This window comes from Acinonyx jubatus, chromosome B3, assembly GCF_027475565.1.
Source record: "Acinonyx jubatus isolate Ajub_Pintada_27869175 chromosome B3, VMU_Ajub_asm_v1.0, whole genome shotgun sequence".
Taxonomy (NCBI): domain Eukaryota; kingdom Metazoa; phylum Chordata; class Mammalia; order Carnivora; family Felidae; genus Acinonyx; species Acinonyx jubatus.
Window position 1 is genome coordinate 117,600,112 of NC_069386.1, and position 106,518 is coordinate 117,706,629.

General features: G+C 50.6%; 3 protein-coding genes across 17 annotated transcripts; 1 reads left to right on the top strand and 2 right to left on the bottom strand.

Moving 5' to 3' along the window:
- The first annotated feature begins 2,843 nt into the window (after window positions 1-2,843).
- Window positions 2,844-21,708, top strand: DLST (dihydrolipoamide S-succinyltransferase). The gene is made up of 15 exons (XM_027066173.2): window positions 2,844-2,973; window positions 3,543-3,576; window positions 6,404-6,452; window positions 9,302-9,357; window positions 9,486-9,560; window positions 9,788-9,843; window positions 10,426-10,537; window positions 12,064-12,219; window positions 12,589-12,665; window positions 13,544-13,641; window positions 17,594-17,724; window positions 19,135-19,208; window positions 19,507-19,590; window positions 20,007-20,174; window positions 21,146-21,708. Exons 1-15 carry the CDS (start codon window positions 2,911-2,913, stop codon window positions 21,278-21,280), a joined length of 1,368 nt encoding a protein of 455 aa, XP_026921974.1. The 5' UTR covers window positions 2,844-2,910; the 3' UTR covers window positions 21,281-21,708.
- A 1,483-nt stretch (window positions 21,709-23,191) lies between these two features.
- On the bottom strand, window positions 23,192-41,092 carry RPS6KL1 (ribosomal protein S6 kinase like 1). Of its 4 annotated transcripts, none has more exons than XR_008299523.1 (11): window positions 40,886-41,089; window positions 39,244-39,531; window positions 36,963-37,087; window positions 35,910-36,002; window positions 29,562-29,609; window positions 29,047-29,179; window positions 27,841-28,449; window positions 27,332-27,421; window positions 27,083-27,165; window positions 23,829-25,752; window positions 23,192-23,263 (listed from the first exon to the last, which is right to left on the bottom strand). XR_008299523.1 is itself a non-coding variant. In XM_027066172.2 (11 exons), the coding sequence occupies exons 1-11, from the start codon at window positions 41,049-41,051 to the stop codon at window positions 25,259-25,261; spliced, it is 1,842 nt and encodes a 613-aa protein (XP_026921973.2). In that variant the 5' UTR covers window positions 41,052-41,084; the 3' UTR covers window positions 25,114-25,258. The 4 variants fall into 4 exon arrangements, 2 of the variants coding, with proteins under 2 accessions (XP_053080697.1, XP_026921973.2); XM_027066172.2 differs by lacking the exon at window positions 23,192-23,263 and having other exon boundaries at window positions 25,114-25,369; window positions 25,657-25,752; window positions 40,886-41,084; XR_008299524.1 differs by lacking the exon at window positions 29,562-29,609 and having other exon boundaries at window positions 40,886-41,092.
- A 15,301-nt stretch (window positions 41,093-56,393) lies between these two features.
- On the bottom strand, window positions 56,394-72,285 carry PGF (placental growth factor). 12 transcript variants are annotated; one of them, XM_053224729.1, is made up of 9 exons: window positions 72,083-72,285; window positions 68,645-68,683; window positions 67,370-67,412; window positions 62,844-63,040; window positions 62,005-62,081; window positions 59,879-59,908; window positions 59,711-59,806; window positions 57,159-57,182; window positions 56,394-56,918 (listed from the first exon to the last, which is right to left on the bottom strand). In XM_053224729.1, exons 4-9 carry the CDS (start codon window positions 62,943-62,945, stop codon window positions 56,579-56,581), a joined length of 669 nt encoding a protein of 222 aa, XP_053080704.1. In that variant the 5' UTR covers window positions 62,946-63,040; window positions 67,370-67,412; window positions 68,645-68,683; window positions 72,083-72,285; the 3' UTR covers window positions 56,394-56,578. The 12 variants fall into 12 exon arrangements, 10 of the variants coding, with proteins under 10 accessions (XP_053080704.1, XP_053080698.1, XP_053080700.1 ...); XM_053224723.1 differs by lacking the exon at window positions 72,083-72,285 and having other exon boundaries at window positions 68,645-69,053; XM_053224725.1 differs by lacking the exon at window positions 72,083-72,285 and having other exon boundaries at window positions 59,711-59,773; window positions 68,645-69,051.
- Between the last annotated feature and the right edge of the window lie 34,233 nt (window positions 72,286-106,518).

Below are 106,518 nucleotides of genomic sequence, written 5' to 3' on the forward strand. Positions count from 1 at the left end.
CCATTCTCTCTTCCTCTATCTCTCTCTTTCAAAAATAAATAAAAGCTTTTTTAAAAAAACGAGTGCACTTAGGGGCGCCTGGGTGGCTCAGTCGGTTGAGCGTCAGACTTCGGCTTTGAATTCTGTGTGTGTGTGTGTCTCTCTCTCTCTCTCTGCCCCTCCTCCACTCATGCTCTGTCTCTCTCCTTCGGAAATAAATAAACATTAAAAAAAAAAGAGTGCACTTATCTTAATGAGCACTGAGTGATATATAGACTTGTTGAATCATTATATTGTACTCTCGAAACTAATGTAACACTGTATGTTAACTATATTGGAATTAAGATTTTTTAATGTAAAAAATAAATAAATTCCCTTTTGAACTCTGCCACAAACACAAGTTTATGAACTTACATACATAACTCCTGTCCTAATAGATGATGCTATGTCCTAGGAGGCTCTAAATACAGAAGAGGGTGAGAGCTTATTGGGTTGGAACTTGGACTTCACAGAACCTCATTTATGAGTCTCAAGGAAATCGATTTCAACCTTTATCCTCTGAGACAGACTTTGCATTCTGCTGTACGTGTGTGTGTGCACCAGCACGTATATGTGGGTGTCTAAAACCGTAACATCTGAGATTAACTTGGGTGATCACTGAAACTCCAGGAGAAATGCTTTGCCACACATCATCTATGCCTGAACTTCTAAACTTTAGATAGGAACCTCTCAAACGAATTACTTAAAGTGGAAAAAATTAAGTAGCTGTCTAAGAAACATTAAAACAAAGTGAAGCAGCATTTGAGATTCCTCCACTCTTTTTTTTTTTAATGTTTGCTGATTTTTGAGAGAGAGAGAGAGCACAAGTGAGGGAGGGGCAGAGATAGAGGGAGACACAGAATCTGAAGCAGGCTTCAGGCTCTGACCTACCGGCACAGAGCCTGACACAGGACTCGAACCCACAAACCATGAAACCATGACCTGAGCCAAATCGGACGCTTAACCCGACTGAGCCACCCAGGCACCCCATAGCTATCGAAGAAATACTAACAGCAAACCCTGCAAGGGATTACTGTTTGGGGACTCTTTAGCTGCATCCAGAAGTCTTATAAGCATGGCAGTATTTAGTAATTCCATTTGTATTTACTGAGTACCTACAGCATAGCAGGCACTGTGTTCTGTGCACAGGATTCAGAAGAATAGAGTCACCTCTCCTCCTTCTGCTCTGTCCAGGAGAGGAGACAGGAAAAAAAGGACATTATAATGCAAAGGAGAGACACAGGCACAATGCTTTGGAAGCACAGAAAAGGTATCTGTTAACTCTGATTATTAGGGAAGGGATTCAAAAGAGACTCACATGATGATTAGAAGTCCCTAGGCAACTAAGAGGTAGGATCAGCCCACGCCAAGATGGGAAGGAGTGAAATAGCACACCGGGGCTATTGCCAGTGGTGTGGTAAGGACGAAAGCTCAACATCAGTGAAAATCAGGGGGGCGGGGATCACAACATAGCCAAAGGCCAGGTTATCAGGTGCCTGGTCAAACTGAGGAGTTTGGACTTCATCCTACTGATAGGTTGAAGCAATTGAAAAACTTCAATCATAAGAGTGACAGGATTAGATGTGTGTTTCAAAAGGATCTTTGACATGGAGGATGGGTTAGAGAAAGTGTGAGTGGAGGCCCAGGTCCCTTTTGGAAGCTTTTAAAAGAATCCAGGTGACGAATGCTGAAGACTTGATCAGGGGCAGCAGCTGAGCAAGAAGGTTTTCTCTATTTCTCATTAGGGCTTCTGCCAATCCTTGCAGGATTGAGGTGGAAGCTTCCAGAGTTTAGGTGAGTGAAGGCACCATAAAGGTGCCTGCGGACCCGGCAAGATGACTCAGCTGAAGCAACCAACATGAACAGGCATTAGTGGCTCATTCATTCATTCATTCATTCTTAATTCCACCAAAGCTTATAGGAAACCTTTTCTATTAGGAAGGTGAGCCACACGGTTGAACAATCAGGGGCTTGGGCATTGAAGGGGAGGGAAAACTAAAGAGGGGTGGTGGTGCTATGTGCTTTCACTTTGAAGGTTTCACGCAGGATGGTTAATACACACCTACCTATGCCAATCTCTGTTCCAAGTGCTGAGATACAGCAGTGAACAAGACAGACAAGGTCCCTCATTTCGTGGTTTGTATTCTAGGGATAGAGTGACTAAGGAACCACCTCCAAAATGCATAGGATGTATGGGGTTACAATTAGCTTGGAGAGAATTTGAGCAGGACGAGGGAAGATCAGGAGATGTTGCAGAAGTAAGGCTACTTGCTGATCTTCGCTGGTAAAAGGGCAGTGGGAACCTTTAGAGGTTCCTTGGGGCTGCTTCTTTGTTCTGGGGTTAGGGAGGCCGGGAAGTGACTCTTGCTTTTTTATATATATCTGAGGAACCCGAGGCTCAGGAAGCAATGTCACCTGCCCAAGGCCACTCAAGTGTAAGATAGGGCAGGCGTGTCTGCCAAGGTCCGAGTTCAAAGCCCATGCCAGCCTCCTTCTCTTTGCCGGTAGTGCAGAGGTGGAAAGGCGCGGTGTCCCGGGGTCCCAGGAGAGACTGGCGCCAAGCTCAGGGCCAGCTCTAAGGAAAGGTCGGGGAGGGCGGGACTCCGGGAGCGGCCTGGTCTCCGGACAGTCGTAGGTGCCCCGGGAGGACCGACCCAGGCCGGCTGGCAGTGCAGCGGGCTCCAAGAGCGCCCCACCGCCGTAGGCTCCCTGGCGCTGACAGGTGGGCTGAGGCCGGGGCTGGTCTGCGCTGCCTGTCGGTTCCCCCCACCCGCCAGTGGTTCGCTCCGAACACCCCTCCCCGGGCGGCAGGTACCGTGGCCCGCCCCGCTTCCGGCTGTTGCCGGGCCCTATATCCGGTGTCCGCCCGCCCTCGGCTCCGCCGCCGCCGCGATGCTGTCCCGGTCACGCTGCGTGTCTCGGGCGTTCAGCCGCTCGTTGTCTGCTTTTCAGAAGGTACGGTCCGGCCGGGCCGGGGCCCCGGCGGATGAGAAACGCGCCGGCGGGCCGAGGGGCAGCCTGGGGAGCTGGGGCGCGGCGCGCCGGTCAAGACGGGCACCAAGGGCACCGGGACGCGGAGGCCGCGGACTGGGCAGCCCGGGGCCGCAGCTGCTCTCTGGGGCGTCTTGCAGAGCCCAGCGGCCCCCAGCTTTCCCGAGGCAGCCGGCGCCCCGTCCCCGGCTGCGCCCCACCCTCCGCGCCGGGGCTGAGGAGCCTCCCAGAGCCGCGCCCGTCCCGACACGAGACTCAGAGTTTGGGAGGAGGCGCGGCGGAGTCCAGACGGGATCCGGGGCCCGCCCCCTCTCTCCCGTTAGTCAGTGGGTGTTCAGCCCCGGTGGGAAGTTGAGATAGTTTGTCAGGCCCGGCTGGGACTGAGAGCCCTGGTTGTTGCATTTGCCTTTTGGAGTCATGAGATTCACCTGTCACTAGCACCCGGGCAGCTTTGAGTCTGTACTTAAAAGAAAAAGCTGTTTCTTCCCTCCTTTCATCTTGGGTGACGTCGATAATGTCTTCTTTCTCAACAGGGGAACTGCCCTCTAGGGAGACGTTCCCTGCCTGGTAAGTTGTGCCCTTGTCTTCACCTAACATGCTTTTCTCCTGGGCAGAGCAGTAAGTGAGGAAACCGGGGTGCTAATGTTTCTCCACATGATGTTCAGATATATAGGAGTGAAACAAAGTACTATTTAATAAGAACAGCTATCGTTTATTCATTTAGCACATAGTTACTGAGTTTCTCCTGCCTGTACTAGGTGCTCCCTAGGGATGCAGCAGCTGACAGTTCTTGCCCTTCTGGAACTTCCAATCTAGGAGAAAAGACAGTGTAAATTGCTAAGCAAATAAGGGATCATGAATTTTGGTCATGCGCCGAGAAGGAAACAAATGAAGGTGGACAGAACGGCCCTCTTTAGTAGGGGACATTAAAGCTGCAACCCAGAGGGTGTGACAGAGGCCAGTTCAGTGAAGACCAGGAGAAGGAAAGGGAATAGCATGTACAGAGACCATGAGGAAGGGAAGAGCTTGGCAGTGTTTTGGCACTGGGGAAAAACAGGTGATTTAGCCAGAGAATTTTGGTTAAGGGAGGGAATGGTCTGAGATAGAAGATGGTGTGTGGACTATTGGAAGGAATTTAGGTTTTATCCCAATAATTTTTTATATGCCTGGCATGAATGTTTGTTGAATGAGTTGATCCTATTGTGAGCTTTCTGTGTGCCAGGCATTGTTCTGAGTGCTTTCTGCACATTTTGCAGTTAATCATCAAGAAACAATAAAAGAGGTATTCTCTTTTACAAATGCATAACCCAAGAAGGAGTGAGTGCCTTCACCAAGGTCACTCGGCCAACTATTGGTCAAGCCAGGTCTACCTGACTCCTCAGCCTCAACTCTTAACCCATCATGTCGTCGCTTACTCATGTGCTCAACAGATGAATTATTGAGTTCTTACTACATGCCAGGCACTGTGCTAGGTGACAGGGATACCCTCCAGAATCTTAAGGGCTAGCTGGAGAGACAGCAAATATGCATTTATGCACACATAAGGACACAATTACCTCGTGATGACTATGAACTAGAAGTCTAGGGTGTAATGAAAGGGTGGGATGTAGCCCAGCTTGGGAAGGTGGAGAGTGTAGTGAGAATGTCACTAAAGGCTTCCCAGAAGAAGTGACATTTAGGCCAAGTCTTAAAGAATACATAGCAGTTGGCCAAGAGAACAATATTACAGGCAAAGGGAATTGCTTGTGCAAAGGTTTTCAGGCAGGAAGGGACTTAACCGGTCACAGAAATGGAAAGGAAGTCTGTCTGGCTGCAAAGATAGGGAGGGCTGTACAGTTCAGGGATGTGTAAAGTTTTTGGACTTCATCCTAAGAGTCCTGAGAACATAGGCACCTAGCAGAGTGAGCTTGTAGTGGACTCTCAACAATAAATATTCTTTTAAACTAGGAATCCCAAAAGTAAACATTTTCCCCATTTATAGACTGGCAGGACAATGGAAAGAACCTTGTACTTGGGGTTTGCGTTGTGTCCCAAGGCTTCACCTTGGGCTAGTTACTTAAACCTCCAGAAACCCTACTTATGTATGAAATGGGAATAATGACAGACGGTCGTTCTACTTCAGGGAGGTGTGAGACATGAAAATCAAAATGAGGTCATTTATGTGAAAGCTTTTTTTTTTTTTTTTTAATTAGCATGAGAAGGGGAGGGGGCAGAAAGCGAGAGAATGTTAAGCAGCCTCCATGCATAGTGAGGAGCCAGATGCGGGGCTCAATCCCATGACCCTGGGATTATGATCTGAGTCAAAATCAAGAGTCAGATTGCTCTGATGGCTCAACCAACTGAGCCATCCACGTGCCCCTGTGAAAGCTTTTGGTAAACCCTAAAGCACTGTATAAATGAGACTTGCTATAGGATGAACTCTAGATTGGACTCAGGGTTCCAAAACTCTGTATGAGCTGTTGGTTGTTCTAGCTCAAAGATACGCTGTACTTGGGATTTGTACCGCAGAGGCATTGACTGCTGAACAGAGAATTGACTTACTTGACTCTGAAACCTTGGAGATTTGGGGGAGGAGGGGGCACAAGAGAGTGCTGTTTCCCATTTGGTGTCTCCTGAGCCCATGGTTTGGAAAGAATTGTTAATAGATCTGAAGGAAATAAGAGCTATGAAAGAATTTGTTAGGGGAGGCAGCTGTACTGTAGTAACTAGTTGTCAGTTGGGGAAGTGCCATTATCTGTGATAAGGACAACTGGTGGGGCAGAAAGGGGCTCCAGCCTTGTTGAGTCTGACCAGAGGGGAAGACCTCAGGGAGATCATAGGAAGACAATAAACTGAAATGAGGGACAGTGATTTGCTTGGTACTGGGGCAAACTGGAGACCCTGAACCTAAAGTAGCCCAGTCTTTGCTACTAGAGTTTGGGTAGTAAGATTTCCAGTTTCATGCATTATAAGTAACCAGGGAAACAGAAACCCAGACCAAACATTCCCACTGCTTCTCAGATTAGGCTATGTGTAGTCACAAGAGAAGCCATTATGTGTCTTTCTCAAGCTTCAGTTATATTTGAACACTTGGGGAGTAGGGAGGTTTTATTGTGAAACTATGTAAGAATAATGGAAGTTTATGAATTTTAAGGTAAATAAAATGATAAAACTACTTCCAGCTTTGCCCTTAGAATTCTCCCCTTTCCTCTTCAAACATATACCCACTCTCAACCCCACATACCTGTTGCTCTCTGCCATTGAGAAGCAGGACTCTTTTGGTAAAGATTATATTGGTGCCTACATTTGATCTTGCTCTATCTCAGCATTAGGAGGTGAACAGACTTTTCCATTCCCAGCAGGTAACCTGTATAAGATAAGAGTTGTTGGTTAAGAGTTGTTTTGTTTCTTGCAGGGGTCTCCTTATGTCGGGGACCAGGTTACCCTGACAGCAGGAAGATTGTGTAAGTATCACTGGGGAGCACAAATGTGTGACCACAGGGTATTTAAGACTCTAGTTCTAAATTTGACCATCTGCTTTCTTCACTGGCTTCGAAGCCTAGCTATCAAGGTGGTTATGTTGAGTCTCTAGACCTAATCTTGTTGTTGATTTATGATGTGTGATATACCTTGAGCTTCAGCCTCATGTCCAGTGCTGGCCCGAGAGTGTGGTTGTCCTCAGGTGTTTATATTATAAAGAAAGTGAAATTGGAACCCTCTCTTTATGGGAATAAATATACAAGGGTACCCATAAGTATTCTGGTTGGATACAGATGCTGCGAAGGGCTGGAGGTTAACATTTATTGTGGAGATTTAGAGCATCCTCTTGGTAGCATAGTATTCATTTTTGAAACAGTAAAAGCAAAAGACTAGTCAGTTGAGTCCTGGGACTTTGACTGCTTCGGAGGGAATGCTGTTATTGCGTAATGCAGTTTGAGAAAGGCCACCCATGTGTGTTTCAGATTAACTTCTGCTTATGAATGTTGCTTAATGCCACTTTTCATTCCAAGTATTTTCAGGGTGGTGGTAAGAGGATGCTCTCTAGTTATCGGTTAAACAGCTATCAAGCTACTTTCTGTCTAGGGAGAGTCTTTAAAATGAAGGGTCAGCAGATTAGTTCCTTCTTCACCATGCATCACAATGGGATTTTCTTTTCAATTGAGAAAATGATGCACTTAGTACTAAAAGAATGAATTTCTGAGGTTTTTTTTGGAGGGCAGTTGACATTCATGAGTCTTTGAACTGTGTATTTTTTGATCTAGCAATTCCATTTCTAAGAATCTATACTAAAGAACTCCTGGTATACCCAGATTCCTCTCAAAATGGGGAAACAGCACGGGGTTGGTTAAGCTATGTCATGTTAACACGTTCACACTATGATAAGTGGGAGAACGCAGGTTATAAAATGGTTCTGTATTTTTACTGTACTTTTTTTTGCTGTTTCCAAATATTCTGCAGTGAACATACAATACATTTTCTTTTTTTTAAGAGAGCATGAGCAGGGGAGGGATGGAGAGGTGGAGAGAGAGGGAATCCCAAGCAGGCTCCACACCATAAGCTGAGAGCCCGACATGCGACTCAATCTTACAAACCGTGAGATCATGACCTGAGCCGAAACCAAGAGTCAGACACTTAACCAACTAAGCCACCTAGATGCCCTTCATCTACAATTTAAATGAAAATTGGAACAACCACAAATTTCTATGCAATATATACAACAAATTACCATCTGAAAGTAAATTGTTTTTCAACAAAACACTAAAATTTCAGGGGTGAGATCACCTTATCTTATAACTGTTTTTGTGTTGTCTTTTGTCTGTTTTCTGTGAATAAGGTACCCACTTTATTTTAAAAATCCTTTCATCATAAAACATTTTGATTTTTCATGATTCAGAAGTGGTCTTGCAGTGCCACCAAGTTCCTTTTCCTGGAGATAGCCAGTGCTCCAGGTTCTTGAGTGTTCTCATGGAGCAGTCTCTGCAGTTGCACATTACCCACCAGTTCTGTCCCACGAACGTGTGCTTACACATGGTTATAGACTTTATGCAGATCACTTTGTGTTCTGTGCTTTTTCAAAAAATAACATACATTTTCCCCTTGATTCCACATAGATCTTATAATTATTTTGACATTACAAAAGTAGAAATGTCAAAAGGCAACTTAGGGGCGCCTGGGTGGCTCAGTCGGTTAAGTGTTCAACTTCGGTCCAGGTCATCTCATGGTCTGTGAGTTCGAGCCCCATGTCAGGCTCTGTGCTGACAGCTCAGCCTGGAGCCTGCTTCAGATTCTGTGTCTCCCTCTCTCTCTACCCCTCCCCTATGCGTGCTCTGACTCTCTCTCTCTCTCTCTCTCTCTCTCAATGATAAATATTAAAATAAGTAAATAAATAAAAACAAAAGGCAACTTAATCTGTTTTTCGTATCATAAAGGTGCTTGTTGTAGAATATTCAAACAGTCCTGAAGTGTAGAAAGTGAAAGTCCCCATCGGTCCTAGTCATTCTCCCCAAATGTATATGTGTGTTAACAGATAACCATGGATACCATATATATCTACATGTCCCACTCTCTAAAGTTAACCACTCTTATTGCTTTCGTGCATATAAGGTGATCTCATTCTCTAGTTTACATTATATGAAGTTAGTGCCATATTGGAAAATACCTTGGTCTTTTGAGGTTCTTCTTGAGTGGGTCCAGAATGGACCAGTGTGCTGCCTCCTAGCAGGAGAACAGACTAAGAGATATCTTAGGACTTTTTTGGTGGTTCTGCCCCTGCCCCCACCCTTGGCCCATAACATCTTGTTTTAATACCGAGTTAACTGTGTCATCTTGCTGCCTTATCTGATCTCGGTCTGTAATCCTGCAGACAAAAATTTCATTGTTTGTGGCGCAATGGCACGTACTTTATCTTAGGTGGATTTGGTTAAGAAAAAACCTAATCAGGAAGCCAGTTCCTTTTGGTGGGTGTGCAAAGGACCAAGATGCTTATCTTTTCCTTCGCTGAACCAAATGTAAGGCTCTGTTTTGTGAGACCTGACATTTCACTTTAGCACAGGGTTCTGGACTCACCTGAGGAGCTTACTTCTTAGGGCACCCAAATCATCTGGGCTCTGCCATAGACCTGCTGAGTCATAATCTCTGGGGATGGGACCTGGACACGTATGCTTTGAAAAAGTTCCCCTAGGTGACACTGATGGACACCCCTGGCTGAGAATCACTGATTTAAAGGGAAAGTGATCCATGGTGCCTTATCTAGACTAAGATGTGAGTGGTTCACCTGCTAAAGGAGCTTACTTTTTTTATGTTTTTTCTGTAGTATTAACAACAGTAGTGTCTTCAGTGTTCGCTTCTTCAGAACTACAGCTGTGTGCAGTAAGTACCAGCCTTCAATTCCCTGCCTGCTTGGGAATGACGTTTTAATGGGAAGAGCAACAATGGAGTTTAATTAAAACGGAAATATATGGACTCCATGTGATTTTTCTTTTTTGCTCTTTTCCTAGAGGATGATGTGATTACAGTCAAAACCCCAGCGTTTGCAGAATCTGTCACAGAGGGAGATGTTAGGTGGGAGAAAGGTAAGATTTCAGGCCTTACTCGTTTCTTAAGTTTAAATGCTTTATAAAGTTGTCATTGCCCTCCCCCTCTCCCTGCCTCAGTAATTGGGCTCCTTTCTTCTTATTACGTGCAGTGTAATTTTTCCTGACCCTATAGGAAAAGGGTCTTTTAACACACCTGTCAAAAGGGATTTTGTGGCTATTGGAGTCCTTCCCACTTAACAGGCAGCCTTTGACTGTCTTTTCAGCTGTTGGAGACACTGTTGCAGAAGATGAAGTGGTTTGTGAGATTGAAACTGACAAGGTAGGCTTGTCCTATATTAGTGTAATCTTTCATGCTCTCCCCCTTGGTTTATTAACCTAATTAAAAAAAAAACAGGGACTTAATTGTTGTTTAAAGATAATTTTTAACTTGCTTTAACCTCCATTGTTAAAGTGTTGGAATAGCTCATTAAAAAGAAAAAAAGTCTTAAAAGTTTATTTTTGGATTGTTCTCAGTATATGTATTATGTACGTTAGTGGCTTTAGTTTTGTGTGTGGTGGGGGGAGGGGGTGGTGGTGCACAGACGTGTTCCTGCACTTGTGTGTTCCTGCACTTGTGCTTGGGCATGAGATGTTTGGATTTTTTTTTTTTTTTTTTTTTGTATCACTTGGAAACACATTAACTGAACATTGCTTTAATGTTTCTGTGAAAGGACAAAGGGTGAATCTTCACAATAGCATTGACTCTTCATTACTCTGAGAGTGTGGCCTTGGTGTTTCTATGTGCAGAGTCTTGTATATCTGTTTTGCAACTGTTGTGACTCATATTGGAGATTCTAGACAATTAAATTTCTAATGCTGAGTAAAAATTTGAACTCTTTCCCCATCTGTCCTTGTTTTCCAGACATCTGTGCAGGTCCCATCACCAGCAAATGGCGTGATTGAAGCACTTTTGGTACCTGATGGGGGAAAAGTAGAAGGAGGCACTCCTCTTTTCACGCTCAGGAAAACTGGCGGTAAAGAAGTTCTCCTGGTTGTCAAGGTCTCCAGTGTTCCCCTTTGGAATTGGGGCTGAGCATAATGTACTAATTCCTTGGTACCTCAAAGACTATTTGGCATTCCGGCTGCTGTTAGTTGAGGGACTAAGGTGATATTTATATAGTGGGCACTTTAAATATCAAGTTCTAGAAGAAAGGGGTATTTAAAAAAAAAAACTTGTAATAACTCTTCTTTCCGTGTATTTTCTTATGCTGGACCTTTTCTTAAACATATAATAGAATGAAGAAGATTCTAAAGATAGTGATTTTTTTTTTTTTTCCTTCTCCCCAGCCCTGGCACCAGAATCACATGGGGGTATTAAAATAAGACAAGTGCCTAGACTCCATGGTCCAGGGATTCTGATATATGAAATCTGGTGTTAACAGATCCTGGCTATTATAGTTTGTTTTTGGGTGTTTTTTAATGCTCTCCAAGTGATTCTGATACAAAGCCAGGGCTGAGAGCCACTGCTCTACTAAAGTGAGAAGAAATAATATTTCATGGTGTCCATTCTGGAGAATTCAGTGTGTTTTTTCCACGTGTTTTCTCATAACATTTGTAAGGAGGGTTGCTCTTTCCCTTGGGAAGAAATGAGAAACAAGAAAATGAATTATATGGGACCTTACAGTCAGTATGAGGGGTTAGAAAAGAAAATAACTGGTTTTCTGATTCTTTGTTAAATGCTATGACTGCTAACGTCTATTTCTTTCTCGTTAACAATATAGTTAAGTAGAGGGATGGTACATTACATCCTTGAGATTAATCAGGCTGAGACCAGGCTGAGATAATGTGTGGTAGAAGGCTAGGGAATAAGATCGATTCTTCCAGTTGAAGAATTCTCTCTCTTTATCATTCCTTGAAAAGAATGTTCTTCTAATTTACATATGAAACCAGATATGTACAGTTGGATAAACTCAAAATACACATTTAATTTAAAGTTGTGAGTTTATGGTTTGGCCACCTCATTGATTTATGAGCATTATGCTAGATGAAACGCTCTGAACTCTTTAAGTCTGAGTGAGCCTTTATTTTAGACTTTTATTTTTTAATAGTTCGGAGTATTCTTCCACACGTGATGTTAAAGTAGAAGATGAGACTGTCAGTATTCCTGTAACTAGAAATGTGTTGCTTTCATGTATTTGTATTAGCTAGCATCTTCAATTGCCTGGATTTCTTTTGCTTGGAAGTTTATATTGCCATAGGTTTAGTAGGTGCTGTGAAAGTACTTGCTAAATTTGACCATCAGTCAATACATGCGAAATCAGGAAGGCAGCTGAATTAAGTCAGTTATGTAATGTAGGACATCCAGGAGTGCTGGGAAATGGAAGGATAGGGCCTCATATCATTGTGTGCATTTCATACTGCCTTGTATATATGGCAGATGCCCAGGTAGAATGTGTCAAGTGATTCGAGATAGAGCTTTTGCTGCTCAACCTTGCTTAGTGTCTGATTTGGTTGCTTTTCGTTCCAGACGACGCCAATGGCCTCTGTTTTTGTTTTTCAGCTGCTCCTGCTAAGGCCAAGCCACCAGAAGCTCCTGCTGCTGCAGCCCCAAAAGCAGAGCCTACAGCATCGGCAGTTCCTCCTCCCCCTGCAGCATCCATACCCACTCAGATGCCACCAGTGCCCTCACCCTCACAACCTCTCGCTAGCAAACCGGGTAAGCCTTCACCTCCCACGTGTCTCTGTGTGGGAGAAGAACATCTCATCTAATGTCATGTTCCCTCATAGGGCAGAATCTGAGACTAATCATGGCTCTGAACAGGCTCTGTTGACTGCTTTGTAGAAGGAGCTGTAGACTTTGTATCAGAAGACGTGGATTTGGATCCCAGCTTTTTGTTTACAGCTGTGTGACCTTAGGGTAGTTACTTAACTTCTCTGAGCAGATCATTCAGTTGTGAAGTGGGAATGGTCCTAGTACACCTCAGAATATCTTCAGGATTAAGGGACAATACAGTATGAAAGCACTGCCACTTAGTAAATGTTACTCTGATTTTCTGATGCAGCTGTACCTTCCCTTCATTTTCAGTGTCTGCAGTAAAACCCACTGCTGCCCCTCCCGTAGCTGAGCCAGGAGCTGGCAAAGGTCTGCGTTCAGAACATCGGGTAAGCCTCTGGGGACCACTTCCAGGAAGAGGCAGGGGGCAGTGTTGAGATTAGTGGAGTGCAGGCCCTGTGGTGCCTACCTTTGAATGGCCGACAGCTCATGGAAACTGAGTTTAGGAAGTGATGTATTGACAGTCACATAACAGTCAATTGATAGGACTAGATAGAACCTAAAGTCTTCTGAACATTTACTTGTCCAGTGGTTTTTTTCCCCACTGTGTTGTGCTACTGCTGAAACGCCTTGGTTGAGTGAAATATTTGCAGGAGACGGGAGCTTACTGACATGCGCCCTCCCTCCCACAGTAACACACACTGTAGAGAGGTGGTTTGGTGAGCTCTGTTCCTGCCCCTCAGGGACGCTTAGCTGAAGGCTACATAGTAATAGTAGCTACTAGGGGTGGACATAAAACCTCAAGGAAGTATGGTCAAGAGTGTGGGTTCCCCTGCCTGAGAATACCGCCTAAAAATACTGTCGCCTCAAAGTTTGTTGCTTGTGAGTTTCCATTCCACAGTAGCTATTCTCATGCAAGTCTTTATCACCAGAAATTGCCCATTCTGTCGTGATTCTTGGGCTAGCTAGCCCTACACCACACTCTTCCTTTTCATAAATTGGTTTTGGTTTTTAAATCAAACCATTTCCTGAGCCTCCATTCTTGGTCAAATGCAGGCACATCTGAGTGAGTAGTTTTTCTCTGGGTCTCCTCTTATTCTTGCTCAGAGGAACAAAGCCACCACAGGCAAGAGAAAGCCTGGAGCTCTTGTGCTTTATTACTATAGTCCTTGACCATCCAGTCCCTGTAAGCTGAGTGCTCCCTTGGACCGAGCGGGGAGGACTTGATCCAGAGAGACCAAGTTGTCAATACTTGTCCCACTTTCAGGAGAAAATGAATAGGATGCGGCAGCGCATTGCTCAGCGTCTGAAGGAGGCCCAGAATACGTGTGCGATGCTGACTACGTTCAATGAGATCGACATGAGGTGAGCGCTCTAGTCCCTATCTCCTTTTCCTTGGAGAACACTTGAACTTGCCCCAGCCCCTACCTAGTGCTGATTCCAAAACTAACAGCAAGAAGAGGGATCCCTTTGCACTGTTTGTTGACTGACACAAGAAGTAACCCATCAGTTTCATTCTCTAATTGCCTGCCTCTGTGACTTAAAAAACTGGGCCTTTTATACCTGAATCTTGTGACGTCTGATAAATGAGGCTGATGATGGTGTTAAACTCTGATGACCTGATAACTGGTGTTGAGTTGCCAAATAGAGATAGGGCAACCACGCCAGTGAGGCTTATGTCTGGGCCTACCCTGGAGACAAAGAGCCACTTGACTCACGCTCAGAGCCAGGGCGCTGCACCCTGCTTCTTTCTCACAGCGACCGCTCCTTAAGTGCACTTCTAGGCAACTCAGACTGGGTGGTAGAAAGGCATAGGCTTGTCTTTGCTTTCACCTTTACCAGCTTTGATAAAGAAATGAAAAGCAAGTTTTTGTTTTGTTTTGTTTTTTTAATTTTTTTTTTGAACGTTTATTTATTTTTGAGACAGAGAGAGACAGAGCATGAACAGGGGAGGGGCAGAGACAGAGGGAGACACAGAATCTGAAACAGGCTGCAGGCTCTGAGCGGTCAGCACAGAGCCCGACGCGGGGCTCGAACTCACGGACCGTGAGATCATGACCTGAGCCGAAGTCCCGAAGTTGGACGCTTAACCGACCAAGCCACCCAGGCGCCCCTGTTTTGTTTTGTTTTTAAAGTAAAAACCTCAGAATGATAACCAAAGGGACAATTTAATATAACCATTTCTATGGTGAGCTGTTGACTCACCCATTTTCTTCAAGGTTTTGATGTATACAAGTGTCAGCACTGTGGGAAAGACAATGTATTAAATTTTGCAGTATTTGAGCACTTACTGTGTACAAGACGCTATACTGTATTTGAAGGGCATACAAGGATAAGGGAAAAAGAGCCCTACCCTTTTAGAGCTTACCATGTGGTTTAGATAAACACAAAGTAAAATCTAGAAGAAGAAGCGTCAGAAGAGTACAAAAATTATGAGGTGGAGAGAATGAGAGTATTTGTTTTTGAGGTATAGGGCAGAGATGGGGTGGGGAGGGTCAGGCAATACTTGGAGGAAAGATTTTTTTTTTTTTTTAATGTTTATTTTTGAGACGGAGCATGAACAGGGGAGGGGCAGAGAGAGAGAGAGAGAGAGAGGGAGACAGAATCCGAAGCAGGCTCCAGGCTCTGAGCTATCAGCACAGAGCCTGATGCAGGGCTCAAACCCACAAACCATGAGATCGTGACTTGAGCCAAAGTCAAACACTTAACTGACTGAGCCACCCAGGTGGCCCTGAGATTTTTTTTTAAGATTTTATTTTTGGTGGGGGTGCCTGGAGCTCAGTCAGTTGAGCACTTGACTCTTGATTTCGGCTCAGGTCACAACCTCATGGTTTGTGAGTTCAAGCCCTGCATCAGGCTGTGTGCTGACAGTGAAGAGCCTGTTTGGGATTCTTTGTGTCTCTCTCTCTCTGCCCCTCCCTCCCGTGTGCTCGCTCTTGCTAGCTCTCTCAAAATAAGTAAACTTAAAATATATATGTGTGTGTGTGTGTGTATATAATTTTAATCTCTACCCCGTGTGGGGCTTGAATTCACAACCCTGAGATCAAGAGTTGTATACTCCACCAGTTGAGCCAGCCAGGCGCCCCAGGAAAGAGATTTTTAATAGGTCTTAAGATCAGCTAGCATTTTGACACAAGTAATATTGGGGGGAGGGTCATTCCAGATGTTGTAAACAAACAATATGGACCTGACACAGGAAGTACAGGATACATTTGAGAAATACCTGATGTCAGGAATGTGTGGGAAAGAATGGGAAAGGAAGTCGGATCCATACTTTGGAATGTTTTGAATGCCAGGGGTAAAAGTTTATATTTAATTCAGGAGGAAAACCATGAAGCCTTCAGGTCATGTCTTTGCTGCTTTTTATTCTAAGTGTTTACTAACCTACTTTTCATTAGGGGAAGTTGTTTTCTGTTGAAGGGATCTGAAAAACATAGAGAAGGGAGTGATGTATTGACAGTGCTCTGTGGCATTGTTCCCAGAGTAGGGCTCTGTGGCTTGTTTCACTAGATGTTTTCCATTCTGTCGTGAAGCTTCCTACAAAGACTGGATACATTCAAGCAAAAGATTTCTCTCCTTCCTATCCGTAGGACACAGGGAAGGGCCTTAACTAATGAATCACAAAGGCTGCAGCTTATGTTTCAGTGCATTAGGGCCAGATTGTACACAAATTGAATTGGACTTTGAAATTCTACCTAATTCCTTAAGACAAAACATGTAAATATTTGTGGCCTTGAAAGATGCAGTTGGCCCAACAGCTTTGATGGGAAGGTAAGTGCAGTAGCTGGATCACCTTTCAGCAGCTAATCGAGGTGTCACTTAACAGTGGCCTGGGGTCTCACTGCAGTCAGTAATGTGGTTTAGATCGAGTGCCCTTTGGGTCTTGTGCTGATCAGCTACTCATGAGGGGCCTTTCTGAGGCCTTCTCCTCTACCCTGTTGTCCCAGCCCCTGCCTCCAAGGGCAGAGTTCTGAAATAGAAACTGCTTAATGACCAGACAATAGCATTTGGGCAGGTTTGAGAGCAGAGATGTTTATCACATTGCTTTCCCTCTTCTGCAGCTCTTGTGTCTTGGGAACCAGTAATGTCTTTAGGGTGGTAATTCTAGCACTAAATAAGGTTAGACTCAGGAAAACAAACATTTAAACCCAATCAGGCCCCCTAGGAAAACTTCCTTTTTCAAAGGCAAACAGTCTGAAGAGGGAGTTAAAGTTATACCGTCTTCTTTGGTGCTAATGTCAAATTAGGCCATTATAGGGAGAAAGGGAAAACTGAGCGTTTAGGCTTGAGATAAAGTTCAATTCAATTTCCATCATGGAACTGTATTCCGATAAATATTGAGGTTTCTGCAACAAAATAATGGGAAAATCATTTCCCACTAACTGCGGTATGTATGTGGTACACATCTATGGAGAAATCAGTCCTAAATGAACAAAGGCTGTTTATGTTGTAAAGGCTTCTCAGAAGGCCCTGCTGCTTGTACTCTAAAAACTTAGGTCCACACATCTCCAGTTTTCTAAATACCAAGGAAACCACATCCATTAAACTGATATTAAGGACAAGGGCTATGTCTTTATTATATTTGTATCTTGATGTCCAGCCTTGTCCCTTCCATGTGGTGGGTGTTAGCACCTGTTTGAAGGGACAGGTATATGGAACTGCTAACTCTGGGGGGTGAAGAAGAAATCTGTTGACTTTCCCGTTGAGCCTAAGAGGACACTGGACTCTACCTGACCGTATATAGTCATGGATGCTTTTGCTCACATGAGCCCAAACACCTGTGGAGGTTTTTGTTTTTGTTTTGTTTTTTGTTTTCATTATTTAGGAGACTGGAAGAGGGTCACAAGGAAGTCATAATCAAGTTTGTTGTGGATTTTGGGGACATAATTGTAGCAAAAAGAATATTATTTATTTTATAGACTGTGTGTATGCTTAAAACAATTTTTCTTCAGAGTAGAGAGCTCATGATTTTAGTGTAGCTAGAAATCATGTTCTTATCCAGTCAAGGATGTTAGTATGCTGCGTGATCTCTTGATCATATTACCTGTCACTAAATTTGTGATTTCTGGAACAGGAAGGAGCCCCATAAGGGACTTAACCTACCTTAAAGACTGGACTGATTCTTTTGATTCCAGGTTTTGTAAAGGAACAAGGTAATTATATTGACCTCCGCTGGACTATTTCAAAACTTGAACTTAGGTAGATGGTCCAGAGTAAGGGAAAAATGTTTACCCAGTTGTGTACATGGAGTTAGAAGCTGGTATGAAATCAAAATAAAGGCTTTGTGGTCACTTTGTTTTGGGATGTGTTTTTGCAGTAACATCCAGGAGATGAGGGCTCGGCACAAAGATGCTTTTCTGAAGAAACATAACCTCAAACTAGGCTTCATGTCGGCATTTGTGAAGGCCTCAGCCTTTGCCTTGCAGGAGCAGCCTGTTGTAAATGCAGGTGAGTTTGTGGTGGCCGGACCCCAAGAGGTCCTGGGAGATGTGTGCAGGAACACAGACTGCTCCCACACACACAGAAAGATGGGGGCCAACAGACCAAGACTCTTTCATACCTGTGAAAACACGAGTGTCTTTCCCCAGAGACTTCTTGGTTCACCCTCCTGAAATGGTGTCATGATTATTTCCGCCTCCCCCGCTCCCCCAAGCTGGACAGAATGGTTTCTCCTCCCAGTTCATAGTTTGGCAACTGCTCTGCCATCAGGCAGTTCTGAGCAAGCCCAGTTTTCCAGGCTTCTCATGTCAGGGTGGAAGCTTATGTTCTGTCTAGCACCAGCCTTCCCACGGGCCCTGGCATCTTGTGGCCTGTCACACTTGGCATAGGTTCCAGGGTGACCTTTGGTTTCTGGTCACTGAACCTCACTGGTAGGCCTTGGGCTTGGCCCCTCTTTCGTGGACTTGGTGCTCATTTTCCTTACTTTCTGCTCACCTACGTCATTGCAATGTTGATCTAACAAGCAGTTCTTTCCTATTGAGATGCTTCTCTGTTCCCTGGAAGATTGGAGAGGGGATAGTGACACTTTTGCAATCCTGAGCAGTGCCAAGGGTCCCTAAAAATCTAGAAATAGAAACCCTAGTCCCTTTCATTGAGTGGTGTACTTTTAGGTAGGTAGAGGGGCGTCTTTGCTTTGCCCAGATGTGTCCCTCCTTGTTTGTTCCATTCCTCTCATGCTTTCCTGATTGGCTCTCCATCCCTTTCTTCTGCCTGCCCGGACATGTAGGCAATTCTCAGAGTTCTCTTGGCCTCTTTCTCACGTTACATGCTTTTCCTTGGTGGTTTTCTAACACCACAACCATAGACTTGCTATGGAAAAGATTCCCAAACTTGTGTTTTCTCAGCCCTAGACCTAGATTTTTCAGCTGCCAGTTTGCTATTTTCCACTATCCTGCTTCCTCCCGAGCCTCCTAGAAAGAGGCCTCCCTCACCTCTTTCAAGAGTAGGCAGTGGAACCAGCAGCCCGCCCACCCCTCCTTTTGCTAATTTGCCTTTCTGGGAGCACTTTGTAAACCCCAGCCCTTGTCTGTTAAGGGCTTGGGCAGAGCTGGTGAAAAAGAAGCCTATAGTGCATACCTATCCCATGTGAGCCGGTGTATTGAGCCCTTCTGAGGGCTCCCCCCAAAATGGACACTCGTGTGGTCAGGCTCAGTCAGGGTCACTCGGGAGATGTTACGATCGATGGGTTGGCACATTGGTTATAGCTGGAGTAAGAGGAGTCTGCTGCCTGTGGTATGGTTTTCAGGCGGCTCAGCCAACAGTGTACCAAGCAGTGCGGATTTTTACCCTATTAATGCAGTTATTTCCATATTAGCCTAGGCTTGGGGAGTTGTATGTAACGTGTGTTCTCTCTCGTAGTGATTGACGACGCAGCCAAAGAGGTGGTGTATAGGGATTATATTGACATCAGTGTTGCGGTAGCCACCCCACGGGTATGTTGGGGAAAGAGGGGGGAGGCTCTGGTCTTGGACTCTGTCTGTATGAAACAGGCCCTTCGGGAGAGAACATTTTTATAATCCTGTCTTTTCAGAAGGGAGTTAGTGAAAGAGTAACCTACTTTGACCACACCACATCCTTTTCTCTTGATGTGAAGCCTAAATATTTTAAGACTCTTAGTCACATGGAGTAATTAAGATACTCAATGGGGAAGGGAGACCATAAACTTGAATCAAAGGAGCCATAAAGGGTACTATTAATTTGCAACTGAAAACAGCTTTTCACTCTCATCAGGGTCTGGTGGTTCCCGTCATCAGGAACGTGGAAGCTATGAATTATGCAGATATTGAGCGAGCCATCAGTGAACTGGGAGAGAAGGTACAGTGAAAAGCAGCATGTGTGCCAGCTGCTGGGCAGGTCGGGGAGGAAGGACTGGAGAAGGCCGGGCTCCCCAGTGGGCAGTGCTCGGGGAGGTGGAGCCTCACTTTGCTCCATAAGGAGTGCCGAGCCCGAGAGTGGCAGTCGTCCCAGGAGCTTATGTATAGCCATCTGGCAGAGCTCAGCGTGCTCTTGTATCAGAAGATATCCTTATCAGAGGAGGAGGCCTGCTGAAGAAGGAAAAGGTCCTCGAGGCATCGTACCTTTCCTCTGGTGGAACCCTGGCCACAGGCGTCTCAGCTGAACAATAGCTAGAACTTGGACTGTTGATCTCAGATGGGAGCCTTCTGGACTCCCTTTAGGTAAAGAAAGCTGGGTCTCACTTCCAGTTCAATTATTAAATCTTCATTTTTTAGGCTCGAAAGAATGAACTTGCTATTGAAGATATGGATGGTGGTACTTTCACCATTAGCAATGGAGGTGTTTTCGGCTCGCTCTTCGGAACGCCCATCATCAACCCCCCTCAGTCGGCCATCCTGGGCATGCATGGCATCTTTGATAGGCCAGTGGCTGTGGGAGGCAAGGTAGGAACCATCCCTGCTAATGCCCTAGCAGCTAGATGATGAGGAGAGGGAATCTAACTGCTCATTATAAAAGATTCACTGCAGTTTCAGACGTAAGTTCCATTCTTAGTTTCTGATTAACAGCTAGAGCACTGATCCTCAAATTGTGGTGTGTGCATCAGCAGCATTTGGGAACTTGTTAGAAATGCAAATTCTTGGACCCTTTCCCAGACGTGATGAAGCAGAAGCTGCAGGTGATTCTGACATGCATTAAAGTGTGAGGACCATGGTGCTGAAGAAGGCTTGCCCCTTCATCTGGAATGGTCAGCAAGCTCCATTCTCTAGGTGCTGTGGGGAGTAAGGGTACAGTTGGAAGCATGGTCCCTGCCCCGGGAACCAGAGAACAGCAATGGAGAGTCTGTGAGCTGCCGGGTTGTATGAAGGTTTAGTGGTTCTCTGGGAGTTCAGGGAATGAAGTCAAAGGTCTTGAGCTGGCCTAGAAGATACATTGGTAGGAAAATACTTCCTCGGATTCCTGTGTTTAGTACCTTTCTGGGTCACTAACTCCCTTTTGTGAATCCAAAAATCCTAGGTCTTCTCCCTTGAAAATGCTCACACAGGCAACTTGGCATACAATTTCAGAGCATTTAAGGATCTCTGGTTACTTTTTAAAATTGTAACCCTAAAGAAGAAACTTCAGGCTGCTAGAATTTAAGGACAAACTTTTTCTTCAGATGACAGATGAATGAAAGGGCAGAGCATATTTTTAAAAAGCACTTGTTTTCTTGGTTAAACTTTCTTGAGTCGGGGAGCTTTGCACTAAGGGTGGGCCTTGGTTTTTGAAAATATTCTAAGTATCCAGAGGCAACAACAACGGGAAAAGCTCTGGAACCGGAAACTTCTCTGTGGACTATGCTTTCTCATCACCCCACTTCCAGTGGGGCCTCCTCTGCTCTGCTGCAGACAAACCTGTCAACTTCTCCTCCCTGCAGGTGGAGGTGCGGCCCATGATGTATGTGGCACTGACCTATGATCATCGGCTGATCGATGGCAGAGAGGCGGTAACTTTTCTCCGCAAAATCAAGGCAGCGGTAGAAGATCCCAGAGTCCTCCTGCTGGACCTTTAGGAGGAAGCCACGTACCCTACGCACCAACCATGCAGGAACTGAAAACCAGTCTTCTCCCTGTCCCCTCACGGGTCCCAGGTTGGCCTGGTGTCAGGCACATGTTGTTGGCCTCAAGCAAGGAAACCAGGGCACTATGTAACCAGCAGCCACAGGTCTCTTCTTGGTATTCTGCCAGGCTCTCCCCTTCTGTGCACCCTTCTCTTACACTCGAATATCTTCTTTAGGCTTGAGGGAGAGAGCGCCTTAATGGATGCTCATTAATATTTCCTGCCTTTCTCCCATTAGTCTTGTGCAGAGATGATTTTGCTTCTCCCCTGTGCCAGTGTACTACAATAGGGAAACCACTGGGGACCATGTGATCAAGTTTGTATCTTTTGAAAGTCTGTTCTGGACTAGGAGGGGATGGTGTCTCCCAAGCTCAGAGCGGCCTCTGTCCTGGCTGTGCACATTCTTACTCGATTCCACCTGTGTGGAGGCATCAACCACAGGCCAAGAGGTGCTGCTTTGCTGCTTAAATGACACCTTTATTCTCCACTCTCATTGACTTCAAGATGCCTCTTCTACCTCGTTCAGGAAGCGCAGGCCAGGGGATCTGGGTAGGAGCGGGGAGAGGGCAGACTCCTCCCCCTCCCCCCAGGTGTATGTTGTAGAAGAGACAGGCTTGCCGTCACCCGCCATCGTAGCCCCGTTTTGGCTCAGTAACACACAGCTGTGATTGTGTGATTGTGCCAACCTTTCCAGGCTGCTCGGAACCATTCTAACACATTGTCATTTAGAACAGATTCTAGCACATCATGGCAGTGGGACGAGACGTGGTCACAGGGCTGGAGCCAGGTGAGACTGGGGTGAGGGGGCTTCCTGTGGACTGGCTCAGATTGATTTGAGCTTGTAAATGCCATTGGTGTAAGCACTTGGCCTGAAGAGGCAGCTGTTTCTCTGTATCATGGCCCTTGGGGAGCAGGGCCTTAGCTCTTCTGCAGAACACAGGTCTGGAGGAGGTTGGACTGTATGGAAACCAGCCCCAAGATGCTAATACACGGTGGGGAGACAGGCAGTGTCACCTGTGAGGTGGTGTTGCCTGTTGGGTCTGGACGCAATCATTGGAATTGCTTGGAGCTAGTTTAAATACATACTTCTTGTCATGAAAGCCACTGGGCTTCATCGCTTTGTATCCAACTGCATCCAGGCCTGAGGTTGCTGACGGTTGAGACCAGGAACCACTTACTTAGTGCAGAGTGCCCGTTTGGATCTGGAGCAGAGAAGCAAGGCCTGGAGGGTGGGGTGGGGGGAAGGGACAGGAGCCAATACTGAGTGCCTGCAGCATCTATGTCTTCACTATTCAGAACTTGTAACTAAAATATTTAAAGAAACTGATTTTAAATGCAAATTAAAGGGCAAATGTTCTCAAAAGGTTCCTGCTTCTGCATTTCTTTTAGGTACAAATCTCTAGCACCACCATGATTGTCATTGGGGCTGGAAGCCACAGCATGTCCTCTAAGTTATCCTGTGACCTCCCAGACTTGAGTTAGCACAGTACTAACAGCAGAGGGAACCCTAGCAGTCTGCCAGCCAGGAAAGTGCCTGGCCTCCTCCCAGTGAGCCCCTCCAGCCTGACAGGCCACACTCCTGAAGAGAAGTTGGTTCCCACCTTTGTGAAACCACTGCAAACACCAACAGACATTTGCATTTTTGTGGGGGCTTGCAGCATTTCTGGAAGGGACTGAGGAGGTTTGGGGGGGGTGGTGTAGAACTTTATAATTTTGCATTTTGGACTTGATTGCCACATGTATACAAAGGTGTTGAGGTCAGTAAGAACAAATGAAGGTAGATCACTGGGAGGGTAAGCGGACAACCTAGGCTACAGGTGAGGGGCATATGGTGTCTAAGCTTAAACGCAGCACACAGTCCCCACCTGCTGGTCTCACAGTGATGCTGTCTCTACGTGAGGGTCCCTCCTAGGAACGAAGTGCTCCAGGGGTAGAACTAGAGTTATAGGTGGGGAGAGAATGGGTTCAACAAAAGGAAGAATTTGGGGATGAATCTATCCCGAGCATGGTGCTGGAAACTTTCTCTAATAAACCTACAAAGGAGGTATTATCAGTCCCATCCTGTCAAAACGAGGTAGACTTGAAGTCCCATAAGGGCTGGGACGACAGTACTCAAAACTCCAGGCCCAGCAGAGCATCAGGTGTGCAAGTGTTTGTTGCACGGATGAGGCCCAGAAGTTCCAAAAGCAACTCACGCTTCCATGCAGCAGTGGTTGGAAGCAGTCTAGCCTAACGTAGTGTAGCAAAAGGAACAGAGACTTAGGGCCTGGGGGAGCCTGTTCACATCATTAACGTCTTTGAAATGGGAGCCACCATCCATCTCGGGTCACAGGATTAGACCAGTGTTCCCACCCCCCTTCCCGGACCCTCTTCTAAGACTTCTCTTCCTACTTTATTTCCCAGGTTCCAGTGTCCCCTATGTGCCAGCACTTCCTCTCGGCTCAGAGCTGCTCTGCAGGGCACAGGCTGGCATGCCCTTCACCACCAGCCCTGCTTCCTACCTTCTAGTAGACTCCAGGCTCACTCTTGACTAAGTACGGAGTTTTCTCCGGGGGGCCTTCCAATCTCTCCTTATGGCAGGGCTGCTCTCGTTGCGTTCAGGAGGCGAGGACACCATGGGTACCAGCAGGCTTTATTGCAGGGGGAGGTGTGGGCAAGGCCCAGGGAAAGCACAAACAGGCTGCCCTCCCTGGCATCCCCACCTCTAGAGTCAAGGTTGGACCTTTACAGCCAGACTGGAGAAGTGTCAGGGCGCCACCTGGTGGTGTCAGACACACTGGAAGGAAGGAGTTGGGGGCAGAGGCCTAGTGGAAATTTCCGTCTTGGGTGCCACACCCCAGTAACAGGAAGAACCCGGAGAAAAGAGGGCCCCCAAACCTGGGGAGGCGATAGTCTTTGGGGTAACTACTCACGCCAGCTCTTCAGGGACCAGAAACATTGTGCCTCTGGCTAAAAGCGCAGACAATCCGTGTGTTTTGTCGTTTCTCACCTCAAAAGGGGATGAAGTCACAGGGAGCGGTGACTTGAGCGGACCCTCAATGCAAATGCAAAATGGGAAAACAGGACAAGTGCCCAAGAAGGGAATCCTGACGGGTACAATGTGTGGTAGTGGCTTCAGCCTGGCAGCTGCACTGTGACCCCCGCTCAGACCCACGGAGTCTGTTCCCTTTTGCACATGGGTGGGCTTGCTAGGGTAGGGAGCTCTGTTCTGCTTTCAGAATTACCCTTAAGTGGCCGAGCTGTGCATTCCTCCCTTTTATTACGCTTATCCTTATTTTCCTCTCCCGCCTTCCTTCTGTTCTCCAAAGTCTGGAATCACAGATCATTCTGTCCCCCACCTCACTCCATGCCCACTACAGGCTTCTCCCTGCTTCCCCAGCCTCCCCACACCCTGCAGGAATAGCCTGGGAGGGGGGAAGAGGCCCACTAGTTGCACGCCTAAGATGACCAGGCAGGGCAGCCCTGGCTTGGGTCCACCGAGCCAGTATCCTGAGTCTCCAGAGGCATCCCAAGCGGGGCACAGGGCAGATAGTCCCAAGACCTTGCGGTCAGTTCGGCAGCGGATCGGGGGCTCCGAGCTAACGCGGCAGGAGACACCCTTTGCAGGTCTGCAGTCAAGGTACAGGTGTCTGCCGAAGGCTGGACGGTGGATGGGTGGAGGGGTCCGATCTGCCTGGTGGGGTGAGAGCTCCCTGTCCTTCCCCTTCAGTAAAGACCAGAAAGTGTCTCCGGGGCTGGCCGGGGGGACGCCCAGGCCCATCTGGGCAGTGGCGATGGTCACTTCTGGTGCCCAAGAGGGGCTTGTGCAGGAAAAGCAGCCGCCCTGTCTTCTTTGCCCGGGGGCCGCTGATTACGTGGGCCACCTCCAGGTGACAGGCAAAGGGAGGCAATCCAGACCAGTCCAGCAGCTTCCGTGGCCCCTCTGCCCCTCTTACCCCACCAGTTTGCTCCACTGGGTAGTACTGAAGAAGGGGTGGGCCTTGAGCCTGTTGACACCGCCTCCTCCAGCGCCCAGGCGCCGCGCAGGATCAAACTGCAGCAGCTGCGGAGAAAGCCCAGCGGGCTTGGCAGACCCTTGTCGCTGAGGCATGGGTTGACCTCAGCCGGGGTGAGGTGGTCGGTCACCACTCCCAGCTGCCCGGCCCACGGAACCCCCAGTGGTACCCTGGGGACACTAGCGGTGTCTGGCCACCGGCATACGCCAATTTGTTGTCCCCAATCACCCTCCTGCACCCACATCAGACACCCACCGGTCATGCCAGGACTCTGCCCTCCCAGCACCCACCCTGGGGCCAGGAAGCTACCTCCTCTAGGCTGGCTGTGGCTCACCTCAGTCAGCAAGGAGGCCGCTGGGCGACTGAGCCACTCAGGCAGCTGGAGCTGGGTATGGGGCTGGATTCCCGAGGGGTGGCTCTGTGACAGTGCCTGGGAAGACACAGGGAGGGGCGCTCTGAGGAGACGACCCCAGGAACGTCTATACATCCCGGTGGCAGCCAGGATTTTTCTTTCCCCTGGGTCATGTCCCACGGGGATGGGGATGGTAGTGGTCGCCTTCTGCTTTAGAGCTACCCAGTGCCAGCTGCGGAAGATGCCCGACATCCCTTATGCACGATTTCTACAGCAACCTTCAAAGTAAGTACTAGAATCCTCATTGTAAAGACAAGGAGCAGGCTCAGGGAGGTGAAGGGACTTTTCTGCTGGATTCAGGGTTTGAACCCAGCTCCTTCTGGCACCAAGCTTGCCAGAAGTTCTCAATCCTGGGTTGCCTTCAGGGTAGGCACTCTATCAGGAACGGCACTGGAACCGGTCTCCTTACAGAAGGAAGATCTCCAGAGCCGGCCACGGTATGCTGCCGTCAGGGCCGAGGCAGGACCTCTCTGCGTTCCAGAATGGTGCAGCTCTGGAGAGCGGAGCGGTCTTTCAGGGGTCAGAAATTGCTGCAAGAAGCAACCAGGAGGAAGGCCAGGGGCCCTGGGCTAGAGAAGCATCGGGAGGCAGAGACCACCCCACTCTGGGGATGCCTGCAGCCAGGACAGTCAGAGGCCCTGGCTGTGGGACAAAAGAGGGCACCAGGATGGACCTCAGGCCACACTCCATTCGCTCCTGTCATTCCCTGCTCAAACCGCGGTCTGGCTGCTCCCTTGCTGCCTGCCCTAACCAGCCCCAGTGTGATGCTGAGCTCGTCGGGGAGGGCAGAGGCTGCCATCCTGAGCAAAGACGCCTGCAGGGGGGTGGGGGGATCCCGGAGCCTCTGGCTGACCCAGGCTGGACAGGACAGCTGCTGGCCTGGACGAAGCGGGCCCGCTCTCCTGTCCTTCAGCCAAGATCTGGGGGTTACAGCTCAGAAGGGTGCAAGTGGGGGGAATGGGCCGCGGGGAACAGAGAAGCTTGGGGGATGATTCAGCAGCCCTCCAGGAAAGAAGAGTTGGGCCCAATCCTATCCTCCCTCCAGACCTACACCCAGGCGTTCTCCAGAAACCTTCCCTGGCCATCCCAACTCAACCCTCATGTACCTAAGTTGACAGTCTCACTATTTCTAGCCACTAGCGTGGCAGGGGTGCTCAGTGTGTCTGTGACCTGGGTGGGAGTGACTTCCTAGGTCTCTCGTGGCCTGTGGGGGCAGGACATCGGCCCAAGGGCCAGGTCTTAGAGAACCAGGTGGCCTCCACCCCAACAAGGGCCCGCTGGACCAAGCCCAGCCCGTCCTGCGCTCAGTGACACCCACCAGGGTTCCCCACCCTGCGTAGCTACTCACAGTTCCAGTCAGCAGTTCATACAGCAGAGACCCAAAGCTCCACCAGTCACAGGCTTCCGTTGGCTCAGAAATCCCACCCACCTCTGTGGGGATAAGAACACACATGTCCCAGCCTCACCCTGAAGGGCCGGTCCCCGCTCGGCTCGTCCTACCCAGACACGGCCCCTGCCCTCTCATCCTCAGCCGCCCCGGTTCAACCCACACAGGCACCCGAGATCTAGGGCCCCCGGCCCCTCTCTCCCTTCTTGCCTGGCGCACTGTAGAGATTGTCCAAAGCCTCCCTGCAGCAGTGGGGCTCTACCTCCGACCACTGGCCAAAATACGTGAGCCGGATGTGACCTTCTCGTCCAGTGCACGTAGGAATAACGGTGGACAAAAATTGTGGTTAGTCATCATTGAACAGTTGGCATGGGGGAGGGGACTCCGGGGCTTCCCCCACCAGTCACAAAGCAGGAGCCAGGCGCTGCCCTGGGCGGAGACTCCCTAGGGCCTGGCCCCAGAAGGCCCAGAGACAACCAGGTGCTCCTAGGAGCCGCTGCCCCGGAGTCTGGGTTGGGCGAGGGCTCGTTTCCCAGGCTCAACATCGGCCAACCAGACCGGGTCAGAATCCTGTGTGAAAAGGCCAGGGGGAGGCAGAGGAAGCAGATAACCTCTGAGGTCCCCTCGACTTTGGGGAACTCCCCTTCTCTGTCTGGAGGCTCCGGGGGCCCCCTCTGAGAGGCGGGGTAGGTCCCCTCCTCCCCAGGCCGGGCACCTACCTGTCTGGTCCAGAAGCAGGTTCCGGGGATTGAGATCTCGGCACAGCACCCCTTGCTCGTGCAGCGCCTCCAGCGCCACCAGTGTCTCCGCGGCCCACTGCCTCACCTGCTCTTCGTTCACGTGCCAGGCGCCCCTGCTGAACCCGGGGTGGGCCCCGTCTGCTAAGGGGTGGCTCGGACTTTTGCCTCGGCTGCAGGCCCCCAGCACCCGGACAGCTCCCTGATGAACCCAAGGGAGCCCCCACGAGGGCCTCGCGTCCGAGCTCCGGCCGGGTCCCCGTCTGGCTTGGAGGTGCAGGCGGCCACTTGGGGCCCTCAGAAGGTCCGGGGGGCAGAAAGTTTGGGTCTTGGCTGAAGGGCTACCTGCAGCCTCTCTCTGGGGATCGATGGCTGGGGCCCCCCTGGCTTGGGGGAGGCTCTGAGAAGTCCGCGGAGGCTCCAGCAGGATTCTGTCCTGCAGGCGGGCGGGTCCCTGGGGGAGCAGTGCTGGGGTCTGGAGGCTGAGGGGCGAGTTGAGCGAAGCCTTCATCCTCTCGGGGCCGGAGCCAGACTTGAGCCCAGACTGTCGGGGGTGCTCCTTGGAGAGCAAGTGGGACCAGAGTGTGCCTCCTGGGCCGTGCAGAGGAGCAGCGAGCATGGGGACAGGGGAGAAGAAGAGCGTGGACACCAGGTCCCCAACTCCTGCCTCCCCCCGCATCCAGCATGAAACCTCTGCCTTCCACACCCTCACCTCTGCCCAGAATGCCCTCTGCTATACTACATGCCATGACCCATCCAGGTCCCTTATTAAAAAAAAATCATCACGGCAATAGGTGACCCAAAAAGATCTGCTCTGTGAACCAACTGCTGTCCTTATAGCTTCAGTGACCACCCTCCCACGTGGCCACTCCAAAGGAATGGGCGCAGACTAGAAAAATGAAAAGAGGCCAAGACTGGAGGAAATGGTGACAAAAGGGGACATCTGCGTAAGTGCCCTCTCCCCGCCCAGGATGTGACCTCCTCAAGCCATCCCCTGTCCCCCTGGCACTGCGCACAGACCCACCACAACCTGATCCTGCCATCCTCCCCCCGGGGAAGGCTGGGACCCGTGGTCCATGCCACACGTCTGGTGCTTGGCGCCCCCTCCTCGTGCTTGGCGTTTTAAGGGGATAAAGAGGCCATGCCGAAGGCCTGGGGAGCTGACGGGGACCCCTCAGGCCCCCTCACCTTGCACATGCTCCAGGTGCAGGAAGATGGAATCCTCGCTCACAAAGTACCGAAGCAGCTTAGTCATGTAGGGCACACCGTGCGGGATGATGGTCAGCCGCTCCCGGTTTGCCACGGGACACCTGGACAGGCTCTGGGGAGAGAGCAGGCAGGTCGGCGAGGGACAGACCAGAGGGTGCTCAGCTAGGGGACATCCTAGCCTGGCTTCAGGGGCAAACACGTAAGGGATAGGAGCCACCCTGAGTAGCAGCTGCCTCCCCCCAGTTCCTGACCCGGCCCTCACCTCTCTCTCTCTCCACCATGGAATCCAGGCCCTCCACCCTCCGGAACAAGGATGGGGCAGTATGTGTGTTTGTCTGGGAGGCGGGGGCCATGCTCAGGGACAGAACAAGCAGCTTGTAGATTTGGAGGGAGCCTGGTCCTCAGATACAGGTTCTGGGTAGGCGGCTCCCCAGAGGGTAGGTGAGGAAGTCCCAAGGGGAATACCGAACAGCAGGGGCCAAAGGAGCACCTGCCTTTACCACGAAGGTCCCTCCAGTCACTGGGTCCTGGACCAGCTGCACCTGCCAAAGTCCAGGAGGCACCAGTCAAGGCACGTGGTAGTTCCTGGGGCTCCGTGGCCCGAGCCCCAGCCCCCCAGGTGCCTCCACCAAGGCTGACTCACTCTAGGGCAGACAGGGAAGGCAGGTTTTTGTGGTGGGGTGTGCTCCTGGCCATGCCCCCACCCCCAAGCTGACATCAGTCCTGTCCTGCTTTTCCACCTTTGTTTCCTGTGGCATCAACGCACCTGCCACCTCCTCCAGGGGCCAGCCCTCGGGTCAGGCGCGGGCCCCTGGATCTCCTCTCCAGAGCTCTCCAGGCCCACCCTCAGGGAGCTCTATCAACAGGGTCTAATTTCCTGTCTCCCCCACTGGGCTGTGCGCAACGTGAGGGCAGGGAGCACACGCTGCCCGGCTCTGTGTGCCCAGAGTCCTACGCAGCGCAGGGGGACGGTAAGCACACCCCACGTGCACAGGGAGTGATCCGTCCTGCAGGGCTTGAGGGTGTCACAGTGGGGCAGGACCTCAGAGCCAGTCACCTCTTCTGATCTCTTATTTTACAGGTGAAACATCTGAGGTCGAGAACATAGCCCAAGGTCACCCATGAGCCAAGCCGGACTTGGGGGGTTGGGGGCACGCAGATTTGGCATGCTCCTTTGGGTCCCTTCTCCCACCTGCCCCCAGTCCCCTTTTTAAAAACAGTCTTTCTCAGGGCGCCTGGGTGGCTCAGTCGGTTAAGCGGCCAGCGTAATGATCTTGCGGTTCGGGAGTTTGAGCCCCACGTCTGGCTCTCTGCTGTCAGCGCTGAGCCTGCTGGGGATCTTCCGTCCCCCCCCCCCCGGCCCCTCCCCCGCATAGAGGCACACATGCTTCCTCTCTCTCAAAAATAAACAGACATTAAAAAAACTGTTAAAAATCTACTCCCCTCAAAAAAAAAAAAAAAAAAAAAGCCTTGAAACTTCAAGATAGCCTTCCTTGGAGGCTATCTTTGGAGAGCAGCCCTCTCCTTCTGTTGCTTTTGGTCTAGGCAGTACTATGCCAATTGTTGGGTCAGGGTCTTGTTTGGAGCTGGGCCCTTGACTCATTTCTGGGATGGGCAGGAGTGGGCCCCAGCCGGAGGAGACAGCAGGAGCATGTAGGGGCAGGAAGGCAGAAGACACAGCCGGATGATGGGCACAGGGGACTAAGACCAGCACCCAGATGCTGTGACTCCTTGCTGTCTGCGCCCGGCAGCCACTCCCCCTGGTGGCAGGTGGGCGTCCCCCAGCCCCACCCCGAGGAAGGCCAGGCCACTGGGCAGTCACAAAGGCCGCAGCCTAGGACCGGGTGGGTTTAGATCCTGGGCAACTACACTGATTTTCTCATCTACCAAACGGGAATTACAAATGCCCGCCTTCCCTCATCCCTGGTGGGTCAAAGCCGTAAACAGAAAGGCCCTCTGTGAATATAAAGCCAGGAGAATGCCAGTTAGCACATTTGCCACATCACCCTGCCTCGCTGAACCTCAGAAGTACCTCCTTTTGTCAGCGGACGACTCAAGCATAACGTGCCCTCAATAATCTGTAGTAATTGTCACTGATAAGGTTGTAGGGAAACCCCACACTGGCTATAGAGCACTTCTTCTGTGCTAAGGGCTTTCTATAGGTTATTTAATTTTATTACCACAGTCCTACCAGGTCAGCGTTATTAGTGACCCAGTTTATTGATGAACAAGTTGAGGTTCAGAGAGGTTTTGTTACCTATAGTCCCACCGCTAAACAGTAGTAGAGCCAGGATTTGAATGCAGGCAGGGCTGATCCCAGAGCCCCAGAGACTTCACTGCAATGGGGCACAGCCAGATGACCATGACACCTGCCCTCCCCTCTGGGCCTCAGCTCCCCCATCATCAGTGCCCTTCCTGAGGCAGCAGTGACACACGCTTTCTGACCACCAGAGGTCTCTCCTCCAACAGCCAGAGGTGGAACCCAGCCTGGCCCCAGCTCCTTAACCAAACTGGTGCAGTGTTTGAAAAAGCAAGCAAGAAAACTCTGGGGTCATTTAGAGAATCGAGTTTCCCACAAGTACTGACACCCTGGATAATTCCCCACCGTCCCTTGCCAAGTGGGATTCCCTACCACCTTGTCCTGGCTAAGGTCCTCTCACACGGAGTCCAAAAAGGCAGCAGTGAAGGCTGGGGAAGCCAGATAGAAAACTTGATCAGGGGCGCCTAGGGGGCTCAGTCAGTTGAGAGTCCAACTCTTGACTTTGGCTCAGATCATGATCCCAGGGCCGTGGGATTGAGCCCTGCATCAGGCTCTGTGCCAAGCACGGAGCCTACTTGGGCTTCGCTCTCTCTTACCCTCTGCCCCTCGTATATATGTATGTATGTATTACACACGTGCACACACACACACACACACACACACCTACTGATCTAGAAAGAATTAGTCCGAAATATTAATAGCAATTATCTCGGAGCTAGGCAGGATGATGAGGAATATATACGTATACTGCCTTAGTTTAAAATAGCTCAGGGGCGCCTGGGTGGCTCAGTCGGTTAAGCGTCCGACTTCGGCTCAGGTCATGATCTCACGGCTCGTGAGTTCGAGCCCCACGTCGGGCTCTGTGCTGACGGTTCAAAGCCTGGAGCCTGCTTCGGATTCTGTGTCTCCCCCTCTCTCTGCCCCTCCCCTGCTCATGCTCTGTCTCTGTCTCAAAAATAAATAAAAACATTAACAACTTAAAAAAAATAATAAAATGAAATAAAATAGCTCAAAAGTAGCAGGGGCATTTTCCCATTAAAGCCAGCAAACAAAAACACCCCCTTCCTCTTGTGCTCAGGGCTATAGGGGGACCAGAGCACTAGGGACCAGAGACTTCTACGAGCCTCTGTTTCATTCTCGTAATTGCAAGACAACTATTTTAAGTTTATTTATTTACTTTGAGAGAGAAACAGAATGAGCTGGGGAGGGGCAGAGAGAGGAGACAGAGGATCTGAAGTGGACTCTGTGCTGATAGCAGGGGACCCAACGTGGGGCTCGAACTCACGAGCTGTGAGGTCATGGCCTGAGTCGAAGTCAGACGCTTAACCTACTGAGCCACCCAGGTGCCCCTGTAAGACAATTATTAAAAGGCAGCACCGTCCAATGGAACATGAAGGAAATATATATCTGCACTGCCCAATACAGAAACCAGTGAACATATGTAAGGCTATCAAGCCCTTGAGTTGTGGTTAGTATGAATAAGAAGGAGAATATTTAATTTTAACTTAAATAGTGTTATGTGGCTAAGGACTACTGTATGAGGCTGTCCAGTATAGTGCTTTTTCCCCCCAGGGTGACTGAAGGAGTTTAATGCAACAGTTTTGCAAATAAGAACGTGCCGTACTAATTAATGTCAGGCGACTATTGTTATTTGGAAGGTGGAGGGCAGTTCTGGGTGCCCTTTTCACCTTTCTATAAAGAGAATTTTTTTTTTTCCAGGATACCCACGGAGTTCTTGGGACCTGGAACAATTAAAGCTCTGGTGAAACACATTAACCCTTCCTTTCAAAATGCCCAAAGTATCAAAATCCCAGGAAGAATCTCTCATGGGGCAAAAGTTTCAAGCAGATTCTCAAACTCCAAGGCCCACAGGGGCTGGCCTGTGAACCAAGGGGACAGAGCAGGGACAGGAGCAAACCAGGGGACTGGTGTCCCAAAGAGGCAGCCCCTGGGGCGCCTGGGTGGCTCAGCCGCTTAAGCGTCTGACTCTTGATTTAGGCTCAGGTCATGGTCTCACGCTTGTGAGAGGGGGCTCCGTGAAGGGTGGCGTGGAGCCTGCTTAAGATTCTCTCTCCCTCTCCCTCTGCCCCCTCTCCCACTCGTTCACGGGTCCTTCCTCTCTCTCAAAACAAAACAAACAAACAAACAAACAAACACAGGCAGCCTCCCCCACCACTCCTGGCTGCCACGCGAGATTGTGAGCCAGCATTTCCAAATCTTCCAATTTTGCAGGAGAAGCAGGAAATCTGGACTTCTATACGAAACCTGCCAATTTTTAAATGTTGGTAACTAATGATAACTCTAAAAAACACCCCTGTGTTCGAGCCAAAAAAACAAGAAGTGACTTGGATGGCCTTCTTTTTCTTCCCCATCCCTGGCTCCTAGAGGAGGCTCAGCAATTGTGTGGTGAGGTCTCTCAGGCCCCCCGTGCTCCCTGAGAGCAAACCCCCAGGTATTCTCGTCAGAGGCCTATCTAGTCCCTGACCCACCTGCCTAGATGTTCCCAGCAAACCCTCTACCCCTGCCAGTACCTCTTTAGCCCCCAGGGGTCCCTAGGGACCCCCAGCCCAGTTAACCTAACAACTGGCCCTCCAGGCTTCGTGAGCAAGCCCTTTGCCACCCCCTGGCTCTGTGGACTGCTGGCCCGCGCTGCCCTCCCGCCCGGATGTGCCTGGGCAGCGTTGCAGAATGGAACGCATTGATAGCACATCCGGGCCCGGCTGCAGGGACCTGGGCCCAGTGGCCCTAACATCTCTCCTAATTTGGGGAAGATGGTGTTCCTGACTTGGAAATGAAACCTGGAAAGGAAGCAGGATCTCAGGAGGGAGGTGGAGTAGGTAAGCCAGGTGCCCAAGAAAGGGTAAAAAAAGGAAAGAAACTCAGCCTCAAGGCAGAATGGTTGGGCTTGGCCTTAATTTGTGCTTTCCATCCACCCAGACACGGGCCTCAGAACACTGGATTCTGAAAATGCTTTGCATATGCGTGTCCGGGGGTTAAACAAATTCGGGAAATTCTATCATAGACCTCCTTCTTGGAAACTCATGGCATATACATTAGCATCCTAAAAGCTCTGCAAACTCCTAAAATTAAACACAAAAAAACAAAAAAACAAAACAAAAAAAAAAAAAAGTCATGTAACTTTAACTCACTGTAACCCAAACTTGTTTGACCTGGAACCCCTCTGTCCACAACACCTGTAGTTCAGTAGGATCCCACAGGGGGAAAAGGTGGTGGCAGTCACCTCCCAGCCCCTCTGTGGGAGCGGCTGTGCTTGGCTGGGGCCACACAGACTAGTGCTGTTGGAGGGAAGGCATATGGAAGCTGGCCGGGCCTTGGCTGACAGACTGGGGCCTGTTCCAGGGACCTGGGAGGAGCAGCTGGGGGACGGCTGGGGGACGGGAAGCCTGCACGCCCCATCCCCCTCGCTCTTGTCACTAGCATTTACAGCCATCAAACACGTATCAAAAATTTTAGTGTGTGCCAGGCCTTTCCCAAAAATTATTTCATTTTAGTTCCCACATGCCCCCTCGAGGGCTGGAATCTTACCCCACTTACACATGACGAAACCAACGGGAGGGGAAGGGGTTCGCTGTGGCCATGCCGTGCACTGAGCAGATGTCCTTTGTGGGCTCCCAGGCCCGGCAAAATCCCCAAATCCCCAGAGGAGTATTTCAACTCCAGATTCCTGGGCTCAACCCTGCAGATTCTGACTCAATAGGCTTGGGGTGGGGCCCAGGCATCTCTTTTCAGGAAGCTTCTCAGGTGATTCTGATGAACCGTGGTGTTGAGAACTTGAGAACGAAGCCCTTTAGCAACTACTCAGGTGTTGGTGGTGTTGAGAACGCAGCCCTTTAGCAACTACTCAGGTGTTGCCTGGGTCGGGCAGAGGGCAGTTGAATATTGGTTCAGATCTCATGTGACCCCACTGTCTGTCCTTCTGAGTCCCCCACTCTAATGACTGTCCCGGGTACAGGCTGGGATGTCAGCTCCTACCTTCCTACCTGGCCCCCAATTAAGGCAAAGGGCCTCAGATGGGGTCAGCACAAGGGTTGGGGGGGGGGGGTTCCAGGAGGGAAAGGGCAGAGCTGCCGAGACCCCTCTGGGAGCTGGGACCCTCTGCAGGGCAGGCTTCTGGATTGGAGTGCATCCACCACAGGAACCCCTCAGCTACCCCTGGTGGGGAGACCCTGGCCTCGGCCTGGGGCACAGAGTGAGGAGGAAGGGGAGTGAGCAGGGCTGTGCATGCTGGGAGAGCTCCCTGCCGGCTGCTTGTCCTGGGGCTTCTGTCTTGAATCTCTGAGGGTGTGGCTTTCAGTCTGAGCCAAGGGCTGTGGAAAAGGGACTGTCTGCCTCTTCTGTTCCCAATTTTCTCTCCAGGACCTGACTGATGTGTGCCGGGGTGGGAGAAGGGTGGGGAACCACTGGACACAGCTGCTCTCCTCCCCTCGGACCCTCTGACCCCTTTCGGGCCCCTTCTGGATGAGTGGGGGTAGCTGCTCTCTCTCCCCACCCACCACCCCCATCGGCATACACCGCCTTCTCCCCACCCGCAGCACCCCACTGTGGCTGTCCGCTCACTCACCTTCTCGATGACCCCGACCACCCTGCAGCCCCTCAGCTGCTCCAGGGCAGAGCTCAGTGTGCGGATGGGCCGGAGCCTCAGGCTGCTGAAACCCTGCGGAGGAGGGAACAGACCACACAGCCTCAGGGCCCAGCCCCCCTCAGGCACTGCCTTCTCACCAGGCCCTCCTCCAGCTGCCAGGACAGCGGCAGGCACAAGGGGCAGAACCAGGGTACAAGCAGCCCCCCCCCCCCTCACAGGGAGCGGAGAAGCCGGCCCCGACTGGCAGAGGCCCACACCTGCCCAGGGTGGTCACCCTGTCCTCGACACTCGACACTCGGCCCCCAGGCAGCCCTCCTCCAAGACCCAGGGGGTTCTCAGGCTTCAGAAACCCTGTGTAGGAAGGAAGCCCCATCCATAGGAGGCAGGCGCCCCCAGGGAGGGGGAGAAAGCCTGGGACCGTGTGGGTCTCAGGGAACACGCCTCCTCGAGGACCAAGGCATGCGGCCCAGGCACCTGCGCTGGGGAAAAGCAGCCGAATAAGATGCAGAAGAGAAAATACATTTACAATGTATTTAATGTATACATTTACAATGTATACATTTAATGTATTTACATGTATTTACATTTAATGTATACATTTACAATGTAATTATAAATACTGCAGTGTATTTATCGAAGAAAATCCAAGTATATAAGTGGACCCATGCAATTCAAACCTGTTTCGTTCAAGGGTCAGCTGCACTCACTGCAGCTCAAACAGAGCTCAGTTCAAGCTCAAACAGAGCTCAGTTCAAGCTCAAACAGATGTGGGAGACTTTGAGTGTGTGTGTGTGTGTGTGTTTACCCCGTGTGGGGGTGAGACTGGCCTGGAGATGATTCACTAAGCGTTTGAAGGGAGCTAGGAGTGTGTGGGAGACAGAGGAAGCCTGGGGAGAACCTGGCTGCCCTGCCCTGCAGGGCACCCCGGGATGTGAGGTGACAGCCATCTGGCCCTGGCCTGAGGGGGCTGGGGGCGTGGCTCAGCTCTCTCCCTCCAGAGCCCTCAGGCCTTTGGGGAGCAGTCCCCCTCACCGTGCCAGGGCTTGCTCCTCCTCCCAGAGTCCTCTGCAGGTGGCAGTTGAAGATCTCCTCGGCCCGCCGCAGATACTTGGTAATTTTCAGCTTCACAGCCTCGCGTCGCTCCTTGTTGGGGTCGACTGTGGGACAATGGGGTCACCAGGACCCACCCCGGCCTTGGAGGGCTGGGGTTCTGGCTCCCTCTGCCCACCCCCTGACCTCCACAGGACAGAGTGCCTACTTGGGACGCCGGCCGCAGACTGTTCCCCAGCCCTCGTCCGGGTGGGAGACGGGCAGGTGGGGAGCGGAAGATGGGGGGAGAGGCTGGGAACCGTGGTCACCCTCAGCCTACTGCACTTCACAGTTGGCACCCACCACCTTGCTGGCTGCTGTCACACCCCGGGAAAGAACAGACTGGGGATTTCCGCATCCGTTTTCAGAGAAAGGAGACAGAAGCTCCCAGAGAACGTCCCTCTGTCACCTCTGGTGCCCAGTGTGAAAAGGCCAGAGTGGGGACTGGGATTGGAGGACAAACTAATTCACTGGGCAGTCTGAAGCTCAGGAACTGGGGGTCTCTTTGGCAGGGGGCGGGGTAGGAAGCCTGAAGCAGGGCCCGACTCCCACCCCCCGCCTGACCACCCTCAGGGATCTCAACCTGGCCACAGGGCCAGCCTCTCCCCCCGGCCTGAAAATGCCTCACTTCACCCCAAACAGGCTGCTCTCTCTCTCTGGAGCACCAGCTGGGTTCGGCTGGACAATATACCTACTGTTCTTCAGTGCTCAGACTAAAGTTTTGACTTCTAGAAAATACCCTATGCTAGCCCAACCTGGCCTCAATTTCTCTCTTCCCTCCCCTCACTTCCTCCTCATTGCTCTTCCCACCTGAGATCATAATTATTAATTGTCATATGTATCCTCCTCCCCCAGAGGGCAGGAGCCCGACACTACTCCAGGGACAGGCGCTGGGTCAAGCACCCAGCCTCTGGAGCCCAGACTCTTCAAACCTCAGCTTGCCACTTGACAGCTATGGAACCTTAGGCAAGTTATTTCACTGCCTGATGCCTCAGTTTTCTCAACTGGAAAATAGGAAAGAGGGCGCCTGGGTGGCTTGGTCGGTTGAGCTTCAGACTTTGGCTCAGGTCATGATCTCGCGGTCTGTGAGTTTGAGCCCCGCGTCGGGCTCTGCGCTGACAGCTCAGAGCCTGGAGCCTGCTTCGGATTCTGTGTCTCCCTCTCTCTCTGACCCTCCCCTGTTCATGCTCTGTCTCTCTCTGTCTCAAAAATAAGTAAACATTTTAAAAAAATTAAAAAAAAAGAAAATAGGAATAAAAATAGTTCCTATAGGGGTGCCGGTTAAGCATCCGACCCTTGATTTTGGCTCAGGTCATGATCTCATGGTTCCTGAGTTGGAGCCCTGCATTGGGCTCTGCGCTGACAGTGCAGAACCTGCTTGGGATTCTCTCTCCCTCTCTCTCTCTCTCTCTGCCCCTCCTCAACTCACTTTCTCAAAAAACAAAACAAACCTTAAAAAAAATTTCTAAGTTTTTCTTTTTTAATGTTTATTTATTTTTGAGACAGAGAGAGACAGAGCATGAGCAGGGGAGGGGCAGAGAGAGAGGGAGACTCAGAATTCGAAGCAGGCTCCAGGCCACGAGTTGTCAGCACAGAGCCTGACTCGGGGCTCAAACCCATGAACCGTGAGATCATAACCTGAGCTGAGGTCGGCCGCTTAGCCAACTGAGCCACCCAGGTGCCCCAAAATTTTAAAAAATATTTTTTAATTAATAAAAAAAATAGTTCCTATATACTTGGAACTACAACAACATATATAGTAATTTCTGTTACCGTGAGGCTCAAATGAATTAATACAGGTAAAGCCCTTAGACCAGTGTCTGGTATATAGGAACTGCTCAATAAATGCCAGCTGTTAATACTGTCCTTCCCTTGGGGCGCCTGGGTGGCTCAGTCGGTTAAGCGTCCGACTTCGGCTCAGGTCACGATCTCACGGTCCGTGAGTTCGAGCCCCGCGTCGGGCTCTGGGCTGATGGCTCGGAGCCTGGAGCCTGCTTCCAATTCTGTGTCTCCCTCTCTCTCTGCCCCTCCCCCGTTCATGCTCTGTCTCTCTCTCTCTCAAAAATAAATAAACATTAAAAAAAATTAAAAAAAAAAAATACTGTCCTTCCCAGCAGGGCCAGCCTAGAGCCCTGTTCACTCAGCACAGATGGACAGAGGTCGGGGCAAGCCCTAAGCTGGCCCTTCCCCACTGGCCCTCGTCCCTGCCCAGCCCAGCCCTCACCGTGCACGCCTCGCAGCAGGACGTCCACGCCGTTCTGGTAGTGGTTGAAGGCGGCCTCATAGTCCTCGCTGACATCACGCTCCAGGGCCAGCCGGATCTGCGTGGCTGCATCTACCAGGTAGTCACGTTTGGTCACGTCCAGGGCCCCAGGAGCCACCAGGCTGCGAATCTGCTCCAGGTACACACGGGCCTGGGACCGTGCGCGGGAGCAAGGCTCAGGCTCCAGGCCTGGGCCAGGAGGGCACTCGCAGGCCACCAGGCTCATGGCTGTTGTCCTGCAGCGGTGACCTGAAATAAACAGATGCTTTAGGGAGGCCCCAGCTGGGAACAACACCCCATCTGCCTCCTGATTTCCTCCACTGAAAATTGGGAGATTAAGGGCTGGAGGGATCAGAGCTAATGTGGGTAACATCCCTCTACGGAGCCAGACCTCTTGTAAATGGTAATAATAATAGAATAATAACCTGCTCAGGGCTCTTCCTTTCCATTCAAATTCAGATCAGCAGATATTTTTTGAGGACTGAGAGAACTGAGGGCATTTGTGATCCAGAGTTGCCCTCAGAGTTGTCTCCACAGACAAACTAGCATCTACTACATGGGAAACATACGATGGCCACACACGGAGGCTGTTCCTCACACTGTTCCCTCCATCCTGCCTGTTCTCCTGCTCACACTCTGCCTACAGGAATCTCATTTATCCTTCAGGGTTCGGTGGTGGCACTTCTCTGAACAGAATAAATGGCCCCTGCTTTATTTATTTTCTTTGGTGCCAAGGTCAGCCAAATGAAAACTCCCCACCTACACACACACACACAGAGTTAGGCACAAGGCCTGGCCTTAAAGCCTGTGGGCCAATGAAATGACTGAGTGGCAGATTCTGGATGAAGTTAGAGGAAGGAGGATAGGGTCAACCCAGCCCTAGGGAGGGGGTGGCCCTGTCTCCAGGCTCTGAGTAGGCCAGGGAGGCCACGTGGCCTCCAAGTACCTGACAGCAGCTCCTCCCTGAGCAGTGTGTGACACGAGTGGCCAAAGGGATAGGAGCAGTGGCTTCAGGAAAGGAAAGGGCTCAGAGAGAAGCCAGCAGGGATGCCTCTGCCCCCTACTGCAGCGCAGCAGCACCTGTGCTCTCTCAGGGCCCATTGGGAAGGGCAGGGCCTGCACTTCCAAGTCTAGGCCACTTGTGCCTCTGTAGAGTGAGGGAACAGATAGAGCAGGACGGGGAGTGGGGCGGGGAGGGAAACCCACATCCTCAAGCCAGCGGGGCCTGAACCAAGGCCAGGTCACAGCCCCGGGGGGCGGTGGAGAGAAGGAGGGAGGGAAGCCGCACTCTCCTTGCTCCGCCCTGCCACCGAGAACATACAGCCCTGAGGCCTGTCTTCGGGGGTACCGAGGCCGATGGGCTGGGCTGCTCGAGTCGGGCCCCGGCCTCAGGGGGCCACCCTGCCGGGCTCTGTCCTGCGGGGCAGGGATACGGGGCCGCGCCTGGACACGGGAAGCGGCGCGCCCAGCCTGCGAGTCCCGGCGCGCAAGGTGCGCCGCGCCGCGCGGTCGGGCAGAGGAAAGCGGACCGGGGGAGTGAGAGGAGGGGACACCGTCGCCTGGAGGCCCGGGGGATGGAGGAGGAGCCGGACAAACCCCGTACCTGCCCGAGCCAGGAGCTCGGTCCGCGCGGCCAGACCCAGCCCTGCCGCCACCGCCCCTTCACTCCGGCGGGCGACCGTGAACCACCCGTGGCCGCCTTGCGCCCTCCAGCCAGGTGCAGGGGTCTGGCCGGGTGCAGCCTGGCCATTGGCTGCAGATGAGCTCATCCTCTAGCGTGTTAGAATAAACCACCAATCAGCACCTGGCTCCGTTTCTGCCGGCTCTTAAAGCCCCAGTGTCTGGTGAAGAGGGGCGCTGGGAGAGGGAGTGAAGATGGGGGGACGGGGGTGGGCGGGGAGGCGATTTAAGAGAGTGTTGCGGGGGAGGGGGTTCCTAATCACCCAGGGTTGTGGGAGGGCCTGCTTCGGAACTCTAGGCGGGCTAGAAAACGCGCATGCCACTTCCGGGACTTTTCCCCTGATTTCATTCATTCAACTATTGGATACTTTTGTATTGAGCCACTACTATGCGGGAGGAAGGGGATGCTGAGATACAGCGCTGGCATAGTCAGTCTCTGCTCTCGTCTTCAAGGGATTTACAGTCTAGGGAGGGACACAGGTTAAAGAACTAAAGAATACAGTTGGGATTTCATTCCAGTTGTGATCAGAGCTGTATGAAAGAAGCACCACAGGGCCTATGAGCCTTACAACAAGAGGAATAGCCCGGTCTGGGGGTGAGAAGGCTTTCTGGAGGAAGTTATATCTGAAGTGGGCATACAGACCTCGCCTGCACCCCAATGCTGCCTGGACTCATACTGTCCTTACTTAGTGCACTTGCTCTCCCCCACATACCTTAGCATACAGTTCCCCTTTCCTGAATCCCCACACCGCCTCCCCTATCCTCAGTCTCAGCCAGAGACATGCTTCTTCCTTCCCTTGAAAATACTGGGGTTCTCTTCTCTCGCTTACTATCTGCCCACCTGCCAGGTCTGCACCCATATACTGCCTCCCGACCTCTTCCCACAGATGACCTGTCTGTGCCCTACCAAAGGCTACCCTTCCACCTGGGATCAACCCTGTCCCGTCACCTACTCAGGGACACGGCTGCAGCAATTCTGCCCTCTCTCTCTCCTGCATCGTTAATTTTTGACTCCCACTGAATCGTTCCCATCGGATACCAGCGTAATGCTGATTCTCCCATTTTAAGAGCAAGGTGAGAAAACACAACAAAAGAAAACCACTCTTGGCCTCACTTCTCCCTCTATCTACCACCGCAGGTTTGCAGCAAAGCTCCTTGAAAAAGAGGTCTGTGCTCACGGTCTCCTGTTCTTCTGCTCTTTCTTGAACCTGGTCCGATGGGGCTTTCTTCTTCAACATTCCTCTGAAATTGTTCTCAGTCAAGTTACCAATGACCTATTTGTTGCTAAACCAAATGGTCGTAGTCCTCACCTTTCTTGACCTCTCAGGAGCATCCAACCCAGGTGATCATCCCTTTCTCCCCAGGTTTCTGGATCCACACTCTCTTGGTTGCTCCTGTCTCCCTTCCCAGTCTCCTTTGATGGCTCTTCTCCTCTCCAGCTTCTGATGTTATAGCAGCCCAGGGTTCAGTCCTTAATGTCTTCCTTCCCTCTATCCTTACTCTCTTGATGAGGATTGCACTTAGTCTCACGGTTTTAAATAGTATTCTTCCACATGCTGATGATTCTGTATATCTCTTCTGTATCTCTTAGCCTTCACCTTTCTAACAGACTTACATAGTTCATAGTCCAATAAAACATCTCAAATTCAACAAGTCCAGAACTAAAGCCTTAAAACAGAGCCCACATTTTGGAGACACCATTTGCAAGTCATTTATCTGATAAGGGTCTAGCATCCAGAATATATAAAGAACACTTACTATTCAACAGTAAAAAGACAAATAATCCGATTTAAAATGCACAAAGGATTTGAGCAGACCCTTCTTCAGAGAAGATATACAAACGGCCAGTAAGCACTTGAGAGGATCCTCAATATCATTAGCCATTAAATTAAAACCACAGTGAGATACGACTTCACACCCACAAGGATGGCTATAATAAAAAATAGGATGATAACAAGTGTTGGCAAGGATCTGGGGAAGTTGGAACTATCATAACATTGCTGGTCAGAGTGCAGTGCAGTTCCTATGGCAAGCAATTTGATAGTTCTTGAAAAAGAGTTACCATATGACTGAGCAATCTACTCATAGACCTACCTATACTCAAGAAAATTAAACACATATGACCACATGGAAACTTACACATGAATGTTTATCGTGGCATCGTTCATAATAGGCAAAAAGTGGAAATAATCCAAACATCCATCAACTGATGAATAAATAAACAAAACATGATATATCCATATAATGGAATACTGTTCAGCCATAAAAAATAATGAAGTGCTGATAGGTGGGTGAACCATGAAAACATTACACTGAGTAAAAGAAAGCAGGCCCAAAAGACCACAAATTATATGATTCCGTTTGCATAAATTTTCAGAATAGGCAAATCCAAAGGGACAGTTCAGGGAAGGGGGATTGGGAAGTAGCTAAAGAATATGGATTCTTTTCAGGATCAACAAATGTTCTGGAATTAGATAATGTGATGGTTGCATAACTTGTAAATATACGAAAACCTGCCAAATTCACATTTTAGAGAAGAGAATTTTAGAGTGGCCCAGTGGGTTAAGCGTCTGACTCTTGAGTTCGGCTCAGGTCATGACCTCACAGTTCATGGGTTCCAACTCTGCATCGGGCTCTATACTGACGGTGTCTGCTGGGGATTCTCTCTCTTGCTCTCTCTCTGCCCCTCCCTCGTTTGCACTGGCTCCTGCAGGCTCTCTTTCTCTTTCTCTCTCAAAAGTAAGTAAATAAATAAATGTTAAAACCAAATTTTAAGAGGTGAATTTTATGGTATGTGAATTATATCTCAATAAAAAATTATCATGGAAAAAAACAACACAAAAAACCTGAACGCTTGATCCGCCCCAACCTGAAACCTCCATCTAAAGTGTCTTCTAGCTCCATCCTTCCAAATGCTCAGGCCAAAAATTTTGGAGCCATCCTGGCTTCTCCTATTTTCTCACACTCTACATGCAATCCACTAGAATATCATACTGGCGTTTCCCGTAAAATATATCCAGCCTCTGAGCTCTTCTCACCCCCTCCACTTCTCACCTCCACCTCCACTGGTACGACTTTCCGTAGGGGCATCTTCATTTCATACCTGATCTACTCTTGGAGGTGCCTCCTGTCTTCCTGTTTCTACCTTTGCCACCCTGAAGGCAGTTCTTACCATCTCTGTGTCAGGGGATCCTTTCAAAGCACAAGTCAGATTCTGTCCCTCTTCTGCTCAAAAGTCTGCGAGGGCTCCCATCCTTATACTGAGAAAAACTCAAGGTCTCTACCATGACCTCCAAGGCTCTCATGGTCACCCTTCTCCATTTTTTCCCCAGCTTCGTCTCCTTCCAGCCTCACTCAATACCAGCCACTCAAGCTTCCTCACTGCTTCTGGAACACCCCTGGCACCTCCCATCCCAGAGACTTCGCCTTGAAGCTGCCCTCTTCCTGGAATAGTCTGCCTCTAGATATCTGGCTGGTAAACCCTAGACTTGCTTCCAGTCATTGCCCTGATGGTCACTTTCTTGAGAGACCTACTCTGACTACACCCTCCTAACACCCCATCTCTCTTACCCGTCTCTGCTTCTCTTCCATTGTACTCAACCCCGTGAGCTTGCAATATCATTTACTTACTTATTCTTCCATGTTTATTTTCTTTCCTTACCCCCAATACGATCCACACAGGCAAGGGCCATTATCTGCTTTGTTCACCGACTTATCCCAAGTGGCTAGAACTGGATCTGGGACACAGTATTGCTCAATAAATACTTGCTGAATAAATGAATGAGCTCTGAAGGATGAGAAAGAATTAACCAGAAAAAGGTGTTTGGAGAAGGCAGTGGAGAAGAATGTTCTGGGCAGGGAAACAGTGTATATAAATGCCTTAACAAATTAAGGGAGAGAAATAACATTTGTACCTCAAACAAATGGTGTAAAGTCGTTTGATAAAATTTAATTCTCATTCATGATAAGAACACACTCTTTACTTAAACTGTAAACAAACTTAGGAACGCATTTCTTAACGTGATAAAGGGTTATCTACTAGAAACTTACAGCAAACACCATATGTAATGGTAGCACATTAGAAGCATTCCGACGGTCCGGTCGTCCTTCTGGCATGTGGTCGGATCACACTTCTCGGCCCCTTTGGAAGTTATGCTGGGCCGCAGGACTCGCTTTGAGGTGCGAAAGGACAGAACATGTTACTTCACGATGGAAGCTTCAAAAGCCAGTGTATAATTCACCCTGCCCCTTCCCTCCTACCATAGTGATCTTGAAAGCACATGTCTGTGGAGGCACAGGGCCTCTTTTAGCCTGAGTCTTTGAGAAACAACAAGGAACTCCTCCTTGCTCCATGACTTGTGTTGGACAAGAGGTGTAAGTGAGAAATGAAGAATCCGAAACCCAACTCAGGCATCTAGAGGGATCTGACTTAGGATAAAGAAGCAACTTCAAACCAGTGGGGCAGGATGGATTCTTCATGAGAGGTATTGGCACAACTGAATTAACTTATGATTTATTTTGTTACTCTTTTAAAAAAACATACGAATTCTAGAAGCATCCTTTCAAGTTCTATGAAGAGTCTTTTTGGCATTTTGACTGGAATTGCATCGGAGTTTTAAATTAATCCAGGAGAATCAACATCTTTATAGTGGTAGTCATCCTATCACTGAACATAGCACATCTCTCCATTTATCTGGGTCTTTTCTGTGTCTTTCGATACAATTTTATTGCTTTCTCCGTGAAGGTCTTCTATATTTCTAATTAGTTAATTCATAAGTATTTCGTAGTTTTTGTTACTACGGTGAATGGGATTTTAAAATTATTATGTTTTCAGATCATTATTACTAATATATTGATTTGATTGATCTGGTGTCCACCCACTTTGCTGAACTCATCAATTGGTGCTCTGAGTTTTCCAGGTAGATAATCACATGATTAATTCCTATTCATATACAAAAATAAATCCAAGTTTAGGGGCACCTGAGTGGCTCAGTCAGCTAAGCATCCCACTTTGGCTCAGGTCATGATCTCACAGTTCGTGAGTTCGATCCCCGCATCAGGCTCTGTGCTGGCCGCTCAGAGCCTGGAGCCTGCTTCAGATTCTGTGTCTCCTTCTTTCTCTGCTCCTACCCTGCTCATACTCTCAAAAATAAATAAATATTAAAAAAAATACATGAATAAATTCAAGTTTAAAACACTAAATCAAAAAAACCCAGAACAACTTCAAATTTTTAGAAGAAAGCATCAAAGAATGTCAGCATGATCTTCGGGTAGAAAGTGCCTTTTAAATATTCCTGGTGGGGAGGGATATGTAATTATACGTTTTGGAGGATGATTTACCTGAGCCATTTGAAGTAGAAATAACCATAATCTGTGACCTATAAGTTCCACTTCTAGATATTTAACCCAGGAAAACATTTGCCCATGTGCATGAGGATGTATATGAATATTCATTACAGCATTGCTTGCACTATCAAAAAATTGGGAAAAAACTTCAAAGTCAATATTTTATGGAATATCAATATAGAAATGAATTCATAAATGTGACTTTTCATATGTCGAATTATTATTATTGTTATTGTTATTCAGCCTTTTAAAAGAATGAACCAGAACTAAATCCATTTGTATGGATATACAAGATCTCAAAACATATTGAGTAGAAACAGTTCCAAATGCTGCCTCCAATGCGATGCCTTTTATATTTATATGATTTTAACACCCACCCAAAACAATACTGTATATCATCGATATATTATGTGTATTAGGATTCTCCGGAGAAACAGAACCAATAGGATAGATAGGCAGGTGGATAGATTTCTTATTATAAGAAATTGATTCACGCAATTATGGAGGCAGAGAAGACACACAATCTGCCCTCTGCAAGCTAGAGACCTAGAAATGTCTGGGGCATAGTTCCAGTCTGAATCTAAAAGGCCTGAGAACCAGGAGACCCGAGAGTGTAAGTTCCAGTCCAAGTCCAAAGCTTGGGAACCAGGAACACCGATGGTGGAAGTCCCAGGCCAAGGGCAGGAGAAGATCAATGTCCCAGCGCAGTTAGCAGAGAGCTGTTCTCCCTTCCTCTACTGATTTGTTCCGGTCAAGCTCCCAGTGGATTGGATGATGACCACCCACACCGGGGAAGTTCATCCCCTTTACTGAATCTACCAATTCAAATGCTAATCTCATCTGGAGAGACTCTCACAGACATTATTTCTCCAGAAATAATGTTTCACCGAATCTCGGGACACCCCAGGAACCAGTCAAGTTGACACATAAAATTAGCGATTACAAATAGTGAGAGCTAACATCTATTCAGCACTCACTAGGAGCCTGGCACTTATTCTAATCACCTAACATAAAACATCTTACATGAATTTTGAAACAGCACCATTAGCTACTATCATTAATCTTCACCCTACAGATGATAAAACTGAGGCACTTTTATTTGAGTAATTGAATAGGCAACAAGCGGCTAGGTGATTTGCTTACGCTCACACAGTTAGGAAGTAGGAGCAGTAGGAATCAAACCTTAGCAGTTTGGCTCCAGAGCCCAAGCCCTGGACCCCTGTGCTGATCACACTAAGCTCCCAACAGTGCCGTTATCCAGGAAGTGGAGGCCAGGGACGGACTCGGGGGAGGGAGCAAGCAGCCTCTCTAATACCTGTAATGTTCTGTTGTTAAGGAACAAAGTAAATTGGTTTATTATTTGTGATGTTAAGACTAATATTTAAAAAAAATTTTTTTTAAATGTTTATTTTTGAGACAGAGAGAGACAGAGCATAAGCAGGGAAGGGGCAGAGAGAGAGGGAGACACAGAATGTGAAGTAGGCTCCAGGCTCTGAGCTGTCAGCACAGAGCCCGTCGCGGGGCTTGAACTCACGAACTGTGAGATCATGACCCAAACCGAAGTCGGACGCTTAACCGACTGAGCCACCCAGGCGCCCCAAGATTAATATTTTTAAAATTATATAGTAAACAGACACATGAAATTGTAGAATTATTTTTCAGGATATAGTGATTAGTGCTGCAAGGAAGTAGACAGGGCTCCATAAAGCTCTGATGGTGGAGTAGACCCAGTTTGATGGGGAGGAGTATTTGGGAGACTTTCCTGAGGAAGTGCCTTTGCGCTGAGCTATGGCTGATGCATGTGTATTAGTCAGCAAGGTTGGGTGTGAGGGGGGGGGAAGGGATTTCCTGGCAGAGGAAACAGCATGAGCAAAGGCCCTGAGGGGGCACCACAAATTCCAAGAAGTAAGAAAAGACAAGTGTGTTGGACCTTTGGGAAGCGTCTCACAGGGGATGAAGAGAGAGGCAGGCAGAGACCAGATCTCATGGAAGCTTCCAGGCTGAGGAAAGGACTGGGAGTTTAAGAACAACATGTGCTGTTGAGTACCATAAAAACCGGAAATGCTGACTGACACCATGGAAATCCCTGGGGTCACTCTCTCAGGGCTGAGTTATGGAAGGGAGTGGAAATGTCAAGAGAGAGACTGAAAGGGTAGGCAACTATCAAACATGCGGATCTGAAGCACAGGCCGGAATCGGGAGGCACCTGGAAGCAGAATGCACAATCGAAGGATGGGTTTGATTTTTGCTGCTGTTTTTATTTTTATGATGACAAAGATCTACACACAAAGACAACCCCACAGGATGTTCACCATAGCATTGTTTCTTATAGCAACAACAGAAAAAAAGAAACTATCTAGCAATAGATCAATGAATCAGACTATGGGATGTCCAAATGATGCAGTGCAATTCAGCACTTAAAAACTCACGTTGTTGAAGAATATCTCATGTCATGGGGAAATGTGTATGAGATATTGAGTTAAAAATGCAAGTTTGGGTGCCTGAGGGGCTCAGTTGTCTAAGTGTCTGACTTTGGTTCAGGTCACGATCTCACCTTTTGTGGGTTCTACACTGACAGTGCAGAGCCTGCTTGGGATTCTCTCTCTCTCTCCCTCTCTGCCCCTTCTCCATTTGCGTGCATGCTCTCTCTCTCTCAAAATAAATAAACCTAAAACAAAGCAAGTTATAAAATAACGAGCATATTACAATCTCATTTTGATATCAGAAATTAAGTGTATGTAGCAGGATGATTCCTTTGCTATTCCTTTCTCTCTGTCTTCATGTCTGACATGGGAAAAGGGGTCTTTTGACATCACAGGACATAATACAAAAAGAGAGGTTTATTTGCCTTGCGGATGCACCACGTAGGATGCACCACGATCGAACTGGGATATTGGAGGAGGGAAGAGGGAAAAGAAGGAAGGGGCTTCTGGCCTCAGCTTAGAGCAAATTTACACGAAAGCTGGAAAAAAATATATTGTCCATTCTCTGGATTTTGGAAGACATTCATTTCCCTGAAACTCTTCATTTCAATCTGCGCTAGATCGCAAGAAAGTCTTCGGTTGGGGGAAGTACTGAAGGAAGATGCAACCACTCAAAATCTGAAACAAGAGGCTGCATTTACTGCTTGCTTCAGCAAGGGAGAGCTGTACTTGTAAGGTCTGAGCAAGGTTAATTTCCTATGGGTTCCAGGGGACCATGGAGTTCAGGGGTGGGTCAGCTTTCAGAGCGTACAGGAATTGGCTGACCTCTGGCCCTAGAAGCATGGTCAGTGGAGTGAGGCTGTCGCTGACCGGTTATTTTCGGGGTGTGCTTATTACTGGTTAAGCGCACGGTTTTAGGTTACTGAAACGAGTGGTCATATAAACCGGGTTTATAACTGGTTCTAAGTGTTGCTTGTTATAGCCACAGAACAATTAGGCTTTTCCTAAGAGGATGGGAATGTTTTCTTCTGGGGGAAAGGGGAGGGGATGGCAGGGAAGTCTACACCTACATAAAGATCTCAAAACATATTGAGTAAAAAACAGTTCCCAAATGCTGCCTCCAACGTGATGCCTTTTATATTTCTATTTTTTAAACCTCCACACAACACAAGACCACATATTATCACTATATCATAGTGTATTAGGATTCTCCAGAGAATGGGTCTCAGTGAAACAGACCATGTGGAGCCTTTGCTGCTGGAGCTAATCTTGATTGGCTAGGACTGGTTTCTAGAGAATCCCAAAGACACCAGGAGCCTCCTGGATTTGGACTCAGAACTTGGCTGTGAGAGAAGAGGCCCCCCCTCCCCTCGGCCTCCCCCAGGGCTGGGACTGGTGAGCAGCTGTAGCTCCAGTTGATCTGGCAGGACAGTTCCAGAATGCAGGCCCAGGTTCTGACTGAGCCCTCCCCACCAGGTGATGGCCTCCACCACCCCCACAAGGCTGGCCCTGCGACCACGAATGAATCGGAGCCTGCAAGGCCTCAGCTTCTGGCTTTCCTGCCTCTAGCCTGAGGCGAGGTGGCCCAGCCGCAGCCAGCTGTCAGCCCCTGACCCTCCCGAGACTCCTGGGGCTGAAATTCTTGGGGCAGATTTCTCACCCTCTCAGTACTTCCTTCCAGCTCATCTGGCAAGTGAGAAGACTTCACAGGCTTCAGAAGGAAGAGGACGGTGGCAGAGACTGCTTTGAAAGGGATAAAGAGCTCAACGAGGGGAGGATATCACCATTACAGTCTAAACCTCAGACCCCAGCTGGGCGGCAGGCGGTCACATGTCTGTAAACAACCAGCGCTGTGTGAGCACAGAGGCTCCTGTTACCGAGTTGCCCACATGGGTGGCCCGGCTGACTTGCAGGGGTGGGTGGGGCAGGGGCCCCAGAGGAGAGAGGAGAAGGGGAAGGCTTGCAGCATGGGGGTCCGAGAGTCTGACCGAGACCAGGCCTGATTCGCAGAGGGCCTCCATGAGAGGTCAGTAGGGTGGCACCCTTTCCCCATCACCCAGGTAACACCCTCTCGGTGGGAGGAACGGGGAGGGGGGCGGCCAACTCTGTGAGGAAGCTCCCAACCTCCCCCCTGCCTGACGGGCCTGCCTGGTGGTCTCCATGGTAACAAAGTCACCTCAGGGACTAGAAACATACATCTTTTTGGCCCAGAGCCCCATGGCCTCTGAGGTGGGGCCCACAGACGGCTAGCGGGGGCCAGGCCCTCATCTGCCTCCGTCACAGCCAATGTCAGGGGGAGGAGGGGCACTCCACGCTTCCCTCAGGAAAGGGAAGGGTCAGCCTTCTGTTGGAAAACAGCTGCTGGACTCTGGTGCTGACAGACAGCCATCTTTCCACACCAAGGCCCTGTCCCGTTACTGCCCTGTCTGGAGCCTTGATTTCCCACCAGAGTTTGTGGAGGGGCCCTATTCTGTCGACCCACCCAGCCCACCTCGCAGATGTCTGGCCTGCTTCTCAGGCTGCGAGTAGACACAGTTCTCCTCCCCTCTTCCTCTCCCCCATCCCACTCACTGATAAATTTTTAAATTCTGGCTCACTTAACTTCCATGGCTGTGGACAAGCCCAGGCCTCAGCTTCTTCCTTTGCAAAAAGTGAAGGTGGAAGTAGATTATTTGTAAGTTTTCTTTCGGCCTTGAATCCCCAAATCATGTCACTCTCCTGCTTAAAAAATTTCAGCGCTCCCTACTGTCTAGCAAAGCCCTGAATCCCTAGGATGGCATCCAGGGCCCGGGCTACCTTCTGGCCTTTTCCATCACTCTTCTGTTCGACGGACCTCAAGCATCAGCCAAACTGAACCACTTGAAAATCCCTATACAGTGGTGGGTCGTCCACCTCTGGGTTCTTTGTTAATGGCAGGGGGGCAGGGCGCTCCCACTAGAACGCCTTCCCTGGTCACCTCCCCCCACTCAACCTTGCCTTTCCCCAAGTCATGGCTCGAGTGCCACCAACTTTGCAAAGCCGGCCCTGGTTTCCCCCATGTGCCAATCATCCCAGATACCTCAGATTTCTTTGGTAGCCCTTGATCTGCATTTGCTAAAGCCGCGGGGCCTTCTTTCCATTTATTCTAATTGCCTGCCCATAGCGCATATCTGATTCCTTTGACTAAGTTTTTAAGATCAATGTCTTACCCATCTCTGTAACCCTAGCTAATCTGGTATTCCACAGGGCTCGATCTCTGCCTGGTGTCTCTCTGAGTGAGCATCTCTCAAAGAACATTAGGGCCTTCAACATGAGGGAAATATTGTAGCGCTCTCCCAAGCCCTTCCCTCATTCCCAAATTACTTTAAGTCATCAGGAGCTCTACAACAAAACAAAACAAAATCTAGAGCTCTTTCTCTAGATCTGGCCCTGAGCCCTTTTATTTCCCTCCTCTCTCTTAGTTCTTAGGTAGATCAACAGCCTCTCCAGCTAAGGCCTCTCTCCTTATCCTCCTTATTTCTTGCAGAGTGGGATTTTCCTTATTAAGCAGGAAACTGGGAAGGTTTTCACTTGGTAATATATTTTGCCCCCCACACACGTATCGACTACAAAATGCCCGCTCCTGGTAGCCTCAAAGAATGCTCATGAATGAATGAATGAATGATCAGGATAGCCAGTTCACATGCATAATTAGGACCAAACTCTAATACCTCTGGTCTGGTGTCCCTAGAGTCCATTCTCCATACAGGAGGCAGAGGGATCTTTCAAAAATGTACCTAATATCACTTCACCCCCCTGCTTGAAACCCTCCAATGGTTTCCCTCCACATTGTAATAGAATTCCGCCTCCTCCCCGTCTTGTAAAGCCCTTCATAACCCGACCCCTGCCTACCTGACATCACATCTTGTGCCCTTCCTTCCTTGCTCGTCATGGGATTCCTTCCATGCCTTTGCACCGCTGTGTCCTCTGGTTGAGTGCTCCTACTTGTGATCTTCACGTGACCAACTCCTTCTTGTCCTTCAGACTTCACCGTAAATGTCATCTCCACAGAGGCCATCCATGACCTCCTGGCTCTAAAGTAGCTTCCCCCTCCATCAACTGATGAATGGATAAAGAAATTGTGGTTTATATACACAATGGAATACTACGTGGCAATGAGAAAGAATGAAATACGGCCTTTTGTAGCAACATGGATGGAACTGGAGAGTGTTATGTTAAGTGAAATAAGTCATACAGAGAAGGACAGATTCCATATGTTTTCACTCCTATGTGGACCCTGAGAAACTTAACAGAAGACCATGGGGGAGGGGAAGAAAAAAAATGGTTAGAGAGGGAGGGACCCAAAACATAAGAGACTCCTAAAAACTGAGAACAAACTGAGGGTTTATGGGGGGTGGGAGGGAGGGGTGGGTGGGTGATAGGTATTGAGGGCACCTGTTGGGATGAGCACTGGGTGTTGTGTGGAAACCAATCTGACAATAAATTTCATTAAAATAAATAAATAAATAAATAAAGTAGCTTCCCCCAAACACAATCTCATCACCTTTCCTTATTTTCCTTATATTCTACTTAGCCTCTATCACTGCATGACAAACTGGCCCCAAACAATTAATTATGAATGTATCTCACAATTCTGAGGGCCAGGAAATCAAACAGTGGACACTGGGTACCTCTCATCTCTGCTCCATGGGTCTGGGGCGATGGCTGTAATGGCTGGGAGCTAGAACAGCTGGAAACTGATCGAGTTCTCTCACTCTTGCTCCCGTGCTCTCTCTCTCCCTTTATATGGCTGGCTTGGGCTTCCTTCCAGCATGGTGGCCTCACGATAATTAGACTTCTGACATGGCAGCTCAGTCTTCCAAGAGACCAAAGTAGAAGCTGCCAGTTAGCTCAAAAGGAAACATTTTGGGTCCCTTCTACCGTAGGGAGAAGACCCAGGTCAACTCAGATTCATGGGGGCGGGGAACAGAGACCTCACCTCTTGAGGGAAGTAATGTCAAAGGATTCAAGGCCATCTCTAATATGCCAGAACCCCATTTTGGCAAGAAGACATTTCCTTATTAATTTTTTTTGTTTACATGTGTAACTTGCTTATTGAGCAAACAGTGGGTATAAAACAAACTAGCTTCCTTCCTTTATTGTTTCTAGACGAACTATGTTAATCATCCTTTTCCTGTCTCTTAATAGCATTTTGGGGAGATCTTTTTTTTTTTTTTAAGTTTATTTATTTATTTTGAGAGAGAGAGGGAGCACAAGCAGGGGAGGGGCAGAGAGAGAGAGAGGGAGAGAAAGAGAATTCCAACCAGGCTCTGTGTGGTCAGCGTGGGGCCCAGTGAGGGGCTCAAACCCACGAACCATGAGATCATGACCTGAGCCAAAACCAAGAGTCAGACGCTTAACCGACTGAGTCACCCAGGAGCCCCAGGGAAATCTTCTAATGTTCCTGTCACTTTAATTTAGGAAAGGCCCAGCCCCATCTAGGCTGGTCTATCCAATTTAAGACCAACTCGTTTTCCTCCCTCAGGCAGGGTATGGATTTGTCCCAAGGGAATGGGGAGGTCATGGGCACAGTCTGCCCTTGTACCTGCCCTGCCCTCTCCACAGCTCCTCTCTCCTCTTTTACACGCGGTCAGGAAGGAGTGACTGGGGCAAAGGCATGCTTAGCTGTGGCCGCGTCTTCTCTGCGGTGAATGCATCTGGCATGATGGGCATCTGGAGGCCAACTCTCTTGTGGGGCACACCGCAGGGCACCCCACAGCACTGTTCCCTGATGCGTTCCCCTTCCAGCTCTATATCTGACACCCGTACTCAGCGCTTGCCCCAACCCCGCACCCACACAGCCCATAGCCCATGGGGTCTCCTTACCTGCAGCTTTTCCTCTCGGGAGAACATGTGCAAGGCAGCTCAGGGCCATTCGCCTCCCACCATGTCCCCCCAGCCCATGGGAAATTCCTGCTGGATGCCCCTCTCTCTCCTCTGTCACCCTTCAGTTCTCCAGTCCCCCCAGGTGCCATCCAGATAGCACGTGGGCTACTCTGCACAGAGCAAATCCAGCTCCGGGGAGAAGATGCGAAGGGGTCGGCAACCCAGGTCTCCAGGGACCTCGCCCCCCCCCCCTCTCCCCCTCCCCTTCCCTGGTCTCCGCTTGTGAAGACTGAGGAAGGGGGTGCTGGCTGGTGTTTGGGGCCACCAGTCATCTCATAGTAAACCCTGTAGGAGATGTGTCCAGCCCCAAATTGTTTCTCTTCGTTTTAGAGTGTGACATACTCAAGACCCCTTTGTCCTTAGTTCTGAGTCTAGTCATCAATTTGCGCAACAGAAAAGTCCATCCAATATCTTGCAACATACAGTCGGTCTCTCCCCTCAAATATAAGCTCCGCGAGAGCAGGTCCTTGCACGTTAGTCCCCACTGAATCCTTGGTGCCCCGGACCGTGTCAGGTGCACAGGGGGTGCTCTACAAACAGGTAACGAGCAAATGAAGAGGGCCCTCTAAGACCTATGGGGCTGCCGGTATGGTCAAATGGACCAGCCACTTCCTTTCCTATTCGTTCCTGCTGTGAGCCTCCCGCCCCGGATGCAGATTTTCACTTCCGGCCTCTGGGAGCTTCCCTGGTCTCTGGCTCTCTACAGGGGTCACTGGGGTGGGGAAGCTGACCTCCATGTGAGCGGCCCTGTGGGGGGTCCCTGGCTCGGAGCCAAAGGCCTGGCCGAGGGGAAGGGGTGCTCTTCTGAGCTTTCAGTCTGTCAAAGGCAGTGGCTCAGGATGGCTGCAGCCCAAGAGTGGAGAAGTAGGAGAGAAGTGCATCTCTCCTGTAAAGGGTGTCCCCTGAGGCTGGCCCACAACGCCCCCTCCCTCCCCGTGACCATGCCAGAAGCACATTCTGACCAGACTGTCCTCCAGGGGGGCCCAGGCCTCAGGGAACACACTGCCAAGGGCAGCTGTCTCAGCAGGGCTGTTCCACCCCACCCCACCCCACCCCTACCGGCCTGTCCATGGCTTCCCTCCAAAGCCTGAGGCCGGCCCCTGCCCACTGGGTCCCTGTGGTTTTGTCCTGAGCCGCCTCAAGTGACAGAAGTGGGGAATTCCCCCTCCCACAACGCCACACAACATAAACACACACACACGCCTTGCAGGTCGCAGGCAGGTGGGAATCTGGTAGTACGTGGTTTGGACTGAAAAAAGAAAAAAGAAAATTTTTCTCATTTCATGCCAAGGTGTTCAGGAGAAGGCAGAGGAAGATGGGAGGTAAAAGGAAGAAGAAATCGGGCAGCATCTGGGAATCCCCGCCCGCGCCAGCAGCCCGAGCAGGCTTGGGATGTTGCAGCCGGGACGTCTGGCCCAAAGGGCTGGGAGAAGCCTGGGAACCCCCATTCCTCAGGGGCCAGGGGGCCAGCACCGGACTGAGAGTGGGACGGCCCTGGGGGAAGGGGAAAGGGAGTGTGCTCTTGAATGTGAGGGTGTTCGGGGTGGCTGGGGCCAGGGCCCCCAACTTTGAGGCCCGTTGCGACGGGAGGAGCGGACCCCAGGGTTTTGCCTGAAGCAAAACCCAGGGTGCAGCAGGAGAGACCGGAGCCGGCCCCAGGGCTGCCCTGAGCGCAGCCTCCCTCTTCCTGTCCTGCTTCCACATTTTTGCCGTTGAGGCCCACTGCTGCGGTAGACACACTCCCCTGGGAAAGCTGTCTCCAGACTAGAATACTTTATTCAAGAGAATCTGGCTTGGCAGCCGGACAGCCACCGAGGGGCGGCTTGCTCCACGTCCGGCCTAGGGCCGCCTCTTTGCTTGTGTCCCTGAGAGGGGCAGGTGGTGATGCCTTGACCGTAAAGAACAATGTCCCAGCACGAAGCAGTGCAAGACGTCAGGACAGACTAGGGCGCGAGGAGTGGCAAAGGCCCCCAGGCAAGCATCGTTCTCTGGGGTCGGCGGATCTCCAGGGTGCGGAGCTGCTGCCCAGAGGAGGAGGAGGAGGAGGAGGACGCAGAAGGACCCCTCCATCCCTGGCGTGCCTTCCCCTCCAGCCTGGGCCTGGGCGACAGAACAGGCTCCTCCACTCCTGCCGGGGCGAGGGGCTCCCAAAGCCAGCGCTGTTGGTCCACACGGTCCAGGGTCGGAACAGGAGGCAGGTCCCATTCCGTCTCCTGCTCCCGGGAAGCCCGCCGGGCCCTGGCGTGCCCCTCACAAAGCCGCGTCTGCGCGCTTCTCCCGCAGCTGAAACACACATGGGTCCGTGGCTGCCTTCTTTCTTTCTCTCACGTTCTGTTTAAGGCACTGAATTCCTGAGGGTCCTGTCCCTCCCTGCCCCTCATCCTGGAGGAAGCAAATCATTCAGCAGGGATACAATTGGCTAATAAATAGAGGGCAGGTGTCAGCAGGGAGGTAACTGAGAGTGTGACGGTAATAAATACAGGAGCCGGGTGGGGGTTGTCTCTTTTCTGAGGGGCTGGTTACCTCCGGGGAACAGTATTGCCGCACCTGCCAGAGACCAAACACAGAAAGGGGGTATCAGCACCCTGTGAGGGCAGGGTCCCTCCTATGGGAGGGGGGACAGGCCTGGAGGGAAAGCTTGGACAGGGAGCACAGGGAGATTGCAGCACTCCTGGGTCTCTGCTTGCACCGAGGCCAAGAAGCTAGGAGTCACCCTTCACCAAGCACTTACCCACGTGCCCAGCCCTGTGCTAAGCCCTCTTTCATTGCCCTTTAACAACATCCCATGAGGAAGGCCCTGCTATCATTACCCTTTAGAAGACAAAACAAAAACAAAAAACAACTAAGGCTCAGAAAGGTTAAGAAACTTGCCCGAGGTCACACAGCTAGTCAGTGACAGAGCCAACTTTGAACCCAGCCTGGCTTCATGCAATAATGCCTCCGGTTACTCTAGGACCACCGTCTTCTAACAGGGGTACGGGCAACCCTAGATGTGCATGAAGATTGTCCAAGGGGTATGTGAGTATTGATGGTGTTAAGAGAATCAGTTTTCAGCCTCCACATGTCCTCTGCCTGAAAACTGCATGAGAAATTGCCTGAGGTCTGTTTCCCCACCACCTTGGTCACAACTGCCCCGCTCCCTTTAGGAAGGAAAGAAGCATCTTGTCCTTTCCAAATCCAGCTCAGTACTTTGCCCCAGGATAAAACCAGTGGGGTGGGGACAGTGACCAAAAGAACAACCTGAGATATCCATGTAGGTGCTGAAAAAGGAGATATGGCCAATGACCAGGTAACCAAGGCTTTCGCAAGTCAAGTGGTTTCCAAGTCTTCGCTTTCAACAAAATTGAACAATTTAACCGAACTGTCAGCTAATAAGCCAAGAGAAGTAATTTTTGTTAGCAGATCACCTTGAGGCTTTTGGCAAATAACTTGGAAGGAGTTCAAATGATTGTATGACATCTAGTCCCATTTACTTCTTTCTGGGAGCATGGTTTCTCAACCTTTCCCTCTATTAAAAAATGAAAATGGAATTAATGCTGAATCCTGTCTCAGTCTGGCAGGAGGTAACATTCATTAGTGGATTCATTAACTAATTAAAAAGAGGTAGCCACCATCATCTCATTGAGATGCATTCCCTGTAAGATTGATTATACTTTTATGTTTAACATTTATTAAAATATGACATATTTGTGCTGTTTTGATCAACTGGTACTACTAATAATTACTGTGATAACTTATTCCAGGAAAGGACTTAGTTTAGAGTTTTCTGTTCACAGGAAAATGAGAACAATTCAAATTTATACACCATTGTGATGGCAGATAAATGTGACAAGGGGACACATAATGGACTTTTGAACATTAAAAAAAATATTAAATTAGGGGCGCCTGGGTGGCTCGGTCGGTTAAGCATCCGACTTCGGCCCAGGTCATGATCTCACACTCCGGGAGTTCAAGCCCTGCGTCGGGCTCTGTGCTGACAGCTCAGAGCCCGGAGCCTGCTTCTTCGGATTCTGTGTCTCCCTCTCTCTCTGCCCCTCCCCTGCTCACACTCTGTCTTTCTCTCTCTCTCTCAAAAATAAATTAACATTAAAAAAACAAAAAAACAACAAAAAAAATTGGGCTGAAATTCTGTGGGGGAAGTAGAATGGAAACACAGGTTCAAGTTAAAAAGAAGCAACGTAAACATGCAACTATTAAAGCAAAGCGTTCACATTTGTTTTTAAGTGCGTGATGGGAACTCTTAGGGTGGCTGATTCTATAGGATGTACCCAAAGAACTATATAATGACTTTATTAAAACATTAATATTTATAACATGCCAGAAACGATATCCTATGTAACTATTTATGATGTTGATGAACTTCTAAGTTTTCAAGTTCAATGTCAACTTAAGAAGTGAGGGAGCACGTGGGCTTTTGAAATTCTCTCAGGAGATTCCCAAATGAGATGTTTGAGGACCACTGTCCTGGCAGATGGAGGAACGGGACACTTTCTATGTGGGGCTGCCTGGCAGGGGCTGGGGGCGGGGGCGGTGCACATAGACCACACTGCCAGCTCTTTCCCCAAGTCCATGCCTGGGCCCAAGGGGGAAGCGAGGGCTGCACACATTCAGGAGACCGGCATCCCCAGCACCCCTGTCTTCACAGGGCCACTAGGAAGTAGCCCCAGATGTGTTTTCAGTTGTGAGAATATTTTTCACTAGAATGTAAGCACTATAGGAGCAGGAATCATGTTGGTTTGTTCATGGAAGTACCTGGAACACAGTAAGTGCTTGGTAGATGTGTGTAGAATGACTGAATGTTCCCCTCCTTCTACACACAGAGGAAAATGAGGGTCAGAGAGGTCACGTGACTCGCTAAAGGCCATGAAGAGACTCAGGGCTAAGCCTGATGAAGAACCAAGTTCCCCTGATGCTTCCTGGGCCCTAGATTCCCTAGGAGACACTTGCCTGTTCTGCCCCAAGACTGCCCTGGCCTTGCCTTTCCCCTTCCCGACCACTGATCCCTGCTGGCGGGGCAGGGGCCCCCTCTGGCCCAGCCTCCTTGCCATCCCTGGTCCCCCCCTCCGCGCACTCACAGGTGGCAGTCTCTGGGTCTCTGCTTCTCTCTCTTCCTCTTCCCCCTGCCCTTGGGTCTCCTCCTGCAATAAGCCAAAAGCGTCAAGACAAAGTGGCTGGGGGCCCCCATGCTAGGACAGAGGCTGGCAGGCCCGAGAATAGCCCGGAGCCCCAGCCAGGCCACTTACCTTTCTGGCTTCATCTTCTCCCGCAGAGGCCTGGGAAAACAGACAGAGAGACCAGGGGACAATCAGGAAACCAGTAAGTAGGGGGCTCCCCGCCACCCAGGCACCTCTCAGACATCCAGCCCTGGTCCTGCGGTTAGTGTTGACACCACCAGGGGGCAGAATGGAGCCAGTGAGGGAGGGATGGCCAGAGGCCTCTGGACTTCAGCTTCCACTCAAAGCTCCTGTGACCCCACCACTAGAATTAGGAACCTCCTCCTGGGGCCCCTTCCCACAGCCTTGTGCACTCCTCAGCCTCTTGGCATCAAGTCTGTGGACTTGCGAGTTTGTTCTCTGCTGATTTTCTCTGTTCAGTTCCTTCCCTGGTACCTGCCCTTCCCCCCAGAGTGCATGCTGGGAGTTTCTGCAAGGACAGTGAATGAGGGGCAAAGCCATGGACTGGAGGGTGGTTGCCACCAGCTCAGGATGCCTGTTGGGGCACAAGGGCCACCCCCACCCTGGGGATGTATGACACTGCGGGCGACAGCAGGGGGAGTGCGTGAGGGGGTGACACGAAGGGAGGTGAGCACGAGCCCCACAGTCACCAGGCATGTCCTGGTTCTGCCTCCAGGGATGTGGCTGTTGGCCCAGAAGTGAGAAGAAAGGTGTCCCTGTTGCCCAACCCACTGGAAGGGAACAGGGCCTCCGTCTTTCCTGGGAACGGGGGTGGGGGCGTGGGCAGTATGGTAACAGTCGGCTTTGGGGCTGGGGCAATGCTGCCCTAGGCTGGCTGTCGTCCTTAGGAGCCAGTGCAGGGTACCAGGGCATCTTGGTACCAGGGACTGGCTGGTCATGTCTCTGCCATCTTGGGCCAGTCAGAGACGGTCTGTGAGCCTTCGTCTCCTCGGTCTGCCTGCCCCAAAAGAGTGGCTGTGAGGGCAGAGGTGACGTAGAAGGTGAAATGTCACCATCTGGCACTGTGCCCAGGAGGGTTCGTTACTGAGCTATTGTTACATGGCTAAGCCCTGGCCAGGACGGAAAGGAGGAAATGGATTGAAGCAGGGCCTCCAATAGAGGTAGAGTGAAGAGGGCCTAGAGCCTGGGCTCTGGTCCAAAAGGGGTGGCCCGAGTCCTGGACAGGAGGCAGGGCAGCAGTAGGGCTCCTGAAGAATGTGGTTATGGCCATGAGAGGCAGCATGAGAAATGGCAGGCTTAGGGATTATATAGGCTGGGGTTCCCTGACTAGCCTCGGTTTACCTCATTTGTAAAATGGGGATGACAATAGTACCTGCCTCCTAGGGTTGTTATGAGAGGAGGGACCTTGTCCGTCTTGCTCACCACTGTATCCCAAGCATCTAGGGCAGTGCCTGGCATACAGCAGGCACTCAATAAATGTTTGTTGCATGAATGAGAAAACATTCAAGTGCCTAGTGGGGGGCACAAAAGAGGTGCACACAATAAATGGTGCTTCTCCCCCTGTCTTCTGGCCTCAGGTCAGGGCTCGGGACCTCTAGTCTGGTGCCTCCATCTATGTATGGCCCAGGGCACCAGGAGAATGGGTTCCAGCCCGTTTCTCTCCTCCCTGAGCCTGGTTAAAGTGCCAGGCCTGCTGCTCCTGGTAACTAATGTTCAGGGTGCTCTGGGCAAAGGCAGCAAGACTGCTGGTTAGAGGCTCTGCCAGGCGGAGGTTGGCTTTAAAGAAAGCCACGGACTCCTTCTTTCTGCCACTTTTCTCCTGCCAGAGCGTATCCCTCTCTGTGCCCCTCAGTCCAGTCGCCCCTTCCCTGGGCGCCAGCCTGGACTAGGACTAAGTCCAGGCTAGCAATGTCTTAGCCCCAGGCACCTCTTCCAGGGCTGTGGCGGCCCCCTCCCACCTCAGGGAGGGGGAGAGCGCACCCCCAGCCCCTCCAAGGCTGGGACGGACCCTGGCTTCCTCTGTCCCTGTGGCTTCTCAGGCAACTGTGTTCCAGCTGATGGGACCACTTCCCCGGGCAAAACTGGCTGATGTGGAGCATAAAAGGCAGCTGCCACTGGTCCCTTATTTCCTTCGTCTCCCTCAGCCAGGAAGACAGCGTGGGAGGGATGGGCAGCCACTGGGCTGAGGCTCCCAAATGAGAAGGGCCTGTCCCTGCCGCTCCCCGAGGACCTACCTGCACTCGCAACGGACGTGCTGAGAGAATGTCAGCTCCACGTAGGAGGGCCGGTCCTCAGAGTGGATCTTCAGGAGCTTCCAGGAGAGAAAGGTTTGAGGCCGGGATTGGAGGATGGCCCCTAGGTTTCCAATAGTCTCTCCACCCTTCCCCCGGGAGCGGGACCTGACTCCTTGTTTGCCACCAGCCTTGGGATCACATACTCTCAATTGTGCTTTGAGTCGGGGGCAAACAGCCCTCCCACCTGCATGTGGATCTGAGGGAGGCCCCTGTCCCTCCTTCCCCGGGGCCACCAGCATGGCAATAGTATAGGAAGGGGGACTCTGCTGTGGAGTCAGAGCGACCTACATACAGTCTTGGTTCTTCTACCTGCTGAGCCAGTGAAATGCCAGCTCTGAACCTCAAGCGCTTCATCTGTGAAATGTAAATAACACTTGCCTTGAAGGATCACGTGTTGAGGTAACAGAAGTAACATTTAGGAGCACCTAGCACAGGGCTTGGCCTTACTAGCAAGTGCTTAATAAACAAGGGGTGTGTGTGTGTGTGTGTGTGTGTGTGTGTGTGTGTGTGTATGCGTGCCCATGTGCACACACACAAAGCTCAGGGCACCGAATGCTCCTGGTATACACGAGGACTGCTTGCATCTGAACACGTTTCCTTTCCAAGCTCCACCAGACGTCCTTGGGTCATGGGGTAGGACCAGGCTAGAGCCCTTGGAGTGGGCTCCAAGCTGGGACGGGGCTCGTGAAGGGGGGAGCACTATGCTGGGGTGGGGAGTGCCGGGGCCTCGGAGTCAGTTCCGGTCCCGGGACCTTGGCCTGCTCTCCTCCCCTCCCTACCTGCATGGTGACATTGACCGTCTCTACGGGCACGCAGTGCAGGTTCTCGTCACCACAGCAGCCGGTACAGCGCAGCAGGGAGATGCAGGAGGGGCTGAACATGTGCTGCACCTCACTGGGGTACTCCGACACGATGTCCACCAGCCTCTCTAGCGCCCGGCAGTAGCTGCGGCCCCACACTTCCTGGAAGGGCACCACTACAAGGAGGCACAGACAGCTGGGTCAAGTCAGGAGGAGCCTGCCCCTCAAAGGCCCAGTGCCAGCTCCCCAAGCCGCGCAGGGCCTTCCAGGTTCAGCCCGCACTCCCTCCTCCAGGAAGCCCCCAGCCTGTATGAGCTCTGTGCTCTGAACTCCTGACATGATGCCTCTGGGAGGACTGCTGGACCCCTAGCTCCTCTGCCGGACAGAAACCACAGTGGAATGGAGTTTCTCAGGGTCTGGCCTCTCTGCTCTGTTCTCAATGCAGGCACCCACATCTGCCGTGGCGCCCTTGGAGCTTTGAGGAGCGTGTGTCTTGGGGGCTCCTCAGGCCCTCTGGGCCTTTCTCAGGCCTGATCGACTGCTTCCTCGATCTTGGGGAATTTGCAGAGAACAGTCAGTTCTGCATGACTGGCTTGTAGAGTCCCACAGGGAGGCCTAGCCTCCCCTTAGTCCTTATTTTCTGCCCCTCTCTGAGCCAGCTCCTCTACTCGGCAGCCAAGGCCACGGCCAGCAACGTGCCCTGTCCACATCACTCTCCATTTCAGTGGGACCAGCCCTCACATCAAGCTCGGCTGTATCACCATTATTCCCACCTTCGGGATGTGCTCTTTGTCCCCTTCCTGTTCCTAACCAGATAAAGCCCACTATCCCACCTCCTCTCCGGAGCCTTCTCCAACTTTCCCAGTATGAACAGATGTTCCTCCTTTGAGCGTAATTTGGCCCCGAGGTTTTACCTTATCTTGGCCACTAGTGGCTCTTATCTCCTTTACAACCAAGTCGAGGCTCCATGAGGACAGGGACCCAAGCACCCAGTAAAAATAGGCTAGGTAATTATTGATTGATTAGATGACAGTTCACTGAGGATTATCAGGGACATCCCTGACCCCCACTACATCCTAGTGGTTGTGACCAGGATCTTTTGTCGGCTCATCTAGAATCTCTCAAAAGATGCTCCTTCAGGCGAAGGCCTGGGGCCTGGTCCCAAACAGAGGCTCCCAGAAAGTGAGTAGCCAGAGTTAGGAGACATGGCTTCTAGTCCTGGTCCTATACTGTCTGTGTGACCTGGGGGAGGTCACTTAACCTTTCTGGGTATATCAGTTTCCTCAGCTGGGGAAAAACAAGAAGGCTGGGGAATAGATGGTTGCTAAGGTCTCTCTTGGCTCTGACACATGGTTTGGGATTCTGTGCTTGCAACCCAGCCCAGCCTTGAGACCGTGGGCAGAGAAACATCTCTAACTCTGGGTCATCCTGCCCTATACCTGATGGTTGTCCTCAGCTGATGGGGAAGGACAGGGAAGCTGGATCACCTGGGGGACCCTGCAGCCTCTGCCCTAGAGCAACGGCCACTCCTAGCAGCCCCTCACCTCCTTCCATGGCCTTTCCTAGGAGGCAGAAGGGGCCGAAGTCCATTCCACTGAGCCTGGAAGGCCGTGAATCTCAGGGTAATCTCAGAGGAAAAATAAACTTCAGCCCTAGCAGGGGCCCTCGGGAAAGGCTGCAAGCTGGTGGAAAATACCCGAGGCGGTGTGTCCACGTGGAGCTGGCCAAGGCGGCCACAGAGGCAATAAACCGTGCTTATCTGGGCGTCTGCGGCTGCATTCTGCCCTGTCTGCTTAGGGAGCACTAGGGGCTGGGCCCGGGGATAGGAGGGGGCCCAGATGCCTGCCCTGATCCTACCTCTCCAGCCACGGGAATACTCTCCCTGGACACAAGTGGGACACAAGCCCCTCTCCCTGTAAGCGCCAGCCTTTGCAGTGCAAGGTCAGAGGAGCACCCCCCTGTTGTAACTCCATGAGCACATGTTTAGTCTAAAATCCACGAGCACTATGTAACTCTGAATGTTTCACCTCCGCCGTGGACAACATAAATAACAGCAGAGGGACAGCTGGCTGCCAAAGCGCCACAGACAGCTCAGTCTCCTGCTCTGGCACTGGCCATCAGGGAGGGGGACAGCAGCAGGGAAGGGGCACCTCAGCCCCCTACCGTTCTACGAACAGGCTCCCACCCCGCCGGGCTGCCAGGGCCACGGCCAGGTTAAGCAGAGCTGCCCGGGCCTTGGCGGCAGAAGGGATTGCCTTTCCTCGCCCCCACACCTCACCATGCAGACTACGTCATCAGGACCCAGGCTCCATGGGCCACATGACCAGACTGTATAGGGGAAGGGGCGGGGGGCGAGGGGGGGTTGGCTAAGAAGGAGGCGGGCTTTGTCTGGTTTACCTGGCAGCCACCAGGAAAAAGGGCAGTTTGTCCCTGGAGGCCACTGTCTGGGCACGCGGGAGAAACAGAGGGGGCTATGTGAGGGGGGTGGGCGAGGGGCTGGCTCCAGGAGTGTGGTGACCACTGCCAGATGTGGGCTGAGCCCCTCAGGAAAGAGCTCTGCTCAGCTGCTCCTGCGAGCACTTCCTCTGGCCCCCTGACCTGCTCCGGAGGCAGGGTGGGGGTGAGAGGAACTAGAGGCTGTGGCTCGGTCAGTCACCTGGCCAGGGCTGGGCGGTTCCATGGGGCTGCGGCCAGGGCCGCAACTGGGCTCTCAGCGATCTCTCGCCAGCCCTGGCGGCAAGCCTCCAATCTGGTTCCATCTGCCTATGACCTGGGATGGAGGAGACACAGGAAGGGAAGTGTTTAATCCCGACAGCAAGCTCCTGGGGAGGGGCCACAGATCTGGGCTGAGCCGCCAGCCACCAGCCTGAGTTCGGCAGGTGTCCTCTCCATGGCACTGGCGGGGCACACAGCCAGCCTGCCGAAAGGGACACGCTGCTCATGCCTGCACGGTCATGAGCCACGGGGAAGGCCGATGCTACGCACCCCGACTTTGCCACATCTACAGGGGCGCGTCTGAGGCTTTAGGTGGCCCCAAGGACCTCTCTGAGCCTCAGGTTCTCCATCTATAAAATGGGGAGAAAATGCATGCCTTCCCAGTTCACAGCCTGTGGCCAGCGCAGAATTAGAGGGACTGCCCAACACTAGTACCATGAATAGTAGTAGCAAAAATCAACGTCTACGGTTGCAAAGTACGGACCCTTCTGTCTCTTGTCTGATGTTAGCAGGAGAGGATGGCATTTTCAGATTGTGGTAACTGGGGTCCAAAACTCATGGTGTTTCACCTGGCCACAGTCCATGCTCCCTGGCTGATTAGGCTGATAGGATGACAGGGCAGTGGCCCTAATGAACTGACACTTCTAAGCCTCCTCACCCCTGGCCACGGGAGATATGTACTCCTGTGTCTCCTCCATGGGAGTCAGAGAATCCCACACTCTGGGAAAAAGAACGTCGGATGTCATGTAATCTAATGTTCCTATTTTACAGACGAGGAAAAGGAAATTCAGACTTCTTTGGTACCTGTTGCTGAAATACACTAAAAGCATCAAAAAGGTCATGGGGTGGAGACGGCTGATGGGTCCCTCCCCAAGTCCCAAGAGAATAATATTGTGCCAGAGCCAGCGGGCACAGCAGGGTGACAGGGAGAGTGTCCGTGAAGTTAAGGGCTGCTACCTCCCCCCAGCTTTTTGGTGCCCAGGAGAGGCTGGCCACCAGGCAGACAGGGCCCAGGGGGAGGGTGTTCCCAGCTCTCAGAGGCTACCACGAGTGTGCGTGTGCACGTCCCTACACGCTCCCTCTCCCACAGCACGAGGGGAAGCCTCAGTGGCGATGTGTGGCTTTGCCGCACGTCTCAGAGAGGCTGGGAGGGAGGAGCGAGACAGGGGGCCTGGCACGGGCCTCCTGCCTTCTGCACGTATGTCCCTTTGGCAAACGACACACCCTTTGAACATTCCCTCTTGATGCAACCCCGGGGTGAGGGGCGGAGGGGCCAGGGAGGGCACGACTCATGTTCTGTTTGTAATCAATGGAAAGGCCTGGTCAGATCCCTGCAGCTCTGCCAGGGCTGGGCTTCTGGGAAGGTCCCCTCACCCCTCCCTAATCCTCTTGACGGCTTGCCCACGGCAACCAGCTCCTGGATCCCTAGTATGGCTCCTGGCACTCACCGCCTACACTGCCCTCCAAGACCCCATCTGCCTCCTTACATTATATTGGGAAGGGGCTCCGAGCCAACTGAACAAACCCTGGATATACTGGCCCCAGCCTCACTGTCTGCGTGCTGGGTGACCCTGGCCCAGGAATACACCTCCCTGGGCTCCTGGGTCACAAGAGGAGGATCTCTCAAGCCCTGCCCACTTTGTCAGCTAGGATGTCAGCCAGCTTGCAGACTCTCCCCAACTTCATATCAGCCTGTACCCATCCTTCATGCCAGCGCCTTGGTATCCTCTGCAGAGGCCTGGGAGGGGTGGGCTTGGTGAGCATGTGCACCCCCAGCCCAGCGTGCTTACCTTCCACCTCTGATGAGCCATTCCCAGCAGACAAGGCCCACTGCTGTGGACAGAAAAGGGCAGAGATGAGGGGGTCCACCTTGGGCTTCTGTGCTCTGGGGCCGAATTGACAAGAGCATAGAGGCCCCTCTGAGCTCCTTGCCACCCGCTGCACACGCTCTGCCCTATCTTAGAGCCGCCTCTTTCCCAGTGCAACTAAGATCTCACTGGACCCTGTGTGGATCCCACCCTTTTCTCTGGCCTCAGTTTCCTCATTTGGATAGGGTGGAAGTCTACGGGCTTTTGCAGACCCTTGCCTTCTATGTCTCAAAGATCCTGCAACCCTTAGGGGTCTCCCTTCTCCCCAGCCCCAGTCCAGCCCTGCTGGGCCCTGTGCAGCCCGCCTTGGCTGGGTGCCAAAACCCCGGGGTGGGGGTGGGGGGCGGGAGGAGGTGATCAGCTGGTGGGAGCCGAGGGGCTGGAGCGGGTGGCGCCATGAGCTGGTGCTGCCGGTAACGTTACACCTCTGGCCAGCCCCGCAGCAGGCAGGCAGTGGCCGGTAGTGGGGCTCTTCCGCCCCTGCACGACTGCCCAGCCCACCCGCTCCTGGGTTGGGGCTGGGGACTCCTGGGGCAGCAGGACAGTGCAGTGGGAAGGGATCTCATTGGCTTTGTCAGGATTTCACTGCCCAAGCTGGCTCCCAGCCAGACTCACCCAGCTCCTGGGAAAAGGGCCCTGTTCGCTTCCCCAGGCCCTGCACTCAGGAACTCTGACTGCCCACCCGGGAAAGAGGGCACAGCAGGACCTCTTGTCTCACCCTCAGCCCACCCAGGAGCCCTGGGCTCACCCAGAACCCTGGTGGGGGCAGGGCCCAGCCTCCCCACCAATGGCCTGTTCCGCTGGCTTCCCCTCCACCAGGCCAGGTCAGAGGTCCTGGGGGCGCCTGCCTGGTCATGGGGCCTCGACCCTGACCACAAGGCCAGGGACCCGCCTGGGATTAGTGGAGAGATGCTTTTAGCAAAGCCACCAGGGCTCCAGGGGCCAGACAGGAAACCTCCCTCCCTTCCCTGTGGCTTCCCTGCCCCCGCCAAGACAGACCCCGGAGCTTGAGTCTGGGACAGTCCAGCCTGAGGTCTTCTCCCAGAAGATGTGATCCAGCCTGGCTCCTGGGAAGTGTGTGGACATCCATGGAGGTGCCGCTCCCAGAGTGGGTCTGTGATTTCAGAGCCCCTGCCCCCAGTGCTGGCGGCTGGGAAGATAAGGGGGGGGCCAGGCCGGGGCTGGGATAGGTCTTACCTGGGGGGGCACAGCGGGCAGTGCCAGCCCAGCCAGGAGCTGCAGGAAGCAAGTGAACAGCCTCATGGCAGGCATCTTCTCAGACGTCCCAAGCCAGGAGGTTCCAAGGGAAAACCACCATGCTCGGCCCCCTGGGGGAGCCCCTGGCACAGGAGGAGAGGACCTCACTGCTGCTGCGAGGTCACCGCAGGTGGCCCGAGCATCCTCTGGAAGCCCCGGGAGCCTGAAGTCCGCAGGTAGGGCTGGGGCTGGGGCACCTGATGCGGAGCGCCGGGCGGGGCGGGGCGGTGTGGGGCAGGCGGGTCCCTGGGGAGGTCCCTTCGGGCGCCCAGCGCGACCCCAGGGCCTCTCGTGGAGGCCAGTGGAGAGGCAGCCTCCTCCTCAGACAGCAGCTCCCTTCTGGGACTGCAGCCTGTTGGCGACTGGGTTTCAAGGGCCGTGAGAGGGGCGGGGCCACAGGCCAGCCCCGCCCACCGTCGACGAGGCCTGGGAGCGGCCCCCTCGGGTGGCTGCCGCTGCGGCCGCGCGGACCCGAGAGCGCCCGGCCCGCAGTGCGCGGAAGGGGCGCCCCCGCGGCGGCCTCTCCCGCCCGGCCGCCGCCCAGCCCGCAGCTTCCCGCGGGACGCCCGTGACCCAGGCGGCACCCAGGTCCGACCCCGAGAGGGGCCGGCGGCTGCGCTCCCGCTCCTCTGGGCTGGCGTGGGTGCGGGCATCCAGGTAGTGGAGCGCAACATTTGCCAGCGAGGCTCCTGACTGTCGTGGCCCCGGAAGAGACTGCAACTCCAGACCCCTAGGAAAGCAGCAGTTTGGTCTGGCCTTTTACAGTGCCGCCGTCCCCACAATCCCCGGGGGCGAAAGGCTTGTTAACCCCATTTTGTAGATGAAGAAACTGAGGTTCCCAGAGTGCCCCTGCCGGTATACGTCGCGCATGTACATGCATTCTTGAAAAGTGTGCGCGCGTGTGTTTTTGAGTAATTGAGGGAAACAAAATGCAAGCCACGTGACTCCAGAACTGTCTCTGCACCCCAGGCACCATCCTCCTGGTCAGGCACTCAGACAGTAGGGCAGCCCAGCTGCGGGCACCTGGCTGAGGGTCCAGCACTGTTTCCTCCTGTGGGAAGGCAGTTTTCTCAGGCCGCTACATGTGGTTTGAGAGTGGCCTAGTGCAGCATTTCCTCCCGATCCCAGGAGACGGAAATCTCCGACTCAGCAGGGGTCTGCCTCTAGGGATCTGTGTGCGTCTGTGTGTGCACGCGTGGGCACTGGTGCGTGACTGTGGAGATCCACACGTGCTTTGGGTCCATGTGGTCTGCGTGCGTATGTCTGCCGTATGTATGTCCAAATGCGGCTTGTGTGTGGGTCTGGTCTCTCATATCTCTGCATGCTTGAGTGATTACGTGTGTGTACGTGTTTCTTCTGTGTCTCCAGGTGTGTTTGGAAGTGTCTGAATGTGCCTTTCAGTAGGATTGGGAATTTGTATGCCTGCCTGTGTCTTTGCGTGTGGATAAATATCCGGTCCGGCTTCTGTGTATGACTGTGCATCTCTGTGCATTTGTGTGTGCCCTGCCATGGTCCTTGAGCGTTCATCACCCCACCACTCTCCATGCACAGCTCCCTGGCTGCAAGAACCCAACGGGATTCAGGGATTGGCCTGGGCCTGGGGCTGGTGGGCACTGTGGGAGGGGAGAGGCCTCGGGGGCAGCCCCTACTGCTCACATTCCAGCCAGGAGCAGAGAGGCCAGGGCAGCCCCAGCTCTCACCCCAGTGACCTCTGTGTCCATTGCCTGCCTGCCCACCCACGCAGGGCTGCTGGAGATATTGCCTCCCTGCCTGGCCAAGCCCGGAGGTCCAAGAGCCAGGGGCCAGTCATCCGCCAGCTAAGCGGGGGCCGCAAGGAACTTTCTGACAAGCTCCAGCATGTTAGGTAGGATTCATGTAGCTGACAGACTCCTTCCTGGGCCCAGGGTCATGGTGGAGGGTGTCTGGGCATTGCTGTGCATGTGTATGGGGGTGAGCAGATCCGTGCGTGCCTGGATCATATATGTTTGTCCATAATGTCTGTGTGGGCATAGCACATGTGTTTATGTGTGTTTCTTATTTTGGATTTGGATTTGTGTACGTGGGCACAAGCATGTGCTGTGCATGAGTGTGTATATTTAAATATCTGTATTGTATATGGCTGTCTATAACTGAATGTTTTCAGCACTTACGCATTGGGCATATTTGCCTGTAAATGTGTGTGTGGGGATGCATATGTTATTTATGTGCATGTGTTTGTATTCATTCATTCTTTAATTTGACACATATTGCTTCAGTCCTACTATACTTTAGGCACTGGCCCAGGTGCTGGGGGTGTGGCGCAGGGGTTCCTTCAAGGCTTCGGTTCATGAGGGACAGGTACAGACAGCTGGGGATGCTGTACCCTCCTTCTACACTCTTGAGTGAACGGAATGCCTGGACCATGTCTGTGGTTCCCACAAGTGTGCCTGTGTTTTGTGTTTTGTTTTTTGTTTTTGTCACTAAACTGGGGACCACACCCTTCTAAACCTGGCTTATTGGGTTGTGAGATGAATTAGCTACGGTAGGCTGGGGGCCGAAAGCAGCGAGACCCAATATTTTCATGGGTTAGACAGAGCTCACTCTTGCTCACATCCAGTCCAGGGCAGGTGTGCTGGTGGCTCTGCTCCCCTGGATCACGGCTCCAGTCCTTACCAGCCCTATAACCTAAAGTGACTTCCGGTACTTCTCAGAGCCACCCCCCCCCCCCCCCCCCCGCCTCCTCCATCCCAAGTGGGAATAATGCTCCTGTCGCAAGTCAGGACTAATAGCCTGACTTCTGATTCAACTTTGGATTCTTATTAGAGATACAAAAACACTCCTGTTACAGGGCAGGGTCTTTGCCATCACAGACATGAGACAGATAGAAAATAAAGAATTTTCTGCTTCTGCCAATTGCAGAGGAGCAGGATGATGGAGGGACTGGCTTGTCCGCGTGAATGTGTGCGCACTCCTTCCTCCGCCTCCCATGCCCTGTATTCTCCCCATCACCATCCAGGCGATCGGGCCCCAGCTGTCATCAAGGCCTTTTGAGTAGACCCACCGGCAGAACCAATGCTCGAAACTCCACAGGGAACTGGTTATCACCACAATCACGCATCGTTGCCGGGACAGAAATGGTGTTCAGTGAGCACTTACTATGGGCCAAGCGCTGTGCCTGGTGCTTGAGCCACTTCAGCTCGGCTGAATGCCACCACAACACTGGGATCTCGTTTTCGTGATTCCCATTTAGAATATGGGAAGATGGAGACGGGGGGAGCCGAAGTGATTTCCCCATAGTCATTTAGCTACTAAGAGAGCAGCAAGGTGAGGGTCAGCCTAAGTCTTTCTCCAAGTTCTGTCCAGTGGGCATAAGCTTTCTGTGCCAACCAGATTACCTACCTGGAAGGTAGGGCCCGTGTCTTGAACGTTTTCGGAGGCTTCCCCTTGCTGGAGCAGAGTGGGTGCTTGACAGACTCTGCAAGGTTGACGATGTATGGCAGGGAGCAGCCCTCACCCAGGCCTGGAACCGACCCTGTCGCAGGGAGTCGGACAAATATAGGTAAACACAGGGTCTGGGCCATGACAATAGTCACCCTGAGAAGCTGTGGGTTCTAGTCCCGCACACCAGGCTGCCAGGCCGGCCCCTTCCTCCCAAGGCCGTCCCAGCACACCGGGCTTCCCACACCTTGCATTAGTCATGGTTTTAGCCTGAAAACACCTGCCTCGACCCATCCCAATTTCCTGCCTTTCAGCTTCCTGACTCATTTTCCCATTTTGGCCTAGCCTTTTCATTGTCTTGATCCTCTGAACTATTTCCCAACTGTGACTTTTCCTACTCCCTTGATGACAATTCAGCATCTGTCTCAGGTGGCACGAGGTAAGCACACTCCCTGTGACCTTGTCCCTGAGCCCCAGACCTGGCTGTGGCACAGGTGGGTGAGAAGTAGCATCTCCAAGGACTAGAATCTCTCCTTTCCTGGCTGGCAGGGACAGCAGCAGCCGGCAGCTTGGGCCGAGGGCCTTTCCACTTTGTAGGCCGGACAAGCTGTAGCCACCAACTAGCCAAGGTCACCAGCAGGAAGCTGCTTGGTCAGTTTCGTCTGCCTTAACACTGAGCCCCTTTCCTTCTCTCCATGCACTTTTTCTTCTTAAGTTTATTTATTTATTTATTTATTTATTTATTTATTTTTAATTTATTATTTTTTTTTAACGTTTATTTATTTTGGGGACAGAGAGAGACAGAGCATGAACGGGGGAGGGGCAGAGAGAGAGGGAGACACAGAATCGGAAGCAGGCTCCAGGCTCTGAGCCATCAGCCCAGAGCCCGACGCGGGGCTCGAACTCTCGGTCTGTGAGATCGTGACCTGAGCTGAAGTCGGACGCTTAACCGACTGAGCCACCCAGGCGCCCCTTATTTATTTATTTTAAGAGAGAGAGAGAGAGTGGGAGGGAGGGGTAGAAAGAGAAGGAGAGAGAATCCCAAGCAGGCTCTGCATCAGCAGCACGGAGCCCCGCGTGGGGCTTGAACTCACGCACCATGAGATCATGACCCGAGCTGAAGCCAAGAGTCAGATGCTTAACTGACTAAGCCACCCAGGCTCCCCATCTCCATGCACCTCTTCAGGCAGGCTTGTTAGCCTTGCCGGCCACTGGGTGAGGCCCTCCCCATCCAGGTCCCCCCAGCACCTTGAATTGCCTCTCCATCACAGCACCCGGCTCATAGTCTCATCACTGCCCAGCTGCTTGTCCGTCTTTCCTCAGACTGTAGGTCTGAGAAGGCAGACACCTGTTCACCCTTGGATTGCCAGCACCTTGTCCAGTGCCTGGCACACGTAATGTTTGCTGAGTTGGATCAATCCTCCAAGCACTCTCTCCTCTCCCTACAGGGAAGACGTCCCAAGTCTGCCCATTCCTTACCCAATTGTCCTTCAGTCTTCAGAGGCAGCCCTCCTAGACCCCATGCTCCATACAACTTGGGTGGGCCTCTCTGGTAGGGGTTAAGTGTGGGAGGACAACCTCCCATTACTATGTAATCACGCCCTGGGTTGGTCACCACAGCCCCGCCAGCCCCCGGGGGACAAGGCTCATGCTTCTGGCCAGAGACCAGAACCCAGTGGGGGGCCTGGGGTGGGGTCAAGTTGGAAAGGAGACCAAAGCAGAGCCCATGGGTGACCCAGTGGTTCCCAGGGGCGGGAAACAAGATGGCACCCGCCACGAGGGCTGCGAACAAGGGAAGCCAGGCAAGGTGCCCGCCGCCTCATCCCAGGCCTTTGGGGCGACGCGTCGTCACCAAAGGATCGGAAACCTGTACTTTGGGCACTTGGCAGCCAGGGCTGGGTTTTTCGTGTTTTCTGTAATTATTTCCCTTTTGTTCTCCCTTAGTATTTAGTAAAGCCCTTTGTGAAAATGCCAGCTGGTCTCAGCTGCGCTAAGAGGATGACAAAGGGGTCCTCTGTGCGTGCTCGGCCTTCGCCTTTAACGGAGGGACCTAGCTTAGCGGTGACAGCAGAGTCAAGGACCACCAAGGGCAAAGGGAGGCTCTGGGGCCACAGCCAGCACCTCGTGTTCAGCAGCCTCTCTGATGCTGAGTCCCAGATTGGGCTTTATTGAAACCAGAGGGGCTGGAAGGCTGGCCAGTCACGGCTGCTTTGAGGGAGGGCATTTGTTCAGATCCCGGTGGTGTCCAAAGCTCTCGAGAAATCCAGAGGCCAGGCACCTGCTGTGCTGCGGCTACCCAACGAGGGGGGCAGCCCCTCCCCAACTGGGGCCACTGGGCAGGCTGATGTCGAGGAATCGGGCTCACGAGCGGCTGCCAGAGCCGCCTCCCTCGCCTGCCCTCCCAGCTCAGGAGCCTTGCTAAGCCTTGGTCCCCTGCCTGCACACTGTCCACCAGGGTGGACGTCCAGCAGTCCCTCCCCAACTGCGGGGACCCTCCACGTCCTCCTCTCCTGTGACTACGCCCTGCTTCTCCTCCTGCCCCTCTTCTTCCCCCCACCATGCGTCTCTCAGTTGCCCTGGTGAGAGGAGCCTGGGAGACCTTCCTCCTCAGGAACAATCGCCTCTTTCTCTCTGTTGTGTAAGTGATACGGGAGGAGAGGAAGCTATTTGTAACTAATCGGCTGTGATGTGGAACAGGAGCTCAGGGAGCCGACAGCTCGACAGCTCGGGGCTGTCCCGCCTCTGCGACAGCTGGGTGGTTGGCGATGGCGAATACGGGTCACCCTTCTCCTCCCCCACCCCAACGGGGAGGCCTGCGGGACGATGGCGGGCGGGGGGGGGGGGGGGTGGGTACCTCCTGTGCACCGGGCTCTGTGCCTGACATGCTGAATATAAGGGAATCTAAGAGGCACCTTTGAGGGAAGTATTGCGGCTCTCACGTTTCAGGCGAGGACGTGAACTTTGAGAGAGTGAATTCTTTCAGCGAGCAAGCCCCAGAAGGGAGAGGGATGGATGAGGACCAGCTGAGGCTGTTCAAGAAGGCGGTGTTGTGCGGGGGACAGAGTCTGCTTCTCCCTCACTACGTGACCTTAGGCTAGTCTTTTCAGCTTGCTAACTCCAACTCAAAGGCTGATTGTGTGGTTTAAATGAGAAAGTGGAAGTCCGTCACGTAGCACAGGGCCTGGGGACACCGTATGTGCTCAACAAATTCAGCTCTGATCATTTCCTGCAGAAAGGGGAAAGAGGGAAGCCAGATCACCCCCCACCAAGTTGCAAGCTGACCTCACCATGATCACCAGGATACGGTCACCATAGATAGCAGGAAAACCATCCCAGACGAGGCTTTTAGATTATTCTTCTAGATTGAGATAAGTCTTCTAGATTATTCTTCTGCCCTCCAAGGGATGGAGCTAACCTCAGGGTCCTCCTTCTCCATTGAGTGGGAATCCTGGGAGAGGATGGGAGAGAAGAGGGCATCCACCACCATCGGGCCCCTTCTCTGTGTCACTTAATATTAGGAGGCGGAGGTGAGTCTCGTTCATAGACAATCACAGATAATTATGAATGAGCATCTGAAAACCCAGAATCAAGGTGCAAAGTGCTCTGGGAACGTAAAGGGTGGGGAAGACGATGCTGGCGTGTGTGGTGTGTGTGTGGGCTGGCGGTGGAGAATCGAGATAAATATTGGATCTCCCTGGCCTGAGAATCCTGGCCATCCTTTCCCCCAGGGAAGGCATTCACCCCGGAAACTGGAAGATTCTGTGAAAGGGGAAGAGATATGGAGCCTAGAACCAGGGCCCTGGGGCTTCTTGGGGAAGAGGCCTGGAGTCTTTGCTCGGGGCTTACACTGATGCGGAGGACCCCGGGGTGGAGAAGGGGTTCTGTTTCTGTCAGGAATCACGCTGTCTCTGTTGTGGGTCAAAAGGCCAGGGGAGACAGTACAGACTAAACGTCTCATAATCGGAACAGCGTGGATGTGGGTGAGGATCCCTGTGACGGCTCATATCTGTTCCCTTGTAATGTCATCTCTGGGAGTGTTAGCCACTGGTCAGGTTGTCGTGGGGGCCAGCCGGTGAAGCAGCAGGACTCAAGCTAACGACGGGGGAGAGAAGGAGCTGCATCTTCTTTGGGTTCTTTGCACATTCAGCCCTACTCAGTGCCAGTCCCTGGGCTCAGTGGTGGGGCCACCAAGGTGGTGGCCCTCGAGGAGCTTCTAATCCAGCGGGAAGGGTTTAATGTTGTCTTAAACCATACCAAGTCTGTGCAAACAAAACCCTACAAAGCGTCTGCCGTGACTCATGGTCATAGGCAGGTGAGCAGCTCTAAATCTTAGATGGCCTATCCTCTCGAGGACTTTCAGGCTTCTGAAAGAGAATGTCCCAGAAAATTCCCAGGAGGTCCACAGAGGGGCAAGAAAGGCTTTGCATAGAGACGGTAATGCTTATTCAGCGTCTTACAGGATAGATGGAAATTTATCAGGAATCGAAAGGCCAAAGGAGCATTGCAGTCAAGGGGAGGTATGGATTATTTGCTGAGGTACGAATTACTTGAGGGCCATCGAGGAATCTGGGGCGGGGGGGGGGGGGCTGGACTGTGTGCAAGGGAGGGGAAGGACTGTGTCTGGAGATCAGCAAGATCTGCAAGGGAAGACTGAGATCAGATTGTGAAGTGTTTTGAAGGCAGAGTTCGTAGTTTATTCCAAGGGCTCCAGGGAGCCATTGAAAGTTCTTGAGCAGGAGAGTGAAATGGCCAGATGTGTATTTTGTAGAAAAACTCTGGGCAGGTGGTGGGTTTGGCCTGGAGGCAGGAAGACTAGGTCTGTGGTCATCACGGAACGGAAAGTAGCCTGAACCGGGTAGTGGCTATGGGAGGAGATGGGACAGGACAGTGCTACCCAGTGCTACCCAGATAAAAGAAAGCTATCCAAGCTTTCTTTACAGCAGGCTATGGCCTGATGACTTAGTTCTGGCCAATCTCTGCCCCTCAGGGCATCTTAGGGTTCTGGGAATAAGTGGAAGCATTGGGTTTGACCTCTGGGAAGTCTCTTTAAAGAGAGAAGTATTTCTATCTGCCAAGTTTTTGCCTGGGACTCAACTATGATGGTAGGAGCGTGTGCAGTCATCTTGGACCAGGAAGATGAGTTGGAAGGACACTGGATCCCTAAAAATTTTCAGGGTCACTATACCAGCCCCGGCTTGCTTATATTCAGAATTATTTTATGAAAGAGGTGAATAAACTTCTGTCTCACTCAAGTCACAGTTAGTTTTGGAGTTTTCTGTTAACATATGTGCTGCTCCACAGTTTGCCTTATAAAGGTGGAAAAAAAATGAGTTCCACAGTTCTACATGAGTTTTATAGAAAAAAGGCTGCATTCTTCCATGGCTTATCCTGGGGAGTGAGTCATATCACTGTTTCCTGGGGAGAACTGGGGCTCTCCCATTCCCCTGCAGTTTGAAGCAGGAATGGGGAGGCCACTGTTAAGGATACAGATGTGGCCCAGCTGAGCTGGACCCGCCTCACCAGCCACATCCCTCCCTTCCCAGCGCTCATCTTCCCCCAGAGAGCACAGGAAGGAAACTGTTGGGGGCGAGGGGTGCAGAGGGGAGCCAGATTAGTTCCTCTTATGGTTGGATTCCCAGGGGTGGAGGAGACAGAAAGTCTAGCAGAGCCTTCAACAGACAGACAGTGGACCTCCAGCTGGCCCTTTGGGCCCCAGGCTCTTCTGTGAGTCAAAGAACATTTGGCTGCTTCTCCAAAGATCCTCCTCTGCCCCCAGCTCCCCTCGTCTTGGAGAAGAACAGGAGCTTTGAGTCTATAACCCTGGAGGCCCTAAGGGCCAGCACTGCCTCCTGCCTTGAGTAAAATGTAAGGGGCAGAAGCAGAGGGGCAGTTGGGGTAGAGGCAGACATCTACAACTGCACTCTCCACCTTGCCAGCTCTAGCTATAGGTCAGGAAACCTTCAGGCAGTCCACTTCTCCTCAAGTGCTAATCAAATGCTCCAAGATGACCTCACATACCTTGAATCACTTCCCTATCTCTCTGCCAGGAACCTGCAGGAGCGCCTGAGAACCTACACTTACTGAGCAGTTACTATGTGGCAATCTCACATGCACACGTCTGACCTCATTCCATCCTCACAACAGCCCTGAGAGTTAGCACCGGCCCCTTTTTAGTGGAGGAGAATGATAAGCCACAAACAGATTAACTTATCTCAGGTCACCCAGCTAGCGAGTGGCTGGGCTGGAACTTGAACACTAGTTACGTGACTCCAAAGACCAGGCTTTCTGTGCTAGACGTTGCTGGGGAGTCTCGGGGGCAGGCTGGGGGGCGTGGTGCTATCTATGCCTGAAGTCACAGGGGGTGGTTTCCAGGTCCTCCCAAACCTAGATCAGTTTGTGAAGGAGGAGCATGGTCCTGGGCATCCCGCCTCCCAGCTCCCCTGCGTCCCACCCCATCTCACCGCCCCTTCTTTTCATCCTACCTTGTCTTCACTTCTCAGTATCTGCACTCAGTTTTCAATGATACTGGATTTGTACTTCGACCAGTAATAAAATTCATGATCCCTTATAGAGATTTGGTGATTCCAACCCCCTTTCATATACTTAGTGAGCTGAAAACACCCCTGTGAGGCATCCAGTGAGGAGATGGAACTGAGTTGTCTGGGGCCACGCAGCTGGAAAGGGACCTGGACCAAACTGGGTTTCTCAGCCCTGACCTCTGACCTCAGGCCTTTCAGCACTTTTTGAATGCCACCTACCCTGTTCCAGGCCCCCTGCTGGGTACCGGGGCCTAAGGCACACCCTTGGCCCCTGACACACTCAAAACCAGCAAGATTAGGAAGAAAAGCTAAGGCATCGCCCCTAAGACCCAGAGCTGATGTAAGTTGCAGTTGGGGGTCGGGGTTGGGGGTTCCTCAGAAGAGTCCATCCGAGGGACCACTCCCCGCCTCTCTCCAGGGGGAAGATGGCACATTCCTGATGCTCGCCATATCCAAATATCACCTACACTGTTGTTTATTTGTTTGTGTATACTGATTCATCTTAAAACGGAACTAGCTTTAAAGGAAACGTCATAGCACTACCTTAGGAAGGTAACTGTAAAAATCAATTAAACTCTAGGTGGTTGTTGCTGGTGAGGATTCTGAGCCTGGGGCCTGCTCTCTTTTTGTTTATGAGGTATGAGAGACACATTAGCCCCTAACTGAGGCTTTCTCCTTGACTCATCAGGAGGATGGGAAGAGGATTGGAAGGCAGATAATTTTCTCACTCCATGATTTCAATGTTATTAAAGACTAGCCGAAATGATCACAAACATGCCCCAAATTGGGGCACCTGGGTGGCTCAGTCGGTTAGGTGTCCAACTCTTGATGTCGGCTCAGGTCATGATCTCACAGTTCGTGGGTTCGAGCCCCGCGTCGGGCTCTGCGCTGGCAGCATGGAGCCTGCTTGGGATTCCCTCTCCCCTTCTCTCTCTGCCCCTCCCCTGCACACGCGCTCTCTCTCTCTCTCTCTCAAAATAAATACATACGTGAAAAGTTAAAAAAAAAAACCAAAAACATGCCCAAGTCATCTCATATGCTGTTCATACTTTAAGAACCAGTGGCATAGAAAAACGAAACTTCTAGCGCCTGTGGTCGGGGCAGGTATGATGTCTGGGGGGGTGGACCCCACGGGGCAATATGGAAGGGTTGTGTCATCTTCTCTCTAAAAGAGGACAAAGGATAGGTGGGCTTCTCAGCTTTGGTATATCCTTTTACAACGTGAAAAGAGAATTTTTTTTTTTTTAAGACTTTGAAGCTTGCTGTCTTGGGAGGCCCACAAGACCCCAGGTAACTTTCCTCTCTGTTATGGCTGAGAAAGCTCAGTAGACTAAGTTGCAGGGCCTACCTAAGCACATCCAGCAGGTTACCGCACAAAATACTGAGCAGACCCGTAACAGTCCTCTCTAGAGCATTCCCCGTCCCTCGATAGGTGAATGCAGCATCCTTTGTGCAGAAAACCTGTTCCCCATCAAAGAAAACCCAGTTCCGTGGTGGTTGGTCCTGGGAGAAGAGCTTCTGAGGAGCCATCTTGGGATTCTGATTTCGGCCCTCGAAACTAGGTTCGCCTTCCCTTAGGGGTGTCTCACTTCCTGACTCCCACTGCTCCCACCCTGTTGGTTCCAGTGGGTGCTCCGAGGAAGGGAGGACAAAAGGGCCACGAACACCGAGGGAACAGGAATTGGTCAGTGCAAGAGCCTGAGACGTTTCTGTTCCAGTGTCAGGGTCCTGGTGGCCTCGGTTCCAGGCCTGTGCCTGCTTCCACATGTAGGGCTCATCTGCTAGCCTACCACCTGGGGTCCCCCTAACTTTGCCCCCTCTTCATGGCCGAGTCCAAAGAACTCCCTCTCCCAGGCTGCCTGGCCAGGCCTTTCCGGTTCAGGGCTGGTTCTTGCACCAAGGGAAACACTTCTAACTGGTCTCAGCAATGCTTCCTCTTCCCGCGAGACTCACCTCTCAGGTTCGGGGTGTGGCCTAGCTGCACAGTCACTTTGTTTTCATTAAATAAGATAAATTCATTGTAGAAAGTATGAATTAGCATAAAGATGAAAATAAAAATCACCCAACCTCATCATTCATAAAAACCCCTATTAATATTTTGTTGTATATCCCTCTAGGTTTTTTCAAGGCACACATATTTTAAGTTTATTTATTTTGAGAGAGAGAGAGAGAGCATGTGTGTGCACAAGTGGGGGGAAGGGCAGAGAGAGAGGGAGACAATCCCAAGCAGGCCCTGCGCTTGTCAGCACAGAGCCTGATGTGGGACTCTAACTCATGAACTGAGATCATGACCTGAGCTGAAGTCAGACACTTAACTGACAGAACCACTCAGGTGCCCCTCATATATCTTTTTTTCTTATAAAAAGGGCATCTTATTGTTTGGTCGCATGCTTTTCTCCATTCTATCATATTTTAGTGATGGCTTTTCCTATCAGCAGTGAAAATTCTATGGGTCCAGCAGCATTAGCATCACCTGGGAGCTTGCTAGAAATGGGGGGTTTTAGATCTGATGTTAGACTTGTTGAATCAGAATCTTCATTTTAACAAGATCCCCAGGCAATTCTTATGTCTCTTAAAGTTTGAGAGTGCCGGGGACACCTGGGTGGCTCCGTCAGTTAAGTGTCTGACTCTTGATTTTGGCTCAGGTCATGATCTCACAGTTGTGGGATCCAGCCCCTGTGGGGCTCTGCACTGAGCGTGGAGCCTGCTTGGGATTCCCTCTCTCCCTCTCTCTCTCTCTCTCTGTCTTTCCCTCTCTCTCTCCCCCTCTGCCCCTTCCCCATGTGTGCTCACTCTCTCTGTCAAAAAAAAAAATGTGTCAAGTTTGAGAGTGCTGCTACTTGGTGTCATTTTTAATGATCGTATCCCCAAGGGATACTTGCAACCACGTGGCTAAAATTTTCTTTTCAAATCTACCTATAATCGGGCATTTAGGTTATATGTAATGTTTGCTCTGTTATTAACAATGCTACAGTGAGCATCTTTATACATATCTGTTGGTCATGTCTCTTAAATTCCTAGCAGTAGAATTTCTAGGTCAAGGACTTTTGATGCTTATCGTCATCAAGTTGTCCTACAGAAGGACTGTTCCAGCTCACACTGTTCCCTGCAATGCCCAAGAGTGAAGAGATCCCTACCCCCTGGCAACTTCCGTATTACCAGTCTTTTACCTCTGCCATCGGTTCTGTGAAAGTAGTATTTCAGGGTTGGCTCCGGATATGTTTCCTTGTTACTAGGCCGTCAATTTGAACATTTTTCCATATGAGTACTGGCCATTTGCATTTCTGCCGGCTGGACGTCTGCTGGCTGAGAAAGCTCAGGTAGAGGTCGCAGGGCCTGCGCAAGGTCAGACAGCGGGTTAACTCCCACCAAGATAGGGAGAGACATTGCCACTGAGGGCTGCGGAGAGGGTGGCCTGAGCCCGGTCCTTGTGCAGAGCCCTGCACAGAGTGGACACTCATGTTTGCTGCCTGTTGGAGGGTACGGTGGGCGTGGGCCCAACTCGGACCCAGCCTGGCTCTTCTGCGGGCCCCAGCCTCATGCTGTGTCCGAGCCCCAGAGCAAGTGCCCGGCCAAGCCCCCCCCCCCCCCCCCCCCCCCCCCCCGTCCTGGCCTAGCGAGGCCTGGATGCTGGCTGCCACCCAGGATGGTGGAGTCAGGTTCCAGCTGGGCATTCCATGGTTCCCCAAGCAGGCAAGTGGGCAGGCTGGCCAGATGTGCTGGGGGTGGGGGGGAGCCGGTGGTGAGGACAATTCAGGGAAGTGACCCTGCCCGGTAGCAGAGCTCCTGCCCCAGCAGGCATTGTGAGCCGCCCACTGGCCACTGTTGCTAAAGCTGCTGACGGTGGCTGCAGGAAGCTAGGCTTACTCAGCCCCGGCTGCGGGGCTGCACGTGGCTGTGTTTGCTACCTCCCTCCACCCAGCTTTCCTCCCAGGCACGGCCGCTGGCCCAGCCAGCAGCTGGGGGAAGCGGTGCGTGGGGAGGAAACAGGCGGGACCACCCCCCACATCCCCTGCAAGGCTGCACCTGTGCTCTGCTGGCCCTGCCACCTGTTGCCCGATTGGGCACGGGGCCTGCCCCAGGGGCCTCGGCGGCAGCGAGGTGCAGGGCTAGGATCTGGGGTGGACCCCGGCCTGGGGCAGGCGAGCCAGGAGTGGGACCCCCTCGTTGACGATATCTACCGAATGCACCACTCACTCCCCACCGCCGCTGGGGTGTATCTGTACTATTATCTCCCTCTGACAAAAAGGGAAACCAAAGCTCTGAAAATAAGAGTAGTAATAGCCTAACCTAGAGTTTGCTTATTAGGTGCCGGGAGTTCTTATTTGCGTCTCACAAGAATAGCAGGTACAGCCCTAGGCCCATTTTCCCTGACAAAACCCAAACACAGAGACGTGAAGGCACTTGCTTTAGGTCACACAGCATGTAAGAGGCACCCCCATGTCTCTGACTGCAAAATCACACCCTTAACTCGCCCCTGACACGGCCTACCAGGTGACCCTTCCAGGATCTCGGTCCCTGCAGGAGCACCTGAGCTGTTCCTCGTGTGGCACTGCTCAGAGTCCCCTGGGCCTCGGTCTCACCATCCTCTTACGTGCCTCTATCCCGCCCCCAGCCCCCAGGTGTCCTTGGGGACTGTCTCTCAGATGCTGTGTCCTCTGACTCTCTCTATCCTGCCCTGACTCTGGGTTTCTCTATCTCCTCTCTCTGGTCCGCAAAAGAGACAAAGAGGGAATTTGCATGGAACGTGGCAAACAAATCGTGGCACCCAGTTGTCATGGGCAGCAGAAAAGTGTCTCCTGGGTGGGAGCTGAATGAGTAGAGAATAAAGCAGAAGGGAAGGGAGAAAGGAGCCAGTTCGGGAGGCTGGGGGGCCAGTGGGGCTGGTGTCTGGAGGATGAGAGGGTGAACCAGGGAGGGGGCAGCAGCCGTGGGCCCCCCCCACACCTTTCTTCTTCTGCAGTGGTGATGGCGCCCCCCTAACCCCGCACTGAGAGCTGCTGCTGCTGTTGGGAGCCTTGGACTGCTGAGGATGGGAGGGCGGGGGAAGAAGGAGGAAGTTGTTCTCAGAGTGAGGGTCTCTGCGCAAGCCTGTTGACAAGCTTTCAAGTCTGCACGATAGGATTCTGGGTTCTCAACAGATTCACTTCTATCCCGAGTGGGGCCCAAAGCCAGGCCTCCAGGCCTTTGGCAATCAGGGTGGAATCCAACCACCGGCTGTCATGGCAACCTGTATCTCTTCGGAACTGCACAGAAAGGCCTAGAGTCTGCAGTCCAGGGGACCAGTCACTCAGTATGTGGCAATAGGCAAACCCATGGGTGTGCCGGGGGGAATCCTACAGGGTAGGGCCCAGAAAGGGGTCCGACTCTGGCTCAGCTGCTTCCTTCTAGTCCTGGCCTCTTCCCGGCAGCGTCTCCAGGGTCTGGCCTAAGTTGGGCTTCAGCCAAGCTGGCTGGCCTCCAGGTGGATTTGGGACAGACAGCTGGGATGTGGTGTTTCCCGCTCCGAAGAGATGGAGGTTGGCAATGGGACCGTGGCGGGGCTGGAATCTGGAATGCTGGGTCCTTCAGTGACAAATCTCAGCAGGATGGTGGGGTCGTGGGTGGGTGGAGGCTGGACAGGCAGTCTTTAGTTAGGTTTCCCAGTGAGGGGATGTGACAGGGATTAGGGCCAGGTGGTCTCCATACCTCCACCCCTTCTTTATCTGGGTGCCTCTGAGCCCTGCATGGGTCCCTCCGGAAGTCCAGCCAGCTGACTCAAACTTCCTTCTTTCTCCTCACCCTAACAGCCCTCACTTCTTCAGACCAGGTCCCCTGCTTGCCAGGGTCAGGTCAGCCCGTCCCAGGAAGCATCTGGCACTGTTTGCTCGCCTCTTTTTGATCGTCCTGGTGGACCTGGTCATAGCTGCCTGTGCTCCTGATTCTGGCATAGACACTGTGTTTAGCTCCTTGAGACAACCTTTGTTCGCCTCGACAGGGCACACGTGAGTAGTAACTCAGTCCTCCTTCCCCTAGCTGCCAGGTTCAGCTTTGGTCCTTCTTTCTGTCCCTCCTTGTCTAAACAATTCTTACCCATCCTTTGAGGCCCATGTCAGATGTGAAGCTCGTGCTCCTCCCCATCTGTTCCAGGCAGAATCACTGTTTCCTGTGTCTCCTGCTAATGAGGCACAGAGCACTGAGTGAATGACACTTCCCAAAGGAAAAAAAAAAAAAAAAGCTTCTGGTCTTGATGGTGTCCTGCTCAAACATTTTCCATGGCTCCCCACTGTGAAAAGGCCTTTTGCCCTTTTGGGCTTCATCAATCCCCTAGCCTGTGCCAGAGAACCCTCTACTCTAGTCAAGTGGTTCCCTAGCCTTCCCCAAACTTGGCCTGAACCCACCCCTCTCCACTCCCCCTGCTCAGGCCATCCCCTCTCTTTAGAACACACACCACCACTCACATACTGAAATTCTACCCACCCTTGCGTCTCATGGCCCTGGGAGGCTGGTGGCTCTTGAAAGGGCATAAGGGGGGCCCAGGGTTCGTCTTCCGCTCCCTCCCCGATCTCCAGAGCCAATGGCTTTTGAACAACCTGCATCATATATTCTATAATTTGAACCAAGCAGCGGCTGACAACCTCCCATTAATGTCTGTGTTAGTGCAAATGAGTATGTCATTGTGTGTGGATGAATACATGTATGTTCATGGGAAGATATCAGCAAGCATATGCACAGGGAGCTGTGTGTGTGCTTAGAAATGTGTGGGAACGAGGGGCGCCTGGGTGGCTCAGTCGGTTAAGCATCCGACTTCAGCTCAGGTCACGATCTCACGGTCCGTGAGTTCGGGCCCCGCGTCAGGCTCTGGGCTGATGGCTCAGAGCCTGGAGCCTGCTTCCGATTCTGTGTCTCCCTCTCTCTCTGCCCCTCCCCTGTTCATGCTCTGTCTCTCTCTGTCCCGAAAATAAACAAACGTTAAAAAAAAAAAAAAAAAAAAGAAAGAAATGTGTGGGAACGAATGTGCCTCTCCATGCGTGGGAGCAGGTGCGTCATGTCTGAGTGAACTTATGAATGCACATGGGCCCTGTGTGCCAAAGTACATGAGCACACGTGAACCTATACGGGGGGGGGGGGGGGGGTTGTGTATGTTGAAGGTGTGTGCTTGCACATGCAGGCAAATCTGTCTGTGCACTGGGTGTACGTGTCCTGCTACACTTTCTTCTGCCCAGCCCAGGTTACTGGGGAAGGCCAAGGCCGGTCAGTCTCCCTTCCATGCACCTCCCAACCTCCAGGGGCACGAGGAGGGGCTGTATGTGACATCCTAACTTTTGACGGAGATAAATGCAGAATTCCTGTGAGGTCACTAGGCTGTGGCAGTGAGCAGCTGTGAGTGTCGGGGCTCTGGCTCCGTGGTGACCTGGCCCCTGGCCCCTAGGCCTCAGCATCCCCTGTCCCCCACTGAGCTGGTAACCGGAACTAGGAGGGCTCAGGAGGGGTCCAGCAAGAGATAATGGTTCTGTTCTGGTCCCCAGGCAACAAGACCCCACACCCTAGGCCTGTGAGGGGCTGCCTACGCTGGGCCCTGGCAGAGGGGATGGTGACAAGGCCAGAGTACCCACAGAATGCCAGGTCTATGGTCCTCCTTCTTCAGGGGACTAAACTTTGAAAAAACAAAGCAACAGGTTAATGTGAACTCACTTTAGGCCGAACAAGGATATAAAGGCTTAAAGTGCAGCAAGGAAGCTTAGGCTAGACCCAAGGAAGGAGTGTCCTTCACTGACAAAGACCACAAAATCTGTGTCCTCAAACAGATGGATCCCACAACAGGATCCACATCCACCCACAGGGCTGGTGGAGGGGGTCAGAGGTGAGAGACTGGCCTGGATGACCTTTAGAAGTGCCCCTCCCCACTGTCGTGGCTCTGTCCTCTGTAGCTCTGAGGGGGCCCAGAGGGGCATCTGGGGAGAGAAATTAGTCAGGCGTACTTCCTTGCACTGCTCCCAAGATCCTTCCCTCCTCCGGAACCTTCTTATCCCTCATTTCCTGCTGCTCTCCTCTCACCTCCAAGTGGCTGCCCCAGCCCTGGCCCCAAAGTGGCTTCCTCACTCCCTCCCTGCTGCTCCAGAATTCTCCCAGCAGACCACCCCCAAAGGCCCAGCCCAGTCCCGCCCAGTCTTTGGAGTGCAGCCCTGGGCCTCCCACCCAGTGGAAAGGCAATTAGAGGCTCAAACTGGGAGGGGTGCTGAGGTGGGTGCAGGGAGACAGCAGGCCTCGGTGGGCACGATCCCTCACTGATCCCTCACCGGGTGGTCCTCAGGGAGCCAAGGCCAACTGGATGTGACAGTGTACCCTGGCTGAGGTCAGAAGAGCTCTGGGGCCGCTGCCTCAGGGCTGGAGGCCCCCCTTCTTCAGGGGCTTTGGGGTCCCAGCCTTGCTTTTCCTGGTGGCCTCCTCTGGCTCCCCAGGGAGTGGCCATGGAAGAGGACATGTAGAGGTGCTTAGGGAGAATGGGGCGGGGAGGGTGAATGACTCCCCCCGACACACCCTAGGCTCCCCTCCTCCTCCTCCTGGAGCTCCTGTGCCTTCCCTGGGAGGTCTGGCCAAGGCGAGCCCAGGGATGAGGGGAGGAGGTCATTAATCACCGTTATTTATTATTTCTTATGTAACCCGTGTTATGAAACATGGGACCTTGTACCAGGCACAACTGGGAACATGTGAAAGATGGCCCTACTAGTAAGGGCTTCCTGTGGGCTGAACAGGTAGGGCCAGGAGCCATAGGGCCACCTGCAGAATGGCCTGGAAAGAGGGGTGCAGGCTGGCCCAGGCTCTGGCTGCAGGTAGGCCGGTCCTGCTGTGCTGCCCTGCTATCTCACAGGGCCCTAAGGTAGGAAGAGAGCTGGGTTTGGGGGCCCCTCAACCACAACAGGCCTAGATCAGCTCAGGCTCCAGGGTGGCCTGGGTCACAGCTGGAGTTGTCAACATACTGACCCAGGAGGAGATAACATCCAAAGGGCTTGGAGTCCCAGTCGGACAAGGAGGGGAATGTCGCCGGAAAAGATCCCTGGCCCCTAGAGGGATCAAACTAAATGGGACTTTAATAGGTCTCTTCCAGCTCAGATTTCATGGGTAATTGGAAGCAGGTCCTGAGCCGAGCAGAGTGGGCTGGCCCTAGTGGCCTGAGGGGGCTGGGGACTGAGGAGGAGCAAGGGTTGCTGCCTCCCTCCCCTCCGCACATCCCACCCAGGCCTCACGGGGCTTCTGGATCCCCTCTACACTGCCTTGGAAATGCTGCTGTTTTAACTCCTTCAGGGTAAGAACGTGGCTAAGCGGGGAGGAAGAGCCTGAGTCTCGGCTCAGAGTGGGAAAAGAGAAGCATGTCTTGAGCTAGATGTACACTCATTCATTCATTCATTCATTCACTCACTCAACAAATTCACATTGAAAACTGGCAATAGCCCTTTAAGACAGAACCCTTACTTTTTTTTTTTTTAACTACAAAAGAGGCCCACACTTGCTGAAATGAGATTCAAGCGGTATCACAGTATATTAAGTAAAAGTGAAAATTCTCCTCCCCCCCCCACCCATTATCTGCCCTCTCCCTGGCTACTCTCATACTCCAGGGGTACCTTCTGTCAACAATTTATTGGATCTCCTTCCAGACCATCTTCACTGCATTCTGCACCACATCCTGCTGTTTTCACTCAACAATGCATCATTGATATCCTTCCAAGGCAGTAAGTAGAATGTGGGTATTCCTCACTCCCATTTTAAAGATGAGAACACTGAGGTTCAGAAAGGTTTAATGGCTGTCCCAGACTGCAGAGCCAGGCCTTGTTCTCATTCTGTCACAGCTTCCAGCCTCTTCCCTGCAGCCGGTGGATATGATGGAGCAGAGAGGCTGGAAAACCCCTAAGTGAGGGCTGGGGTGGGAGAGAGAGCCTGGGAATGAGAAGGAAGCAGTGGGCTAGGAGTGGGCACAGGATCTGCTTGGATGCAGTGGCACCCCTCCTCCAGTGTCTCCCAGGATCCCTCAGGGTCTTCTGTGGCTCTGGGGCCCTAGAGGCCTGGGCTGGACAGGGCTGGTTAGCAGGTAGTGGAGGGGTTTTCAAACCAAACCTATCAAGAGGGAAGGAAAGATGGCATTTCAGCCCCTAAAGTGCCTGCGACACATTCCTCCCCTGGCCTCAAGGGGCATTTCTTGCCTAACACCACTGGTGGGTGCTGGCCACTGCCCCTGCCTGCTGATGCTGACCAGACAGGCCTGTGTTCTCCCTCCAGGACTACCGTCCTGTATTCCCCTGCTGCCACCGGCTACCATTCCAGCATGTTCACCAGTGCGGGGAGGGAGGCACCCCTTTCCGCAGCCCAGACCCTGAGCCACCAGAACCGGCTCGTAGTCACAGGGCTTAGGGACCCTCTAGGAAGACAGCTGAGGGGACAGGCAGGTGGGAGGCCAGTCCAGCCTGTGGCTCAGCCTGAAGTATAAATAAGACCAGCTCTGAAAATGTTGTGACCCAGAAGCCTCCCCACCAGACACCTAGCCTTCCTCCTCCCTGCCTGGGACCTCCAAGGGAGGGAACGCTGGAAGCTGAGAGAACACAGAGGATGGGCAAAGGAAGAAAACATCTAGTGTTCCTTCTGGGCAGGCATGGGTTCTTTACACCCGGGCACACGCATGCATGTGCACACCCACGTGCATGCACACACACTAATGCCAAAAAGGGGAACTTGGCCGAAGTGTAGCACAGCTGCCCCTCGGAGAAGGCTTAAGGGATGCTGCCTAGAGGCAGGGGAATGGACCGGATGGCCTTTGGAGAGCTCGCCATTCCCGAGACTGTCTGGAAAAATGCTCCCACAAGGGCCACCCAGGCCTTGGAAGGAATCACAGAGATTCTCCCACAAGGCAGTCAGGCCAACTGGGGAAGACTGATCCACTCACGCTGCCAATCTCCTTGGCAAACCTGCTCTGTGCCAGGCCCCATGCTGGGCCCGAGAGAACAGACTGCACCTCCCAGGCTCCACTGCACCAGAGCCACTGGGCGTATGGGAGAGAGGGTCCCTACTGGCAAGAGCAGAGCCCGTCCCTTCACCCGAGGCTGGTCCATCAGTCACTGAGAGGCTGCCGAGTGGTTCTTAGCGGCGCGCAGGCGGCATCCATCCAGAGTGCAGACCCTCCGCCCCCGCCCCAGCTGGTGTCTGGAGAAGGCCGGAGTCTCCTCTCTGCCCACCACCCACGCCACCCCCACGGTTCTGGCCCTGGCCGGCGGGGGCGCAGAAAGGAAATCACTAAGGAGGATTGAGTGTCAATTCACCAACTAATCGGATCAGCGCGAGCGGCTGCCGCACACGCTGTTCCCTCCCCGGCTCCTCCGCGGGCCCATTACAGCAGCTAATCACCCGGGCGGCGGCGGCGGCGTTAACAACCGTCTGCCCACCAGGCTCCTTCCTGGGGCTTGGCGGAGGGGCTGACCCCTTGCAGCTCTCCTCTCGGAGGAGCAGGAGCGGGAAACTGGATCCCAGCAACAAGCCGGTGGCCGCCGTCCAGGGTAACGCCTGGCTCCTCGCGCTGCTGGCTGGCCTCCTGAGTGTTTGCCCGGCTCCTCTTGCCCCGCGGCCGCCGCCAAGGGCCGGCGAGGACGGCGCGGGGACAGCGCATCCCCTGAGCACCCGAGGCCACCGCTTCCTCCCCGCCGCCGGTGCTGCCCGCGCGGCCCGAGCTGGGGAGGCGGCGCTCCCTGCCAGCCAGAGCAAATTAGGTGCCCGGACGTTGAGGTCTGCTTGGCATTTCCTGTGTTGGCTTTGGCTGACGAGGCCAGGCCAGTGGGCAGCCCTCTTGACCCCAGCCCAGTCCAACAGGCACGTCCCAGACTCTGCAGCCCACAGACTTCTACTCTGTGCCCCACAGGGAATCCTGTTCCGGAAAAAAAAGATCACCCCTCCCTGCCTGGGTTCCCACTGAGCTGCCTTCCCTTGCCTTGTAGGGTGCTCTGACACCAGAGGCCTGGCCAGCCCCCAACCTGGCTCATCTCAATGCATGTTCCTCAGGCTCGGGCACAGAGCCCACAGAATTTGTGGATCTCCGAGGCTCCCAGGGCTTCCTGGATGTGGTGAGGCCCCTCTGCATCCAGGCTCCCAGGCCTGCCGGTCCGCAGGGGGCTCTGATCTCCCCTGATCTCTTCTTCCCATCTGTCTGTGGAAGAATTTCCCCAGTCCAGGGCCTGGCCCCCAGGGAGTCATGAGCAAGGAGGTTGCTCCAGACATTGGCACCAGCTTGGGAACCCATGGGAGCTCCCGTCCTCAACCCCGGAAGGGCCGGCTTCACCTGTGGGCTTCGGCATTGCTGGCTCCTGTTCCTCTGTCCATGTTTTCTTTGGCTCGGATTTCTGGGACACCAGATTGTCCAAAACAAGACGACTGCGTGATACTTACTTTCCCAAAGAGCAGAGTCTGTAACACAATCAGGCTCTTTGTGTGCAGTGCAGTCTCCAGCCACCCACTCTCTGGTTGCCCTCGTCTCTGCCCCAGCCGGGTCCCCTTGGGGGCATGAAGCACTCCTCAATCCCAGTGGCCAGGGGTCTCTGGTTTAGGATATAGCGAGGCTGAGCAGAGAGGGGAGCCAAACCCCTCCCCACAGACCATCCGTCACTGGTCTGCAGCTCTTTTCTTTCTCCTCCCCAGCCCTGGGAGGAACGAGAGGCAAGAAATAGGAATAGCCTAGGGTTCGAGATGTCCGACTACAAATCCCAGCTCTACTACACACAGCTGTATGCCTCGAGCAAGGTGCCAAATGGCTGTGGAACTCAGTTGCCTTGCCACTAAAGTGGCCACAATAGAGGAACCTAGCTTTACTGGAACCTTACTAGAGCCTTTGGGGCTAGCCTGCAGTAAGCCCCGGTAAAGCGACCATAAATGCAGCTATGCGTCCGCATGGGGTCGGCTGAGCAGTCACTCAGGAGTCTGCAGAGTTGTCCAGGCCCAGCCTAGACCACACCTAGGATAGAGACTCTGCCCCCCTACCCCACTAGTCACTTCTTTGCTCCCAGGCTGGTTCTGTGCTGCCATTTCCCTGAGGAGACTGAAGCCCAGGCTGGCTCTCTCCCGAGCCACTCTGCCCGTGGCCATCAAGAACTTGCCGCCTCAACGGCACAGGCCAGCCTGCCAGGGCAGAGCAGTCTCAGAAGGCATCTGAAGGTGGTTGGGTACCTAGAACCACTGTTTGGAGGGCCTCACCTTTCCCCAGGGAACACGGAGGCATAGCACACGCATCTTGGTTGCTCAGTGCCAGGTACCAGAACGCTCAGAAATCTGAACGTGTGGTGAACGAAGGAAAAGGCTCTGGATTTCCTACATTGTTTGTGGGAGAAGCAACAGGCGTTTTTCTGACAAGTCTGGGGTGAGAGTTGTCAAGAAGACAGGGGAGTGTTGATCACCTTGATGAGCAATTCCACGTCTGGGACTCTCCCTTGGGAACTAATCTGAAATGCCAGAACTCAGAGCTGCAGGAGGGTCTATAAAAATCTTTACAGAGATGGTTTTTCCAGCGTCATTTATTTTTATTTTTTATTCTTTTAGATTTTTTTTTAATGTTCACTTATTTTTGAGAGAGAGAGAGACAGAGACAGAGACAGAGACAGCGTGAGTGGCAGAGAGAGAGACAGACACACAATCCAAAGCAGGCTCCACGCTCCCAGCTGTCAGCACAGACACTGACGCGGGGCTCGAACTCATGAACCACGAGATCATGACCTGAGCCGAAGTTGGACGCCTACAACCGACTGAGACACCCAGGAACCCCTCTCAGTGTCACTTATAATAGCAAACAAACAAAGAAGATACTTCAGTAGCCAATGGTTGGAGACTGGATAAATCTATTATGCTATACCTATGCACGCAGGGAATTAAAGAGTAAGCACTAAAGATTAGGTTTAGGGAAAATTTTTAATGACGTGGCAACATCTGAGTAAAAAAAATCAGGATATCTAACTGCTGACAAAGTATAATCTTAATTATGTGAAAAAATATGTTCTGAGTACATACACAAAATTTGATATATATATACATATATAACATATAATTATATGTATAATATATAATAATTACTTATACATATATATAAATTCTATATATATATAATATAAAAGGGCATATTATGCTGCCTTAAAAAGGGATGAATTCTGGCACCTGCTACAATATGGACAAGCCCTGAAGACATTATGTTAAGTGAAATATGCCAGACAGAAATGTACAAAGATTGTATGGTTCCACCTTACATGAGGCCCCTAGAAAAGAGTCAAACACCTAGAGACAGAAAGTAGAAGCGTGCTTGCCAGGGCCTGGGGAGGACGGACAGTGATTTTTTTAATGGGCACAAAGTTTCAGTTTGGGAAGATAAAAAGTTCTGGAGATGGTGATGGTTGTACAAGAATGAGAATGTACTTAACACTGCTGAACTGTACACTTAAAAATGATAAAAATGATAAATGTTATGTACATTTTATCACAATAAAAAAAAGAGGTCATAGAGAAATACATCAAATGTTCTTAATGAGTATTTTTGAGTGAAGGGATTATGGGTGACCTTTGTTCTTTTTAGTTTCCAACATTTGCCCCTAGTAAATGAGATATTTTGTTTTGTTTGTTGTTTGTTTTAAGGAAGCTTGCTTCAGCATCTCCCAGATGTGCGGGGGTGGGGAGGGGGAGAGGTTCGGTCCAGCTGCAGCTGGACACGGGGAGAAGCACAGCGTGCTGGGGGGAGGGCTGGCTCAGAGAAGGCTTGGGGTCCGCCCAAGTTCTCGCTCCCCTGCTGGCTGGCCTAATTCTCTGTCTCCCGCCCCCCCCCCCCATCCCCACCCCTCCAGCCTTGCCTCAGGGCCTCTCCGCAGGCATGGCGCACTGACTAGCCTGAAGGGGCCGTCCCAGCTCTAGTGGGAATTCGGGCTCGGGGCTTTCTCAGACGGTCAGTACCCTTGCCGCCTTCCCGCTGCCGCTCCGCCCCAGCCCAGCTGCAAAAACAACAGCCCATACCCCAAGCCCTGTTATTGCAGCCCAGAGTGGAGCCTCAGTGTGCAGCGGAAGGAGTGGGGATGGGGCCTGCCAGTCCCAAAGAGACCTTGGGGCAGGGGTGCTCTCGGGAGGTTGGAGGGTCCCCTCCTGATCCCTGGGGAAACCTGACTCCCAGGTGTGAGGAGAAGGGGCTTGGGGAGGCCTGAGGGCCTGGGGGCCTGAGAGCCAACTCTGCCAGTGGCCTCCCCGGCTCCTTGGGGACTGCGGGGTGGGAAGAGGTAGGGGGGAGGAAGTCAAGCCACTTGGGAACCCGCTGAACCAAGCCGAGCCAAGCCGTGGGCAGGAGGCGGCACCACCGTGGCTCCCAGGCAGGCCAGGGCCAAGGCTTTCCCACGGGGTGCAACTGGCCACTGGGCTCTACGGAGCCATCCACCCAGGCTAGGGACTGGGAGCCCTGGGAGTTTTCCATGCAGTCTTCCCTTCAGGGCAGAGGGACTGGTGGGCATATCCGGAACTTACCAGGGCTCTTCTAGGTATGGGCTGGGCACCCCAGCAAGGCTGGGGTACAGCTCTCAGAGGCCTGCTACTCAGCTTTCTCAGCACCCACCCCAGCCTCATCCATTGGCTCCTTACTCACGTGACAGAGCAATGACACAGAGCTCATATCCCTAAGAACCTAAGGGGCCTCAGAGGCTGTTGGAAGCCCAGCGCCTTTTTGACCCCTAAAGGCCACTCCTGCCACTCTAATATGAGGGGTGTGGACGGTGTGGCATTAGGAGGCACTGGGAGGTCTCCAGAGACAGATAAACCCGGGCTAGAACCTCAGCTCTGTCCCACTAGCTGTATAACTGGACATGTTCCTTAACCTCTCCAAGCCTTGGCTTCCTCCACTGTAGTGGTAGAAGGTTTAGATGCAACATATATAGTTTCTGGCACAATGTAAATGCTTATTAAGGGGAAGACACTGTAATGCTCAATACACAAGCCCCCAAAAATGAAATTAGCTGAGACTGGAAAGAACTTTCTGATCTCAATGGTCAACTTAGTTCTTCTGACCCATGGCACTCTGCCCAACGTAGACGGCACACTTGAGGAGTCCCCTTTTCTTTTTCCACTCTGGTTAGGAACCAGTTAAGCAAACTACCCTCTGAAGTTAGACAATGACTGTCTGTTGTTAAGGATGTTGTGGGCCACAGGCATCAAACCAGGGATAGAAACTATTTCAGGCAAGGAGAGGATCCAGATGGAAGAGGGTGAGCCTCTGGCTTCTCAAAGCCACCAGCATCCTCTGTCTGTAGGTTAGTCACTGTGTGTCACTTATGCACCAAGAAGCGGCAGGAAGCTGTCAGATTGAGGGTCCAGGCTTCCTGACTGGGATGTAGCCTCATATAAGGTCTGTTGCTGTTCTGAAATGCTCTCAGATAGTTACAATAACTCATTTACTCTTGAAAGAGAGGAGTTATAGAAATAAAAGCTGGTGTTATTTTTATTTGGATTATCTGGCCTTTAAAATACAACCAGATCTGTATTAAGTACATTAGAATCACCTTTTAGGGAGATTTTAAAAAATTCTCTCAAAATTTTTAGGTAATGGTAATCCAGACCTACTACTTTAAAGATCAGTAGTGGCAAAGTGTCTCTAAATCTTTAAGATCACTACCATTCATCAGATGTCATTGTTCTTATCATCTCCACTGACAGACACGATAACCCAGCTTGGGAGGGGCAGACCTGTGATCTAAACTGAGATTCATAGGACTTCCAAGCCCAAACGTGCATGCATTCATTCATTCATTCATTCAGGGAGGGTGGGGGAAGAGCTGAGGGAGGGAGAGAGAGAGAATCTTAAGCAAATTCCACACCCAGCACAGAGCCCAACTTGGGGTTCGATCTCATGACTGTGAGATCATGACCTGAGCCAAAATCAAGAGTTGGATGCTCAACCGACTGAGCCACCAGGCATCCCCAAGCCCAAGCTTCTAAATGGTTTAACATAACATGAAAGGACAACTAGCCAGTGGGCATTAGTCTCCACATTTTTTTTCCGGAATCACAGACTATTTGTTTTGTCTACCTATGTGCTCGGTACTATTCTCACTAATGACAGACCTATCGATTGTGGTATAACTGATCGCTTGATCAGAACCAGCTCACTTCACAGGGCTCTTTAGAGACCAAAGGGGAGAAGGAGTACGAAAATCTTTAAATTTTTAAAAATGTTTATTTATTTTGAGCACGAGCAGGGGAGGGGGCAGAAAGTGAAGGAGACACAGAATCTGAAGCAGGCTTCAGGCTCTGGGCTGACAGCACAGAGCCAGACACGGGGCTCGAACCCACGAACCCTGAGATCATGACTTGATCTGAAGTCAGGCACTTAACCGACTGAGCCACCCAAGCACCCCAGGAATATGAAAATCTTAACAGGCAAAACCCTCCTTCTGGGTCGCCTGGGTGACTCAGTCAGTTAAGTGTCTGACTCTTGTCTTTGGCTCAGATCATTATCTCACTGTTTATGGGATGGAGCCCCACATCTGGCACCAAGCTCACAGGACAGAGCCTGCTTGGGATTCTCTCTCTCTCCGCCCCTTCCCCACTCGTGCTCTCTCTCTCTCAAAATAAATAAACTTTAAAAAATAAATAAAAGGCACAATCCTCTAAGTTTAAAGGATGATGCTGTTTTATTATTGAGTTTCCCCTAGTACAGGGGCTATCTTCCAATATGCAGTCTGGTGTTTGGTATGAAAAGATGTTCAACAAATATTCTTCATATACTGTATATGTTGCCCCATGAAGACCAAGTGTTAATACACGGTCCTAATAACAATAGGGTACTATTTTTTTTTTCTAATCACATGCCCTGGTACCATTATCTGTGTTTGTCATTAGAATTTTCCTCTAAATTCCTAGCAACTGACCAGTTCAAGTGGGAGGGAATCTCATGAACACAGCCAGATTCCACTAAAATATAAATCTACATTTAGACCCAGAATAGCTTCTAGTTTAGCGGCATCAATCAAATAATGTCTGAGAATTGGGTTGGGCTCCTTAGAGAACAAAAGAGAAGCTTAGTCAAGCCTCCGGCATCTCAAAAAGTTAAACCAAAGGGGGACTTGCTGAGAAGTCCAAGGATGGCTCTACCTTAAAGCATGGCTAGGCCTACAGGCCTCCATTGGTTCATTTCAAATCATCAGCTCTTTGGCCCTTTGTCTCTCACTCTAGGACTTGCCTCTGTTCACTTCTCTTGGAGCCGTTGCCTGACTTTCTCCTGCAGACAATCCTCCTCCATGAAACAGGAAAGTTGGACACCAACAGTCCTCAGCCAATCTCCTCATAGCGGATGATCTAAAGGATAGAAACCTGCTTTCCTCTGGGGTCCATATAGCAAATCCCAGGGAAGGACTCAAAGGCTTTGTGCAAATAGACGGCATGGAATTGGGGTGACTGCATAGACCTGGGTGGTATGCCTTCTCTGCGGCCAGGAGGCCCTGAGATTGACAGCTCCACCTGAATGACACGAGATGAGGGAGAGTTCCCAAAGGAAAGGGGGTGCAGGGCAGACAAAAACAACAGGTGCCCCTGACAATAGCACTTGTTCTCAGGTTGCGTAGAGACATGACTTATCCACCAGAACAATCAGAAAAGGATAAAAACAGTAGTGCATTCGCATGCCGAAGTGTTGAGTCAAAGCCCTTCAGGAAAAGGAAGTGATCTGATGGCCTAAAGGAGATTCTTTAGAACAGGAGAAAGACACAAATATTTTGGTCAGCCTCCCTCCCTACAGTTGAGAATTATCATCATAATCACCCTATTCTCCAAATTAAGCTCAGAAACTATGATTTGATAATTCTGCAGGCAATTAGCCAGAATATTTGAAATTGGGACACTCTGGGAAAATCTAGAAGATCTGCTGAACACAATCATATTCCTGGTTGAGAGAATGGGCCTGATGAAGGATTTATTTTTCTTACAAATAACTTTTTTTCTGATTACAAATGGGAGGTGTTTACTGTAGAAATTTTGGAAAATACAGAACACAAATGAACATGAAAACCACTCTTGTGTTTGTTAGGATTGGGTGTGACTACGAATGATGGAAACCTCAAGATAACAGTGGCTCAAATAAGACTGAAGTTTATTTTGCTTGCTGCTACATGAAGTTCAAAAGTCCAGGCTGGTATGATAGTTTTGCTCCACAGAGGCCTCAGGGTGCCCAGGCCCCTTCCAGCTCACTACTCTGCCATGCCTGCAGTGTGGCCTGAATCCTCATTATCTAGGCTGACAGAGCAGAAAAGTAGCCAGAAAGAGAAAGGGATAAAGAGGCCAAGGGACACATGCCAGCTATCTCCCAGGCAAGGTTCTCAGAAGCAGTGACACAATGCTTCCACACCAGCCCCACGGTAATGACCAGGTTTTGGGGTGATGGTGGGGTTCAGAGCCAATGGCCAAGAAAGAATTCTTGGAGACGTCTTTGGTGCAAGGAGGTGTTCTTATTAAAGTGTGGGGACAGGACCTGTGGGCAGAAAGAGCTGCACTGGGGTTGTAAAGAGTGACTGGTTGTATACTATGGGGTTAGGAGAGGTAAAGTCAAGGGAAAGTTTCTTAAAGGGATTTTCATATGCTAAAGAAGACTCACAGATTACTGAAGGCCTAGCTATTGTCAAACTAAAGTTATTTTTCCCTCCAGTAAAGTAGGAAAGCATTAATATGAAGACAGTAGGGAGTTCCGGAGATTAGGCTATTGATAAGATTGCTTTTTGTTTTTGTTTTTTTGTAATTTACTAAGATATTTGTAAACTGATGGAGACTCCTGTCCTGGATGACTGTGACTTTTATCAGTTAACCATTGGTTTTCTTTCCCTTTCATGTCCGAGGAATATCACACGTATCCCACCTGGGGTGGGGGGTGGGGGGTGTTCTTAGCTTGTGCTTTGTCCTCAGCTTGCCTTATGCTCCCTCATCAGTAACAATGCGGTCACATGGCCGCATCTACCTGCTGGGGAGACCAGGAGATGTAGTCTTTATTCTGGGTAGTTATTTGCAGAGCCAAAACTCTGCTACTATAGATTGGTGGTTTGTGAGGCAATTAGGGGTCTCTAATAAACCTGTAGTCATACTATCCAGAGAGAGCCACAGTTAATATCTTGGTATATGTCACACATATATCCACACACACACCCATACCTGTATGTATGTATACACATATATGTATATATACAAATATATGATGTACATATGTGTGTATATACAGGTGTGCGTATGTGTGTGTGTGTGTGTATATATATATATATATGAATAACATACAAATATTTTAAAAAATGTTAACAGTTATTCATTTTGAGAGACAGAGAGACAGAGACAGAGCACTAGCGGGGGAGGGGCAGAGAGAGAGACACACACACAAAGAATCTGAAGCAAGCTCCAGGCTCTGAGCTGTCAGCACAGAGCCCCATGTGGGGCTCAAACTCGTGAACCATGAGATCATGACCTGAGCTGGTCAGCCACCCAGGTGCCCCTAACATATAAATATTTTTAAGTGAAATTGAGAGCCTACCAAATACACTACTTTTGCGTCTTGCTTTTTTTGAAAAATTATATTTTAGCACTGAGTCATTTAATAATTAGAGCAATGTAACATAGTCCTTTATAATTTTCTTTTAAAGATTTTATTTTTAAACAATCTCTACATCCAATATAGGGCTAGAACTCACAACCCCAAGATGAAGAGTCGTGTGCTCCACTGAGTCAGCCAGGTGCCCTTATAATTTTCTTTTCTTTTTTTCAAATTTATTTTTATTTATTTATTTTAAAATAGGCTCCATGTCCAATGTGGGCCTTGAACTCATGACCCTGAGATCAAGAGTCACATGCTGTACCAAATGAGTCAGCCAGGCACCACTTTTAGTTATTTTTTGATAATTTTTTATTATAATTTTTCTTTTTTTTAAGTTTATTTATTTATTTTGACAGAAAGAGAGAGGAGCATGAGCAGGGGAGGGGCAGAGACAGAGGAAGAGAGAGAGAGAGAGAGAGAGAGAGCGAGCCAGTCCCAAGCAGGTCCTGTACTGTCAGCGTGGAGCCCCACGTGGAGCTCCAACCCACAAACCGTGAAATCATGACCTGAACTGAAATCAAGAGTTGGATGCTCAACTGAGCCACCCAGGTGCCCCATTATAATTTTCTTAAAAAAATTCTTTTTTAATGTTTATTTTTGAGAGAGACAAAGACAGAATGTGAGCAGGGGTGGGGCAGAGAGAGAGAGAGACAGAGGGAGACACAGAATCTGAAGCAGGCTCCAGGCTCTGAGCTGTCAGCACAGAGTCAGATGCGGGGCTCAAACCCATGAATGGGGAGATCATGAACCTGAGCTGAAATCAGACATTCAACCGACTGAGCCACCCAGGAACCCCATTATAATCTTTTTTTTTAAATTTTTTTATTTTTTAACATTTATTCATTTTTGAAAGGCAAAGAGAGACAGAGCACGAACGGGGGAAGGGGCAGAGAGAGAGGGAGACACAGAATCCAAAGCAGGCTCCAGGCTCCGAGCTGTCAGCACAGAGCCCGACGTGGGGCTCGAACTCATGGACCGCGAGATCATGACCTGAGCCGAAGTCGGCCGCTTAACCGACTGAGCCACCCAGGCGCCCCTATAATCTTCTTTTAAACAGATATTTTTATTTTATAAATCCTGGTGTATAAAGTTTTTGTTAAACTATTTATTTGAAGATAATTGGCGATTTCATAGGAGACTGAAAGGAATGTACACCAAAGTCCCATGCACCCTTCCCCCTGCCTCCTCTGATGGTAACAACTCACACAACCATGGTACTGGATCAAAACCAAAATACTGACATTGATATAATCCATAGTTTTAGATTTCACCAGTTACACACGCACTCGTGTGTGTGTGTGTGTGTGTGTGTGTGTAGCTCTATGAAATGTTATCATGTGTAGCCTTGCATAATCATCCCCACAAGATGAAGAGACTCAACTGTACTATCCTTTGTGTCACTCCTTCATAGCTACCCCCATCCCATGCCCCCACCCAACTCTAACCCCTGGCAATTACTAATCCATTCTTCATCTCTCTATATATGTTATTCCACGAGTGCTACATAAACGGAATTATGCTTTATGTATACTTTTGAGATTGGCTTTTTTCACTCAGCATATTCCTTGAGTTTCATTTAAGTTGTTGGAGATATCAATAGTTTATTCCTTTTTATTGCCAAACCATACCCCATGCTATGGATTTGCCTCAGTTTGTTTAAACACTAACTAATGGAAGGACATTTAGGAAGTTTCTAGTTTTTGGCTATTATGAATAAAGCTACTATGAACATTCATGCTATTTAGATACAAGTGCTCATTTCTCTGGGATGAATGACCAAGAGTGCAATTGCTGGGTTGTATTATAAATCCATTTTTAGTTTTGAAAGGAATTGCCAAACTATCTTCCAGAGTGACTGTAGGAACCCTACTTTTTAAACTTAACAATATGCTGTCAATAATTCTTATCATTAAGTATTTCTTATGTCATTAAATATTCTTCTAAAACATGTATGGCAATACATAATTTCCAAACTAATTTTTAAATTTTGAATATTTAGGAATATTTCTGATTTTATGTTATAAATAATAAAGCAAAAAGTGTTATTGTGGATAAATCTTTGGGCCTATTTCTGATTACCTCCCTACGATAAATTTCTAGACTTACATACCAATTTAAAAAGCATGAATGAACATTTTAAAGTCTTTTGCTATGTTTTTTTTCCCCAAATTGTCCTACTGAAAGCTGTTTCAATTTAAAATCCCACAGAAATAGGGGTGCCTGGGTGGCTCAGTCGGTTAAGCATCCGACTTTGGCTCAGGTCACGATCTCGCGGTCCATGAGTTCGAGCCCCGCGTCAGGCTCTGTGCTGACAGCACGGAGCCTGGAGCCTGTTTCAGATTCTGTGTCTCCCTCTCTCTCTCTGACCCCCTCTCATTCATGCTCTGTCTCTCTCTGTCTCAAAAATAAATAAACGTTAAAAAAAAATAAAAGAATAAATAAAATAAAATCCCACAGAAATATGTGAGAATTGGGCAAAGTTTTTAAAACTACTAATATTGCAACACAAATTACAAATGATTGGAATCTTTAATATATATACACACCTTACAAATTAACCAGAAAAAGATTAAATACCCAATCTCAAGATGCTTTGGGCTGTAAGTGACAGAAAACTCCATTCAAAATTTTATAGAGAAATGTACCATTTCATATAATAAGAAGTCTAAAGTTAGGGCAACTTCTGGATTTGTCGATTTCACACAACAACTTTAATAAAAGGCACCATAGTACATAGACTAACAGGATAAGCACTGAAGCTATACTGTTGGATTAACATCTCAACTCTTCCACTTACTGGGTGTGTGACACTAAGCAAGTTACTTATCCTAGTTATGCCTCAGATTCCTGTTTTGAAAATGGTTATATTAGTAGTATTTATCTCATAGGACTGCTGAAAGGATGACAAGAGTTTATATATGTAAAATATCCATTAAGTGTTGATATTTTCAAGACCTTAGGTTCTTCCTGTTCTTCTGTTCTGACGTCTTGGAATGTTAACTTAATCCTCATTCTTGAGACTTCATGGTCATTTAAGATAGCTGCAGTAATTCTAGGCATCATATTTCAGACAATCAGAGACTAAAGAGACTAAGGAGTCTTCTCCGTTACTTAAAAACAAAGAAACCTTTCCAGGGAGTCCCAAACAGATCTCCCTCATATTCTGCTGGCTAGAAAATGGGTTACCCAGCACCAACCTATAGAAGAAAGAAAAAGAAAGAAAGAAAGAAAGAAAGAAAGAAAGAAAGAAAGAAAGAAAGAAAGAAAAAGAAAGAAAGAGAGAAAGAGAGAGAGAAAAAGAAAGAAAGAAAGAAAGAAAGAAAGAAAGAAAGAAAGAAAGAAAGAAAGAAAGAAAGAGAAAGAAAGAAAAAGAATGGAATTGCCATGATTGGCTTAGGCCAATCAGGATTTACTCATAAGCTAAAACCACTTTCCCCGTGGGTAGAAACCAAAGAATATCAGGCCTTTTAACAAAGAAGAAGAAAGAAATGGATGTCAGGTAGACAACCAGAATGTCTGTCATGTATCATATTAGAAAAATGGGCAAATCATATGCATTGAAACATGAAAAAAATGTTCATCTATATTAATGAGCAAAGAAATGCAAACTAAAAGGAGTTTTGTATTTTCTCTATCCACTTGACAATGATGAAAAAGAATGATAATCATCTACAACAGTAAAAATTCAATGTACCTAGGAATAATCTTACATAAGATGTGAAAGTCATATATGGAGAAAATTATAAAATTTTACTAAACAACATTAAAAGACCTAAATAAATGAAGATATATACCATATCCATAGATAGGAAGACTCAGTATCTTAAAGATGCCAATTCTCCTCAAATTAATTTAGAGATTCAAAGTAATTCCATGCAAAATCTTTAGAGGTTGCTTTTTTTTTTTGAGGAATAGACAAATTGTTTCTAAAATATATATGAAAGAACAAAGACCTAAAACTAGTTAAGAACCTTTTAAAGAAAGAAATATTGCAAGGGAATTTTTCTTACCAGAGAGCAAGACTTTTTTTTTTTTTTTTTACAATTTTTTTTTAATGTTTATTTATTTTTGAGACAGAGAGAGACAGAGCATGAACAGGGGAGGGGCAGAGAGAGAGGGAGACACAGAATCTGAAATGGGCTCCAGGCTCTGAGCTGTCAGCACAGAGCCCGACGCGGGGCTCGAACTCACAATCATGACCTGAGCCGAAGTCGGACGCTTAACCGACTGAGCCACCCAGGCACCCCAGGACTTTTTGTAAAATAAGACAAAAATGTGATATTAGGTCAGGGATATGCAAATTTAGCAATGGAACAAAATACAAAGCCCTGAAACAGACTCACACATTATAGATACTTGATATATTAGAGTGGTAGCATTGAAAATCAAGGGAAAAAGAATGGAAAAAGAAAATAAAATTGGTTTCCCACCTTACTCCTTACATAGAAAACTTATGTGTAAATCCTTTTTTTAAATATTTATTTATTTTGAGAGAGAGGCAGAGAGAGAGGGAGAGAGACAGAATCCCAAGCAGGGTCTGTGCTGTCAGTGAAGAGCCTGACGAGGGGCTCTATCTCATGAACTTTGAGATCACAACCTGAGCCAAAATCAAAAGTCAGACCCTCATCTGTCTAAGCCACCTAGGCACTCCCAAAACTTACATGTAAATCTAAAATTTTAACTTATGTAGAAGAAAAAAAGTAAGAGATCATCTTCAAGCCTTTAAATCAGGGAAGGGTTTTTGTTTTGTTTTGTTTTTTTGAGAGAGAGAGCAAGCAAGTAGGGGAGAGGCGGGGGGGGGGGGGGGGGAGGGGGGGGCGGGGAATCCCAAGCAGGCTCTGCACTGTCAGCACAGAGCCCAACACGGGGCTTGATCTCACAAACCATGAGATCATGACCTGAGCCAAAATCAAGAGTTGAATGCTTAAGCGACTGAGCCACCCAGGCACCCCAGGGAAGGAGTTTTAAAATAAAATATGAGAAGCATTAACTACCGAAGACAAGGTTGATGCATTTGACCATATTTAAAATTGAGAACTCTGTTGAAAGACATCACAAAGTGAGTGAAACAAGAAGCCATGAACTGAGAGAAGATATTTATAAAACAAATAACTGAAAAAGATTAGTATTCAAAATATATAAGAAACTCCTACAAGTCCATTTTAAAAAGATTTTTAAGAAAGTAGGCAAGAGGGGCGCCTGGGTGGCTCAGTCGGTTAAGCATCCGACTTCGGCTCAGGTCACGATCTCACGGTCCGTGAGTTCGAGCCCCGCGTCGGGCTCTGGGCTGATGGCTCAGAGCCTGGAGCCTGCTTCCGATTCTGTGTCTCCTTCTCTCTCTTCCCCTCCCCCATTCATGCTCTGTCTCTCTCTGTCTCAAAAGTAAATAAAAACGTTAAAAAAAAAATTTTAAAAAAAGAAAAAAAAAGAAAGTAGGCAAGAGACACAAACAGGTATTTCACGAAGGGGAAAGAAAAATACACGGCCAAGAAACATATGAAAAAATGAACAACCTCATTGGTAATCAGGAAAACAAATTAAGATCATAATGATGAATCCTTTTATATCCACCTGATTCTCCCCAAATAAAATAACTGGTAGTACCAAGTGTTGCTAATAAGGTAGATCAGTTGGAACTCTTTAAGTCCTACTGGAGAGAGCATTCATTGATTTTTTTTATTAAAAAAAATTTTTTTTTAATGTTTATTTATTTCTGAGACAGAGAGAGACAGACAGAGCATGAGTGGGGGAGGGGCAGACAGAGAGGGAGACACAGAATCTGAAACAGGCTCCAGGCTCTGAGCTGTCAGCACTGAGCCCGAGGCGGGGCTCGAACTCACAAACCATGAGATCATGACCTGAGCCGAAGTGGGTCGCTCAACCGACTGAGCCACCCAGGCGCCTGAAGATTTTGTCTTTTAAGCTTTTATTTTTTAGTAATCTCTACACCCAACGTGGGGCTCGAATGTACAACCCCAAGATCAAGAGTTGCATGCTCTACCAACTGAGCCACCCAGGCGTCCTGAGCATTCATTGATTTAACCACTTTGGAAGACTAGCGCTATTTGTAAAGTTGAATATTCACACAGTCTATGCTCTAGCTGTTCCACTTGCAGGCCAAAACATACACAAGAATATTTATAGTTTATAGTCTCTCACTCCCCTAAAAAAGACTGGAAACACCCCAAATATCTGTTGAAAGAAAATGAATACATAGATTATGGTATGGTCACATGATGGGATACTAGGCAGCGTTGCTAATGAAAGAATTGCAGATACACGTAACTACATCCATTTTAGGAATGTCGTATCAAGTGAAAAGAGCAAGTTGTAGAAAATTACATTATAATGTCATCTGCAAAAAAAGTTAAAATCAGGTTGAGCTAAACAATATGTTGTTTAGGGATTATAAATATACATTTTTTTAAGAAAACAAAGCAATACCAGTCAAAATTCGGTGGTTATCCTTGGGTATGGGAGAAGACAGAGAAACGGGGTAAGAGTACACACATCGTCGAGATGGTATAGGCAGTGTTTGAGGATTTTTAAAAAATATATCACATACTTTTTAAAATTGTGGTTAAAATACAGGAAACATAAAATTTACCTAAGTCCTTTAAGTGTGCATCTCAGTGGCATTAATGTACATCCATCCTCCACCATCCATCTCTAGAACTGTTTTCCTGTTGTAAAACCAAAATTCTGTACCCATTAAATAATAACTTATGCCCCCATCCCACCCCTGAAAACCACCATTCTACTTATATTTAAGAATTTTAGTTTTGGGGGCGCCTGGGTAGCTCAGTCGGTTAAGTGTCTGACTTCAGCTCAGGTCATGATCTCACACTCCGTGAGTTTGAGCCCTGCGTCCGGCTCTGTGCTGACAGCTCGGAGCCTGGAGCCTGCTTTGGATTCTGTGTCTCCCCCTCTCTTTGCCCCTCCCCTGCTCATGCTCTGTCTCTCTCTGTCTCAGAAATAAATAAAAATATTTAAAAAAACTAAAAAAAAAAAAGAATTTTAGTTTTTAATTTGGGAGATGAGTTCATGCATGTTCATTTTGTCATGCTTCATAATTGCATATATATATATATTTAGACATGCTTTATCATGTCTGTGTTGTAGCATGGTAGTTTCATATATACATACATATACACACACACATATATATAACATGCAACATATATTCTTTTGTATGTATACAATAGTACATGCCTTATTTTTTAATGGCTTGATGCCTGGAAAAATAAAGAACGACAATATCCAAAATT

What these genes read in the sequence shown, in the direction of transcription:
- PGF (XM_053224723.1), bottom strand. Translation starts at nt 68,719, where the DNA reads ATGCCTGCCATGAGGCTGTTCACTTGCTTCCTGCAGCTCCTGGCTGGG. An exon ending in TGGCTCATCAGAGGTGGAAG is followed by an intron (nt 63,041 to 67,369) that starts GTAAGCACGCTG and finishes GCCTCCTTGTAG; the next exon opens with TGGTGCCCTTCCAGGAAGTG. An exon ending in CACGTCCGTTGCGAGTGCAG is followed by an intron (nt 59,909 to 62,004) that starts GTAGGTCCTCGG and finishes CTGTTTTCCCAG; the next exon opens with GCCTCTGCGGGAGAAGATGA.
- DLST (XM_027066173.2), top strand. Translation starts at nt 2,911, where the DNA reads ATGCTGTCCCGGTCACGCTGCGTGTCTCGGGCGTTCAGCCGCTCGTTG. An exon ending in CGTTGTCTGCTTTTCAGAAG is followed by an intron (nt 2,974 to 3,542) that starts GTACGGTCCGGC and finishes CTTTCTCAACAG; the next exon opens with GGGAACTGCCCTCTAGGGAG. An exon ending in CCTGACAGCAGGAAGATTGT is followed by an intron (nt 6,453 to 9,301) that starts GTAAGTATCACT and finishes TTTTTTCTGTAG; the next exon opens with TATTAACAACAGTAGTGTCT.
- RPS6KL1 (XM_053224722.1), bottom strand. Translation starts at nt 41,051, where the DNA reads ATGAGCTCATCTGCAGCCAATGGCCAGGCTGCACCCGGCCAGACCCCT. An exon ending in CCTGCTGCGAGGCGTGCACG is followed by an intron (nt 37,088 to 39,243) that starts GTGAGGGCTGGG and finishes ATTGTCCCACAG; the next exon opens with TCGACCCCAACAAGGAGCGA. An exon ending in GAGGAGCAAGCCCTGGCACG is followed by an intron (nt 36,003 to 36,962) that starts GTGAGGGGGACT and finishes CCTCCTCCGCAG; the next exon opens with GGTTTCAGCAGCCTGAGGCT.